This window comes from Pelobates fuscus, chromosome 1, assembly GCF_036172605.1.
Source record: "Pelobates fuscus isolate aPelFus1 chromosome 1, aPelFus1.pri, whole genome shotgun sequence".
Taxonomy (NCBI): domain Eukaryota; kingdom Metazoa; phylum Chordata; class Amphibia; order Anura; family Pelobatidae; genus Pelobates; species Pelobates fuscus.
This window is the reverse complement of record NC_086317.1, coordinates 271625667-271769845: the sequence shown is the minus strand read 5'-3', so window position 1 is coordinate 271769845 and position 144179 is coordinate 271625667. Positions and strand designations below refer to the sequence as shown.

The 144179-nt window shown below is 41.5% G+C and overlaps 4 protein-coding genes across 5 annotated transcripts in view; 2 read left to right on the top strand and 2 right to left on the bottom strand.

Annotated features, from left to right (window-relative positions):
• The window catches only part of LOC134612877 (S-adenosyl-L-methionine-dependent tRNA 4-demethylwyosine synthase TYW1-like), a 216586-nt gene extending 191891 nt beyond the window's left edge, over nt 1-24695 (bottom strand). The window contains exons 1-7 of the mRNA XM_063457335.1: nt 24475-24695; nt 23241-23377; nt 21950-22093; nt 20663-20764; nt 19432-19626; nt 11162-11452; nt 9726-9845 (exon numbers count right to left, since the gene is read on the bottom strand). Coding sequence (XP_063313405.1) covers nt 9726-9845; nt 11162-11452; nt 19432-19626; nt 20663-20764; nt 21950-22093; nt 23241-23377; nt 24475-24547 — 1062 coding nt within the window. The 5' untranslated portion in view covers nt 24548-24695. The remainder of the gene's footprint in view (nt 1-9725; nt 9846-11161; nt 11453-19431; nt 19627-20662; nt 20765-21949; nt 22094-23240; nt 23378-24474) is intronic.
• Nucleotides 24696-24818: 123 nt separating this feature from the next.
• SBDS (SBDS ribosome maturation factor) lies at nt 24819-39802 on the top strand. The gene is made up of 5 exons (XM_063444599.1): nt 24819-25051; nt 26187-26316; nt 26812-27012; nt 30070-30234; nt 38057-39802. Exons 1-5 carry the CDS (start codon nt 24924-24926, stop codon nt 38183-38185), a joined length of 753 nt encoding a protein of 250 aa, XP_063300669.1. The 5' UTR covers nt 24819-24923; the 3' UTR covers nt 38186-39802.
• An 8603-nt stretch (nt 39803-48405) lies between these two features.
• On the bottom strand, nt 48406-119794 carry LOC134612852 (merlin-like). 2 transcript variants are annotated; one of them, XM_063457305.1, is made up of 19 exons: nt 119470-119794; nt 109759-109889; nt 107075-107200; nt 104864-104986; nt 79103-79186; nt 74038-74106; nt 71549-71631; nt 70212-70287; nt 68834-68971; nt 67493-67567; nt 65065-65178; nt 59994-60116; nt 59509-59726; nt 58012-58111; nt 54668-54786; nt 53275-53425; nt 50205-50396; nt 49827-49886; nt 48406-49609 (listed from the first exon to the last, which is right to left on the bottom strand). In XM_063457305.1, the coding sequence occupies exons 2-18, from the start codon at nt 109846-109848 to the stop codon at nt 49851-49853; spliced, it is 1917 nt and encodes a 638-aa protein (XP_063313375.1). In that variant the 5' UTR covers nt 109849-109889; nt 119470-119794; the 3' UTR covers nt 48406-49609; nt 49827-49850. The 2 variants fall into 2 exon arrangements, with proteins under 2 accessions (XP_063313375.1, XP_063313383.1); XM_063457313.1 differs by lacking the exon at nt 50205-50396.
• A 5183-nt stretch (nt 119795-124977) lies between these two features.
• MRPS17 (mitochondrial ribosomal protein S17) lies at nt 124978-131319 on the top strand. The gene is made up of 3 exons (XM_063444598.1): nt 124978-125030; nt 128722-128858; nt 130748-131319. The coding sequence occupies exons 2-3, from the start codon at nt 128736-128738 to the stop codon at nt 131036-131038; spliced, it is 414 nt and encodes a 137-aa protein (XP_063300668.1). The 5' UTR covers nt 124978-125030; nt 128722-128735; the 3' UTR covers nt 131039-131319.
• The last annotated feature ends 12860 nt before the right edge of the window (nt 131320-144179 follow it).

Here is a 144179-nt window from a genome sequence, read left to right as displayed (position 1 = left end):
TAGAGAAGTGATTGGTCACACACTTCTCACCTCGCTCCAATCCGTGTCTACCACCCCGGGTAGGCGGATTCAGTGACTGGTCTACGTTTTGGGAAGACGCACCTGAGAAAGTCCCACGATTCTCGGGTGGCAGTCGAGCATTGTAGACGTTCTTGTTCAATTTTCCTTCTCTCTCTCTATATATCTAGGACGCTGGTATAGGGGTAAAGGGATTATGGGACAGGATTTAGATAAGCCCAGCAAGGGCTGGTTAGCATGTGATTTAGTAGAGAACAGAGAGGGTGAAGAAATGGTTAAAGGTGTTGAAAAGATTGCAAAAGTATGTAAAATTGCTGTACCGACATGTGGAAGATTGCAACCAGAAAGTTGGCGCAAGTTACTAGCAGAAATGAAAGGCAAGCTTACAGACAAGGGTTTATTAAAGACTGCTGAAGCATGGTACAGAGTAGCGAAGGCTATTCAGTTGGAAGGTTGGGTTGAGGAAGAAGTAAATCACAAAGGTGTGAAATTGTTTGTGTATCATAAAAATTGTGTTGCTGGGGTTTTCCCTCAGCCAGCGCCCCAAAATGGCGCCCAGGGGATATCTATCCCCAAGGTTCAGTCAGCAATAGGTGATAGCCAGCTGACTATGTTCCCCACTCCCGATCCTCCCGAATCCCACTCCATCTCCTCCCCTGTCTGCCCGGTCCTGAATTCTGATGGATCTTTCTTTACCCCTTCCCCTTCCCTAACAATCCCATCATCCTCAGCCATCCCCACGCTCCCTTCTATGCCTAATCCTAACATCTCATCTGCCATTTCCTCCCTGCAATCCCTCTCCATGACTAATCCCCTCCCGTCAGCACCCGCCCAACTAACTACCCCTCCTCTTTCTGCATCCATCCCTACCAATCCCGTCCTGTCTCCTCCCATAACCAGCTCCGCCCCAGTCCAATATCCTACCTCCTTGAATGTACCTACCCATCCTACTCTTATGCCCTCCCCTGCCTGGCCCTACCCCTTCCCATATCCCATGGCCCTGCCCTACCCCGGTTACCCTTCCTTTCCCCAAGCCACTCCCCAGGTTCCGGTCATGCCCAGTCCAGCCCAGACTGCCCCGGAAGTGCCCATATCAAATATGGCCGCCGCTTCTTCCCTTAATCCTGAAGCAACTCCTTTCCCCCGCCTCCAATATGGCGGCCCCCAGTTCAGCCCTGATGCCGGTAATCCCCGGTGACTACCTATCCCCAGGTTATGACTCGCTGGCCACCCCTGCATCTGGGGCTCATTCCCAACCACCAACCCTTTCACCTCACGCGGGCCCTGCACCGCGTAGAAGAGTCAATATCATAGAATTCGATGATGACGAGGTGGACAGGGTGTCCCATGTTTCATCGGAGCTTGCTGCGGGAGCCCCATCTCATCGTTCTATCGATGATCCCTTCGGCCACAAGGGTCGGGGAGAACGGGCCCCTCCTAAGTATGTTGCTTTTAACCCCACTCAAGCTAGTGCTCTGATGAAATCACTCCCTGACCCAGAAAAACAGCCTATGCCCTTCTACCGAGGGATAGTTCAAATTCAAAAGACTTATTCAGCCGCATGGCGTGATCTACTGAGCATTTGTGCTATTAAAGCAGGGGATGCATATTGGCCCAGCATGGCCCGACACCTCAGTACAGATCTGCTCCACAGTGATGTTGACTACCCCTCTGGAGTAACTTTTTGCACCCAATTAAGAGAATGGGCTAAGGACAAACTTGCAGATCAGGCTGCTGGCCTTACTGATGTTATTCAAGATAAAGGAGAATCAGTGCAAAGGTTTCATGCAAGACTGTATCAAATGTTTACAGATTTGGGGTTTGATCTTACTGACAAGATTCATTCACAAATGCTGTCAGGTGCGTTTGTCCAAGGTGTTAGAGACTCCATACGTAAGGGAATCATTGCTGCACGCCCTGAATATAAGGTTGTTCCTCTGGATACTTTACTCTTAGTTGCCAGAGGTCTGGAATCTGCCCAGACCCCCAGGAGACCCACCTCAGCTCCTCTCATGGTATCCCGCTCCACCCCAGTCCCAAAAGGTACTAGACCGGAGGATGGGGGACATTGTTTTAATTGTGGAGCCAAGGGGCACTTTAGAAGTGACTGTCCAGAACCTAAAAAGGAGCCAAGGGAGCCCAGAAAGCCCTCCAAACCTGCCCCGGCTCCCAAAGCCACCAAACAGGTTCCGATAATTGAGGAACCGGATGATTAGGAAATTGGCAAGCCTGTGTCTGTAACCCCTGTAATGGCAGTGTCTACAGGGGATAGGGGGGGGCCACTTGCCACAGTGACTTTGCCCATTGAAGGCCACCCTACCACATTTCTAGTTGACACAGGTGCAGCCCGTAGTGTTCTGCGAGAACAAGACCTGCCAGACCCGTCCTTCCTGTCAAATATTGATGTCTCTTGCGTTGGAGTAGATGGCCAGCCAAGACATAGCCCTTTAACAACTCCATTACGAGTTGGCTCTAGCCTGCTTGCTCGCTTTGTGGTATCCTCCACATGCCCAATTAACCTGTTAGGTGCTGATGTTCTCTCACGCCTGCAAGCATCCATCACCTTCACCCCGGATGGGCAGGTAGAGATGTCCACACCTCTATCTGAATCAGACACCTCAGCCTTGTGCTCCTTGCCTCTAATGCTGCATTTAGAAAAACCCCGTGAGAAAGCAGCAGAATTAAGGTCCAATTTCCCAGAGGCATTAAAAACACAGGTGCCCGCCAAGTTATGGTCCTCAGGCCCAGAGGACATAGGTCACCTAAATGTTCCCCCTGTGGTGGTAAAGCTTATTCCAGGAGCTAAATTACCAAGAAAACCACAATATCCATTAAAACCAGCACAGTCTGCTGCCATTTCTACCCACATCAAGGCACTCTTGGAGAAGGGTGCCCTGGTGAAATGTAAATCTGAATGCAACACCCCATTATTCCCTGTGAAAAAGAAAACTCCAAAAGGTGAGCCAGAGAAGTACAGGATGGTTCAGGATCTCCGCGCTGTCAATGAAGCTACCGTCCTGGACACCCCTCTCGTACCAAATCCCCATACTCTGCTCTCTGGAGTCCCACCATCTGCAAAATTTTTCACAGTCATTGACCTAGCAAATGCTTTTTTCAGTGTCCCACTGGACCCATCCTGCCAATACCTGTTTGCTTTCACTCATGAGATGCAACAGTATACCTGGACTGTCATGCCCCAAGGGGCACAAAATTCACCAAGTCAATTTGCAAAGGCCATGGCCACCATCCTTGACCCATGGCAAGCTGAGCACCCAGAAGTTGTCCTGCTCCAGTATGTGGATGATTTGCTGCTCTGTGGAGATGATATACCCACTACTGAAAAGTGCTCAATCAGTCTGCTTTGTTATTTGGCAGAACAAGGATGCAAAGCTTCGCTCATCAAGCTACAGTTCTGCCAACCCTCAGTAATTTTCCTTGGACATTGCCTATCTCAAGGTACCAGACATCTTACCCGGGACCGGGTGAGAGCTGTACTGGATATTCCAACTCCAAGGACTTCAAAATCTCTCCATGCCTTCCTAGGCCTCATTTCCTACTGCAGAGCATGGATCCCAGAAGCCTCCCTGCTCATGCAACCTCTCTATGACGCACTTAAGTCTGACCCTTTCGGTTTGACTAATGAAGCTCTGGACAATTTCAATGCTCTCAAACGTGCTATTGCTTCTGCTCCTGCCTTGGGCCTACCTGACTACTCCAAACCTTTCAAATTATTTGTCTCTGAAAGACAAGGCCACGCGACAGGAGTTCTCACCCAAACTAATGACTTAAGAGGCCGCCAGAGGCCTATTGGATATTTCTCATGTCAACTGGACATTGTGGCCAGAGGGACCCCTTCCTGTCTCAGGGCTGTTTTTGCCGCACGAGAGCTCATTGAAAAAACCTCAGACCTGGTCCTTGGCCACCCTTTGGTTGTTTTGGCCCCTCATGATATTTCTGCCATCATCAACCAAGTCCAGCTCAAGCACGTGTCTCCAGCCAGACACCTGCGCCTCCAGTGCCATCTTCTTCTACCTGACAACATTTCCATCCAAAGATGTCAAGTTCTTAACCCATCCACTCTTCTTCCACTCCCTGAGGGGGGTATCTATTATGGATTTATCACAGATGAAACCTACATTTACCTGCTTTGTGGATGTATCAACAAAGTCATGCATCCACATTTGACATTTTATGAAGATGAGAAGCCTCTCTGTGAAGGCCCGGATTACGCCTTCTGTACCATGTGGTACAAACCAGACATTACTCCCGAACCTTGCTATGAAGATGAGCTTTACCACTGGACTGATGTGAAGCTCACTGCTCAAGATTTCTATTGTGATTCTGAAGGCAATAGCATGGTCTTGGTCCAACTACCTCAACAACTTAACTACCTCTACCGCCATTGGGATACTGCTATCCCACATATTCCTGTTACCAAATTGAAGACAAGGTCATGGAATGATCTTGGACCCATGGCAAAGCTATGGGCCACCATGGATGAAGAACAGCTACAGGAAAATGGTATTGCCAAATACCCAACAACTGACCTTCTGGAAGCGTGGCCACGCCACTTCCTAGAAAAAGAATTTCAAGATCTGGTCATAGTGAATGATTATGACCCCGAAACACCTCATGACTGTTTTGAACAGATGAAAATGGAGACAGTGCACCTACCAACTGTGCATGAGAATCCATTACAAGATCCAGATTTTACCCTGTTTGTGGACGGCTCAAGATATGCTGATGAAGAAGGAAGATATCATACAGGATATGCCGTAACCACAACAGATGAAGTTATCAAATCATCATCTCTACCGCCAGCAATGTCTGCGCAAGAAGCTGAATTACAGGCTCTGACTTCAGCATGCAAAATTTCCGAAGGAAAACGTGCCAACATCTATACAGATTCAAGATATGCCCTGGGCGTGGCACATGACTTCGGCCTAATCTGGAAGACAAGAGGATTTCTTACCACCGCCGGTACACCAGTAAAGCATAGTACTGCAATAAAGGAGCTAATGGATGCCCTCCTACTCCCTGAAGAAGTGGCCGTTTTGAAGGTAAAGGCCCATGGGAAATTGGATACAGATGAAGCAAAGGGCAACCATTTGGCTGATCAGGCTGCTAAGCTAGCAGCCAAGGATCTGCAGGAAGTGGATGAAGAAGTGTCCGGACAAGGAGAAGAAGAAGAAGAAGAAGTCCCTATTTTTGCTCTGCAAACTCTTCCTACCGATTTGCGAATTTTGCGAGAACAGCAAGCTGCAGTCACTCCTGAAGAAATCCAGAAATGGAAAAATAAAGGAGCTGTCCAAAAGGACGGAGTATATTACAACAACTTCAAATTTTGTCTTCCAAAAAAATTATATCCAGCAGTTGTCCAATGGGCACATGGGCCTGCACACCTGTCAAAGGGATTGATGGCCGCCCTCATACAGAAGTATTATGAAGCACCCGGAATCACAACATTAATCAGCAGCTTCTGTAAGGCCTGTGTCATTTGTGCAAAGTGCAATCCAGGAAGACCAATCAAGGTGCCTGCAAAACACCTGGCAAAGCCCATGTACCCCTTCCAGCGAATTCAAATTGACCACATCCAAATGCCCAAGAGTGGGCCCCATGAATATGCACTAGTCATAGTGGACATGTTCTCAGGATGGCCAGAGGCCTACCCAGTGGCCAATATCACTGCAAAAACAACCGCAAGACGCCTACTTACAGAGATAGTATGTAGGTTCGGACTCCCAGAAGTCATTGAAAGTGATCAAGGCCCAGCCTTTACAGCAACAGTGACTAAAGAAATTTGGACTGCTCTAGGGGTGACCCTAGCCTTCCACACCCCTTACCACCCACAAAGTAGTGGTAAAGTAGAGCGCATGAATGGCACTCTAAAAGCCAGAATGTTAAAAATGTCACAAGAAACAAAAATGCCCTGGCCAGAAAGCCTGTCAATAGCTTTATTTAGTGTTAGGCACACACCTAGAGGGAAGCATTCACTGTCCCCATATGAGATTCTATTTGGGACAGCACCCAGACTAGGTTGTTATTATCCGCAGCAGTTACAGCTCCAATCAGATGTTTTAGTAAATTATGTAACTGAACTTGCAAGTGCCTTAAACAAAATACATGCCCAAGTTTTCTCTTCAATTCCAGATCCCGAATTGGATACAGGTACCCATAACCTGCTTCCTGGAGATTGGGTTCTGGTCAAGAAGTTTGTGCGGAAAAATACCCTGGAACCAAGATTTGACGGTCCATTCCAAGTTCTCTTGATTACCGCAACTTCCGTCAAACTGGCCGGTAGGCCAAATTGGATCCACGCTTCCCACTGCAAGAAATCTCCAACCCCCGAGGAAGCAGATACCGCACAAGCATGTACCTCTGGTACATCTTCTCCTTAATTAGCCTCATAAAGGCCCAACAAGTAGCCATCACCAAAGATATTAGTGGGTATACCTTCTGGTATAATTCATCATGCACCCATGTGGCTACTTACACCTTTGACTATTGTGATATTGTAGAATGCCCGTTCCCCACATCACAAATCCAGAGTATTTACAGAGATATCCCTCATTCAAAAGATCCATATGTTTGTGTAGTTGACAAGCAATGGGGGCACAATTGTAACCATTGGGGGGCGGCGGGATGGAATGCCGGGCCTGCCTGGGGTTACAAACCAAAAAGTGCCTTATCTAAAGTAGATGATCAAGGTAGGTCCCTTCTCCAGAGAATGACTTTGAGAAAGCCTGGGGGAGGTACACCAATGAAATTAATCCTTAACATTGAGCATCCAAGCCCAACAGATGCAGACCAGTATGTGATGGGAATGTATTGGAAAAAGGGTTCCTACCGTAAATTAGGGCATTTCTTCCTAAAAGATATGTGCAACTCTTCAGAGTGGCAAGGGGCCACCCATATGGTCCCCAACCCATTAAAACCTCATATCCAGACCTTTCAAGACATGATGGCCATTGCTAACCCCACCTTTGAAGATACCATGGCCGCTGAAACAGGTTTTAATGATGTAAATTTATGGTTAGAATGGATGAAATATAATGCTAATAAGCATAATAAGACTGCATGCTATGTGTGTGGTGGTGCCCGGCCTCACCTGGGTACTGTACCTCTAATCCTGCCAGCAGATATAGAGGAATGTGTTTTAAGCCTTTTTGCCTATCACTATGATTTTAACAGGTCCATATGTATTGCATGGACAAAGGAGTATCCTCTCCTAACCAAGGATGTCAAACCCCCAGATGGTATTACCGTGTATAAAGGTAATTACACTTGTTATGCTAATTATGATGGAATTGGTAGATTCTTGGGTAACTTCTCTAAGGGGTATTGTGCTACCTACAGGAGTGTCTCTATGAACTTGTTGCAGTTTCACACCAGGTCATTGGGAGATATCTACTGGTTGTGTGGGGATTTACAACTGAGATCCAGAATGGACAAGGAATGGTGGGGGGAGTGTACTTTGGCTAAAGCTATTATGCCTATACATATCATCTCTGACACACACCTCGTCACCCATGAGTCCAGGCACACTAAGGTTAAGCGTGACGCCCCAGTGAAAGGAAGTTTTGATCCTCATGTTTATATTGATGCTATTGGGGTGCCAAGGGGGGTGCCCAATGAATTTAAAGCAAGAGATGAAGTTGCTGCAGGATTTGAATCACTTTTTGCCATAGTTACCACAAACAAGAATTTAAATTGGATCAATTACATTTATTATAATCAACAGCGTTTTGTTAATTATACTAGAGACGCCCTCCAGGGGTTGGCCGAACAGTTACAGGCCACATCCCAAATGGCTTTCCAGAATAGAATGGCCCTAGATATGATCTTAGCCGAAAAAGGAGGGGTTTGTAAAATTTTACCTGACACCTTGACCTGTTGTACCTACATCCCAGAAAACACAGGCCCTAATGGTAAAGTTACGTTAGCCATAGAGAAATTAAATGACCTGTCTATAGAGTTAAAAAGGAATTCTGGGATACAAGATCCCTGGGAAAGATGGTTTGGTTGGATGACAGGATGGCAAAAGGCTTTAATGCATATTGGTATGGCTATACTAATTTTTCTTTTTATCTTTGCTCTTCTCTTTTGTTGTATCCTCCCATGTCTGAGAAAATCCCTCCTGAAGACTGTTGACCAAGCGGCACCCACTTTCACCCATCTCGAAGTTGATGACCAAGAACTCCAAGACATCAACTCACCCTGTTTGCCGCTGCAAACAATCCCTTTTGTTGATAAAGTGCAGGAATTCTAGGAAGGGACTAACTTAGGGACAGCATCTGTCAGTGAATGGTAAAGGCCCCGTGTTGGAGATGTGGTGGATTAGCTGCCATGGGATACCCATGGGTGTGAAGTGTTCGAGAGTCATACTGACGGATGAGTTAGCCTATCAGGGTCAGATCTAGGGGCAGCCTTGCACTTTGCATTAACACCTAGCTAGCGGCCACGGGGTTTCTGTGCCTTTGGGTGAACACGTCTTCCTGGTACTAACTTAATAAAGTTTTATCTCTTAGAATCTAACATTTCATAGGGGGGACTGATGTGGGATTATTAAAAAATCCTTATTGTACTTGTATTGAATTATTGCACTAACTCCATTTTAACTTCATACTGTGACAAACCTCCATTTTGTCCTCCTAACCTGACCTCCATTTTGTCCTCCTAACCTGACCTCCATTTTGTCCTCCTAACCTGACCTCCATTTTGTCCTCCTAAACCTGACTTCTTCAATCCTCCATTTTGTCCTCATAACCTAACTTGTTCATTTTAAAACTACCTTACATGACAGAATTTCCCAGCACATCTAATACAATAGACAAAGACTGTATTTTCTATAAAGACATGATTAACACAGGAATTGCTGACTTTTCCTTAGATTTGCAACATAGTATAATTTGAAGGCCATGAGAACACAGTAGTAATGAAATGTTCTATTCATAAGAGACCTTGCACCTGGCCACGAGGCCTGAGATCACCGAGCGTGTAAAATGACGCTCAAGACCCCTTGTCCCCCACCCGTGTCCAGAACAATCCCACCTCTTGGTGGGTGGGCACGGGACTAACCACTTAGTTTTTGAGCCAATTAATAATATTGATAGGAGGACACTAACCCTGACACTTAACAATTAATCCAATTAATGATGTTTATTTGCTGATATTCTAATAATCAATGATGACGTAAAATGTCTCTTAAAAGGGCCTGCGCGTCCGCTTTTTAATCACTTGCCAATAAACTTTCTCGAAGTTATTTTAACCTGAACCTTGTGTGTCAGACTTAATTACTTCAGCGTATATACGCAATTCAATTTTATTGATTTGGACAGGAACAGATAGACATTTAAACATTTTGGTTTACTGCTAAAAAGTACTTTCCAACTGACTCACAAACAATTCTAATTAATTTTTAAAATAAAACTAACTTTATCCGCATTACATAGAAATGCTGAATGCTAACTGGAGAGATGTGTTTTACACTGTTATATACCTTTCATACAACCATGATAAAGTTTTGATAAATTTTGGCATTTAGACATATATACCTCTTTATAAAATAAGAACCTTATTTTACCTATAGCTTGAGAAAATATGACAGATTTTGATGATAGCTAGTTCACAATGAAAATTGTGAATGTACTAATCATAAGAGAAGGAAGCTGAGCTGCACTAAAAGCCAATAAAAAGTGATTCAATACCTTTTCTTTTTTCATGTTATTCATAGCCTTCCCTAAATCTTCAACATCAATCAGACCACTGGATCCAGCTTCCGTCTCCCCTTCTAACTCCGAATCACTAGTTGTTTCATAGAGCTCCTCCTAAAAAGACCAAGCTGTTAGTGTGCATTCTAAAATACTATAGTTACCATTGTTGTGACGCGCAAAGCATCTGATCAGTTTGTGACCTCATAATTGAGAAAACTGACAAAACTACTAGTCTAATAGATTCTCAAACCTCAGAAAGCAAAACATCAGGACTCTTACTGTGATCTTCAAACTAGCCATTAAATACTCTGTCTGGCAATTATAGAACCATTAACAGGATACACAAGAAAAAGTGTATTAAAGGAAGGCAGTGAAAAAAGGCAACCTCTATTGAATAATGAGTTACAGATGACTTAAACCACAACAACTTAAATAAGTACAAAAATATCCGAGGGGAAGAAGCTTTAACCGATATGTACAGACAGGGTAGCCACAGGCTGTCAAACAAGAAATGGGTAAATTGGGCTCAGAGAGATCAATGGTACCTGGGGAATACGTTTGGTGATTGCTATATGAGCGGTGTCTGCCAAAGGTTGGACTAAAACCCAAGATAAAATAATTTTGAATACTATAGTCACCAGATAGCTTATAGGATCAAGATCATTTGTTTTATCTTGATCCTAAGTGCCTTAGTACACTTCAGGAGTTTCCTGTTATGGTTCTATAAGTGGTTACTGTAGTCGGGTTATCCCCTTTATTAGGGGAAGTGCAGTTACAGGAACCCCTCAGTGCTGTTGCCCTGCTGCCCCTTGTGGATATCTACTCTGGGCAGTGCCAACAGATCAGTTTTTTTTACTATACTCTGTCTGGCAGCTATGTAAACATTTTTAAATTTTTGAGATGTGCAAAACACCTGACACTATTATATCATACTTAGAAAAAAAAAAATATTTTCTAAATCACCAGATATGTAACAAAGGTAGAGAACCCTATAGACTGTAAGCTCATTTGAGCAGGGTCCTCTTCAACCTATTGTTCCTGTAAATTTTCTTGCAATTATCCCATTTATAGTTAAATCCCCCCTCTCATAATATTGTAAAGCGCTACGGAATTTGTTGGCACTATATAAATTGCGATAATATCAACCACTAAACTGTATTTAGCCTTGTTCAGTTAGGTCTGAGAAAACAAAGCATTTATTTAAAAAAAAAACTAGAAAAATTATGCACATATCTAAAATGTTTCCTTGACAGCTTCTAGCAGGGAATTATTATTTTTGGGTGGATGTTTCCCCTTTGACAAGTGTTGCTCTCAAAGTTTAATACTTAATATAATATTGGTGTGCTGGGTAACTATAATCATTCAGTTTGATTAACAGATGTGCAAATTTTGGAATAGTAAATATTTAATACACAACCAATTATCCTAACCTCTGTGTGATCACTCTCAGAATCTTCCATTCTGTCTCCTGCTTGTGCTATATCTTCTGCAGCGGACCCTTTCTTAGATTTGCACTTCCCCTTCTTGCACTTCCCACTGCAAGCTTTCTTTTCCCCCTTCATTAGAGCTTGAAGCCTGCTCAGAAACGTGGCCTTCCAGGTGCTGAAATCCGCCTCAATGCTGCCATGCTTGCTTTTTATAACATTGCAGTCTCCCTCAGCGCGAGTCATAATACGGTTGGCACTCAGCATCCACAGCCACTTATCAATGTTCTTGCCAACCTGCAGGTGTAGAGAAAAAATGGTGCAGTTGTATATTGGCATTCTACAGGCACACAATGAAAAGCTCAGATTTATAAAAAAAAAAAAAAAAAAAAAAAAGAAACCAACACCACTTAATAGTATACACGTAGGAATTCAAATACATTTATATGCCAACTAAGATGTCAAACACTATTTCTATGGGTGAATGGAATAAAGCTCACTATAATGTCAAGATGGTTTATTTAATAAACAGTGTGTCCTGATCAACTGACATGTATGTACAATTTTGAAAAATAAAAATGTAAATAAAAGGAAATAAGAGAATTAAGTAGCATTTGCAGATTGCATTCACAGAACGCTTATGTCGAAGGATACTATAAGCACCATAACTTACGGTAAATTAAATGAAGTTTTAGTATATAGATGATACCCCTGCAATCTCACATCTCAATTCTCTGCCATTTAAGAGTTAAATAATTTTATGCATGCCTAGCCACACTTTCCCTGCCTGTGACAAACACACTCCCTGTAAAATAGATCTATTTTTTTTTATTTTTTTTTAAAACTTACTTTAGTGCACAGTGTGTTTAATTTAAAATGTCATCTCTGCCAAAGCCAGCAGGAAGCTTGTATATGTGATTACATTTCATTTAAGAGAGAGAAACAAAGAATTCTAAACACACTATGCTAAAGAATATGATTGAAAATAAAAAAATTAAGTCCTGAAACTAGGACTACCATACCACCATTTCAGGTATTTTGGAATACAGTTTTGCAACATTTTGCCCTCTTACCCGGACCTGCAACGTAGAGAGGGCCCGCCCTTTCCAGCTGTAATGTACAGAGCTTCAGAAGCCGGATTTCAACTCCACCAATCATTCATTGGTTAAGAGCAGCTGGCTGTTCTCAACCAATGAATGCAATCTGCGCAAAGACATATGCACAGAATTGAATTTAGTCAGCCTGAAAAACTTGTTCCGGGCAGGCCAATGATGCCCAAATGACACTGAGGTGTAGATGCACCTCGGCAGCAAAGAGGGTAAACACCATATGTGAAATGCTACACATATAAATTCCAACCACCATAGTCACTTCAAAACAGAGAAGTGGCAATGGTGCTTAGAGTAACCCTTTCACTGCTAAAAGGCAGAGAACTGAGAAACAGAATGTGATAGCATATAAGAACCATTCGGCCGTGGCGGGGCCGGGCCGCCGAGCTTAACAGGAAAGACCTGCTCCTGCAAACCATGCACTATTAAGCCTGAAAACCGGGACTTTTGACCACTTTAATGACCCATAACTGCGACCCTCTGTGATTGCGGGCCACCGGAGCCGAGGAGAGGCTAGCTCTCTGAGTTTTAGTCCCTCGGGGGAGAGATATCCGCCGTACCAAGCGGAACCTGCCTGGCGGTGAGTGGAGTGGACGGCCGCCGCTCCACTATCCTGCCCTACGGAGTCTAACAGTTGAAACTGAATCATCGCGGTCCCGGTCCTCGCCCCATAACAGCACTTGGAGGCAATGCCACGCCGCCACATGAGCTCGAGGCCCAAAACAAGATGGCCGCCAGACCTGAGCCCGCTTTTCTGAAGGCCTGCTTACAGCCTACTCACATGGCGGACTCGCTTGTACAAGACTGAAAATTTGTGCACACAACTTTGGACAAAGCGGCAAAAGAGCAGACAAGCTCCTACCCATCAGTGCCAACCTACCGGAGAACGGTGCCTGGAGCAGCCCCAACTGTGTGTCCCTCAGGTGATACCGCCGAGGTGTAGACACAGACAGACGGCGCAATCTGAGCACCAACCTCAATGGCACAGCCCCCAAGCCAGCTACCTCTTACCAGCAACACCCACGGAACCTAGGTATCCTGCCAGCCTAACAAAGAGCCCACCAACCGGGAAACCTTGCTCTGCCCATGCATGGCGTCAAATAAAAGGTGCATGGGACTTCGCCTATGGCACGGTGCCTGCCTAACGCCTCCAACTCCAACACCTGCCGAGTAGCTACTCCAATACAAGTGACTTTCATCTAACGTCCAGAACAACCTATAACTATATACATCAGCAGGGGGGACTATGCCACGTAAATATCAAGCTGCCCTTTAACCACTGAGGCACTGGAGACGGGCGAACCATTATTGTCTATGGTTTTGCCTACCCAAATACATTCTCTGACCTACGTCTGTCACCTCACACATAACATATGTACAACTCGCATGCCAAGCCGTTCACAACTACCACTCACACATACCCTATGTATGCAAATTTTGGCTTGCCCACAGAGGCTCCACTAGTGCTGTTAACAGAGAATGTAATGCAGCATGTTAGATGTAGACACACTGCATGTAATATCAAAGTTTCAAAGCACGGTATATACGCTTGTCTACACAAAGCTTTGCTTATGTAGAATGTCTACTTGCAATGTTGCCCTAGTTATAAACGTCTTCCCTTACACGTAAAGCAAAGTAACATACCACAATGTAACACCAAGCGAGAACGACTTTACTATGTACACACTTAGCCTAGCATGTTTATCACAAACCACAATTGTCTTATAGCTTGTTAACTTTATGATGAAAATAGAAAAAAACTGTGCTGTTTAATCTGCCACGTTATGCGATACTATGAAACTGCTTGCAGCAGCTGTCGTGGCTCTGCATGCTCATTGTCAAACCATGCACAAATAAAATAAAGAATTAAAAAACAAAAACAAAAAAAGAACCATTCGGCCCATCTAGTCTGCCCAATTTTCTAAATACTTTCATTAGTCCTTGGCCTTATCTTATAGTTGGGATAGCCTTATGCCTATCCCCCTTCTGGAGATACGGTCTCCAGTACTGCATACACTACTCCAAGTGAGGTCTCACCAGTGTTCTGTACAATGGCATGAGCACTTCCCCTTTTTCTACTGCTAATACCTCTCCCTATACAAGCAAGCATTCTGCTAGCATTTCCTGCTGCTCTATTACATTGTCTGTCTACCTCTAAGTCATCAGAAATAATTACCCCTAAATCCCTTTCCTCAGATGTTAAGGTTAGGACTCTATCAAATAGTCTGTACTCTGCCCTTGGGGTTTTACGTCCAAGGTGCATTATCTTAAACTTAGCCACATTAAATGTCAGTTGCCACAAGTCTGACCATTTTTCTAGTTTACCTAAATCATTTGCCATTTGGCTTATCCCTCCTGGAACATCAACCCTGTTAACATCTTAGTATCATCAGCAAAAAGACATACCTTACCATCAAGACCTTCTGCAATATCACTAATAAAAATATTAAAGAGAATGGGTCCAAGTAGAGATCACTGAGGTACCCCACTGGTGACAAGCCCATGCTTCGAATATACTCCATTGACTACAACCCTCAGTTGCCTGTCACTCAGCCACTGCCTTACCCATTCAACAATATTGGAATCCAAACTTAAATATTGCAGTTTATTGATAAGCCTTCTATGTGCAACAGTGTCAAAAGCCTTACTGAAAGCAATGTCTACAGCACCACCCTGATCTATTATTTTAGTTACCCAATCAAAAAAATCTATAAGATTTTTGCATGAACTCCCTGAAGTAAACCCATGTTGTCTCTGATCTTTAAATCCATGTGATTTTAGAATTTCAATCATATCCTTTAATATGGTTTCCATTTCTTTCCCCACTACTGAAGCAAGGCTCACTGGCCTTTAGTTGCCAGACTCCTCTCTACTACCTTTCTTGTGAATGGGCACATAAATTTGCTAACTTCCAATCTTCTGGGACTACTCCTGTTAACAATGATTGGTTAAATAAATCGGTTAATGGTTAATGGTGGCTAGTACACCACTAAGCTCCTGTAATAACTTTGGGTGTATTCCATCAGGTCCCACTGACTTATTTGTCTTTACTTTTGACAGTTGAAATAGAACCTCTTCCTCTCTAAACTCACATGTAACAAATGACTAATTTGTACTTTTTCCTAACTGAGGCCCCGTTCCTTCATTTCATCTGTAAATACAGAACAAAAATATTCATCGAGGCATTCAGCTAGACCTTTATCCTCTTCTACATACATTCCTTATTTTGTTTTTAATCTAACTAATCCTTGTTTTACTTTTCCCATTTATGTATAAAAAAAAAATATATATATGTTTTATCCCCCTTTTTTACTGACTGCGCTATTTTCTCTTCTGTGTGTGTTTTGGAGACTCTTATAACTTACTTAGCCCCTTTCTGCATAATCGTATAGATCATGGGTCGTCAACCTGGTCCCTACCGCCCACTAGTGGGCGTTTCAGGATTCCAGGTGGGCGGTAGGGATTTTCAATTTTTTTTTATAAATTGGGCAGGCGGGCGGGCGCGAGCCGGCGGTACCACTGTGACTGGGTACCGCCATCACCACTTGCGGCCCCGGCGGCAAACCGCCGGGGCCGCATATGGAGGGGTCCATCGGGTGGCCCATGCTGTCAGGGCCACCAGATTGATGTGGATTGTGAGGGGGCCCGGTCAGCGCTGGGCGCTTTAACAGCGCGACCGGGCCCCCTGTGATGAGATCAAATCTGCTGGGAGGAAGTGATTCCCCGGTCACTCCTCCCAGCATACAGAGAGACGCGCAGGAGGAAGGAGGAGGAGGGAGGAGGAGGGAGTCAGAGTGGGAACTCTGACTCCCATGCACCTGAGCCACCACTGGACCCCAGGGAAAGTCACCCTCCTGCACCTTAAAGGTAGGAAACAGGAGGGTGACTTAAATATAATGTGTGTTTGTTTGTGTATGTGTCGTCCGTCTTGTATGTGTCGTCCGTCTTGTATGTGTCGTCCGTCTTGTATGTGTCGTCCGTCTTGTATGTGTCGTCCGTCTTGTATGTGTCGTCCGTCTTGTATGTGTCGTCCGTCTTGTATGTGTCGTCCGTCTTGTATGTGTCGTCCGTCTTGTATGTGTCGTCCGTCTTGTATGTGTCGTCCGTCTTGTATGTGTCGTCCGTCTTGTATGTGTCGTCCGTCTTGTATGTGTCGTCCGTCTTGTATGTGTCGTCCGTCTTGTATGTGTCGTCCGTCTTGTATGTGTCGTCCGTCTTGTATGTGTCGTCCGTCTTGTATGTGTCGTCCGTCTTGTATGTGTCGTCCGTCTTGTATGTGTCGTCCGTCTTGTATGTGTCGTCCGTCTTGTATGTGTCGTCCGTCTTGTATGTGTCGTCCGTCTTGTATGTGTCGTCCGTCTTGTATGTGTCGTCCGTCTTGTATGTGTCGTCCGTCCCGTCCCGTCCCCTCCGTCCCGTCCCGTCCCCTCCGTCCCGTCCCGTCCCGTCCGTCCCGTTCCGTCCCGTCCCGTCCCGTTCCGTCCCGTCCCGTTCCGTCCCGTCCCGTCCCGTTCCGTCCCGTCCCGTTCCGTCCCGTTCCGTCCCGTTCCGTCCCGTCCGTCATAGTGGGATACCTAGCTCAGCCTTCCTACTGGGCATTGCTATAAGGAAGGTTAAAAAAAGGGGGGAAAAAAGGTGGGGAGGGGAATTGAGGAGGGAGAAGAGGGGAGCTGACGCACAGATGAGAAATCATATTATGCGCAAACAGAGAAGTCGTCTGAATATCACCGAAAGAGGAGACCTTCGTTTGTTCCTTACAACCTCAAGGATCTCATTAATCACTAGTAAAGGTAATTTCAATTTACTTTATTGTTTTCTCATTAAACTTTTTATAAAGTTAAAAACATTATAAACATGCATTAATTGCAAATAAAAAGATAAATGTACGTACATTTTTTTTAAAACACCCTCCTTTCGAAAAAAGTATTCCGCACTTGCGCGAAAACTGGTGGGCGGTAAGGAAATTTTTTCAACCAAAAAGATGCATTAGTGGGCGGTAGTTAGAAAAAGGTTGACTACCACTGGTATAGATCATTCTGTCTTCCTCACTCTGGGTTTTTTTTGTTTTTTTTTTATAACTTCCCCCTTCATTGTCATTTTAGCTATTTCCTCAACTAGTAGTTTATCCAACTCTTCAATTTGTCCTGGGGGCCTATAAATTACACCTACACGAGTTACTGTGTGATTACCAAATTCTAACGTAACCCAAATGGACTCTATGGTCGCCTCACTAACTTTTATTAGGCTAGATTTTATGCTATCCTTCACATACAGGACCACCCCTCCACCTTTCTTGCCTTCCCTGTCTTTTCTATATAAAGAGTACCCTGGTATTGCTATGTCCCAGTCATTTGTCTCATTATACCATGTCTCAGTAGCAGCGACTAAATCTACATTATCAGTTGCCGTTATTTTTTATCACCCTTTTATGAAAATTCTGGTCCGAAACCGAAAATTAAGGATGCCCTTGGCCGAAACCCAAAAATTACTTTTTTACCCAAATGATTTTAAAAAAGATTTTTCCCTATAATATTTTTTAATATTAAAATGTTTTAAATTAATTTAATTGATCTAATATTAAAAACTTCCCTTCTCTTTTAGTGGTGCCCCCCCCCCCCCCCGCTTAATGTTCCTCTCTCCCCCCTCTAGTGTTCTTTTCTCCCCTCCCCTGTCCCAGTCTTCTCCTCCCCCTCCCCTGTCCAGGGTTTTTCCCCCATCCCATAGTCTTCTTCCCCCCCCCCCCTCCCCTGTCCCATAGTCTTCTTTCCCCCCGTCCCACAAAATGTGTTTTTTTTTTTTTTTTGTTTTTTTTTTAATTTCGGCAAATTTGACCCGTTTTCATCCAAAACAGGATAGGCCTATTTTCGGCAGCGAAATTCCGCTGCATCCCTGTCGTTTTTTTGTTTTTTTTTCAATTTCCTCTTAAAGGACTGAACAGGGCATTTTTACTGTATGTTTTTAAAATTTTAAACAAAAAACAATTTTATTTTTTAATTATGAATACTGATTTATTTTTAAATAGATCATTTTTTTTTTATCTAGCTGCGCAACTATGTTGGGTCAGATTCTACGGTTACGTGATCAACTGATGCTAAACCCAACTTGCCTGCTCCTGTGATTGATCTATGTGAACCTGCAGCAGCAGACAAGTAAGGTTGAGCAGCAGTTGGTAAGATAATCAAATAACTATAGCATCTGACCCAACATGGCTGCTTAGCCAGATTAACAAAAAAAAAAAAAAAAAACACATTAATTCAGTTGTAATAAGAAAAAAAAGGCATTTTTTTGCAGGGGGGGGGCAGTATAACTAAATACTAAGTGAGTTTGTGGGTAAAGGCATGTTTAAACTTTGGAAATTCCACTTACTGTAGATTTGCAAGAAAACCTCTTAGCAGAGGCAGTATACATTTTGTTGCAATACAATTAAGAATTACAATTTATCAAGAGGGAATCCTCAATCTGTTGCAATTGCTAATCATTCTATTTAAACATTACAGTGAGAATTTGCTTATTAAAATATAATATTATGTAGTGTAGGCATACAAGGCAGGCCAAGAGTGATGCTATTGGTACTATGTAAGCAGCAGATATGTGCCGATGTAATAGTGTGTCTGCTGCTTAATGGCAAAACACTGTATACCCTCTAAAGGGTACTAGCATAGTTTCAAACTTCATAGTAGAGCATGCTGAACTCAGATTTAGAGTTACCCACCAAACTGTGATTTTTGATTATATAGATCTTATAATAATAGGATTACTACCATGTAATTCCCTAGGTGTCCCTGCTGTGTACATGAGCAGCTACAATGTCGCACATCACAAGCTGCTCCTTTCAAAACATACAAGACAGCCTAGCTTGTACACATTGTGACATGGTTTAACTTCTTTAGGTTAAGCAAATACAAGTTCCAAAATTCACATTATCTGGATCAGTTTTACTTGTTGTATACTGAACCATCAGTATGTGATGATGCTTACAATGGAAATAATACATGGATATGAACAAGTAGATTTCATTTTTAACATCTATAAGTCATTTACATTGCATGGAAGCCTAGTTTAGGTGAAGAAAAGTATTTCTATTCAGATTTGCACATAATCCATAAATGTGAGCAATAAGAAAGTGATTTAAGCACACAGGAAGATTATTTGGAAAAATAAAGTTACCACATTGTAATGACTGCTGTACACTGAATTGCCCAATCCAAATACAGCATATCTCATGCCTTTAAGAAATGTTTTTCCAAAACGGAAGTCATTAGAGGCTTCTTCCAGCCATTTGCAGAACCATTCTGCACCTTCAGGAGGCTGTCCGTCCGTGTAAGTGGCAACCAGGAAAACACAGATATTTCTACTTGTGGTCTACAAAAAGCAAAACATTGAAACAAAAAACGTACAGTTACTATGTATATTTAAATGCACACATTTAAGTTCTTTAAGTATACTAAAGTGGACCTGTTGTGGTCTCTTATTTATACAGCATACAATGCTTCATTTTACATTCTATAAAATGTGTAACATCCGTACGATGTAAAGTATCCAAGATACTTTTTTTTTTTTTTATTACCCTAAAATAATCTATATTATGTACTCACTACATGGCACACAGACATATTTTTTGTAAAACAAGGAAAGCCATTTGAAATACCCATTATATTATTTATATTTCTTCAGCAGTGCTGTACACAGACATATGCCATGTGTAGAACAAAGAAGGAGTTACAAGCCAATTTGCAGGTCAAATCTAGTGTACACAGCATGTAAAGGATTAAAACTGAATTATTAAAAACCAGGACCAATACAACCAAAAGCATAGTACATCATCATGCTGCCTTTGATGGGGACATGCCAATACAAAGGGGGAGGTTTGTCAAACTGTTGTATTCTAAAAAGTGAAGCAAAGATGTAAAAAGGGAACTACTGCCAATTGAATGTGCATGCCAGTATCAATGGATTCCATACTGTTTGCCCCACTTATGCACATGGGAACCATTTTTCAGAAGACAACATCTTGATAAATTTCTCCCAATACGCACAAACTTCAATGTTGCATACCTGCCGCTTTCAGGCCATGTGATTGGTCATACTAGGGAAATAGTACATGCTATTTTTATAACAGGGATGCCAGTAACAGGCTGATCGTGCCAGCTGACACTCACACTACCAATAGTCGCCCAGCATAAATTCCTTATACTACAACTGCAGAAAAAAAGGAAGTCAAGCAAAGCTGTGTCAGGCACCAGAAGACCAACTTCAGGGTTTGACCAATGCAAAATAGTTTAAACGCAGTAGGTAATATGGTGCCCAGACACTTCTGTCCCCATAACAACTTCAATGAGTTGCTATGGGAGAGTTCCTTTAAGGGACTGACAAAAAAAAAAAAAAGCACATTTCTCACCTCTTCTACCAAGTGGTCATCCGGATCATATTCCTTTAAGTTTATAACATTTATTGGTAAGCCCAGATCGGTTATGTCTTCTGCCAGAAGATGTGCAAAACCCTAAAATGTAAACAAATAAGGTATAAACCATACACCATAACATTCATGAAAAAAAAAAAAATCACTTAAAGGTACACTTCACAAAATAAATATATACATTTGTTGGTTTTTTTTTCCCCCTCTTTATTTTGTGCTCTCTCTCTCTCTCTCAACACCTCCTGACATATATATATATATATATATATATATATATATATATATATATATATATATATATATATATATATATATATATATATATATATATATATATATATAACCAGTGGTTTGGGGTATATTTCTTCTTGACGAGGAATTGATGTCTTCTCTTGTTAAAAGGAGATGGGTGTTGTTTTTTTATATGTATATTAAAGTCAGTGAACCACTCATGGACAGCCGTTTCCTTGTTAATGCAACTCAAAGCCTCTTCCTAAGTTGTGTTTCAAAGCGGCTGTATTCAGCAAACATACTCCAAGGAATCCATGTTTAAAATGGAATAATGAGGCAAAAAAAAACCTCTTTGTTGAACTAATTTGCATATGCTCACCCAGAATCCCTTGCAGTAGTAAAATAACTGCAAATTTGAGATTTCCATGACAAAAGCAAGTCTTATGGCTTGACTGATGAGTGCTGATCTGTGTTTAACAATGTACTGACTACAGGTGGAATGGAGAGGGAGAGTATATATATATATATATATATATATATATATATATGAAAATAAAGGAGAGTATGAATCTATGCTTTACGTGTGTGTGCACGGTGGGAGGTGGAAGTGGGAAATGCTTTTTACATGCAAATTTATGTTATAGAAAGGTTAAGAGGGCCCGAAACATTCCCAACCTGTGCCTTGAGGATCTATAAAATGTCAAATAAAGCACAAATGTAAATAGGCCTTAGTATAGTTGTTCCCACTAAAGTGTGCTTCATGCCAGATATGTTATTACCCAGTGTAATGTCTATCTGATGTAGACATCTTAAAATGCATAAGCAGACAATCTTAAAAACATTATTTTTATGCCTTAACACCAAGAAACATCTGAGGACCTGTACATAGGCCATTAAGAGTTTTATCTTAACAGATAGAAAACAAAACAATAAGCATATACTTTTAATTTTATTGTTGAAGATCCACTCAGAAAAACATTGCTCTCTAGTAAGCATGTTTTTTTATGCTGCATTTACTATATCTAGAAGTTGCAGTACCTTGGCTGTGCCTGTCTGAGAGCCATAGAAAATCTTCACACCAGAAACATGGACTTCCTGCTCTGTTGATGCAGATGAACTATCATTTGTCTGTTTTGCACTGTGCACAGGTGTAGAACCATTCTGTGTAACGTACTGTTCATCCTGTACATAAAACAACAAAAAACATAGCTTGTAAAACAGTCCACATTTCACAACAATGCAATGCTTTGCACAAATAGCTAATGCAGAGTTAAATATTGCGTGTATATTTACTTTGAGTAGCTGTTCTGCTTTGTTTGATGGCAACACAACAGTGTATATCTTGATCTCTGCTGATGAATCATATTTTAACAAGGTGTCCCAGTATCACGTTCTGTGATTTACCTGCCACACCACACAGTGTGATGAAAAAGGACTGCAAAGCCCTGCATTGATCATAACCCAGCACGTGTGAGAAAGCAAATGGACCATTAGGATCTTTTCGGGAATTCTCAAGTAGGGATCAATGATAAAATCACCAGATTGCAATGATCACTTTTTTTTTTTTTTTTTTTAACTTGTATGACATCCCAAGTCAATAAGGCGTTAGAGAAATACTAAGCACCAGAACCTTGCAGCTTAACATAAAGCACCTACAATCAGATAGCCCCTAAAGGCAATGCCTCCAACAGCATCCTTGTTTTTTGAAGGCATTCATGTCCAGTGTAATGACATCACCAAACAGTTAAATCTCTCCACATTAGGATGCTTCTCTTGTAGGAGAATAGTAATAGCCAGACATGCACAGATAGCTCTCAGTGCTTCTCTGTTGAGAATCATTGAATAGGATGAGACCATTCTAGTGATGATCTTCAAAGAAGGTCAACTAGAGGTTGCAGCGAGACCAGGATTTCACTAGATGAGAGGTGAGTTTCTCTTTATTTTAAATTAGTAATGGCCAGCCCTATACTCAAAATCCACCGTGACTGGCCTTGTATAATAAATAAAATTTAAAAAAAATGAAAAAGCTGAGTTTTGAACAGTGTCCATTACGAAGGGTATTTATAGAAGTGTATAAAGTCTGAAAAACAATGTTGGTCTGTCAAGTTTATAATATTCGGTCATGTTTATTCGCATGTCAAGCTGGGAACTCTGGGATAGTTGTGGAAACATGATTTCTCAGGTTTCTATTCCCAAGAACGAACCCTCAAAGTCCAAATTGAAATATGCAGCTGATACACAAACATAAAAGCAAATATACTTAAAATGTAAAACATCTCTCTTTAATATTTTAGTCTGGCTTCTAGAGTTTAGAAATGTCATCACAAACCTTTGTTTTCAAGCTGATGAAGTGACTGCAAAACCAGATGGTGACGCCAAATGCAGCACAAGAATAAATGTAAAAACGGTTTAGCCATAACCGCTTCAAATGTGTGTAGATATAATCCAATGTGCCAGTGGAATCACCTGAAAAACAACAAAATTATACGTGTGCATATTAGGGTCCTCAGTTGATCTAAATATTGGATATCATCAGTGAAAGTGAAGTTTTTTGCATTTTTCACACACAAACGGCACTTACACTGACGATATAATTGTTGCAATACGGTTTTGAAACCATAATATTTGTGTTCAGTTTAGTCTCCTGAGTATAACAGTACCCCCCATGTACAGGTTTTATGGTGTTTTCAAAAGTTAGTCAAATGTAAGGCCTGTGTTTAAGTTTCTTACCATTTAAATTCGCCAGATTTTTTCTTCGTTACATTGCCTTTGAGACCATATGATCTCAATGGCAACGTAACTAATCTTGCTAATTTCAATGTGAAAAAGGTGATATGCTATATTTGACCCTGTAACTTCCCAAAAACACCATAAAACCTGTACATAGGGGGTACTGTTTTACACAAGAGAAATGGCTGAACACAAATATGTGTATTTTAGTGCAGTAAAAGCAAACAGTATTATGACATTTACAGTTAAAATGTCATGCAGAACTAAAAAACCATAACATTTCTTAATTAAAAAATTGTTATATTTTATTGATTAAATTATTAAATTATGTTTTATACCTAAATATATGATGTTAAATGAAAGCCCTATTTCTCTTGAATAAAATGATATACAATAAGTGTGGGTGCATATGATATAAAAGAGGTGAATTACGGTTGAACAGACATATAGTCAAATTCCAAGTTTTGTTTACATTTTATTTTGATCAAAACGTGCACATTTAGGTCAGTCCTTGAGGGCTTAACAGTACAGTAAGTACATATTCGAGAGCATTTTACATTTTAGGCTGGCCAGAGTTACTACCTACAATAAATTCTGTATTTCCGTGCACCACTGGATTATATGCCCAAAAACACATTTTAAAATGGGATATTTTACATTTTCTTCCAGACTAAATACTACTAACATTAAGTGGAGTGTGATTTCTAACGCTTTTTTTTTGTGGCAGTAATAATACTGTCTATTAAACACATATCATATCTCTCTATCTCCTCCCTAAGCTGGGGATGGTATGGTTGACACACAGTGCCCTGTCGCGGTATCAGGACACATACCGTCCACATGCTCTGCCGACACGCACACCAGCTGCATGAAACACAAACAGAGAACGTGCAGCATGACAGACATCCTCCTGAGCGGCCGCTTCTGCTCCTACTGCCGCTGCCACCAGCGTAAGATAAATGTTTAAAGAAGAAAAAAAAAAAATTAACTTTTCGATTTCTGCATGTATCACTCAAATGTATGCTTCGCAGGGGGGCGCCATCTTTGTTTCTTTACGTATCCCACTCCTTCCACGTTTTTATCTTTTTTTTTTTAAAACAGCTTTATTGATACTAGTAAACACAGGGCAATGTACACACATACGCAGCTAGCAGAGTAGAGACAGTGCGCATGCTCTTGCAGATTTAGTCGCGAGCTGTCACGTGGAGTGTGTTTGTTTGTGTGCGCGCGCGAGCTCTCGGTTTCCGTTTACGGTCGGTGACAGGACACAGTGACAGCAGACATGGCGATCTTTACTCCCACCAACCAGATCCGCCTGACCAACGTGGCGGTTGTGCGGATGAAGAAAGGGGGGAAGCGATTTGAGATCGCCTGTTACAAGAATAAAGTGATCAGTTGGAGAAGCGGGGCGTAAGTGTTGGCTAGCGGCCGTTCACCGTGTTACTGGTACTGGCAGCAGGAGTGAGAGGGTGTGAGTGCCGCGCGCCAGTTGTCAGCCAATCAGGGCCTCGCTTACAGCAAGCTGTCTGTGGGCCCGGAGTCCGCATGGAGGCTTGGAACGCATCATAAGTTGTCTAGTGACAAACTGAACACGTGCAGCTGATGTGTTGTAGTATCCATCAGTAGCTTGGTGTGTGTGTATATTCTCTCTCGGCTCCTGTACGGAGTAATGCAGAGCAAAAAGACTTGCTACAAGCAAGGGCCTAATTTTTGGCATGTCCTCAAGTAAAGCCAAATAGAATGCTATTATACCTGTCACTGGGAGCACGCTGAACCAGCAATGTATACAGCATACATTCTGTGTAGCAATAATATTCTAAAAAAAAACAGAAATTTAATTTAGAAATAAGCCCCTCTCCATCACCTGACAGCCAAGTCACAGTTCAACCTTTAAACAGGTGTTCTGTCTCGTGTTGACAAAGGAGAGCAGCCAAAATAAAGTAGAAGTGGTTCTTCTACTATACAGTACACCAACTACAGCACTTACTAGAGGAGTATAGGAACAGATGAACCTCTTTTTTTTTTATCCCACTCAGATGCCAAAACAATGTCAATAAAACTAGCATGTTTTCTCTATTATTGCCAATGAAGGGTTTTCACTTAAAGTAACACTCCAAGCACCACAACCATTAAAGAAAAATATCTAGTAGTTTTGGTGCCTCTCACCCCCTGTAAGTAGTCAACAGTTTGACTTCTTCCCATGTATGCCATTTGCTGGTCCCTGTCTATGCTACAGCCAACAGATAACAGAAAGGACCAGTTTAGGAGCTTCATTTGAGTCTCCCTGCTCATTGAAAGTATCGGCTGAATGTTGTCAGCCAAAGAACTAAGCCCTGCTCCATTGAGCATAACTCAAGCAGAGTACTTATGGCTGTAGTTGGGTGGAGAGTGGTTCCTGGCGGACCCCATGTAAGAAGTAAAATTGTTCTAAAATGGGCTGGCTACTTACAATGGAGGTTGTCACAGTACTCCTGCCATTACAGTGTGTTATGATGCTGATGGAATTATGTAGAGTTGTTGACTGTGGTAATTGCTTGTGTTACAGAGAAAAAGATCTTGATGAAGTTCTTCAAACCCACTCTGTGTTTACAAATGTGTCTAAAGGACAGGTTTCTAAGAAAGAAGATCTTCTCAAAGCATTTGGTACTGAAGAACACACAGAAATCTGCAAGCAGGTAAAACGATGATATAGCAATTAAAAGTATCTGTCACCAAACTAGAGAGTGTCCTGTTTTTAGGCCTTTACATCAACCACACTCCTTTAACAGAGGCTTCTGTTCGGGTTAAAGGGATGTGTGTATTATCATATACTTATTCAGTCATTTGCCAGGGATCCATTTTTTTATTTTGCCTGCACAATGTAGACACCTTAGTGAAACAGACCGCATCCTCTACTTGATTTGTGGATGACCTCATCCAAAAGTACATTTTTAATAAGTTGTTTTTATGGGGCTTATACTGCTCTTTCTTGCATACACAGATAGGCAGGTGATTAGTCTCTGGTCTACTGCCTGTAGCTTCACAATGATGTTCTGTTTGTCTCAATTTACACCTCATCATAGTTGAAACCCCACATTCAAATAAAGTTTTATACAAGAAAAAATATTTTTTATTTTTTTTTCATTGTCTCTGAGAAACCTGCAAACCAGTATAATTTTTGTTTTCAATAGATTTTAGCCAAGGGGGAGCTGCAAGTGTCTGAAAAAGAACGAAGTACGCAATTAGAACAAATGTTTCGAGACATTGCAACGATAGTGGCAGACAAATGTGTCAATCCAGAGACAAAAAGACCTTATACAGTCAATCTGATTGAGCGTGCTATGAAAGATATTCACTACTCTGTAAAAGCTACGAAAAGCACCAAACAGCAGGTAACGTGAAAGTGCTTTCTGGCTTGCTTGGTGTGTTTGTTACAATTACATTTATGTGTACATGCCTGTATTTGTTAATGGTTTTGTAAAGAAGAAACTATTTCTACAATAACCTTTAATTATGAACTTTAAAGACATGCGTGTTTATTGCTCCAGAAAGGAACCTAAATGGCCTTAAAATCAGAATTTAAATCTTAGCCACTATATTGAATTGTATGTTCAAAGCCATCTACACATTTTTATTAGACAATAACGCAGTTTTGTATTCGTTTTTGGATATGCAACTTAATAAAGGTTATACTTTATTGCCTTCAACTATCTTATTAAACCCTTCCTTTCACTAGTATTTCTTGCCTTGTGTTTCGATTGAACTTGTACCTGTTTTTACATGTTATTTTTCCAGTAAAACAAGGACTTGAGTTGGGATACAAAAAAAAAAAAATACTAATATTAATGACAAGTTTCCAAAAATATGTATGAGTGATCTGTGAGTACTCCCCCGGTCATCCCCAAGCCAATCCGTTGGGATCAGACTGTGTATGCCGGCTTGATTCTGGGGGAGCATTGTGGCAAGCCTAACCACTTAAGACTATCCTTTTATGTATAATGGTTGTCCTGGAGAAACTGTGTGATATATAGCTTGTTTTAAGTGTTCGCTTAAATATGGGAGAGAGGGCATTCGTATGCTAGTGACGCGAAAGCCGCTAGCATTCCTATGGTAGTTTAACGAACAGTGTCTTTCAACACTGTTCGTGAAACGAACAAAGTACCGAATGGGAGACCACACACAGGAGGTCGTGTGGCTCCCATTAACAGATTGCATCAATGTATCTTTCCTCTGTTAATTGATTCGCAGGGTGGCCGCCGTTCGGATACCGACCACGTGGCGGCGGCCATCTTGGATTCACTTTTAGCCCAGCGGTGTTTGGTCGTCGAGTGCCTGGAACTAAAATCGGCTACTCGACGGCACGAACACCGCTGGACTTCCAGACCGTTCGGGACCACCGGTCTTTCGGTACTTTCCTTCAAACTGTGCATTCGTGTGTTTTCTTATGAGTTCATATTAAAGTATGTTTCGTGTCGCATTCGGCTAATTGTGCTGGGATCTGAGCGGTAGTTTCCCAAAGTATGCGCTCAGATCCCAGCTATCTATCTAGATGTCATTCGGTAACGTGCAAGTTGTAAATTTTTAAGTGAAAAAAACGATTCTGCTGTACAGATAATCCACTTAACAGGTATATTCTTATGGGAGTATCCCTCTCGTACAGCAGTGCATGGTGGGAAAATGGTCCTGTATGTTCAGTTCCCCATGTAGTCCCCTACTGTACAACCCCTGTAAAGTGATTAAGGAAACCCCTTGCATGGGGAACCACATAAATACTGTGACCTGGGAATAAAACCTCAGTTGACTCCCAGAACTGTGTTTTGTCCGGTTACTGGGGAAATTGGGATGTTGCCTTCATTCAGCGCTTTTCTTGGATTACTTTATTTTACCAGCGGAGATATTGGGATTTAATATTGCAGCTCCGCTACAGTATGCATATACTAAAAATTTATACTTTAGAACTTCAGCCCTGACAAAAAAATGTAATATCAGCATGGCAAGTGTGCCATTGATCTTCACTCCTGCTTCAATGCAACAGGTTATAATCGTAATTGCATGGCTGATGTATGTGGTCATCCAAAATGTCATTAAACAATAGAGATGGTCACCACCAGTTAAAACTATAAATACGTCATGATTAAGTTCCTCTTAGTTTAATGTTTTGAAACCTGTATATGCATTTTAGAATTTTGCATATAGTTAAAATGAAAGGTGGCAATATGTTTTGCAGACAAACCATGCCCAATACACTCAGAAAGCCCATCCATATCACACATAAACTGGTCATATTGCATTTATTATGATCAATCTGATCTTCTACTCTATCTCTGTTCCTCCATCCCTACTGAGTAAGTCCTGATTCTTCTTCATGTGGTTAATGTGAGGGAATATTGTTGGTAAAAACCTTTCTTTCATCTGAGTTATTAGCTGTGGAATTTTAAAGAACCACTAAAGGCACCACAGCTTTGTTTTCCTGGCACTATAGTATCCCTTTAAACACACCTCTAGTGACTGTGTTCCTAGCAGCTTTTCAGCATAGCGTGTTGTTTGCCGCATATGCACACTGGCCTCCCAGTGCTTTTGTTTGGCTGAGATCATACATTTTGATGATCTGAACCATAGGGGCAGGGAAGGAGGGTAAGTAATACTCAACTTTCAACCCTCAGAGGCACGTGAACACTATAGCGTTAGGATTACATGTTTGTATTCCTAACACCACTGTTACTTTAAAGGAACACTATAGGATCAGTGATACAAAATTGTATTCCTGACCCTATAGTGTTAAAAATTGAGTTTCAGCTTCTGACCACCTCGTTGCCCCTTTTAAAAATTGTTAAAACTTACTTTTTCAGGGTCGTGTGGGTCCACCAGTGCTGGCCTCGCCCCTGATCTGTATCTTTGCCTGAGATCATCATAATTGATAATCCCAGCCAATCCAATGCTTTTCTAAGGAAGTGTCCCTAGGCATCCATGTAAAGGGCACTGTTTACAGCAAATAGCATGCAGGGGACATACTATAGTAACTATACTATACCTGTAGTTCTGGTGACTAATGTCCCCTTAAGGAGTAGGGAAGAGGTTAACACACAATTTCCTAATTTCATCAAGATTGAAATCCTGGAAATTTTGTACCCTGTACATTTGAGACTTTACTGGTTCCTCTGTTACTCTTTGTAATCCTATTGTTGCTCTTTTTTAGGAGCTCCATTTTGTTGTAGCAGCCATGTCCCAAAATGATACACAGGCTACGGCCTCCCCCTAATAAGCACCTGATATGCAGGATGTTTTTCTATGCAAATGTCTGTGGACACCATGTTTGTATTGTTTGCCAAGTGCAGAAAAAATACATAACTGTGTAATTGTGTCATCTGCTACAGTTTTGAAATAAAATAAGCATTCTTGTAACCACACATGTTATATACCTTTCATTAACACCTAAATGTATATTGCAGGCATTGGATGTTATCAGACAGCTGAAAGAGACCATGAAGATTGAGAGAGCGCAAATGAGATTGCGTTTCATCCTTCCAGCTAAGGATGGGAAACGCCTGAAGGAGAAGCTGAAGCCACTTATCAAGCAAGTAGAGAGTGAAGATTTTAATCAAGAACTGGAGATGGTATGTTAATAATTTTTAATTTTTTCGTTCCTGTCGCAAAATACACCGTAATATATGTGGCCTAAAATTTTAAGTCCTGTGCTACTAGCTACTATACTCACCAAGGGTGAATCTCTATTCACCAGGGCTACATTTTCAGATATCAAAATTATTAAAGAAACTAGTAGAAAATAGTATCAGGAATAGAAACAAGTTCAAAACCTGTACAAATCACATTTTTTCCATAACTGCGAGGATCCTTCCTTCCCCTGACCAGTAGCTGCTCTGTCATTTGTTATTTTAATCCTAGCAGGGTTAGGATACTAACCGTTAAGTAGCCATGACCCCCACCTTTGGCATAGTGGCTGGAGGCATATTACAGATGATTAATCTTCCTGTAGCTATGGGGGTCATTGGCTGGTTGTTTTTTTCTTTCACTATTTACCTGCTGGTTGCTAGCACACATGCACAATAATCTGCGAATGTACATAATATCCCATCCGGTCCCAATTTTGTTTAAAATCAGTGCTTTGTAAATGTTCTGGATCCTGTAGTTTTTGTATAATTTGGTTTCGAAAAGTACTCCTTTAAAACTAGATGTCAGATTCATCCACCTGAATGGTGAAGATTCGGTCAGGAGGTGGATTTGGCTTTAGTAAATGTAGTAATTGCCATTACAGTTGGAATTTGGCAGTTTTCCATCTGGACAAAATTTGGAGTTTAGTGAGTTTAGTCTAATTCCAGATAAAGCTGTGGCTGAAACCTTTACTTTTAGCTGACTAGACATAATACAAATTGACATTCTCACTGCACAACATAATCAAAAACCTTACAGGAGTTAGAAGGGGGAGGGGACAATGAATGTCATCTGTTCATTGGGGGTGGGTGGAGACTTCTGCCCATATAATGTAAACCATTGACCTGCAAGGTATTATAAGTCTGGGAGTCAGCACTTTTCCTGGATGATTCTCTGGTAGCCAGATGTACCCACAGCTCTATTGATTTTGTCTGTTTGTTTATTTTTGCTTACCACTAAATATCTACATAATTTTATTGTTAAGGTTTGCCTGCAAAGTGATCTATACATAATAATGTTATGCACATTTTTAAGCACGCTATGCGTCCATTGCTTCAAACAAATGTTTTCCTAATATTTTATGTTTAAGGCCGTAAGGCCTGTATTTGTGGGAGGAGTTAAGCATTCCTATATAAACGCTACTCCCCCCTTCCAACCTTGCCGTACGCACGCTGTTCACTGGTCCTCCTCGATGACCCCGCACTTCCGGTTTCCGGCCGCACGTCCCGCCAGTTCAGAGCTCCCCCTCCGTTCGGGGAAACTCAGCCGAAGCACTTCCAGCGCTGGAACGCTGAACAAACGAACGTCCAGGTACCGGCGGGAATAGCCACGTTCGGGCTATTCCCGCCGTTCGCATATACAATTTACAGAATGTGTAAAGAGTCGTCCAAACGAATATCTTTCAGACCTGTCATTCCAGGTCCATTCATTATACAATCGGGCACTGTGTCAGGCTTTCGCCTAATTAATGAAGTAATCATACCAATAAACATGTACAGACAGTCTAAAGATCTGTCTATGTCTTCATATGATAACCTCCTGCTGTTGCTTTCCAGTTCTGCCCCATATAAGTCTTACTCCATAGAACAATCCCCTGTGACTCCCCCTGTTGGTCTGGTAAAAATACTATTAGTGTGTATAAAAAAAAAAAATTTGCATATGAGTTAAGTTCTAATTCTTTCCTTTTGTGAAAGTATTCCCTACTATTAAGCCTAACATGAATCGCCAACACGTTGACACATTGTTGTCGGACGATTCAAACTAATCGGTTTAGACACTTTGCAATTAGTCAATCTCTATTACCGTTATACATTAGTTTCGCTAATTACTATTAATGTTGCATATTGTCATTTGTTATCATTAGACAATCACTAGTTCGCTATTGTCGCCTGTTTCTATCACGTACAAATAAGTTTTCGTTCACATTTCAAACAACTGCCTCGACAAGGCCACGTTGTTACACGATGGGATATTGGGGTACGGGGGCTTGATTCCTGCCTTGCCTCGTCAGGCCACGGCTATCACTCGACAACTCGTCATACGTTCTTTAACACTCACTATCCGTAACAATCGTTTTGTTACTCACTACCTTGCTAATTTCACCCTCCTCTCTCCGTCAGGTACTACCGCGCTTTCTTGGCACAACGCCTCATACATCTCCCTTCAGGAAAAGGGTCTAAGTATACTGTACTATCAGCTATATCTCCAAGAACTGCGCTATACTGCATATAATTTTCTTTCTATCCTCTCCCTCGACCACAGTTCCTTTCCTCTTCTTTCTTCCTCCTCCCCCCCCCCTCCCCCTTTTTCTCTTTCTCCGACTGGGAATCTCCAGGTACCTATCACAAACCACAACTTGGGTTCTCCAAACACGTTGCGTTATCCCCTTTATCAAGCCCCCGTCTAGGGTCCGTGAACTGGCTATCTAGGGTTAGGAGCTGGCCTTAGTGGTACAACGTAGCTGGTCCCGCGAGGCCAACCCCCAATCTCAACATGGAGATTTCGCCCCTCGGCCCAAATCATAGTTAGAGCCTCGCATTCACCCACCTATCGGGTTTATAGTTAGGGCCTCACCTGACATGGCCACACGTTTTGGATCTTTTACTGTCACCGAGAGGCCGCCACCACGCTAGTGGCTCAAGCCCCACGCCCAAATCATAGGTAGAGCCTCTCACCAGCCGCTTGGCAACTAGCAGGGCCTCACTTGTCACGGGGTAGAGAGCTTTTCGCTTCGGCACTAGTTAGCCAGTCAGTTCTATATTGCTTAACCGTATTGTTGTTCATCAGTTCATTGTTGTTGTGGTATTCTTTTTCAGTATGTCCTAAAAAGGCAACATCGGACAAGGACCATCCCTCCCTAAAGCAACCACCGAGCTGGACACTGACAATTCTGTCTTGGCGTCCAGCTCACAAGGAGGAATCTCGGACATTACAGGAGACCTAAACTCCATTCTGGCTACGCTTCAGACCTTCAATAATAGTCTGTCTAACTTAGAGAACACCAGCCCGGCTCAGTTAGGCCGACTGCATGGCGGTCCGCAACATATTCAGTACAATCGTTCACCTTCTCCACCTTTGGGTAGATGGTTCACAGACTGTCGGAAACAGGATTAGAAGGTCCTTCGGCATTGCAGTCCGGGCCAGGTAGAGGGAGTCAATAGAGCTCGAATTGGGTTTATGAGTTCATCCGCCTGGTTCCGACCAACTCCCAATTTGTACAGTTAAACCACTATCCTGGGTGGAAGCATCCACATAACTATTAGGGATTCCTGGTCAAGAGTCAATTGGCCTAGTACCTCACCCAACTTACAACGCCCAATTCCTTGTCATCACGGTTACTTTCCGCATTTCGTAATCTGCATTTTAACATCCTAATTCGGTCGCCCAGCTATTGGGACTCGACAACAAGTGATCGCCTATAGCGTTTTTCAATTGCACTAAGAATACGTACGACAGAACGTGACATTATTACAAGACTCAGTGGTACACAACGTTCACAGGTATACTGTACAATTGTAGTCTATTCTGCTTTTTTGCCACCTTTTATTCAAACCTTCATACAACACGATCGCACTATACCGAACTGACCTACAATAACACGTTCTGACAAGCCTTTCAAACCATACCCTGTCTTAAAATATCAAAAGATAATATTGGTTTATCACTCTACAGTAACGTATGTCCACATATGGGAATTGTGGGCAGTATCAGACTCCCCAAACAGCATTCTCACCACACAACCAGGTCTTAAATCTATGTGCCTGCAACCGTACAAGGGTTCCGGAACCCTACAACTCCACGATCACAACTAATCAGACTGGCAAATCATGTCTCCTCAAGGAAGTTTTAAAAAGGTACAAACACTACATCATGTCACGCCAACATTCAAACCAGGCAATCAAGACACTTGACATACTAATCATTCCCTAACTTCTTCTAAATACGGTTCTACATTCATACTCCTGGCGTTAGAGTAGGTTGGGACCACTGGCTCCTATTTAGTACGTCCTTTCAATAAGCACGGCATCCAGTAGCAGTATGCCGGTACACATAATTAGAGTCACTAGAAGTCAGCTACATTATACAGGAACATTCCTAACGGATAAGAAGTAAGGCAAACTGATTTTATATGATAATTATAGTGCAATAAGTGTGTTTTCTTGCATTTCCTTTTGCCCTCTTTTACAAGCCTACCCCCTACGTCGGTTCCGGCACACCACACCGACTTAATTCCAATCACAAGGTATTTCACTATATGATATTAACAGACCACAAGTTTAAGGCCGTAAGGCCTGTATTTGTAGGAGGAGTTAAGCGTTCCCATATAAACGCTACTCCCCCCTTCCTACCTTGCCGTACGCACGCTGTTCACCCCACCCACCTCTCCCTCTTATATAATTCATTCGGGGAGGCCCTCTTTTACAGGCCTACCCCCTACGTCGGTTCCGGCACACCACACCGACTTAATTCCAATCACAAGGTATTTCACTATACGATATTAACCGACCACATATATATATATATATATATATATATATATATATATATATATATATATATATATATATATATATATATATATATATATATATATATATATATATATATAGAGTGAGACAAGAAATTCCTGCACTCCAACTTATTTAATTATAGCCTGGTGCACAGTGAAAAGAAATCATATAAAGTAGAAAAAATACCGGCACTCTAGGTCTTCCAAATAGTGGTGTTTATTTTCAGATCATCCAAGGTCAACGTTTCAGCCCTGGTTCAGGGCCTTCATCAGGAGCATGTGTCCTGATGAAGGCCCTGAACCAGGGCTGAAACGTTGACCTTGGATGATCTGAAAATAAACACCACTATTTGGAAGACCTAGAGTGCCGGTATTTTTTCTACTATATATATATATCTATATATATATATACCGTATATACTCGAGTATAAGCCGAGTTTTTCAGCCCATTTTTTGGGCTGAAAAACCCCAACTCGGCTTATACTCGAGTCAGAGTCTGTATTATGGCAATTTGCATTGCCATAATACAGACTGGGGGGAGAGGGGGGCTGGCAGAGCTGTACTTACCTTTCCTGCAGCTCCTGTCAGCTCTCTCCTCCTCCGCCGGTCCGTTCAGCACCTCGGTCAGCTCCCAGTGTAAGTCTCGCGAGAGCCGCGGCTCTCGCGAGACTTACAGTGTGAGCTGACAGAGGGAGCTGCACGGACGGCGCGGAGGAGGAGAGAGCTGACAGGAGCTGCAGGAAAGGTAAGTACAGCTCTGCCAGCCCCCCTCTCCCCTCCCACTGAACTGCCACTGGACCACCAGGGAAGGAGAGCCCCCCTCCCTGCCATATATCAAGCAGGGAGGGGGGACGAAAAAAAAAATATAAATTAAATAAGAAAAAAAATAATAAAAAAAAAAATAATAATAATAAAAAAAAGGGGTATAAGGACCACTATGGGAGGGGGGGGGGTGGGTTAAGGACCACTATGGGAGGGAGGGGGGTATAAGGACCGCTATGGGAGGGAGGGGGGGTATAAGGACCACTATGGGAGGGAGGGGGGGGGGTAAGGACCACTATTGGAGGGAGGGGGGTTTAAGGACCACTATGGGAGGGATGGGGGGGTATAAGGACCACTATGGGAGGGGGTGGGATAAGGACCACTATGGGAGGGAGGGGGGTATAAGGACCATTATGGGAGGGAGGGGGGGTATATGGACCACTATGGGAGGGATGGGGGGGGATAAGGAACACTATGGGAGGGAGAAGGGGGATAAGGACCACTATGAGAGGGGAGGGGGAAGTAAGGACCACTAGGGGAGGGGAGGGGTGAGTCAGGACCACTGGGGGGGGGGGGGAAGTGAAGGAACACGGGGGTGGGGAGGTAAGGACCACTGAGGGAGGAGGAGGGGAAGTCAGGACATATGGGGGGGGAGGGGGCGGCAAAAAATGTTTTGCCTACGGCGGCAAATATCCTTGCACCGGCCCTGCACACACTGCATTCACACACTGCATTCATGCACACACACACTGCACTCATACACACACGCTGCACCCATACACACACACATACGCACACACTGCATTCATTATACACACACTGTAAATAAATATTCAATTAATATATTTTTTTTAGGATCTAATTTTATTTAGAAATTTACCAGTAGCTGCTGCATTTCCCACCCTAGTCTTATACTCGAGTCAATAAGTTTTCCCAGTTTTTTGGGATAAAATTAGGGGCCTCGGCTTATATTCGGGTCGGCTTATACTCGAGTATATACGGTATATATATATAATTTTTATTTATTTTTTTGCAGTGCAGATTTAAACTTACAAGCTTGCAGAGACATTTTACAAGAGTGTATTCGAGATGAATAAAGTAGATATGTAACAGTAAATGTTTAGGGTACTGCACTTTTTTAAAAATTTATTTTATTAAATATAGAGTAAATGAGAAGGCAAGCTTTAAAAATTGTAAAAAATAATATGAGAAACAGTTATTTTATTATTTACATAGCGCCATCAAATACCGTAGCGCTGTACAGTTCCATCATAGTAAACAAAGAAAGGGTGCAACATGCTGTAGAATAGAACTATGTGTACAAGAGGTGAAAACCACTGTGTGATCAGGATCCATTAGGGCGTAAGAGCTGAGAGTCCAGACCACAGCATATTTTGTGCTTAAAAAGGTTAACTGCAAGACAGGAGATCAAACTCTAGCAATCATATAGTGACATATATTCTGCTGTATATGAGGAGCATAGCCTGTTCAGAGCTTGGGCATGGGGTTTTTGGCACACCAGGGCAGAGGATCAGCCGCATCCCCCGGCCCCAGTATAACCGCAAGCCGCAGGATCATTTGTCACAATGAATGCCCGCAGGAACTAGGCAGAAGTTAGTCAGACAATTGGCAGAGTTTTCCCTCAGGGGTTAAGTAAGATTTTGCCAATATTGCACTCTGAAATTCACGTTTTTAGCTGTATTTTCTGAGGAGCTCTAGTCACATGCATCCAGCTTGGTCGGCTGTCAGCCCCCCTCCACTTTTTAAATACCCCTTGTTTCCCTTAGTACTCTTACCTTGTGCATGTAAGACATTTCAGGGATAGACTTTTTTTTTATTTTAAGCGTGCATAGTTGTCTGAAGCATGCCTATTTAGGACGTGTTTATTTTGCTCTTTATTTATACTTGCCTCTTTATAAATATCCCTTCTTTCCCTTTGTACTTTTACCTTGTGCGTGTAAGTTCAGGCGTAGACTTTTATAAGCGAGCATGGCAGTCTGAAGCATGCCTATTTAGCACTGATGCTTGCTGTTTTTCAGAATTTGAGACATTTTGGTGGACCAAGTCTGCAGTCTGCTTCAGCTTTTATAACATGGAAATCTTATAACAGAGACTCTTTTTTACAATTTAAATCTTTATTTATGGCTTATATTAACCAAGGCAAATAATTCTAACAGCACATATTTAACATATAAAACCAGTATGTGAATGTTAGATCCCCTCTTTTCTGTTCATGTTGGCATTTTCAAATTTTATATTGTGCTGAAGCCCCAGGCTTTTCTGGAACTTGGCAACGCCCCTGTATAAAGAGAATATAATCCAAAGCTAAATATATTGCAGATGTGTCCTTTTTATGTTTTTTTTTTTAAATTATTTATTTGTTTTTTTAATTAATGATGTTGCGCCTGGTCCACACATGGTTTCTGATTGTTGAATTAGCAGATTATTATTTTATAAGAACAAAAAAAAAAAATCTCATATCTATATCATTTCAGATATGTTTAATTGACCCTGGCTGCTTACGAGATATTGATGAACTCATCCGCTGTGAGACTAAAGGAAAAGGCACCCTGGAAGTGCTCAGCTTGAAGGAGGTGGAAGAGGGAGATGAAAGGCTGGAGTGATAAGGCTCCCGAGCACCATTAAAGAGAGCAGGCTTTAATACCTCCTAACTAATCAGCCTTTATGTTTAGACCAATTATTCTCCACAAGTGGCTTCCTCTGCAAAATATCTGCATTTCTGCCACGCTTGCTTTTGCAGTGAGGGTCTCTATGTGTGCAGATTTGGATAAGTAACCAACTCTTTACTGTTGATTGCTTTAAAGGTACACTACCAAGAAAATGTTTGTAAGCACAGTCTAAATTATCATCAAATAGCTTTTAGGACAATATATTTTGCTTTAATGAAATAACATCTTGAAATGTTTTCTGTACAGAATAATTGTCTTTAGTTCTCTGCTCCTGGTGTCTGCTAGTGAATATATAATAAAATATTATCTGACTACATTGCTGCAAAGGGAATGACAGAGTCTATTGATTGAGGTCAATTATGCATTTTTTGAGAGACTGTGTGTTTTTTTTTTTTTTTTAGTTTTTTTTTTTTTTTGTTAAACTGCGAGATAGCAGACAGAAGAACCTTAAAGTACTTTTTAAACCCACAAATGAAACTTGTTTTATCGCCATGGTGGTAGTTCTTGAAATTGAGCTGTGATTCTCCCACTCTCTATGCAAATGTTGGACTTGCACAATGCCTAGTGCTACCAAAAACTATAGAGATAAAAAAAAGTATATAAAGCGTACATACAAGTTTAAAATATTGTATTGATAAAAAAAATTCTGGTTTTGAATATATAGATTTATTTATTTTTTTTCTTTATGAAAGGTCAGTTTACACTAAACATATTGTGCCGATAAATGAACATGCTCCTCTTTGCATTTTTTTTATGCATTGTAAATTGCCCTGTTAATAATTATATGATATGGTGGAAGTTTATATACCATAACATTTCGCATTACTGTGAATATATAGCGCCAACATGTTGCAGCACATTAGATAAACAAAGACAAAAAATGCTAACCCACATTTGACATATAAGAACAGTAGGTGAAGAGAGATTATTTAGAAAATTGGGCAGACTAGATGGGCCGAATGGTTCTTATCTGCAGTCACATTCTATGTTTCTATGTAAGAGAGCTTACAATCTAACTATGTATTGCAGTTGCCAAATCACATGCAAATCATTTAATTTCAAGTTTTGAACTTATCCATTTACTTCTTTGACATTGAGGTGTAATCTATAGTTATCGTAGTCAGTGGTGTGTGCATGGATCACAGAATTCTTATGTCTCAATCTCAGAATGCATGCATGTGGTATGTAATGTATGTGCAGGTCTCTGAATTCTTTCTCCATCGGACGAGTTGGCAATCGTTATCTTTTTAGTATTTACCCTGGCTTTTGCTAATACAATATATACATGAAGTTGCCTTGTTTGCATTTTAGTAGATGGAAGGACAACTGTTATTAATTTACTGAAATTTCATTCGCCTATTGTTTTTTTTTAAAGCAAATTATATTATTAAATGAAAAGGTAAAATGTGGGTGTTATGCATGCCATGTGTAAAAAGACATAGCAGGTGCTAATGTTTGCGTTTTTGAAGAAAGTTATAATGCAAGCTAAAAAAAAAAAAATTACATTTGTGTCATGTCATCAAAGTTAAACTTTTCCATTTTTTTTATTTTTTTTAACCCCTTAAGGACCAAACTTCTGGAATAAAAGGGAATCATGACATGTCACACATGTCATGTGTCCTTAAAGGACCACTCTAGGCACCCAGACCACTTCAGCTTAATGAAGTGGTCTGGGTGCCAGGTCCAGCTAGCTTTTACCCTTTTTTTTATAAACATAGCAGTTTCAGAGAAACTGCTATGTTTATACTGAGGGTTAAGCCAGCCTCCAGAGCCTCTAGTGGCTGTCTCATTGACAGCCGCTAGAGGCGCTTGCGTGCTTCTCACTGTGAAAATCACAGTGAGAGCACGCAAGCGTCCATAGGAAAGCATTATGAATGCTTTCCTATGCGACCGGCTGAATGCGAGCGCGGCTCCTGCCGCGCATGCGCATTCAGCCGATGACGTCGCGAGGAAGAAGAGGAGGAGGAGGAAAGCTCCCCGCCCGGCGCTGGAGAAAGAGGTACGTTTAACCCCTTCCTCCCCCCAGAGCCCGGCGGGAGTGGGTCCCTGAGGGTGGGGGCACCCTCAGGGCACTCTAGTGCCAGGAAAACGAGTATGTTTTCCTGGCACTAGAGTGGTCCTTTAAGGGGTTAAAGTAGTCAATTTGTTTTTGTGGTTTTTTTGCATTGCATTTCTATCTTTTTTTTGTTGCCTTACAGCGTCATTCAAAGAATTCAAAGAGAATTTCAAATTTAAGGTCATAATAGCCAGACTGGGAGAATGCCTTCTCTCGTGTCAATTTACAGGAGCAGGTCTACAAGACAATGTGCAGGTGGTACCCACACCATTCAAATTGTTCCACTTATCCTGGAAGGATTGCATAGAGAGAGAGGGTCATATCTCCATATGTGGTGGACCTGCCCCAAGGTTGTGAGGTTTGGGAACAAATCCAAGATTTAATTGCTATTGTATTTCAGAGACTAAGAGGTAGAACCATGGTACTTCCTGCTATCCAGATCAGTAGAGGGAATGCCCACTTATATCCACAAATTATTTAACAAGTTAATACTGGCAGCCAGACGGGCTCTGGAACAACAATAGAGAAGAAAGGGGACTCCCTCGATTGGTGTAGTGATAAAAAAAATAAAAATGAGATATACAACTAAAAGGGCAAACTCACTGCACATATCATGCATTCCATGAAATCTTTTTCTAAAATATGGCACCCCTGGGAAGAGAGCCAGACGCCCTAACGAGATACTTGGGAAACTTAGATGCTTCCTTTGGGAAAATCCGCAGTGGGAGTTTCTTTAACCCCTTTCCCTCCTATCCACCTTCTTGCTTCTCGTTTTTATGTGATTGGCATGTTGCTCAAGTTTCAAAATACGTGTGAGACTGTGAAATGGATACTAATTAAACTAAACAGGTGTATAAAATCTGCTTTTGATCTTCTGCAACAAAATAAAGAACTTGAAAAATTCTCTCCGCTATGCTTCAATTTTAGCTCATTTTGCCTTAAATTTGAAATTCTCGCCAAAGTGAATAACATTATTTGTCAACCTCAATTTTATCTGCAACATATCTTTTTAAAACCTGTGAAAATTGTTGAGACAGTGAAAATATAGGTGCATGCTAACCATGATGGAACGGGTGATGGGTAAGCAAAAGTGAGTCAGTGGAAGTGCATTCATTTAAAAAGTGGTGAAGGCAAAATAAAAATTAATTCAGTCAGTATTGTTTTCATATTTGTCCTTTGCTTCATATAGAAATTTAACCAGTATTGTTTTTTAAATGCGCTTGTGTTCTAAATAAAATGATAACACCTTAATCAGTCCACATAATTTGTTTTCTGTTGAATGTAAAAAATATATTTATTTTTATTGATGTTTTGAGTGATGTACACATTAGATATGAAAGGCAGTTTTCCTCATATACATTAGGTGTGACAAAATAGATAAATAAGTATTAAAGTATTTTGTATTTGTAAAAACCTTTGTTGTATTACTAGCTGTACAGCTTATGGATAATGGCAACAGAAGGAAAAATGTCTGCGTTTCAGCTAAGTGCTCACATACAGTAAGTACAGTTAAATGGAATATGTCTAACAAAGATTACCATACCAATTTAAATGCCTTTATTATTCTTAACCTATGTAGTGCTTACAAACAGTGCATTGGTGTTGCGCATTAAGTATTCTCCCCTCCCTGACTTTAGGAATGGTATATCTCATTGAAACTTCCTTTAGCATTTGGAAAAGGCGGTGAGTTGACATTTTAGAACATCTGCATTAAATGTGTGGCCAGTGGCTTTTGGCAAAGAAATTGATCACTCCTGGATTATAAAGGAGGGTGAGGATATAGAATAGAGTCCTTTAAATTGTAAATGCCCCGTTTAGTTTTTTTTGCCTAAGATCACTCATTTGTCTCTTTTCATGAATGTAATCTATGATAAAAGCATAAAAAATACAAAAGTGCCGGGATGGCTGGATCCTCCCGGGCGGCGGACAGGTCAATAAGGAGCCGGCCCTGATTCCCGGATTAGGTGGGGGGCCCGGAAGAAAATGCCTCCAATTCTGCGAGCCCGGTGGGGCTGAGAAGCGCGGGCCCACTGGCGGACCGGTGGCCGGGGGGGGCACGCGCCGGCGTCATGTAAGTGGCCGGAGGCGGGAGAGGCAAGACTGGGCCGGAGCTCCAGGGAGGTCCTGCTGAGGCTGGGGAGGTGCAGGAGACGGGGACCCTGCGGACTCTACAGGGGGGAAGACCGTCGGACAGCACCGATCTCTGAGAGCCCACAGCGAGGTAGTACTCCCCAAATGACACGGAAGCATGCCTTGGGGGGGTGGGGGGAAAGGGGGAGGGCCTGTCACACCCGGGGGAACCAGGGAGACCCAGAGGGGCACAGCTGACTCATGATGTGCACACTTGCCCTGCAGTAACTATGATGAGGCCATACCAGGGGGAAGCCTGAAGAAATACCACCATAGGGGACGACAAGTCCACACTGGACAATTTCACCACATCGGGTGCCATTACGCCCTCTCCAGCGAAGTGACTTAAGTTCTAAATCTTGAATCAGTTTTGCTAGAACTAAACATGCTACTGATTTTCTTTGCATATGTCCTTGAACATCATACATAATTCACTTAATGCTATATCCCTATCCATATATTGCATAAGTACTTATAGCATACATTTGATCGATACACAACACGCGGCACACCTTATCTATATCCACAAACTGCTAACAGTAACCACACGACACACACTCACGACTAGATGCTCTCAACCACACGAGGATGTATAGACATACACGTGCAGCTATCCAGATCTATACGTTATCATAAGCCACACAACAACGTAAAGTTGGCCACCGATACTAAGGCAACAAGAGTAACATATATAGGGCCTAACACTCGCATAACTCTGCTGCGACCAATACTTGCGCTACATACAAGTAAAAGCGATAAGATAAATTGCCTGCACTGAAAAGACTCACATGACAGACATGGTTTTAGCATACCTCACATAACATAGCTGCGCATTACCATTTATAATCCTAAACTATTTACTGCGCCAGATACATGTAAAATTAAATAAATGTATGCAAGCTTGTGATATACAGATATGCACCCGCTTTGATTTACAGGCCTCTGCGCAGACAACCACATGCCTTATACTGTCATGCACCCGCTCTGAATTATAAGCCTCTGTGTAGGCAACCACCTGCCATATGGTTTTATACATAATACAGGGATTCCCATATTCCTAATCACCTAAATCTCTTTAGTGACATATACCCAGTGGCATTTTATCGCCTGTTTTATTACTAGCATGTTCAGGGGCGTACCTAGAGCATTTGACACCCGGGGCGGGTCCTATTTTTGGCACACACACCCCCCCTCAACTTTAAATATAAAAACAAAAAAAAAAAGTTTATATGTATTTAGCACTAAGCAGTGTTTGTGTGTTTAAATGTATGCATGTTTTTGTATGGAGTATATGTGAGTGAATGTAGCGGTGTGTTTGTATGTAGTGTTGGCGTTTGAATGCAAGCATGCATTTGTGTGTTGTGTGGTATTTGAATGCAGTGGTATGGTTATATATAATGGTGGGGTTTGTATGTAGTGTTAACGTTGAAATGTATGAGTATATTTGTGTGTAGTGTTGGAGAGATTTTTTTATGTCTGCACATATACACATACACACATGCAGATACATATACACACAAACACAGTCACACACAGATACACATGCAGACATCGTGGCGACTCTAGGAACAATATATATGGGGGGGCACATAAGATACCACAGTCAAAACAGGAGGGGGAGGGGGAGCAGTAAAACTTCTCACTAGGGGATGGGGTAATATGCTGCCATTGGCTGTCTGATGCCTGCATGCTGGCATCTGACTACACATTTGCATATAATTCACATTAGCCACCCAGATTTCATGTTGTGGGCTGGCTGACACCTCTTAATTTCAATCTTTGTTTAGCAGATAACTCCTCTATTTGCTATCCTTTGTGGGATTGCCATATTTAAGGACACCAAATAAGGTGCTATCTGCTAAACAGCACCCTCATTTGGTATCTTTAAATGTGGAAATCTCACATACGGGCACCAATTCAGGGAATGATCTACTAAACAGCTAAAGGATTTTTTAAAAACGCCCTTTTCTTATTTTCAGTTGTTTAGTAGATAAATCCCTTATTTGTTATCCTTATGTGGGATTGCAATATTTAAGGACAGGAAATAAGGGAGTTATCTACTAAACACATATGCAGCGATACACATAATCCCAGATATACTCAAACAATCACATACACACACAAACATTACATACATACACACATTTAATAATTAAGAGGTCCACCCAGCCTTCCTACCTTGCTCTAGAAGGGCTGGAGTGGATCCTCAGTCCCTGGTGGTCAGTGGTTGCTGCTGGGATCTCTGTGCTCTTTCTGCACAGGTCCATCGCATGCCCTGTAATGACGCCGAGGCCGCTATGACATCATATCCTGGCTGCCGGCTCACTGTAGGGCGAAGACTGTCAGACACAGTCAGATGCACACAGTCCCACACACAGTCACTCACACACAGTTACAGGCAGACAGTCAAACATGCAGACAGTCACACATACACACAACACAGTCACAGACAGTCACCCACCCACAATCACAGGCAGTCAGTCACAGACAGTCACACACCGAATCACAGGCAGACAGTCACACATACACAGAACAAAATCACAGACAGTCACGCACACACAATCAGAGGCAGAGAGTCACACACACACACAATCATACAGTCACACACACAACCACAATCACAGGCAGACAGTCACACACACAGGCAGACTATCACACACACAGTCACACAGACAATCACAGGCAGTCACACACACAATCAGAGGCAGACAGTCACTTACACACACAGTCACAGACAGTCGCTCACACACACAGGCAGACAATCACACACACAGAGTCACACAGACAATCACACACAGTCATACAGACAATCACAGGCAGACATACACACACACAGTCACACAGACAATCACAGGCAGTCACACACACACACACAGGCAAACAATCACACACACAGTCAAAGACAGTCACAATCACAGTTACACACACACACAGTCAAAGACCGTCACAATCACAGTTACACACAGCACACACTCTCTCACTTACAGTAAGCTTGGGCTGGAGGAGGAGTGGATTCAGTCCCTCTCACTCCTGTGCTGTAGTTGGGGAAGCAGGGACTCCTTCCTGCTTCCCCTCTGTGTGCAGCAGTATGAGGCTGCATTTAGCTCCGCCCCCACGTCCGGCTTGGCTCCGCCCCCAAATCTCTGTGCAGAGCTCCTGCTGCCAGCCCCTGCGTGTGAGCTGTGTCGGCTGCCCGGCGCCCCTGCTGCTATGGAACCCAGTGCAGCCACACAGCTCACTGAACTACAAGCCTGGCCAGCCCTGGTGGCACCCCCCTGCCTGATGGCACCTCGGGCGGACCGCCCCCCCCCCTAAGTACGCCATTGAGCATGTTATACTATGAATATCTTGTACGTTTTTCTTTTTTACTTAACTCCTACTTAGCATATACCATGGTTTATGCTCTGCCTTACTATTCTTTAAAACAAGCTAGTAAATTAGGTGGACAGCGCTAAGAATTATTATAATAAAATCATACATACACAGGTAGCAGCAGATTTCGCAATTATGTGTCTTACTCTTTAAAAAAAAAGGGAAATAAAAGTACAATGATAGTGCAGTATGTTATGAATAATATGGTGATAAAAAAATATTCCAAAGGGGCACTCATGTTTTCCAGAGCTTAAAAAGCTCTATTTTAGGAGCTTGGACAGAACAATCCCCATCTAAGGCTTTCTTTTTGCTGGTATCAGATTGCCAAGGTAGTGCGGTTCATTATATGAAAAAAAATAAGGATGTATACCAATGGTACAGTACGTATGTAAAAGTAGGATAACTAAATAATATTTGACCTACTTACATTTGCTAGAGCAATGACCTGCTCTAGTGTATGGAGCTTTAGGTGGAACAATCCCCACCTAGGGATATATGTAGATCCGGAACAGCAGAGTGATGGTGAGAGTATAAGGAGCTCAAGAGTGACTGGGTATTAAAACAGAATCTTTATTAATAAACAGAATGAATAAAACTATTTAAAAGTGAACTATATAGTAAAAAGAATTACAGGGAGTGCAGAATTATTAGGCAAGTTGTATTTTTGAGGATTAATTTTATTATTGAACAACAACCATGTTCTCAATGAACCCAAAAAACTCATTAATATCAAAGCTGAATATTTTTGGAAGTAGTTTTTAGTTTGTTTTTAGTTATAGCAATTTTAGGGGGATATCTGTGTGTGCAGGTGACTATTACTGTGCATAATTATTAGGCAACTTAACAAAAAACAAATATATAGCCATTTCAATTATTTATTTTTACCAGTGAAACCAATATAACATCTCAACATTCACAAATATACATTTCTGACATTCAAAAACATAACAAAAACAAATCAGTGACCAATATAGCCACCTTTCTTTGCAAGGACACTCAAAAGCCTGCCATGCATGGATTCTGTAAGTGTTTTGATCTGTTCACCATCAACATTGGATGCAGCAGCAACCACAGCCTCCCAGACACTGTTCAGAGAGGTGTACTGTTTTCCCTCCTTGTAAATCTCACATTTGATGATGGACCACAGGTTCTCAATGGGGTTCAGATCAGGTGAACAAGGAGGCCATGTCATTAGATTTTCTTCTTTTATACCCTTTCTTGCCAGCCACGCTGTGGAGTACTTGGACGCGTGTGATGGAGCATTGTCCTGCATGAAAATCATGTTTTTCTTGAAGGATGCAGACTTCTTCCTGTACCACTGCTTGAAGAAGGTGTCTTCCAGAAACTGGCAGTAGGACTGGGAGTTGAGCTTGACTCCATCCTCAACCCGAAAAGGCCCCACAAGCTCATCTTTGATGATACCGGCCCAAACCAGTACTCCACCTCCACCTTGCTGGCGTCTGAGTCGGACTGGAGCTCTCTGCCCTTTACCAATCCATCCATCTGGCCCATCAAGACTCACTCTCATTTCATCAGTCCATGAAACCTTAGAAAAATCAGTCTTGAGATATTTCTTGGCCCAGTCTTGACGTTTCAGCTTGTGTGTCTTGTTCAGTGGTGGTCGTCTTTCAGCCTTTCTTACCTTGGCCATGTCTCTGAGTATTGCACACCTTGTGCTTTTGGGCACTCCAGTGATGTTGCAGATCTGAAATATGGCCAAACTGGTGGCAAGTGGCATCTTGGCAGCTGCACGCTTGACTTTTCTCAGTTCATGGGCAGTTATTTTGCGCCTTGGTTTCTCCACACGCTTCTTGCGACCCTGTTGACTATTTTGAATGAAACGCTTGATTGTTCGATGATCACGCTTCAGAAGCTTTGCAATTTTAAGAGTGCTGCATCCCTCTGCAAGATATCTCACTATTTTTGACTTTTCTGAGCCTGTCAAGTCCTTATTTTGACCCATTTTGCCAAAGGAAAGGAAGTTGCCTAATAATTATGCACACCTGATATAGGGTGTTGATGTCATTAGACCACACCCCTTCTCATTACAGAGATGCACATCACCTAATATGCTTAATTGGTAGTAGGCTTTCGAGCCTATACAGCTTGGATTAAGACAACATGCATAAAGAGGATGATGTGGTCAAAATACTAATTTGCCTAATAATTCTGCACACAGTGTATAAATAAAACCAGTCCTTGTAGGCAATCCTTAATCTCCACTTGACATGTTTCGCTTACAGCTATCTCAAAAGTGAACTATTCTTTAAGCTTGTACTCTCTCAGCCTGCAAATTATACCCATAAAAATGTGCAATTTACTCATATGCCATGGCACTATATTTCGATGTATGTTCATATTATGCTTGTTACTGCAGTCGTAGCATCTCAAGCTTGTATGTCATTCTTTGCACAATAAAAAGAATAAAAAAAAAAAAAGTGCAACATTATTCATGCCAAACAAATGTTCTTCTATGTATGTTGAAATGCTGGCAACAGCTGGTGTGGCAATGCGAGCCAATATGTCATGCATTATCTATGTACGGGAAAAAAAAAGAATTAAAAAATATATAAATTTCAAAAATACAAAATGGGAATTTTTTTGAGTAGGTGGAGTAACCGTTTTCTTCATAATAAAATGGAGCATTTTGCACAACACTGGCACAAATGTGAAAGCAGGTGTGACAATTTTTATGCATAAACCCCACTGAGCTTTTATTACAAGCATGACTGTGCTGTATTAGATTGAGTGCAGCAGAAATGTAAATAAATGGCAAGAACCTTACTACCACAAGATCAAGATATCGATAAAGCTTGCATATGGCTAAAGGCTTGAACTGTTAGTTAACACTGCAATTTATTACTGTAGTGCAGACCCGATTTACATAAACATATTTACATTTTGTCTTATCTGCCCTATCTGTGGAAAGAAGCTTCATATATTGCTCACATTATTTTTGTAATTTAATGTAACTATGTATAGATCAGTCTTAAAGCTGTGTAAACAGTGACACATATTTGGCTCTGTAGGGTGGCACAATAAATCTGGATTGAAAAAAACTGATGAAGAAGTGCAGATTGTTGACTAATTTCAGGGTATTTGAAAGTATTTACATCTGTTACCAGTGGAGAAATTACAGTGATTGGTTTTTGTTTTTTTTTATAGTCCCATTTTAGATAGCTAAATGCAATTTAATGGATTAATGTAAACAGTTGTCATATTTAGTGCATGGTTGAAAATCCATTGGAGTTGATGACTAACTGATGTCTTTAACCCATAGTGAGCATCCAGTATCCTGCCTGGTAATGATCTATCACAGCTTGTACTGCAGGCATCTTCTCACTCCAATAAGTTTTAGTCCTTGTCTTTCATCGTTCTGCAGCTTATTATTGTCGCTATAAGACCACATATGCATAAATGCCACATTAAATCCACATATAAGTACCAACATGGTTTGTGCCTGCATGTTATCTATAGAATTTTGTAAAAAAAAAATAAGATAAAATGGATGTCCATAGATCTTTGCAAGCATAAAAACATTCCTGGATGACGACCATGTAGCACATAAGTGGTAGTGGTTAAATCATGGCTAGTGCCCATGCTAAAGGAAAATTGACTGTGATAATTAGACATATGGAGTAGTGATGGGCTGTATAATTTAGCTGCCTCTGCAATTGCTACTCGACACAGTCAGTGTGAATGTAATCAACTTGAGTTACATCATGTCCATGTACCACGTACACATCGAAAAGTCACCAAACCATAATACTGGTACCCAAGTCCTTGGAGCATAAATGGCCCTGGAAGAATACAAATACTTTTGTTACTCACAAACGGTAGAAAATTGATTACGATGACCTGCATTTTGTCCAATATAATATTCTGGTATACAAATAAAAGGTATATGGATGTTAGAAAATATTTTTATACCTCTTTCGCATTGCAGTATCTTACCTTACTATAGACAAAATAACCATACTAGCTTAACTGCACATAAACTATCACACATTAACTTACCAGATAAAGGATAGTCATCAGCATTCAGATGTATATAACATCTAATTCATACGGGCCAACCTAAAGAAAATACACAGAAATACATGAGGTTGGTACCATTTTACTAGTTCTTTGTTAGCAGTTATGGTCCACATTGGTTTGATATGCCTACCCAAAATGTATTGGAGTTAGTTCTTACTATGTTACATCAGGGGTAGAAATTTAATCTGTATTAATTATGTGATAGCAATTAATTTGGTACAGTTGTTTTTTCATACTGCATGAAATCAATAACATAAAACTGGCAATACACCTTGCAGACTGGTAGTACATGTGTGTCTTACATATGCAGTATGACCATAATAAAATAAGAATGGCAGTCAGCTGGCTTTTCATTACCTGCCTAGCACTCCGTTCTGTCCTTCTGCCAAGACTGTTACTGAACATCATGGTGTGCACTGGTTGACTTGGAGTACTATAGTAACGCCTGTCTGGGTCTGGACAGCTTCGGACAGTACTCACTGGGTACAGAGGAGAAGTATTGCCAGAACCTCTGAATACCTGTTCATCTGCCAGCATCCAGTTAGAGCCCTTGGGGGAAACAAAGTTATGATAACTATGAAACAGATCAGTGGTTGCTATTGTTCCTTTCCAATGTAGCTTTTAATATCCAGATTTCACAGTATATAGGTGGCACAGGCCTGTGCCTTCTTTTTTCAATGGGAAGAAATGACCTGCTTATAAGAATTCTCATAAGAACAGTTTAGCACTTTTTTATTTTCATACTTATATATAGCAGGACTGTTGAGGCATTCAGCATTGAATCCTGTCATGCACATTGGAAAAGAGACCTAACCCTTTCTATTTGTATAGTGCAGTGCACAGGCCTACCAACAGTCCTGCTTTTGTGGTCCTATCCAATCCAGATTTAGTTTTGTTGTGTCTCTCAAGTGGTTGTGTCTCTCAACTGACACCAGGGAACACTTCTCGGGCAACACAGTGCCAGCACATCATTAGATTAGCTTGTGCTGTCAACAGGCTCTAGGATCCTTCAGAGAGCAATTTTCTCTGCAAGTTCCTGTTTGTTGGGGATTATGCATACAGGCTCCGTTAGTGTGAGGGCCATCCCTTTTCTATGACGGCTTGCCTATTATAAGCGTGAAAAGTGACACAAGCCATGTCACTGGCAACAGCCCCACAGGGCTTACCCACATGTCCCGATCTCATACTCCCCAATGTTGGGAGTTATGAGTGCCCATAATGTCATTGGTTGAGATGTTCAGATGGGCATATGTCCTGCCATTTAGTCCATCCCAACATACTAGGTCACTTGTTCAATACTCATTCCTCAAGGCACACAAATGGTCTTTGTTTTCTCAGTAACCTCCTCTGGAGAAGATTTGGGTAAATCATAAATCCTGGATGTCACAAACGCACCCTACTTCAAGAGTGTGCGTGATGTAGTTGTGGTGGTGAAAGGGTTAAATTTCACTATTTGTCTGCATTAGACCAGAGATAATGATAAAATCCCACTCAACACCACGCACGCTTAAGCATAATAATATAAATATTACTATTTTAACCCCTTAAGGACAGATGACGGATATATTCCGTCATGATTCCCTTTTATTCCAGAAGTTGTGTCCTTAAGGGGTTAATGCTGCCACTACCAAGACTATTTATAAATGGGGTGCCTTGGTCCCCCAAGTAACTTGATAATAAAAAAAAACACCAAAAACAACTAAGCACAATATTTAAGCAATTGCAAAACACTAATTAGTCTCTTCAGGTAACGTGATTCTTTAACCAGACAAAGGCAGAACTTAAAGGGACACTCCAGGCACCCAGACCACTTCTGCCCATTGGAGTGGTCTGGGTGCCAACTCCCACTACCTTTAACCCTGCAGCTGTAAATATTGCAGTTTTCATAAACTGCAATAATTACATTGCAGGGTTAACTCCTACTCTAGTAGCTGTCTACTAGACAGCCACTAGAGGGCACTTCCTGGTTTCTAGCACAGGTTTTCTGTGCTAGAGCATGCCTGGACGTCCTCATGCTGTGTGAGGACCTCCAGCGTCGCTCAATTCCCCATAGGAAAGCATTTTCCTATGGAGAGGTCTAATGTGGAATTACCGCGCATGCGCGTTAGGTCTCCCCCGCATTCAGCCGCGCATGACCTCGTCCGGCGGGGAAAGAGCGTGGGCGGACCCGAAATCACCGCCGAGGGACATCGGCGGGGGTCTCAGGTAAGTCACTGAAGGGGTTTTCACCCCTTCAGCAACATGGGATGGGTGGTGGGAGTGAGAGGATACCTGCAGTGCCAGGAAAACTGATTGTTTTCATGGCACTGGAGTGTCCCTTTAATAAAGGAATATTTATTATCAGCAAAAAATAGTCACAGTGCATACAAAAAAATAGATGATAAACACATTATTTACACCAACAGATCTAAAAAAAAAAATAGATAAAATAACTTAATCACTTACTCAGGTTTTCAAAGTAAAACTTTTGCCCAAGGGAGTCTCTGGTAAGAAAGATGGTGACTCACTCAGAATTAGATTCTGGTCCCCAAGCAAGTCCAATACACATTTCAGTATCATTGGATATATACCCTGTGGATTACCAAGCCTGGCCTAGAGGTGGAGTTAAGGCATATCTATAGAGACAATAAGTGACCACCCCCTTGTGTTCTAGACCCACATAAATCCTAAAATAAACTTTTCCTTCTATCTCCTCTATTGTACTTGCCACATAAATAATATTTGCATCTATGAATTTGTTACCATTTCTCCATTCCATAGATATGTCACACTTCTTACTTGTGACCCAATATAGCAGACATCCCAATCCCTTCCCACATGGTTAAGGTATGCCAATCATGTTTGGGCTTGTTTAGAAAATGGTGCTTGTCCCATTTGAAATGTAATAAAAATGAGGCTTAATTATTATTCTGTCAGTACATATTGGTGTTTATTTTGGATATGATACTTGAACACAAGGCTAATGGTCATAGACATATCAAAGAAATTAACTAATCAATTACGAGGCAGAGGCCATATGGCTGAAGTCAGCTAGTTTACATCGGAACTAGACATTCAGGGCATCACAAGTGTAAAATCTCACACCCTGCATAGCCTTTGATTAATCAAAGGATCCATCCATGTTGCAAACCATCTGCCCCCCCTTCACATTCCTATACCATTTACATTATCCCTTCTGTCATCTGACCTTGCAACCAAGTGGCCAATTCATATATGCACTACATAAATTACATTAAGTGGCAATATTCTATTGTGCAACAATGAGTTATGCACCCTTGGCGTGACACCGGACTCCTGGTATGCTATGAGGACTGAGTTGGAAACAACTGCGTTAGGTATTAGATTCAGTTCTGAGAAAGTGTTAAAAGGTGTACAGCAACTCAATAAAATCCCCAACATTCAAGTTTGATATTGCAAAATCACTCACATTTCTGTTTGGTTTATTTTGAGGACTGAAGGTTCCATTCCATAAGGAAAGAACACTTGGCGTTCTGTCCTCTTTCTTCAGAGTTTGGATTTCTAACTTGAGTTCAGTTAGTTGTTTTTCCAGCTGCATGCTCTTTTGTATATAGTCCAATCTACAAACATGACATGAGGTTAGGTTGCCAAGTAATAGTAACATTATGCATTGGTACATCTCCATTTACTACATTGTATTTGCTACCTGCAAGCATGAAAGGGCTGACATTTTTAAGAAATAATTTACCTATCGGGTGTTGTGTACAAGAAATTACTTTGTATATAATATCTATGTACGCGGATCCATTAATATTTGTGGGATGTGTTCTCAAACTCTCCAAACAGTACTGGGATTGGGAATTGGAGTAATGAGATATGCTCAAGAAAGGAGGTGATGGGAAAAACTGAGAAGTGTAGAGATAGGTACAGAAACAATACACATATGACACCCTTTACAGACATACTCCAGTTCTGGCGGTTCATACTCCCATTGCTCACAAAGCAAAATCCTTAAACAGGTTTTACAGGCATTTCTGTTTTGTTCTTTTTTTGTGTACATGCAAAAGGCATTATACAGTACATAAAACCAAGCATAACCAATCTGTCCAGAGCTCACGTGTGACTTAAATCTAGGTACCAAAACTACTTCATGTTACTCAAGTGGTTTAGTGCATAGATACTGTGCCACTTTTCAGACAATGTAAACATCGAGGACACCTGTTTTCACCTTGTTGAAGGCTTTGCTATGCCGAACATGTAGTGCTATATTGTTGATCATTGTGGACTGACCACTGGTAAGGTTACTTCTAATAGTAACTATGTTACTACAGATTACAATAAATATAGATATTTTTTAAGTGCTCACTTTTACCTGGCTTCAAAAAGTCCCTGATCAGTATTTTTATGCTAGTCAAATAAATATTTTTTTATATATACCACTATGTGGGTCCTGCTGTTTTCTCTATCCATAGTCTGTGAATTGGGCACCTTTTAGCAATTTATAGAGAGCTTGGAGTGGTTCTTTTATTTGATCTTAATTTTTGCCTTTTAAATGTGTAACACTATGTTGTATTTCCTTTGTTCATATTTCTAGGAGTTCTGATGTTTGCTGTATATTGTCCCGTATAGAGTGTGCAAGATATTGAATAAGTGTGTTTTATATCACTATTATGCCGACTTTTATATATTAAAGTTGTACTGGTGCCCAGAGTGTTCCTTTAAGTGCTTTCAAGCGCTCGACCTATCAACTAGTTAACCACTTTGGTTCCCTTTGTAAGAGTTTGAGTATTGCTTCCATTGTGGGAGCATTTCTGTATTTCCTAACAGTTCTGCTAAGAGAGACATTTTGAAACATTACTGACCTTTCTTTTTCGATCTCCAGTGACAGTCGTTTGAAGTCAGCTTCAGGTGGGTCCTGCCGCAACAACTTACTATCAGAAAAGCCTTCAGAGGTTTCCAGTAGAGATCTCTTTGAAATTACCTAAACATGCATAGCAATAACAAGGGAATATGTTTTTAGAGAATGAGAACTAAAGTCTTTATTTTTCATTGTTGAGGGTTTCAGGCAATGTATCGGTATACCTACCTTGCCAGTCCATGGGATACGCTAAGTACCAGTCAGCAATGATAAATTATTGTACATTTTTGCTTTTCACACGTACTAAATCCAATAACGGTGCCTCAGGATTATATGAATGCTCTATACTTTTAGCTTTAGGTCATGAAAAGAACTATTAAAAGGTATTTTTTGTTGTTGTAATCTATACCTTTTTTAATGTATTGCTATAGCCAGGGCCAACAAGGCATTTGTCTTGGGCGGCACTTTCTAGGGGGCGGCAAGTGTGTGTGTGTCAGTGTGTGTTTGTCAGTCAAAGATTTGTGGCCTTGGCAGGAAGGAGCGGATAAATTTTGTCTACTAATCAAATTTTTTTTTAATTTTCAACCCTCACCATTAGAGTGATCATAGCTATCAATCAAATCACACAATTTGTGTGTTTATAGAACAACTATAGTCTTTGTAAAACAAATGTTGAAAGTTTAGGTCCCTAGCCCCCACTTGAATGAAGTTAAAAGAAGTTTTACGTGCCTTTTCTGTAGAATGGCAATATTTACATTGCAGAGACAAAACTACAGAGACATGACACCCAGATTACTTAATAGAGATGAAGTGGTCTGGGTGCCTATAATGTGCCTTTAATTAACATTTTGATATTAAAATCTGGAAGAGTAGCCAATGGTTTTAAATACTTGTACACAATATTAAACATTTTGCTACAGCTGATGTATAGGGTATGTCACCATTGCAACGTGCATTAGGGTCAGCGAAAGTACCGCATACATCTCTTGGACAAAGTGACAAGTGAGTCATCTTTGTATTCGTCACCGGGAGACTCACATAGATATGTAATTGTTATGAGAGGCTACCATTGTGATCACATGCATCTACATTTCAGGCAGGGATACCTCTTTTTTTGGCACGTGTCAAGATTGGCATGTGTTAGGCCAGGGGTTCCCACACTTTTTGTGTCATGGTCTGTTTTGCAAATGACCAGCGCAATGAGATGTACCAACTAAAAAAAAAACAAAAAACTTTTTCTTACAAAAATTAAATTGAAATCCTTCTTATGACTACTGCATGTATCCTTCATATTGAATTAATCTAATTATTTAAATACAGCTGTTCAATTTCAACAATAAACTCAAAATACCCACAGAACAATAGATTTCAATATCCAATTTTCAAGATCTTTACCTTATTCAGATGACTTGCACTGAATGGACACATACTCTCACTGATACACACTGTAACTTACTTACAAATTGTAACACACACAAAAAAACAATTTACATACACACAAAGTAACCAATCCTGCTGGAGCAAACCTGTGTAAACTCTGATCTCGTGTACTTCAAATCCCTGGTGTCTACGGGAGAGCAGGAAAGCCATGCACAGGCTCCTTCCTATGCTCTTTGGAGGACTTCTGGTTAACTGACAGGGGGCAGCCCAGATACCAGCCCTGGCATCCCATGACTGTAACAAGCTGCCTTTATTGCTTGGGAGCTGGGGTTACAAATCAGTAACCCTGTGCACAGGGACGTATCTTCCGCGAGGCAAACAAGGCATCTGCCTTGAGCGGAACTTTGCAGGGGGCGGCAAAAAAAGCCACCCCCAAATGCCCAGGCAGATCCCTTGTGTGCCTCGTGTCCTGGAGGGCTCAAGAGCTGGCCAGCTGGCCATTTTTGAGCCCCCCCGAGGCAGGCAGCAGGCAGCGAGGGAGCATGCTCACCTGACAGGCAGGGGGCGGACAGGCAGAGTAGGCTGTGAGGGAGCTTTAATCCTCCTGCTCAGCTCCCTCGCGTGCCGCTTTATGAAGCCGGGAGCCGGAATATGACGTCACTCCGGCTCCCAGCATCACTAAGCGGCGCGCAAGGGAACTGAGCAGGAAGATTAAAACTCCCTTGCAGCCTACTCTGCCTGTCCGCCCCCTGCCTGCACGCCCAGCAGCCCTACTGGACAGGTAAGTAATCCACTCCAGCTCTCCCAGGGAGGCTGGGTGGATTTAAAATAAAATTAAAAAAATAATAATTTGTGAGTGTTGGGAGAAATGTGTATGTGTGTATGTGTCTGTAAGTGTGTATGTGTGTGTGTCTGTAAGTGAATGTGTGTGTGTCTGTAAGTGAATGTGTGTGTGTGTGTCTGTAAGTGTGTGTGTCTGTAAGTGTGTGTGTGTCTGTCTGCACGTCACTCCTCCTAGCTATCACTGAGAGCTACGCAGGAGGAAGAACAGGGAGTCAGAGTGGGAACTCTGACTCCCATCCACCTGAGCCACCACTGGACCCCAGGGAAAGTCACCCTCCTGCACCTAAAAGGTAGGAAACAGGAGGGTGTGTGTGTGTGTGTTTGTATGTATGTGTGTATGTGTCTGTCTGTGTACCTGTCTGTCTGTATATATTTGTGTGTCTGTATGTGTGTCTGTGTGTGTGTCTGTGTGTGTCTGCCTGTATGTATGTGTGCCTGTTTGTATGTATGTCTTTGTATGTATGTGTCTGTCTGTATGTGTGCCTGTCTGTGTATGTATCTGTGTGTGTGTGTGTCTGTATGTGTGTGTGTGTTTGCCTGTATGTCTGTGTGTGTGTGTCTGCCTGTATGTCTGTGTGTTTGTCTGTTTGTATGTTTGTGTGTTGTGTGTGTGTATGTATGTGTATGTATGTATTATGTATGTATGTCTGTATGTGTGCCTGTCTGTATGTATGCCTAACTGTATGTGTGTGTGTGTCTGTCTGTCTGACCGTGTGTATGTGTGCCTGTCTGTTTGTATGTATGTATGTGTGTGTGTGTGTGTGTGTCGGTATGTATGTGTATATATGTGTGCCTGTCTGTTTGTGTGTGTCTGTGTGTATGTGTCTGTATGTATCTGTCTGTATGTGTCTATGTGTGTGTGTGTGTGTCTGTCGGGGAGGGGGAATACGGAGGGGGGCCCACGGATCAGTTTCGCACCGGGACCCCATGGATTGTGTGTAAGCCACTGCTCAATTGGCTTAACTTGATTGGTATGAATGGGGTGTTGCAGGAATTCACATGTTCAGGTAAGTTAATAGGGCTCTGCAAAAAGACTATTTTCTTAACTTAATCAGCAACGCTTTATGTGGTGACCAATTTCCTATAAGTTTAGATACTTGTTACATTTAAATGACCAAGACTTACAGGAAGTACAGCTGTACCAAGGTCTAGAAGACTCTGCTTTCTTTGTTTATTCTCTCTGGCTTTCTGCAGTTCCTGCTCTAGAACCTCAACTTCTTTGGCTCTGCAAACAAAACAGGTTTTACATTTGTTACAAGCAAAAATATCATACTCTCTGTCAAAATAAATCTGAGTAAGAATTGACATTTTGCATGTTATCAAAGCAACCCTTTTTTCCAAAATAACTATTACAATGCAAATAAAAAAATAAGCTACTATTATTTTAATTTTTTTCTAACAAGCAAACATAAGAAAATAATCTAATATGGTCAAAAATCATTTTCACTTATGCATTTATTTTGTCAGGCAAAGATTGGTTGTCTGCTCTTTCGTATGGAAACAATTTATTGCCTAAAGGAAAAGGAAAATGTTTCACTAAAAAGAAAACAATCTTCATCTACAAATTATAAACCCACTCCTGCTTGATCACATCACAGGGGGAAAGTGCTTCGTCCTGTCAGTACACATGTTTTCACAGACTATACTAAAGTTTTTCTGTGAGGAGCCTGTGAAGAGGACATGACTATTCATTAAAGTTTGGTAAGGTACTAACAGAAACCCCATGGCTATTGCTACTATTAAAGGGGCACTGTAGTCAACAACTACAGCTTATTTTATTTGTTCTGGTGAGGGTACTCGTTCCCATCAGGATTTGCAGTAAACACAGTTTTTTTCAGAGAGAAATCGGTTTTAACATTACAGCCTAGGGGTACCCCCACTGGTCACTCGTCAATTTGCTACTAGAGGTGCTCCCTGGAGCAGTAATGACATTCAGTGTATCCACCCTCTACATGGAGACACTGAACTTTTCTCACAGAGATGCATTGATTCAATGAATGTCTATGAGAAATGCCAGGGTGGCATTTGGCTTGTGCTGGCTCTGCCCCTGATCTGCCTCCTTGACAGTCTTAGCCAATCCAATGCTTTCCTATGTGAAAGCATTGTGATTGGCTCAGAACACAACTTCTGATGATGTCAGCCAAGCAGGCAGATCAGGGGCATAGCCAGCAGCAGCAAACATGAATAAAAGTAAGATTTTGCTATATTTAGGGTGACAAGAGAGGGCCGGGAGGATAAATGGTAGTTTTAACACTATAAGTTCTGGAATACATGTTTGTGTTCATGACCCTACAGTGTTCCTTTAAATTTTACCATTTGTTTATTCATGCCTTTTCATTAATTATGCTACTTCTGAATACAAAACTACATATCCCACAATGCCAAGGGTTACTGAAAGATCTTAGCAACATTTAGTATGAAGATAGAAAACCTGGTGACAGATGTGATCATTGTATATTGTGACTTATTATTAAAGGAACCCTCAAGCACCACAAATAAGATTATCTTCAACTTCAGCTGGAGTCCGAAATCATAATTTAATAATGCTGGTCTAAATTAAATTATTTTAATCAGGAGATAAGAAAAGTCAACAAAGATATTTTCCAATATATAAAAACTTACCTTCTTTCAGTCTCATTGATTAGCTTTACAGTGACCCGATCAGCATCCCTCATCTTTTGCTCCATTTGGCGCATCTCTTCTTTGCTCTTCATCACTGCCCTCTCCAGATGCTGCATCTCTTGCCTTGCTTCTACAGCATTACGGGCCAGGAGCTTAGCTTCCTCCTCTGCAATCTGAGCTTTTTCTGCCATCAGTTCAGCTGTTTCATTTGATCGAAGCTACAGACAAATTACATGATAAAGACTGTATCTTTGAAATAGCTTCAAAGAATATTTTCAGCACTTGTAAGGTTAGTTATCTTACGCTAAGAAATATCTATAATTCTAATCCGTGTACAATAGGAATATCTAGATTGTTTGACTCCACTGAAGCATAACTAGATTCCGAGAGCTTCATAAGTATGTTTGGTCTGTGTCAAACAATGAGAATGTTCAGGTATGCCAATAATCTCTATTAGAAATTCCATAGTTGGAATTTGCACTCACCAGAGCCTCGTTGGCTTGCCTGGCTTCATCCTCTAACTGGAATAGCCGTCGCTCCAGGTCTTCTTTCTCCCTTTCTGCTTCTTCCCGGAGTTGTTTTTCCATTGCCAGTCTCTGGTGCTCCATCTAGAAAACTAGAACAAATTAATTTCTTGGCTTTTTAAAGTCTAAAAACATAACCCAGAAAGAAAGAAAAAAAAAGCATCCAGAACATTTCAACTCCATGAAGTGGTCTAGATACCATGTTCTTCTTGTTTTAACGCTGCAATGTAAATTATTGCCATTCTGCAGGGATGTTGCCGTTATGTAGGTGCTTCCTCAAAAAAGAAAAAATGCTGAATTCAGTGATTTCAAACGTTGCACTGTCATTGACTGTCACCTTTGTTGTTTTTTTAAATTATCCCTACAAGATCTTCCCCTATGAACCGTCAGTACTATTGTTCTTAATAAGTGGAAGCATCTGGGAGAAAGAACTGTCCCACTACAAAGAGGCAGAAGTGGGATTGTTTTTCAGCATTTGGTCTAGACCCTTTAGTTCCAGTGACAGATCATCTTAATGCTGCAGGATACGAAGAATTTTTATTGTGCAGGTAGGAACAGATCATCAAAACGCCACATAGGAATATTTAGGCTAGAGAGTGGCATGAATAATTGCACATTTTTTATAATAACAACAGGCTTAAATGTGTAGCAGTAGTTTAACGCAGGTTAGATTATGGCTTGAGGTGGTACTGCACTATATGAAATTAATGTAACATAATACAGTATAACATGCATAAGCATGAGTAGGTGAGCAATCATTACATGATAACTTGGTGCTTATTCTGACATATGATATAGTTGCGATGTACTTAGTGCGCCGCAACAGCGTACGTCGGTATGTTCAGGCTAGACAGTGCAAGGCATATTTGCACTTTTGATATAAAAAAGTTAATTCGTATAGCAGCGGTGTAACGCAGATAAAAACATTGAGATGGTACTGCACTATTTCAGGGTTAATAAAACATGCATATGAAGAGTATGTCAGCTAATGGTTAGGTAATCATTATACTAAAACATGGTATAAATCTGAACTGTTTAGTTTCAAGAGATGTAGCTTAGAGAAATTATATGCAGATCAGAGGGAAGGTATTGCTTTGAGTGAGTCAAATGTAAAAACAAACTGTTGAACTGAAAAGCATGCTAATAAACTCCACTGGGTTCTCCTTGGGAAATTCACTCTGCTCCCCTGGCCCAGCTCTGCTGGGCTGCTAGAGGCGCTAAGTTATCAGGTGTGCTAGATCTCCCGGGCTTGCAGTTTTCCTGCCTCCGGCCTGATTTCAGAATAAGCTAAGTCCCGCTGTGATGGTGGGTCTGGTAGGTGCCACACTGCCAGCCTCGGGCTCTGCATGAGCCGACCACCTGTGCCCTCGGTTCCAATTCCATGTGTGGCCGGCAACGGGATTCCTGGTAGACATGTGCAATTCGTTTCGGTCAGAATATGAATTCGGACGAATTTCGGGCAATTCGGACATTCGGGTACTTCCAAATGTCCGAATTGCTGAAGTTCCAAAGTGCCGAAGTTCCGAAGATGCCGAATTTCCGAAGTGTCGAACTGCCGAAGTGCCGAAGTTCCGAAGTTCCGAATTTGCCTAAGTTCCGAAGTGTCAAAGTGCCGAAGTGCCGAAGTTCCGAAGCACAGTATTGCCTAAGTACTAACATACTTACCCAGTGAAAGAAGAAAAATGTTACATTGTATACAATTTTAAATAAAAAGTATACAAACATAGCCAGGATTCAGCTGTAAGCATTTGCAACACTTACAACAATCAAGTAACATACATTCATATAAAATGTAAGTTACTTGGCCAGTCAATGTAATGACAGGAATGAATAAGTAGATAACTCCCTAATTCCCACGGCATTAGGGAGCTATCTACTAAAAGGCTGAAAGACCTAAATTGGTCTTTCAGACAAATGTACTAATACTAAGTAAAGATTACTTAGTATTAGTAAATTATGCCCCTACTCGCTATACCGCGAGTAGGGGCATGTCTATTAAACAGTGAGCAGCCTGTGGCTGCTCACTGTTAAAAAAAAAAATGTCCTCCCCCCTGGCCCCCACCCCTGAGCGGTGGGTGGGGGCCCTAAATTATAATAAGGGGGTGGACCTAATGTCCTCCCCCCTGGTCCCCACCCCTGAGCGGCGGGTGGGGACCCTAAATACTAAAAAGGGGGGGGACCTAAGGTCCTCCCCCCTGGCCCCCACCCCTGAGCGGTGGGTGGGGGCCCTAAATAGTAATAGGGGGGGACCTAATGTCCTCCCCCCTGGCCCCCACCCCTGAGTGGCAGGTGGTGGCACTAAATCCTAAAAAGGGGGGGACCTAAGGTTCTCCCCCCTGGCCCCCACCCCTGAACGGCGGGTGGGGGCCCTAAATACTAATAAGGGGGGGACCTAATGTCCTCCGCCCTGGCCCCCACCCCTGAGCGGCGGGTTGGGGCCCTAAAAAAAATCCCCCCCAGGTGACTAGGGGTCCCCAAACCCCTAGTCACCCCCTCCCCCCCAAAAAAATGATCCCCCTACCTACCCCCTTCACCCTAAAGATAATGAGGGGGGACCTTTAACTAAGAACCTGTAAAAAAACAGGTCCTGCACCCTTTTTAGGATTTAGGGCCCCCACCCGCCGCCCAGGGGTGGGGCCAGGGGGGAGGACATTATGTGTCCCCCCCCGTATTTTACTGTAGGGCCCCCACCCACTACTCAGGAGTGGGGGCCAGGGGGGAGGACATTAGGTCCCCACATTACTATTTAGGGCCCCCACCCACCGCTCAGGGGTGGGGGCCAGGGGGAGGACATTAGGTCCCCCCCTTATTAGTCACCCCCTCCCCCCCAAAAAAATTATCCCCCTACCTACCCCCTTCACCCTAAAGATAATGAGGGGGGACCTTTAACTAAGAACCTGTAAAAAAACAGGTCCCGCCCCCTTTTTAGGATTTAGGGCCCCCACCCGCCGCCCAGGGGTGGGGGCCAGGGGGGAGGACATTATGTGTCCCCCCCCGTATTTTACTGTAGGGCCCCCACCCACTACTCAGGGGTGGGGGCCAGGGGGGAGGACATTAGGTCCCCACATCCCACATTACTATTTAGGGCCCCCACCCACCGCTCAGGGGTGGGGGCCAGGGGGAGGACATTAGGTCCCCCCCTTATTAGTATTTAGGGCCCCCACCCGCCGCTCATGGGTGGGGGCCAGGGGGGAGGACATTAGGTCCCCCCCTTATACCAATTTAGGGCCCCCACCAGCCACTCAGGGGTGGGGGCCAGGGGGAGGACATTAGGTCCCCCCCTTATTAGTATTTAGGGCCCCCACCCACCGCTCAGGGGTGGGGGCTGGGGGGTAGGACACTAGGAACCCCCCCATCGCCGGGGAGGGCCACAGGCTGCTCACAGTTTACTAGACATGCCCCTACTCACGTTATAGTGAGTAGGGGCAAAATGTACTAATACTAAGTCATTTTTACTTAGTATTAGTAAATTTGTCTGAAAGACCAATTTAGGTCTTTCAGCCTTTTGGTAGATAACTCCCTAATACTGTGGGAATTAGGGAGTTATCTACTAAGCGGCTGCAATAGAAGTGCCGAAGTCCTGAAATTCCAAAGTTCCGAAGTGTCGAAGTGCCGAAGTTGCCGAAGTTCCGAAGATGCCGAATTTCCGAAGATGCCGAATTTCCGAAGATGCCGAATTTCCGAAGTGTCGAACTGACGAAGTTCCGAAGTGCTGAAGTGCCGAAGTTCCGAAGTTCCGAAGTTGCCAAAGTTCCGAAGTGCCGAATTGCCGAAGTCCCGAATTGCGAAAATTCTGAATTTCGGAATGCCGAACCGAACCGAAAATTTTCCCCATGCACATGCCTTATTCCTGGTAAGTGTGGTCAGTCCAGGTGCTGGGCTGTCATTTGAGAAAGGTCCTCTAGGGCTCAAAGCCCAGGAAGGCTGTCGTGGGGACCAGGCTCAAGCCTAGGGTACGGAGGCTAGGCAGTCCAGGATTACTTTGGGGGAGTGTTGAAGGAGCTCCATAGCTTAGTCCCAGGGTGAAGGTGATGTGCCCTCAATGCCCTCTGTAAGTGGTGAGTATGGTTGGGCCCGGTGTGGGCCTTGAGACCGCCATGTTGCAGGCAGATTACATGTGCTCAGGCGCCATGTGTGCCCCGGGGGGGTATATTGCTAAGCTTCGTCTACCTCCAGTGGGGACCGGGATAACCCCCCCAGCGAGACGTGTCACAGGACCTTAGTATCGCAGCCAGGCTTGAGAGCAGGGCAGCGGCCATCTGCCCCGCGTCTCACCCGTTTAGGCTGTGGGCTCCGAAGTTCCGTACCGCGGAGGCAGTGGCCCCCACCAGCTCCTGTGCACGGTAGTCATCTTCTCCTCACGATTATCTTCAGTGAGTTCATTATTTCTGCCGTTTTAAGTTGGATTCAGCAGGAGCCTCAGTAGCATGCGACCGGTCAGCATGGCGGTCAGGCCCCGCCCCGATACAAAGACATTTTAAACAATTGGCTGCTTCCAATGTCTTGGCAACAGTTTGAAGAAGGCCCTTTCCTTTTCTAGCATGACTGTGCCCCTGTGCACAGTCACGCTAGAAAAGGACAGGGCCTTCTTCAAACTGTTGCTAAACATTGCAAAACAAGATCCATAAATACATGGCTTGACGAGTTTATCATGGAGGAACTCAAGTGGATTGCACAGAGCCCTGACCTCAACCCTGCTGACAAGAAGCTCCTATAGGTAATGGTCTGATGTCAACATACTTTTGGCCACAGTGTACCTACATCAACCTCAACAACATGCCATCTCAGCACTGCACACAACATTCTAAAAGCCTAAATAAGAATACACCACTTTGAGATTCTCTGGTATCAGTAGCTCCCAATTAGTTTACTCTTCTTTAATTTTTCAACAAGTCCGGCAATGGTGTCTCATCATACCCAAATATAGAGATACACCGACAACCCACAATAGGCACTTGAGATAGTTTTATCATGCGAATGTTAGAATATCTCGGCATGTCTCATTTTTCAAAGCAAAACATTTAAAAGTTACCTTCTTCCTGGCCTTTTCTTCTTTGGCTTGATTTTTCATCTGTTGAATTTCAATAGAATCTACTTTTCGTTTTGTTAGAAACAAGTCGTGATTTCCAATACAGAGATGAAGAATCTGTATAATGCCAATAATATTTTATACGTAATAATAACTTTCAACTTTTTTCTTTTAAATATTATAAATTGAAATCAAATTCAGATAGTCAGAAAATACACCAAACGTATGCACTCAGTATAACTGATGCAATCAGTGAGACAATACTTTAAAGGGACACTATAGTCACCTGAACAACTTTAGCTTACTGAAGCAGTTTTGGTGTATAGTACATGCCCCTGCAGCCTCACTGCTCAATCCTCTGCCATTTAGGAGTTAAATCCCTTTGTTTATGAACCCTAGTCACACCTCCCTGCATGTGACTTGCACAGCCTTCCATCCACATAGCAGGGGATAATAAAATCTTAATTAAACAGAACTTGCAATAAAGAAAGCCTAAATAGGACTCTCTTTACAGGAAGTGTTTCCTGTAAAGAGAGTCCTATTTAGGCTTTCTTTATTGCAAGTTCTGTTTAATTAAGATTTTATTATCCCCTGCTATGTTAATAGCTTGCTAGACCCTGCAAGAGCCTCCTGTATGTGATTAAAGTTCAATTTAGAGATTGAGATACAATTATGTAAGGTAAATTACATCTGTTTGAAAGTGAAACCAGTTTTTTTTTTTTCATGCAGGCTCTGTCAATCATAGCCAGGGGAGGTGTGGCTAGGGCTGCATAAACAGAAACAAAGTGATTTAACCCCTAAATGACAGTGAATTGAGCAGTGAGACTGCAGGGGAATGATCTATACACTAAAACTGCTTTATTTAGCTAAAGTAATTTAGGTGACTATAGTGTTCCTTTAAATATTTGCTTTTTGTGATATTTCAGGAAGAGTGGTAATTATTTGATTGTATGTAGGCTGCAATCCGTGAAAGATGTTTGTCAGTTAGAGTGGGCAGTTTGCGTCATTATGGAATAAAATGAACAAACAAATCAAATATTGACAAACTGCCAAAAACAACTGAAGTTTACAGAACATCCTCAGCTAGCAATGAACATTTTCAGCTTGTACAGTGAAATGAAACAAATCATTACACATTTATTCACTAAACACAAATTATAGTAATTTGAAAAACCAAATTGCAAAATTTTCCAAAGCATCTCTAACCAAAACTTTGATAATTTAGGCTGAATTTTGCAGTTTTTATTTTGCTGCAATTCCCTATTAAGCGCTTAAACCCCTGAATATGCTGCAGCATTACTTTATACACTCTGAATGTATAGGGTATTTACTAAAGTGAAATTTCAATGTGAATTTGAAATTTAAGGCCAGATCTAAACTAAACTGAACTAAAAACATAAAAAGTTTAGATTCTCTTTGGATTTTCATTTTAGTGAATAACACTGTTAGTTGTCTTTGGTCTAGTTCAGTGATTCTTAGCATTTTTTGAGAGGGACCCGGATTATGTACTTAGTATTAGCTTAGTGATCCATTCTTAACTCCTTCTTTACCAAAATCGAGTTTAAATGTTTTTATTTTCATGTAATTTGCCGTATAAATTTAGTCCATAAAGCCTCATTCTACCTCATTTATACTCTAAAAATAATTACCAGTCTGTAGAACACATTTCTTTGCCAGAAGCCACTAATCACTGATATAATGCCTGTAGGCTTGCTGAAAATGTAAGCTCACCATTTGCTCTTAAACAGTACAGTTAGTTTAAATTGGTCTTATCATTTCTACAGTGTGTGTGGGAGGAGTGTTGTCTAAAGCTTTTCATTTCCCAAATATTTTTCATAAAGGATGAATGAATAAGTGAAAAATAAAAATTGTGTAAATTTACGAAATTGTAATTTTTAAATTTGTCTGCAAAGCAATCTATCCACAAAATTGACGTGTTATGATTATATGCTAGCTCCAATGAATATATATTCTAATGCATAAAACTGAACAAACTACGGAGTAGCTGAAGGCAAATGCATATTTTCATATCTTGATAAAGTTGACTTGTACATGACACATAGCAATATACTGTTAAGCAGTGCTGCCCATAAGGTAGATCTGATCAGATGTTATGGAATTACAACTCCCATGATGCTTTGCATGCCTTCAGCCTGCCTTCAGCATCACGAAAGATGTAGTTTTAAAACATCTGGGTATCTACCTTTTGGGCACCCCTGCTGTAGAGTATTAAACCTTGCAGAAAGCTGCAATTACAGCATAAAAATGTGTTACCCTGCGGCCTGATTGTGACGGATTAGTTCACAATATATACCCAATGATATTATATAAAAGCAACCAGTTCAATTAGGGTTAAAGGTACCAGGTATACACAGTTGTACAGTGTAGTCTTTAGCTATCTCATAAATGTAGATGTTAAAAAGCAACTTACCAGTTTGTTGACTTTATGTTCTGATGAGTAGAACTTGAATGCATCGTGTTTTTTATCAATTGGTGTAATTTTTAGCTGAAATTGTAACACAAGGTAATACATTTTTAGATTGTGCCTATTTTTTCCTCTGCCCTTCATATTGAATATGTTGAACAGGTACACTACAGTCACCAAAACAACGTTAGCTTAAAAGAAGACTACAGGCATCCTGACCACTTCACCTTATTGAAGAAGTCTGGGCGCAGTGACCCTGTACCCTTAAACCTGCAATGTTAATTATAGCAGTTTCTGAAAAACTGAAATAATTGCCCTGCACGGTTAAGACGGTCTCTCTAGTGGCTGTCAATCAGACAGCCTCTAGAGACACTTCCTGGCGACCCAGTGCCAAAGGAGTATTTTATTTAAACCACTGAATATTAAAGTACAGGCTGATGCCTTAATCAGAGTATCATAGCGTAATCAAAGTGATTATAAGTGTTATAAGCGTATGCTTATACACATTTGACACATTTGTCCTCTGAAAGTCCATCGAACATAGACACTAACAACAAGAAAAGAGATGCTAACAAACACCTTCTGTAGAATGCTTTTCTTTGCATTCATTATGTATTATTTATGTTCCATAAATTCTCATATTCTCTGCTTTTGCTTCAATATATTGGCGTAGATTTCCCCCCCCTTCCACCCTCCCCTTCCACCCCCCCCCCCCCCGCCACACCCCACCCATACCCCCCCTCTCCTCACAGGTGCTCACTGTGCCTAGAGGGGTATCAGCGATATCTCACGGACGGTGCCCAAAGAAGGACAAAAAGCTATCTGGACCTCCCTTGTGGGAAGTATCAGTCTGATATGTAAATGATGTAGGTTAGCTCTGTAATGGCACAAGTGAGCAAACACTTTTTAAGACCTGAGTGAGAATTAACCAAAAGACAAGCAATTGATTTAGATTTCTAAGCTTCAGCCCATTCTCAGAGTTATCATATCCTCTGGAGGGGTTTTCCACAACTTCCCAATTTGTTTATGTTTCCCTGCTCTAAAGCACTATGGAGTTTATTTAGACATTCACACAACTAAATGACTATCTATCAGTTCAAAGAGGAAAATGCTTAAATCAGGGATGCCCAAAATGGTAGCTCCCCAGATGGTGTAGAACTGTCACTCCCTTGATGCTTGATGCCTTTGGAATGCTTTTTAGAATGACAAAGCATCATGGAAGCTGTAGTTTTAAAACATCTAGGGTTCCTTGGGAATTGGGATTTACAGCTCTGGCCTAAATAAACCCATCAGCTATCGGTATAACACAGTCATACCACACTTGTGCCAAAAGTGCTTTATACTCACCTTTTTCTCATTATAAGAAATATTCTTGATTTCATCCCATTTGAAAGATTTTAATGGTGAGATTTTGTTCTCTCTGCTGTAGATATGAATGCCCTTTGCATTAACCCCGAGTAGGATATCAGCATCATTCTTAGCCTGCTACAAATAGAAGGAAGAAAAATTACTTTTTTTCCACATTATTTTCCCATACATTTTATTTCAAACCTTTTTTTATATCATTATTCCTGAATTAAGCATTATTTTTGTCTTATTTATGAATGTGTGAGAAGCTGAAATGATGCTAAGAATCAATGTTCCTATACAGAGAATCTTCAACCAAGCATCAAAACTAATACAGTCCCCCGTCCCAATGTACGGTAAGTAGCAAAACTGTCTGCTACCAGTTTGACTTCTTACCTGAGGTCTGCCAGCTCTCGGTCCCTGCCTCACCACAGATAGAAGCTCTCTGTCTGAGCTAAGCCCAGCAGGGTTCAGCATGTGGTGGTTATGGTGCTTGGAGCGTACTTTTAATAATAGGGCTTTATGAAATAATATATGATGGCTTAGATCTTTTTTAGAGAGTCAATACAAAAAAAAAAGGAGTGAGAAGGTAACACAGTGCCTATAAGTTCTAGTAATGTGGACAGAATCTGCCATTGCAAATTTAAAACTATAATATACTACAGCAAAATTGTGACAGGTACTAATTGCACAAGTGCATCATTCTGTATGTGCAAAATGCATCTTTTCCATTCATTGTGAAGGAAATATTTGACGGACATACAGTTCTATTATTAAATAAACCCTTAACAGTATCAAAACTGACAATGATTTACCTGAAGCACAACACAAGATTATAATTACTTCTTTCCTCTGAGGCTCCAACCCAAACCCTTAAATTAACATTCCATTAAAAACATGCTTGATTTAACAATTTAGTAGATATACCCAAAACAAAATATTCATGTATTTTTTTCTGCATATTTTTTATAGAAATAAAACAGCTGGAAAAACTGCAGATCTGATGTCTGCAGCTTTGGCAAAATATCTGTGTGGTAGGGAAGGGGCTGGGTTAATTCCAATATTTGAAGTAGATTTAACATTTAGAAAGGTCAAATGTAACAGGAAAATATGTATTGTCACACATACACATTTACCATCAGGTCACTTTAAAATGTTTTATTCAGTTATGACGATCTAACCGTGTTTGTATAACAACTCCCTATATTTTTAGACCCTTAATGATTGAGAGAAACTGTAATCTATTCGGGTTATTAATTTGTTAGACATAAACAGGACATTGTACATTATATTTAATCCTTCAAGTAATAATTTTACTGTGTCCATAAATTTTGTCACAAAATCGAAAACACTGAATGAAGTAAAATAAAACACTTACTGAGATTGGAAAGTAGTTCATTCCATACATGTCCAAATCTTGGGCAATTTTTAAGTAATTCATCTCTGCCTCATCTCTAGAGAATAAATAACATAAGATAAAGTGCTGTTCAATATAAATGTTTTAGGATCTATGTTGGTTTTATATTTTGTCTAATACAATGTGACCCCCTAAGCATATAATATTTGCAAAGTGCACCTAAAAATAATGGCTTTCTCTTAAGGACACATGACATGTATGACATGTCATGATACCCTTTTATTCCAGAAGTTTGGTCCTTAAGGGGTTAATTAGGATATATTCTTTTCTCTGATATATAACATTCCCTATGTTTCTAATCTCTTCCCTCTGGTTATTGACCCCATAATTCCCTACAAATTGATATGCCCCCATATAGTTGTTAATTTTGCATACCGATGGTATTTTTGGGAAGCTGCTTTTCTGAAAACGTATCACTGTCCTTACAATAACCATGTGTGTTATGCTAGCATATTTTCATTTAGTTATACTACTGTACAGTACAAAATTATATTTCTGAATGAAACATATATTGCAGACAATGTCTGAAATATTGCAAAATACAAGATAGCGCGCACACACACATTATTTTCCTAAATTCGAGCAGAAAAAAAATAGAGCTAGAACTTCCAGTAAGCTCAGTGGCCACAAATTTCCAAGGGAAAGGACTATTTCTGGTCATTTATTTTTAGGTATCCCTGAACAATACATGCTCAGCGCACATCTCCTTGTGTGCCAACTGGTTACATAGTTACATAGTTACATAGCTGAAAAGAGACTTGCGTCCATCAAGTTCAGCCTTCCTCACATATGTATTTTGCTGTTGATCCAAAAGAAGGGGAAAAAAACAGTTTGAAGCACTTCCAATTTTGCAACAAGCTAGGAAAAAATTCCTTCTTGACCCCAGAATGGCAGTCAGATTTATCCTTGGATCAAGCAGTTATTACCCTACATTGAAAGATTATATCCTTGAATATTCTGTTTTTGCAAGTATGCATCTAGTAGCTGTTTGAACATCTGTATGGACTCTGATAAAACCACTTCTTCCGGCAGAGAATTCCACATCCTGATTGTTCTTACAGTAAAAAAAATCTTTCCTTTGCCTTAGACGAAATCTTCTTTCTTCTAGTCTAAACGCATGACCTCGTGTCCGTGGTGATTTCAGGTTTAATATAAATGCTACACTATGTTTTGGGTAGTTTTTTTAATAACTTGGTAGTGAAGTGGTTGGACCACTCATATTTGTGATATTTTCTATCAAAACAAAAAGCTACAAAAAGAATTTAAACCGGCAACCATATTTTTTATATTTTAAATACCTTGCAATTCCTCTGTGCTCAGCATACCATGCTGTAATTTTATCCTGCCACATCTCTGATGTCATCTGATACTGCTGGAGTACCTGAAATGGGAAAGTAAATTTGTACATGTAAAACACCAAAACACAATTAAAGCACATGCAATTAATTATTTGTTTAAAGGGACACTCCAGGCACCCAGACCACTTCTGCTCATTGGAGTGGTCTGGGTGCCAACTCCCACTACTCCTAACCCTGCAAGTGTAATTATTGCAGTTTTTCATAAACTGCAATATTTACATTGCAGGGTTAACTCCACCTCTAGTGGCTGTCTATTAGACAGCCACTAGAGGTCACTTCCTTGTTTCTAGCACAGGTTTCCTGTGCTAGAGCGTCGCTGGACGTCCTCACGCTGTGTGAGGACCTCCAGCGTCGCTCTATTCCCCATAGGAAAGCATTGAAATGATTTTTCAATGCTTTCCTATGGGGAGACGTAATGCGCATGCGCGGCATTTCCGCGCATGCGCATTAGGTCTCCTCGGCCGGTGAGCGAGATTAGTCTCGCCCACCGGCCGACGTAATCACTAGGAGGAGCGTCGCGGAGGCGGAGACAGCGGCGAGGGACATCGCCGCTGTCCCAGGTAAGTGACTGAAGGGGTTTTCACCCCTTCAGTAACCGGGGATTGGTGGGTGGGAGGGAGAGGGACCCTCCAGTGCCAGAAAAACGGATCGTTTTTCTGGCACTGGAGTTTCCCTTTAATTAGTATAGACCAGGCATCGAATCTTTCAGCTAGATGTCCACAGATAAGTAATTAATTGTGCATGCAATATCTATTGATCTGTCATCAGAATAAAGCAACACCGGGTGTGTTTTGTGTTTTAAGGCTTACTTTCATCATTTGCCAAAAATCCTTACCGCTGCCATACAGGTTACATCATTGAACAATAGTTGATGCCCTTTTACTTATTAAATTTTCTAAACTTTCAGACATAATATTGTACTATTTCTTGGAGTTACATTTAGAGAAATTAGTTTTCCCCCATTCCTAGGACTGAAATATGCATATCGTGTATCTATACTTTTTGGATAGCTCAGTGATTAAAGGGACACTCCACTGTCCAAATACAACATTTTTACAACAATAACTGTTTTAGTAGATATACCTCAAATGAAAACTTGCATGCATTTCATTGTGCATTTTTTCATTGGAGTTACATCTAAATACAGCTTACAAAAACTGCAGAACTCTTGTCTGCAAGCCCTCCTCTTCTACTCCACCCAGAGTTTCTGTGGCTGTCCAATCACAGACAATGCAGCTCAATGAGAAGCCTTTGCAAGGCAGCTGTTCTAGGCAATTGTTGCCTGTTGAGTTCAGTGCAACAAAGCTAACTAAATCAGCTAGTAATATGACTTGTTTTCTGCTTAAACCAGGGTTGTGTTACCAGTATAATGTATCAAAGGGTCAATTTCTATTGAAATCTGCAATTTTTCCAATATGAAAAAAATAGAACATTCTCTTCACACATAAAGCTTTTCAGTAAGCTAAAGGGTCTTTAGGAGTCTGGAGTGTCCCTTTAATACTCAAACTGTAGTAGTTGTACTGCATTCTCTCTTTTTTGATCTTTAGTTTTTTAAATACTTTGTTTATTGATGTGATAACATATAAACAAGCAACCATGCCAGGACTATAATATGCATATTGCTTATCTATAATTTTTAAGAGTCCTTTTGAAAAACTGAGTGATTAATACTTAAGCGGTAGTAGTTTTCGTAAATTTGCATTTTTTTTCATGTGTTTTCAAAGACATTAAAACCAGATATGAGATGTGTTTTTAGGACAATGGATTACTAAGTTTATAATGCATGCAGATCATATCAAGAAAAAAAAGTGTGTTGGAGGGAGAATGATAGAAAAAAGGGAGCAAGACCAAGCGGGTGAGAGGGATAGTCAACAGATTTATATGGAACATGCTGTTATTGGTACAGGAACTGTGAGAATTAAGAATTGGGGGACAACCCCCACCCTCCCCCCCCCCCACCCCACCCCAGAAAATGTAATATTGTGTGGTTTTTAAAATCATATGTTTCAGTGCTTAAATGTATGACAAAAGGGATACATTTTTTTTCTCAAGCAGGAAAAGCATATTAATTGTACTTAGTAATTAAGTTGTTAAAGCAAAGAAAGATGGGAACATATCACTATAAACGATACAAGAAACAACGCAATGGGTAGAGGGAAACTCAGAAAGGTAAGAAGGATCCATACTTTTTCAGTTTTTGCAAACTCAACAGAGAAATTTAACATGAAGTTAAACATGTCAAAGGATAGAAGCTACCAAGGGTTTAAAATTTACAAGGTGAGCAAAAAAACTAAAAAAAAAGAAAGAAAGAAAATGTAAAATAAATCATTGAAAATAAATATAAAGTTTAAATGTCGCGTTGGACAGGTAATGTGGAAGCCAGCAAGCTAGGAATAAAGTCGAGAGGATGAGCTAAGTTTGACACTCACTCGTTTTGGTAAAAGTTCATCTTGAGACAGAAAACCAGGCTTGTGAATATTAGGGTTGTAGTCACCATACTGCAAAACAAATAGGAATACACTATAAATTATTATTATTTTATTATTTATATAGTGCCAGCAAATTCTGTAGTGCTAATTAAAGCTGATCAAATAGTGTAATGTGTGTTAAATGGCAATTGTCCTTTTAAGGGAATTATATCACTGAATAAAACATTGAAAATAACATAACTCGTGCTACCTTTTTTAAATGTTCCATTTTCTTTTACATTTAAATTAAAGATTAAGCATATCACATCATTACATCATTATCCATTCCAGACAAGGCAAAGCCAGGGCAAACAGTACTAAATGAAAAAGAGAAATGGAAAAGAGTTTAACCCCTTAAGGACACATGACATGTGTGACATGTCATGATTCCCTTTTATTCCAGAAGTTTGGTCCTTAAGGGGTTAAAGGAGCACTATAGGGTCAGTAACACAAATGTGTATTCCTGACCCTATAGGGTTAAAACCACCATCTAGCCACCCTGAGCCCCTCATGCCTCCCTACATATAGAAATCTTACTTGTTTTCAAGTCTGCAGCTGCATGCTTTGTCCCGGTTTCCTTTAGACCTGCCCACTGCCTGCTGACATAATCAGAAGTGGTAGCCTGATCCAATCACAGTGCTTCTCCATAGGATTGGCTGAGACTGACAAGGAGGCAGATCAGGGACAGAGCCAGCACGATTCAAACACAGCCCTGGCCAATCAGCATCTCCTCATAGAGATGAATTGAATCAATGAATCTCTATGAGGAAAGTTCAGTGTCTACATGCAGAGGGAGGAGACACTGAATGTTTGGATGCATTTTAGGCAGCCATGACCCAGGAAGGATCTCTAACAGCCATCTGAGGAGTGGCCAGTGAAGTTATCACTTGGCTGTAATGTAAACACTGCATTTTCTCTGACAAGACAGTGTTTACAGCAAAAAGCCTGAAGGTAATGATTCTACTCACCAGAACAAATTCAATAAGCTGTAGTTGTTCTGGTGACTATAGCGTCCCTTTAATTTCTCCTCCTCTCTGTATGTGCTCTCTATGCTGACTGCCAGGTGCAAAGGAAGGAATTTGTAACAATGATTGGAGAGCTAAAATGGAGGTACCCAGTTGCAAGATAAAGAGATGTTGATTTAGACATTTAATATTATTTTCACACTTGATAAATAAATGTCTATTTGTTACATACAGGGATTAATAAACAAAAATCATGGAGTATATCTGTTCCATTTTAAATATTGTATATTATATAATTTTGTTTTAAGGTACATTATCCTAAAGGTAATTTCCCATTATTATTTATTCAAGGAAAAATATATGAAAATGAATTATTCTGAATTTGGTAGATTTTTGTTTCTATTTTAATTCACTGATCTGATAACATGTTAAAGAGGTATATAAAAGAAATGTGGGTAACACAGATATTTACTACAAATGACCACCATTGAGTCTCTGACACTGGGAGAGGTGTGAGATAGTGACACAGTTCAGGGAATAAACTGTAACACTGAAGCAAAATAAAAACAAAAAAACATATTAGCTTTGCACTGGGGGAGAGATTAAGATGGTAACTTAATCTTAAAAGGCAGAACTTAACTGCCTTTAAATTGGAAAGTTGTGTGCACACACTAACAAATGGATGAGCAAGCCTGCTGCTCAATAAGAAGCCTCTGATTTGTCACTCTCCTGGTACAGACTAAATGTTTGTATTGGGGGGAGGGGGGAGGGAGGAAGGGCTTACAGATCTGCAGCTTTTTTTTAAAGGGACACTATAGTCACCAGAACAACTACAGCGTAATGCAGGGACGTTTTAGCCGCAAGGCAAACAAGGCATTTGCCTTGGGCGGCATTTTCCGGGGGGGCGGCAAAAAACGCCGCCCCCAAATGCCCAAGGCAAATGTCTTGTTAGCCTTGCGGCTAACTGACATGACGGGCGGGCGGCGCTGCTGGGCGGCTGGCGAGGGAGCACTTCCTCTGAGCTGTCTGCTCAGCTCCCTCGCGCGCCGTAGAGTGAGGCTGGGAGCCGGAATATGACTTCATAGACAGCAGACAGCCCAGCAGCCCAACCGGCAGCCCCACTAGACCCCAGGGAGATAGAAAACCCCCCAGCATTTCCAAAGGTAAGGAGGCTGGGGGGGGTAAATTAAAAAATATTTATATATATGTTAATGTGAGTGTGTATGTCTGTCTGTTAGTGAGTGTGTCTGTTAGTGTGTGTCAGCCTGTTAGTGTGTGTATGTCTGTCTGTTAGTGAGTGTGTCTGCTAGTGTGTGTGTGTGTGTGTGTGTCAGTCTGTTAGTGAGTGTGTGTTAGTGTGTGAGTGTGTGTATGTATGTCAGTGATTGTGAGTGTGTCTGTTAGTGTGTGAGTGTGTGTATGTCTGTTAGTGAGTGTGTGTATGTCTGTTAGTGAGTGTGAGTGTGTCTGTTAGTGAGTGTGAGTGTGTGTGTATGTCTGTTAGTGAGTGTGAGTGTGTGTGTCAGTCTGTTAGAGTGTGAGTGTGTATGTCTGTTAGTGTGAGTGTGTCTGTTAGTGTGTGTGTGTGTGTGTGTGTCAGTCTGTTAGTGTGTGTATGTCTGTCTGTTAGTGAGTGTGTCTGTTAGTGTGAGTGTGTGTATGTATGTATGTCAGTGAGTGTGTCTGTTAGTGTGTGAGTGTGTGTATGTCTGTTAGTGAGTGTGAGTGTGTCTGTTAGTGTGTGAGTGTGTGTATGTATGTCAGTGAGTGTGAGTGTGTCTGTTAGTGTGTGTGTGTATGTCTGTTAGTGAGTGTGAATGTGTCTGTTAGTGAGTGTGTGTGTGTCTGTTAGCTAATGTATGCGTATCTGTCAGTGAATGTGTGTGTGTGTATTTAGAAGGCGGGGCGGGGGGAAGGGTTGGGTGGGGGGGAGGGGGCCGTCTGAGTTTTGTCCTGCCTAGGGCAGCACAAAACCAGGATACACCACTGGCGTAATGTAGTTGTTCTGGTGAGTATAATAGCTCCCTTCAGGCATTTTCATGTAAACACTGCCTTTTCAGTGAAAAGGCAGTGTTTACATTGCCTCTACGGACACCTCCAAGTTGCCACTCCTTAGATGGCCACTGGAGGGGCTTCCTGTCTTAGGGCTGCACAGTAAGCAGTCCTGCCATTCAGCATCCCCACGTACTGCATGGAGACGCTGAATTTTCCTCATAGAGATGCATTTATGCAATGCATCTCTATGAGGATGTCCTGATTGGCCAAAACGGCATTTGGCCCGCCCCGTGCCGATTTTCCCTATGGGAAAGCATTGGATTTGCTAAAAATCTGCCATTTTGATGATGTCACAAAGGGGGTGGAGCCAGGTGGCAAGCCACCTAAATGGTGGGTTTAGCACTATAGGGTCAGGAATACATGTTTGTGTTCCTGACCCTATAGTGATCCTTTAAGCTGTTTATAGACATACTCCCAATGAAAAAAAATGCATCAATAAATATGTGCATGTTCTAGCAATATTTATTTATTTTTTTGACTCTGGAATGTACTTTTCAATGTAGCACATTGAAGTGTAAAGGAGGGAGCCATGGCTATGGCTTTAAGAATCCACTATCAAATGTTGCTTTGGCCTTAGTCCTAAGGTATTTTTGAATACAGCAATTCCCTTCTTTTAGTGTGACATTCCCAATTTGTTTGAGTTTGCATACTACCAACATACAATTTGGTAGTATACTAGATGCCAAGATGCCACTCTTTGACAAGAAGATCAAAAAGCTGGTACTTTGAAGGTTGCTACTCTAGAATTATTACCTTTTGTGTGCTTTTTGTGTGCCTTGGGTTCCCAACCCATGGTACGTGTACTCCTAAGGGTACAATCCAGTCCCCCGGGGGATATGCAAAAAGAAATTGGTAATAATGTTTCTGCCGACCGGTGCAGACCCACCACAGAGACTGTGAACCACGGGTTCATCAGGTGGACCATGCACTAAGGGCCACCCGACAGACATATAAATGAGGGGCCCGGTTGTGTGCTGCACACTTTAATAGTGCGACTGGGCCACTTCTAAACAGAAAGGCAGAAACAGGAAGTCGCGAGGGAGGGGAAGACTGGGAGAGTGTGTATGTTTGTATCTGTGTGTCTGTACATCTGTATGTGTGTCAATGTTTGTATCAGTATGTGTATCTGCATTGAGGCAGTGATTGTATCTGTGCATTTGCATGTGTGTCTGTATGTATATCTCTGTATTTGTGTGTCTGTGTATCTGCATGTGTGACAATGTTTGTATTTGTGTCTGTAAATCTGTATGTGTGTCAGTGTGTGTATCTGTATGTGTATCAGTGTTTGTATCATTGTGTGTGTGTGTGTCAGTGTTTGCATCTGTGTGTGTGTGTATCTGCATGTGTGTCAGTGTTTGTATCTGTTTACTTATACAACTGTATGTGTATCTGTATGTGTCAGTGTGTGTATCTGTGTGTCAGTGATTTGTATCTGTCTACCTGTATGTGTGTCAGTGTGTGTATCTGTATGTCTGTGCATCTGCATATGTTTCAGTGTTTGTATCTGTGTCTTTGTGATTTTATGTGTGTCTGTATCTGTATGAATGTCAGTGTTTGTATCTGTTTGTCTGTGCACTCGCATGTATCAGTGTTTGTATTGATGTATCTGCATGTGTGTCAGTGTGTGTATCTGTGTGTTTGTGTATCTGTGCATTCGCATGTGTGTTAGTGTTTGTATCTGTGTATCTGCATGATTGTCAGTGTGTTTGTGCGTATGTGTGTAAGTATATGTATGTGTAATATGTATATTACATATACTTACTTGGAGCAGAAGGGAAGCAGGGGGAGCCTAGGTGAGGGGAGCCTGGGACAGAGGAAGAGCAGGAAAAGCTTGGGGTAGAGGAAGGTAGAGAGAAACATATACATTTGAAAAAACAGCAACTATAATAATTAGAAACATTTTGCTAATACGAGGGGTACAATTTATAGAAATAGGCTGCCAAGAGGTATTCAAGGGAAAAAAGGTTGGGGACCACTGACTTAGGGGATAAAAATGCTTCTCTAACCTTTGCTTGGACTGCATATGATGCCAAAAGAACTGATGCTTCAGGAGAACAATGGATCTCTTCATCAAGAATTTGCTTTTTAACCTAAAAATTCAAAAAAGAAAATGATAATGAAATGCTTAAATTTATTGCTAGTAACATACATTTGTAATTGTATATCACATACATTTTTATAAACTAGCTTATGTGTCTCCCTGCACCCTGATCTTCCTATCTCACAGTTATCTCTGCTTAGTCCCACAGTTATCTCTCTCATGCTCCCTCAATTATCTCTCTTCAGGCCCACGTATTTCTCCCTAAATCTCCTTACGTATCTCTTCCAAATTTTCTCTCCCCTAAATACATCTCCCCATCACACTTCAGCAGGGTTATTCACTAAAGTGAGAATTGTAAGGGAACTTCAAAACATAGACCAAAATAGCTGTATTAGAAATATTCAGATTATTTTTGTTTTTCAATTTATCTAAGGCAGCTGCCAAAGGTGAATTTAGGGACACAATAACCACTAAAATAATTTGAGTTTAATTAAGCAGTTTTGTGTATAGCTTATGCCCCTGCAGTCTCACTGCAAGTAATGTTCACAGACTTTCTAGACACTTCCTATAATGGGAGATCTAATGTTTACACTTTCTTTATTGCAATTTAGAATTTCTTATCCCCATCCCCCCTGATGCCATAGCTCCGCAATAGAGCATTTCCCCCTGGGATGACAGCTAGAAACTTCAGAAATCTAGAAAGGATAGGGCTCACACGCATATGCCAGATAGTGCAAGGAACAGATGTAGTGTCGTTTGATACCCTACAGCAAAGGGGTCATCTCACACCAGCAGATTTTTTCAGATACCTTCAAATAAAGGATTTTGTAAAACTTACACATGTTCGGATGGCTGCCCAAAAAACCCTAACGTTTTACGAATGCATGTGCTTACAGGAAACTATGCACACAGGCTTGATAACGACACTATACGCTCACCTCTGCTCGGAAACTAAAGAATGGGGGGGTCTAACCTACACGGAGCAGTGGGAGAGGGACCTAGGGGAGGAACTGGAGGGACTAGAGTGGCAGGAGATATGGGAGGCCAATCACACATATTCCGTGTGTGTAACATTGCAGGAGCAAGCTGTTAAAATGATGCTCCGTTGGTACACAACTCCTGTCAGGCTATACCACATGAAACAGACCCTGGAGAGGGAACGTATCTCCACATGTGGTGGGAATGCCCACAGATAGCGCTTTTTTGGAAACAGATTAGGGACTTGATAGCTCAAGTACTGGCCAGGGCCCCTCCTCTGAACCCGTGGCTATACCTACTGAGTAGAACCACTGACGGATGGACTAAACACGAACAAAAACTCATACATAAAATAACCCTCGCAGCTAGGAGAGCAGTGGCCTCAGATTGGCTTAAACCAAGTGCTCTGTCTGTAGCAGGGGTCATTACTAGAATAAGAGAGGTACACCTGATGGATGACCTTACAGCTAGAGTCAGGGGAACTCAAAAAACATTGCAGAAAATATGGGCATTATGGGAGGATAGCCACCTGAGCTAATGAGATCCGGTGACCCTTTTCCCGCAGTATGGAACAACTGAGCGATGAAACCCACATCATCCCCCCACACCATCACCACTATATTTTTTTCCCTTCTGTCTTTCTTTTCTATCTTCCTTTCTGTCCTTTTTTCACGTTGAACAGTGTGAATCCCCCTGAGGCCTCAGGGTGAGGAGCCATTGGGAACTGGTAAAAGAAATAGGCATGGCAAACTATAGGCAGAGTGGAATCACCCCCCAGGGAAACCGCTGTCTCAAAGAAACATAGACATCACTCATTATAACCCATAAATGGTAATATATAGGGCAAAAGTGGCCCCAGGGTTAGAAAAGAGATGCGGAATCCCCAATTCTCGATGGCAGTTCTTGTATGACACAGACCAAAGCAAGTCTAATAGGGGCATATCAGCCAATGGGAACCACACCTACGATGTTTACTTTATGTTTTTAAGTTGATCAGTTTATACGAGATGTTGATATTCTCTTAGATAAAAACAAAAAAACAAGATTGACAAGAGGTAACCCGATCTAGTATACAGTACAGAAGGGAGCAGTGCCCCTGGTAAGGAGCATTAGCTAGGTGCACTAGGGTATCGATCAGTGTGTGAGGATGAACTTAATATATGTTAAACATTTGGTATATACTATGTATGTAGCGATCTGCAATGTGTTCACTTTCGCACTTGGTCTGTATATTTAACCTCTGTCAATGAAAATAAAGAATAGAAAAAAACGCGCGTTTCGGCGGTCTAACCGCCTTTCTCAAGGGCAAGTAATGGAGATACACCTCTCTCCCCTCACTCTTTAAATACCGCAAGTTCCTCCTACCTGTCCACAGGGGGAGGGATTCGATCGGGTCCGTCAAACGGATCCTCCTAGTCACAGCCGGACGAAACGAGGAATGTATAATTAAAACACACAAAGGGAGTGCGCATGTCTGCGCCGGATTACTGGCGCATGCGCAAAAACTTTAAACTTTAACTTGGCGAGTAAAGTGAAGACGGCCAAAACGCGCGTTGGGCGATTCTGACATACTATTCAGTAATGATTTGATTACTTTACTTTATTTTTTCTATTGACTGAATTGACAGCCTGCTGGATGTCCCTAATCTAGAGATCCCCAATTTGGTGATCTCTCTTTATACTACAGGGATCAGTGATATACGGGCTTGTGTGGTGGTAGAGTTCCCTTTTTTACTCTGGACTCTACCTAGACTAAGTTTTCCTAAACTTTTTTTGTTTCCTCTATTTTCATCTCCCTGTCCTTTCGATTTAATCTCTGCTTTATGAATTAGACATTCTACAACAGTTTATTACTGTTGGAAGCTTATACCTATATCTGCACATTTAAATTTTATTATAGGGATTCTCTGATTAAATAGAGGATACTTAGGTTCTGATTTTCCCTATTTGATTTATTAGGGCAAGGCAAGCTGCTGTTTTTTGGCTACAATTAATTACTACTAGGCTGGATTTCCTTGGGGCACTATTGCAACAGTTTCCTCAGTACTTGCAACTGTGTCTAGATGTTTCATATAAATATATAGAATAGTTGCAATTTTGATACACTGTTTTATTTTTACACAAGGACTATGCCTTATAATGTTTTGCCAGCTAGATTTGCAGTCTCTAGTTTTCATGTTTTAATCCCTATCGTTTAGGGTGATAGTGTGTGTTTTTTGTGTATGTCGGGGGGATGTTAATACTATTTCTGTTTCAATAAAGTCTATTAGTTTTTTAAGCTGAATCTATTTGATACTTAATTTGGGGGTAGTGGTCTTGAGGAGAAGTACCCCGTTTTTACGAGGAGCTCTCCTCATTACTTTTTGTTTAATTTCCTATTTGGTTCGGGAATTGGGGCTTACCGAACCAATTACTGTACAGGCGGACCACACAGAAGTGGAAGTGTGCGGCTAATTTACCTCCCAGGCTGGGGGGTTACTGCAGGTTAATTGCCGACCGCTGGGTGGCCGCTGTTCGTACAGTCGAACACGTGGTAGCGGCCATATTTATTTAGTCGAACGAGGTCAGCAGTGTGTGCCGTCAAATTCATGGAACTAAAATCGGCTACAAACCGGCACGAACACCGCTGAAGTTTTACCTTCCCTGGAACTAATGCATTTGACAAATCAAATACCGTTTCAAAATTCAAACACCATTCGACAATTCGAATGGTTGTCGTTCGTCTGTTTGAACTGACTTTAACATGAGAAATAGACCGGCCGCACAGCCTGATTCTCTGGAACTGTTTTGGGCAGGAAAGCATGCTTGCGGTCGGTCATAAAGGACTTCCAGCTAACTCTTTAACCACTGGAGGGAATTGTCAGATTTTGGGGTATATTTGTATTTGAAGTATGCTTATTAATAATCTGTAACTTTATGGAGATTGTATGTATATTTTGTGAGTTATGAATATTGTATGAAACTGTGTATTTTCCTGCCTGTGATAATGATGTTAACCCATTGTGTTCAGTAATTATATCACAGGCATAAGGGAGGATTTTGCTGGAATGAATGGGAGTGTTTAACTGTATTGTACGTGTTTGATTGGCTGTTCTACAAAACCATGTGGGTGGTACTTTGTGTGTAAAACTTGCATAAAAGAAAGCCCTTTGGTGCTGATTAAAGAGATCATCTTGTACCTTCATGAAGTTTCGGTTCATGTTTGGGGGATTGGAGAACTACACTCTAGGGATTGCTATAATCTCTTTACTCCCCAGGGTATAATCACTAAGCTCTGCTAAGAGCATGTTCCTGTTCCTGCTCTCTGGAATTCGGAGAGGTAGACCTACTGGAAGCTGGACCCTGGTCTTGGGTCCAGAGTGGGTGGAGACGGCGAGACCCCAACCAAGCTGCGGCGGTTTGTGGGGTCTGCAGTGGTTATGGTGTCAGTTGGAGTGCTTGGAGTCCTCAAAAAGCACTAGGAGCATCCGTCAGCAGAAGGTAACTGGTCGGGGTGCCAGCGGTTCTGTTACAGAGTCCAGCGCGCGTTTCAGCATATTACAACGCCGTTGTCAGGGGCACTTTGCCACTGACGATGGCATTGTAATATGCTGAAACGCGCGTCGGGCTTGATCTATTTATTTTAACATGCACTTTTGCACTTATTAGGTAGCACTTTTTCTTTTGAGTTACTTACATAGGGTCTTTGGTTCAGGTAGGCACTAGCTTTGTGAGGTGCCGAGGTAATAGGGACAGATGTGGATTTATTCTCTATGGGGTACGGTGTTTATAGTGGGATTGGAGCAGTGATTATAATAATCATTTGGAGAATCTCCTTTCTGTTTTGCCTTCAATTAACCTTTAACTAGCTAATGTCTAGGAGGTTCCTCTTTTTCAGTAGAGATTCAGATTATCTACTCCTTCCCCTATCTCCTTACATTGGTTTCTGCCTAATAGCAGGGTACCTTTTTTAGTGGAATGAGATGAGATAATGAGATAAAATAGTAAGGGTCCTAAAAAAGCAAAAACTTGTCAACAGGACTCAATGGTGGAAAACGTGTTTCCCCATATAGGGAGGTAGGATGTTTATTGCTCCAGATTGTACTGCCTCAGGTCTGCTCTTCTTATCAGGAACCATACCATGATGCACGGGAGTAAACTTCTTGACTGCAGAAGGATCCAAGTGAGAGAGGCCCGGTCCGCCCTCCCCCTGGGACTCTATTATGCTGCCCAGGTTGCGTAGATCAGTGACTTTCTGCCCACTTCCTTTTCACTGTACTGATGACATTCATGCAGGGATGAAGGTTCAAGGGGTGGATGAAATGCTGCATTGACAGTTCTCCAATGCTATAGGAAGTAAAGGCAGCTGGGGAGGAAGAACGTGGGTGTCCTGCATGCTAGTTGACCTAAGGCCCAGGCCAGCCAGTATCTCAAGCAGTGCAATCCCACACCCCTAAGGCCGGTCCTAGGTTTTATACACTTATTTTCATATTAATGTGTAACAGGTTTGGATGGAACAGAACCAATCCTGGACTGTCCTGCCGAATCCAGGACTGGCAGAAGTTCATGTCTGTAATCTATTTTGTTTTGCTTTTTTCCCATGAAATTCACATGAACACAAGAAAATAAACAGTAGCAGGATGTGCCTCAAAATGCTGGAGTCCCTTCAGAGGCAATATGGTGTTCGATATATGCCATTTCTGTACATTGAATATGGGCAATTAATGGGCTTTTTTTCTTTTTTTTTTTAGTAGATACAGATTTGCTATGACTAATCTCCGAACGTGATTTCAATGGCCTTCACTTAATACACACATTGCAATTTCTGATCAAATTTAGATATTGTCTACTTATTTTAGTAATTGGAGGTATGTTCACAGCTTAGTAAATCTCCCTTAATTGTGCTCAGTGCTTTTTTAAGGCATTGGAATATAGGGAAAGGTAAGGTAAAAACCAAAAATGTATAATTAATATTGGCATTTACATAGCGCCAACTTATTCCGCAGCACTTTACAAAATTATAAAGGGGGGATTCTATCAAATGACACAAACTATTACAAACAACAGGCTGAGGCTCCTGCTCCAACAAGCTTACAATCTTGAGGAGGTAAAAATAAAGTTATTCCTTTACATTTTGCTTTGTGTTTATGGGTAGCAATCAAGTATATCCTCCTTGGCCACATGTAGAATGCTGAGTATAGCTGGAAAAATATTACCCACTCTATCTATCTGTATCATATATCTTTCTCAACCCCTGACAATTTAATCTTAAACCTCCAAACCTTACACAACTGGTAGACCTTATTTCTTGCAATCTGAATGGAGCTGCAAAAATAGCCCCCGTTAAAAGGCCCTGATAAAAATTGTACATTGTGTAATGTGTCACCTGTATTCCTGATACTGAAAAGGTTAATATTAAAAGGACATCTCAATGAAGTTGTCTGGGTGCAGTGGCTATTGAGTTTAAACCCATTGCCATATAGTAAATGCAGCAATGTTATGATTGCAGGGTTAAACACACCTCTAGCAGTCAGTGGTGTATTTTGAAATTGTGCTGCCCTAGGCATGACTAAATTCGGGCACCCCCCTAATCTAAATTTGCCCCACCAATTTGTTTCAGGGCCACTTTTTTGACTGACAGACACACACCTTCATTGATACATGCACCGACACTCATTGACAAATACACAGTCATTGGTACACACCTACAGTCATTGGCACACACACTGTTCAACCAACACACACTTTCTCTGCCAGACACACTCTCAGATACAAATATACTGACAGACACACACTCACACATCTTCACTGATTTGACACACTCTGTCCGGAGTGACATCATATTCTAGCTCCTGGCATCACAGAACGGTAGGTGATGGAGCAAGAAGAGCGGAGGACAGCGCTTCCTCACCGGACGGCAAGGGGGGGCACTAATGTGGCCAGCTGCCTGGCCAGCTCTTGGGCCCCCCAGGACACAAGGCATTCAAGGCATTTACCTGGGTGCTTGGGCTGTGTTTTTTGCCGCCCCCTTGAAAGTGCCGCCCTAGGCAAATGCTTTGTGGTAAATACAGACCTGCTAGCAGTTGTCTTTCCCTATGGGTAAGACTTCTCCAGGGCTGCACCTTTTTTGTGGAACCCCCTTCCCTTCTCCGTTAGACTCTCCCCTAGTCTCCACTCCGTCAAAAAATATTTGAAAAAACACTTCTTCAAGAAAGCATATCATTTTGTAGCGGTACTTACCTTATCCGGGGGCCGGACGCGGTCCTCTCTTCAAGCCGCGCGCGGTCCTGCGGCTGCACGAGCCGCGCGCGGCTCGTCCGACTGTTCTGACAGGAAGGCGGGCAGTGACCACGAGAAGCGGTCACGTGTCCCGCCTGCAGCTAAGAGCGCGCCGCGAATCTCGGGCGCGCTCTTAAAGAGACAGTGGGAGCCTAAATTGCAAAAAGGCTCCCATTGGCTCCTGTCATGCCAATCACCCCATACACTTACCTGTTGGGGGAGTGGTAGTGACAGGAGCCAATCACATTAGTCTGAAGGCTACTTATACTTACCCTTTTCCCTTAGTTCCTTGCCCTATCGTGGTTTCTGCTACAGTTCCCTTTAGTGCTTGTTGTGTTCAGTTGTGTTTCTCCGTATTTGACCTTGGCTTTGTATTCTGACTTCGTTTTCGCTTTATCCTATTCTGTACTGTTTGCCGGCTTGCTGATTCCTGTGTACCAGTCCCCGGCTAGTTTTCGTTTACGCTGTCTCTTTGTGCCCTTGACCTCGGATCGTTCCTGACTCTGTCTTATCCTATTACGTCGAGTCCGGCCACTCTAAGGTCCGGTAGACGTATCTCTCCTCTGTACTGTCATCTGTTAGGGCTGGATCCTGCGTGTAGGGGTATATACTCGTTACATTACGATAGGGACATGGACCCCGCAGATTTAGCTCAACAGATGGCGACCCATGAGGCTAGATTTGTAGAGCAGGATCACCGTATGAATCAAATAGCTCAGGCTCTCCAGACGCTCTTAGCTAGAACCATTCCAGCAACCGCACCTAACCCTCCTGCACCCCTGCTTCCTGAAGTATCGACTATGCCTAACGCTACAGCACATTTAACGCCTCCTCCTAGGTATGGAGGGGATTCTAAGACATGCAGAGGGTTCATTAACCAAATAGAGTTTCATTTTGAAATGTATCCACATTCATTTCCCACAGAGAGGTCTAAAGTTGGGTTCTTTATGCACCAACTTACCGACAAAGCACTTGAATGGGCAAACCCTATTTGGGAGGCTAATGGACCTATGGTGCATAACTTTCACAGTTTCCTAACAGCTTTTCGCAGAACTTTTGATACTATGAAAAGGTCTAAGAATGCCGCTAGAGCATTAATGAGGGTTAAACAGGGTTCTAGGTCTGTGGCTGATTACGCTATACAGTTTCGTACCCTTGCCTCACAGGTCGATTGGACCAATAATGGGTTAACTACGGCCTTCATGGAAGGTTTATCAGACTCTATATTGGATGAGGTAGCAGCTAAGGAGCTTCCTATTGCCTTAGAGGACCTTATTGACTACCTCATCGATATAGATAATAGGATTCGTGACAGGCTCTATACTAAGAACAGGAATAGACGTTTTGTTACACCTATTCAACCCAGAGTTAATATACCGGAGAGTGTTAAAGTACCTGAAGAGGAACCTATGCAATTAGGGGTTGCCAAACTCTCAGATACTGAGAAATTACATAGGAGAAGGGAGGGACTCTGCCTATATTGTGGTAAGAGAGACCATATGGTAAAGGAGTGTCCTCTGCTCCCGGAAAACTCTCGCACCTAAGACCTTATAGGGGACTGGCCTTGGGTGTGATTTCTAAGTCTCCTACATTGCCTCCTAACCGACTGCTTCTCCCTGTTTCTTTACATATGGGAGAGAGTTGTATAGTTGAAAACATAGACGCCCTGGTTGATTCTGGGGCAGCCGAGAACTTTATAGACTCTGGTTTTGTAAAGAGAAACAATATTCCCATCAGAGAGAAGGAGATACCCTTGGCCGTTGAGGCCATAGATGGTAGACCATTGATATCTCCTGTTGTTACTCACGAGACTGCACCGCTACACATGTACACAGGGGTTCTACACTATGAAACCATTCGGTTCCAGGTCATCACCTCTCCCTCTTCACAGTTGGTGTTAGGGTATCCATGGTTACGTGCCCACAATCCCATTTTTGACTGGGAGACAGGGCAGATAAAATCATGGAGTGAAGCCTGCCATGAGTCATGTACTATTGAAGTCACGCCTGTGAATTCTATTAACGTTCCTACTGTTCCTCCTTTATCTACGACTATACCCTCTCAGTATTTAACTTTAAAGACTGTCTTTGATAAAAGAGAGGCTGACAAATTACCGCCTCACAGACCCTACGATTGTGCTATTGATTTGTTGCCTGGTACTATACCTCCTAAGGGCAGGGTGTACCCCCTATCGGTTCAAGAAAACCGTGTCATGGAGGAGTACATTAAAGAGTCATTAGACAAGGGATTTATTAGAAGATCCTCTTCTCCGGCTGGAGCGGGGTTCTTCTTTGTATCAAAGAAAGAAGGTGATTTAAGACCTTGCATTGACTATAGAGGTCTTAACAAGATCACCATCAAAAATGCTTACCCTATACCTCTAATAACAGAATTGTTTGACAGGCTCAAACATGCTACGGTATTCACCAAATTAGATCTTAGAGGAGCATACAATTTGATACGTATTAAAAAGGACCACGAATGGAAGACAGCCTTTAACACTCGGTCAGGTCATTATGAGTATACCGTCATGCCATTTGGGCTTTGCAATGCCCCAGCAGTGTTCCAAGAATTTATTAATGATGTCTTAAGGGATTTTATTCACTCATTTGTTATTGTGTACTTGGATGACATTTTAATATATTCTACAGACATTCACGCTCATCACAGACATGTTACAACAGTTCTGAAGACCCTTCTTGCTAATGGTCTTTATTGCAAATTAGAAAAATGTCTATTCGACCAGTCCGAGGTCCAGTTTTTAGGGTATTTGATTTCCGCCGAGGGTTTTCGGATGGATCCCCAGAAGCTCGCTGCAGTCATAGAATGGCCTCTGCCGCAAGGTCTGAAAGCCATCCAGCGTTTTCTGGGGTTCTCTAATTATTATAGACGTTTTATCAAAGGTTTTTCGTCTATAGTAGCGCCTATAACTCGTATGACTAAAAAGGATGGCAATACACGTGTCTGGTCTACTGAGGCACTTCAGGCTTTTGACTTTCTTAAGACTACGTTCGCCTCTGCCCCTATTTTACAGCATCCTGTCCCCTCATTGCCATATATACTTGAGGTTGATGCTTCCGATATAGGGGTAGGTGCTGTCTTATCCCAAAGAGAGTCTCCTGACAAGCCATTGCATCCTTGTGGCTTCTTTTCTAAACAAATGTCCAAGGCAGAGAGGAATTATGATGTGGGTAATCGCGAACTCCTTGCTATCATTTTAGCACTCAAAGAATGGAGACATTTGCTAGAAGGAACTAAGGATCCTATTCTCATATTTACAGATCATAAGAACCTATCCTACCTTAGCGAAGCTAAAAGATTGTCTTCAAGGCAGGCTAGGTGGTCACTGTTCTTGTCTCATTTTAATTATATAATCACCTATAGGCCAGGTGACCGGAACACTAAAGCGGACGCTCTGTCCAGACAATTCGAGACTATTGACAAACAGGAGATTGATGTCACTCCTGTCATTCCCCCAGACAGGATAATAGCAACTACTATATTGTCTATTTCCTCGTCCCTCTTGCAGGCCATACAAGCGAAACAAGGCATGGCACCCAGCGAGAGGCCTAATGATAAATTGTTCGTTGACATTCCCGAGAGACGGGATATTCTGTCACTTTATCACGATACTAAGACTGCTGGACATCCTGGTATTTCCAAAACAGTGTCAGCCGTTTCTCGGTATTTCTGGTGGGATACCTTACGTAAGGATGTTACTGACTATATAAGTGCTTGTACTACTTGTGCATGTATGAAAACCTCTCGTAGAGTTCCTTGTGGGCTGTTGCATCCGTTGCCCGTTCCCGAGAGACCTTGGTCTAATCTATCAATGGATTTTATTGTGGAATTACCCCCTTCGAATGGTAACACAGTCATCCTAATGATAGTAGATCGGTTTTCCAAAATGGCTCACTTTGTGTCTCTTCGCAAGTTGCCCACTTCCAAGGAATTGGCTCTTATCTTCGCTAGAGAAGTGTTTCGATTACATGGTATTCCCTTATCTATTGTATCCGATAGGGGTAGCCAATTTATTTCCAGGTTCTGGAAAGCCTTTTGTTCGGAGATGGGTATTTCCCTCTCATTTTCTTCCGCTTACCATCCCCAGTCTAATGGAGCTGCTGAACGTGCCAACCAGTCTCTAGAGCAGTACCTCCGTTGCTTTGTGTCTCACCATCAGGACAATTGGTCTGACCTGCTTCCTTGGGCTGAATTTGCTCGGAATAATGCCACTCATGATTCTTCCGGCAAAAGCCCTTTTTACGTTGTCTATGGCCAGCATCCCGTTGTTCTTCCGGCTGCATTCTCCTCTCAGGGCATGCCAGTTCTGGATGAGCATTTGGCTGGTTTGCGTAATACTTGGGAGCAGGTTCAGCGTTCTTTGGTGGACTCTGCTGCCCGCCAGAAGGCTCAGGCTGACAAGCATCGCAGAGCGGCTCCTTCCTATGTTGTGGGGGACAGGGTTTTGCTTTCCACACGGAATATTCGCCTCCGGGTGCCTTCTATGAAATTGGCTCCCCGCTTCATTGGTCCTTATCGCATTATACATAAGGTTAATCCCGTTTCTTATGCCTTGGGTCTGCCTAAGAATCTGCGTATACCCAATGTATTTCACACCTCTTTGTTGAAGCCTTACGTACACAACCGCTATACCCGGCATACTCCCCCTCCCCCTCCTGTCTCTGTGGAGGGTCATGAGGAGTTCGAAGTATCTGCTGTTATTGACTCTCGTTTTCTTAGGGGTCGGCTTCAGTACTTGGTACATTGGAAGGGTTATGGGCCTGAGGAGCGCAGTTGGATTTCTGCGGACGCTGTTCATGCTCCCCGCCTTGTACGTTCTTTCCATTCGCGTTTTCCTGCCAGGCCTGGTCCTGCCCGCCCGGAGGGCGTGTCCTCAGGGGGGGGTACTGTAGCGGTACTTACCTTATCCGGGGGCCGGACGCGGTCCTCTCTTCAAGCCGCGCGCGGTCCTGCGGCTGCACGAGCCGCGCGCGGCTCGTCCGACTGTTCTGACAGGAAGGCGGGCAGTGACCACGAGAAGCGGTCACGTGTCCCGCCTGCAGCTAAGAGCGCGCCGCGAATCTCGGGCGCGCTCTTAAAGAGACAGTGGGAGCCTAAATTGCAAAAAGGCTCCCATTGGCTCCTGTCATGCCAATCACCCCATACACTTACCTGTTGGGGGAGTGGTAGTGACAGGAGCCAATCACATTAGTCTGAAGGCTACTTATACTTACCCTTTTCCCTTAGTTCCTTGCCCTATCGTGGTTTCTGCTACAGTTCCCTTTAGTGCTTGTTGTGTTCAGTTGTGTTTCTCCGTATTTGACCTTGGCTTTGTATTCTGACTTCGTTTTCGCTTTATCCTATTCTGTACTGTTTGCCGGCTTGCTGATTCCTGTGTACCAGTCCCCGGCTAGTTTTCGTTTACGCTGTCTCTTTGTGCCCTTGACCTCGGATCGTTCCTGACTCTGTCTTATCCTATTACGTCGAGTCCGGCCACTCTAAGGTCCGGTAGACGTATCTCTCCTCTGTACTGTCATCTGTTAGGGCTGGATCCTGCGTGTAGGGGTATATACTCGTTACACATTTAAACTGTTAGCAGGTTTTCAGCCCCGCTCCACCCCCTTCCCATGACTCCTCTCCTGCAACTGTCAAAAGTAACCTACTAAGTTCCCAGTGAATATGTTTCTTGCAACCTATTTCATTACCCCTACTTATACCCTTTGTATCACTTTACCCCACTCCCTCTAGCATGTAAGCTCATTGAGCAGGGCCCTCAACCCCTCTGTTCCTGCGCGTCCATTTGTCTGGTTACAACTACATGTCTGTTAGTCCACCCATTGTACAGCGCTATGGAATTTTGTTGGCGCTATATGAATAATAAAATAATAATAATAATTTGGATTAGCAGAGATTATCAATCTTAATGATCTCAGCCAGGCAGGGAGGCCATGATGAAAGCAGCACTGCAACAGAGTAAAGGTAAGTAAAAACTACCTTGTAAACACTCAGGAGGGAGGGCAGACGCCTATATAGGTAGGATAATATTAAAGTACATGTTTGTAATCCCAGGTCCATAGTGTTCCTTTAAGCTTCATTGGCAAGAAAGTTAAGTATGCAAGAGTCTCAGATGAATAATTCTGTAGTTAGCAGACACACTCAATTATTCATTAACTATCAAAGACACCAAATTAGACACATTAGTGTACTATTAACATGCATAGATGATATTTCCAGTTTACCATTATATAGTAACAACTATTTAATGCCTCATTAACAGCATGTGTCAAAGTAAATACCAAGGGGATGAATAAAAAGCAGTGATTAAATGTGATTACACCGCATCTTCGCACCAAACCAAGTACGTACAACCCCCCTAAATGCTTCTCAAACTTTTAAACATGATTCAAATTTATATTATTACAGAATCCGATCAATACTAATAAGCAATAAACAAAGCACTTTGTTATGTTATCATGCCATATAGTCATTAAGCATGTGGATAGAGAGCAGTATATGGGTTGTACTGATGAGTTAAATTATCATCACAATCCAGCTTCTCCTGTTATTATGGTCTCCTTTATAAATTCATAATTTATTGATTTCTAACATCTTCCTCTGACTATAATATCATACATATATTTGTCAAATTGGATCTATCGGGTTCAAATTCTATAATAATTACTCCACTTCTCCATGTCACATCATGTCTCTTAATTATTTAACTGGTATTTTCCGGTGCACCTTAATATTGTTACCCATGCCTTAATTCCTAAAGATGTAAAAGGAGGGGGGTCATCAACAGAATCCAAAAGGCTTACTTTGTAATTTCCTCATTCTGTACTTTGATGCATTTGTAATACAGGATATTATACTTTGTTACGTCTCCTTCACTGTGTTTGGAAACACTGTACAGGCCGAAATACTAAGATCTGAATTTATGTTCTCACTTTAACACTACACACAGATCAAATAAATTGAGAGACACACATGCATATAGTATTTGTTTTGGGACATGTTGGACTTCGCCCTGTTTCCAGTCTCAGGTAACAGATTGTTGTCAGGTGCAGTCAATGACAGTGTTCCAGGAAGGAGTTCTCCTTTTAGATCCTTTTATTATTTTACTATACAAACAACTTTATCTACAAGGAAGCATATAAACAAGATTGTGAATCCTGCTGTTACCCATAGAACTATAGCACTAAAATGCACAGTTCTGTATTTTTTGTAACATAAATAGCACAACACGTGGGCCTTTGTTAATATTCATTATGAATGTGCATAGATATCCATTACAAGTACAGATGCCATGGTTATCTGGGATTTATACATGGTCTATCCCAGGCTATCAAATGCCAGCTTCAGGTTCATCAGGCACGTATAGTGTGTAGTTTTCTTAGAGGGTAGTTCTTATTACACCAGATTTGATTTATTTTTATTTATTTTTTGCAACAAAAAACAGGATGTGCTGTGTCCTGCCTACCCTAATGGACCAGACGACGCTGTTTTTATAACTATTAGAATGCCTCAGGACTTATACAATACTAGTGGCACCAAAATCCCTCAGTAAAATATCTTCTCTCTTCATCCATGGCGGAGGATGTCCAGATATCAGAGAAAATCACTTTCCACCTCATGAAAAGACAAAATGCTTTCCTAACTTCTTCCTTCTTACATGAATGGAGGCAGAATATCACTGAGGATTGCATGAGGTGAATGACAGGCAAGCTGGAGCTCCTTCCCAGAGTTGTTTTGTTGTTAATCATTTTGAATTCCTTTTACTACAACACCCATATCTGACAGGCATAAGAGGGAGATTCTCTTCCAAGCTTCCTTCTTTTCTGTCTGGGCAAGTTTTCAGCTTGGAGCCATTGGATAACTTACTCCTCCTCAGAGCATGTCTCAATTTGCTCACTTGAACTCATCCTGGGAATGAGAATATATTTTGCTCCAAGCAACGAAGACAAAAACAGATTTTTTTTCTCACTCTCTTCAGTTTGCTCTTGAATACAGAATAGTTGTAGAAACAGGCACACTGTTAAAATGACCAAAATGGTTTTGACCCATTCTTTTTCAATGTACATAATAGATAACGTGTTAAAATGAATCCAAAAATAATTGTAAAAGTATATATATGTAAATATTTAAACCTCTTTCATTTGTTGCAAATACCCAGACTGCAAGTTCTGCAATGAGATCTGCTCATATCATGATGCAACTCTGCCAATCATTGATATTCCCTTTCTTTTGCAGTTCTGAATTCGTCCCATTACTTCCATAACCTTTATGTAAACGGTACACCGCATGGGTTCTGGGAGTTGTTCTCTTGTTTCTGCTGTAGAAAGTTAACAGGCTAGATTTCATTTATTGTATTTGTGCTTTAAAAAAAAAATAATTAGTTTTTATGGTGGTTTACCTGTGGTTGTTCATGAAGCTGGGTCACCTGGGAACATCAGATTTCTGCAAGGGAGTGTGAGTGGTATAACTACTTTAAGGGTGCTTGAATATTATGATTTTGCACATTTTACCATTCAGTTTTTGCTTACTGATATTTGTCTACACTGTTATTCCTGTTTTCCTCACTGCATGCAGTTACAAAAATTACTAGGAAAAGAGGAGAATAAATTCTGAATTGGTTGTTGAACGTTGAATTAATTGTTGTTTCACGAGTGCGAGAATTAAAAAATGTAAGCATTTATGTGAATAAACTCCACAATGTATAGCTGTGTTATTGGAGCAAAAACAGACGAGGGTTGGGAGTTGGGGGACACTGTAGTCACCAAAACAAATTTAGCTTAATGAAGCAGTTTAGGTGTATAGCTCATGCCTATGAAGTCTCACTGCTCAATTCTCTGCCATTTAGGAGTTAAATCATGTTTGTTTCTGTTTATGCAGACATAGCCACACCTCCACTTGTTGTGACTGACTCAACTTGCATGAAAAAAAGGTTTCATTTTCATTCAGATGTTAACTTACTTTTGAATGCATTATGTCCTGCTCTGTAAATTGAACTTTAATCACACACAGGAGTGTCTCACTTTACAGGAAGTGTTTAGGAAGGTTGTGCATGTTACATTGCATAAAACAAAGTGAATTAACTCCTAAATGGCAGAGAATTGAGCAATGAGATGCAGGGCATCAAAACTGCTCATTAGGCTAAAGATGTTTTGGTGGTTATGGTTTTCCTTTAAGGAACAAACTATATACTAAAAAGATTAACTAACTGCACACAACTTAGACTGAGCTTTCTCACGTCCCGAGAGAAAGAGCGCCAAACAGCAGACCATAAATGCACGGAGTGCAGCTCTGCTGTTAGCCATACAGTGTGGATCATTAAACTTATATACTATAAACAATAAACAGTTTTTTGGCCACTACCACCAGGGATGAAGACAATTAGCATCTCTCCCCTCCCTGTTCCAAGGTAAGCCTCAGGAAGGGGGGAATAATTTTCTACTTAGGTTTTTTCATATATAGGTTTTTGGTTGTTTTTTGTTTTGGTTTTATACAGCCCCCTCATCCAAATCCCCCCACTACAGCCCTTACACCCCCAGTAAAGCCACTATCCTCCAAACTATAGTCACTATCACCTCCACATAGCCCCTTTTTCCCCTCACCATAGTCTCTATGGTACAGCCTCTTTACCATCAACACACACTGTCTCCCAATGAAACACACACAAAACACACAACAGTCCCTATCACCCTCAAACACACACTACAACCCCTTTCCCCCATGTACAGTCCTTGCATGTATATACTATAATCCCTACCCGCACACATGCACTGCAGCTCCAATTTTCTCCCCAAACCCATTATAACCTCTATCCCCCAAAATATTTGTGTGTTGCATGTGTGTCTGAAAGAGGGAATCTGTGTATGTGTGCTTAGCAGAGTGTGTGCATCTAACATTGCGAATGTATGAGATTGCAGGGGCTTCATTGTTTTGGTGACTATAGTGTCCCTTTAAAAATCCTATCAACATGGAATTTTCAGTCACAATTGGTAACATTTTCCAATGTGAAAATAGGCACTACTTGCTAATATTGGCACTTTTCCACAATCAGTGTCTGATACAGATTCTAAATGGGTCTGTTATTGCCCTCAGGAAATGTATTTTTTTTTTTAATTGGCATGGTCAGCTGAGTTTAATGTTATGGTGCTGAAAGAGTTAAAGTAAGCTTAAGGGGGGTTGAAGCACTATTGTATCTTTAAATCTGGAAGAATTGAGTAGTAATTTAGTCAAATGGTTTGTGTCTGCAGCTTACTTATCCTTATCTGATGTCTATGTTTCTATTATTAGCCTAGGATCACAAGCACACCTCAAAGAAAGATCAAAGTTTAAAGATATGGACTGTCTCTATATGACTGAAAACTACAGGCAACATAGAAAAGTCTTTTATTTCGTATTTTGAATAGAAATAGAAAAATGATACTGGATAAAGTATACTGCTTTGCAAATATTCCATGGTATCACGGTATAGCATTAGAATATTATTTGTATCACTTATATAGCACCAAAACTCATCTCAGAACGTTCTTTACATTTATACAGTGGGAATATATAGATGTGAATATCTGACGTATAGAAAAAAATTGTCAGACACAAGAGGTGTAAAGGGCCCTTCTCAAATAAGCTTACAATTGAAGAAATATGTCTGTACTCTGTCTATACATTGCTCTAGCCAAATATTTTTAAAAATGGCAAAATATTTAAAAGTTTCAAATAAGCAAATTGTGTGAATGTAACATTTATTTCTGATTTTGCTTAATTTAATGCAGAGGCTTTTCTTTCTTGTATTCTGACTTGAGGATTTGTGTCAGGTTTTTAAGGGTAAATAAATTACAAACATACACTCTGAGTGCCTAGTAAATTTATTTAAATACAAATATTTTCCACATATGTGCAGTAGCCTACCAATTCCATATGGGATCTTAGCCAGTGAGACTGTTGCACCAGGGGAATAAAGTTAAGTAAATCTTCTTTTTGTTATCGTTAGGCTGACATTCTAGAATTAGTGTTAGTGTTCCTTTAACAAATATAGGGCATTTTCACCATGCAAGATCTCTTCAGCATGGGCTACCCGGAACAGGGTCTCAACTCACATGCCCACTTACCCATTTGGAGCACATACCCATCCTTACAAAACAGATATTTTGGTATTAAAATGAATGGATCCTTAGACACCGTTTTTATTATTATTATAATAATAATTATTATTGCAATCTGTTGGCTCATGGATATCAGTAGCGAGCTCATGTTTAAGTTTCTTCTAAGGTCTTGCAAAGTCTTTAGAGCTTGTGTTATTGATCATAACATAAGACCGATTAGGTTTAGGTTACTGCTGTGCCTGCCTAGTTAGTGCCAGTACCACATATACAAACTTTGAGTGGGAGATACGTAGCATTGGACACGGATCATCCACATGTAAGATTGTTTAGGTTTCTCCCTTTAGGGCTTTCTCAAGTGGTAAAAAGAAAGCCCTAAGGGGAGAAACTCGTTGTGGTTTTTATGCTGTTGTTAAAATAAAGTATTTTGGCTACCTCACTACCTGCCTTTTAGCCATATATTTTTAGAACTTATTATTATTTTTTTTTATACTTTTATCTGACATCGCAACCCATCACCTACTTGTGACAACCAACCAAAGAAATCCTTGGTGGGGATTATACCACCCAGGCTTTATACATAGAGTGGTTAGTCTGCTCACTCTATTGTAAGTATATTTTTATTTACCTTATTGATACTTACCTATCTATATAGAGAGCACTATTGGCTGCCTTTTTGTCATTCCATATGATCTACCTCATCGTTATCCAGTTGTGATTTACCATCATTCTACTGTGTACCAAAACCAGAGGGATATCCTGCAAGTGGGGACTGCATGCTGTTTTACCTAGAGCTGGTTATAGCTCTGCCATATGTGAGTTGCAGGGCCAGTGCAAGGATTTTTGCCGCCCTAGGCAAAAGTAAAGTTTGCCGCCCCCCCCCCCCCATATGACATCACAATGCCCCATGTTAACTAACGCAAGTGCTGCAGTGCTGCAGTGCCGCCGTGTTTACATTAAAAGGCCTGCAGGGACAGGCTATACACACCAGAACCACTACATTAAGCAGTGTCCCTTTAATGTGAGGTAAATTAGAGATTAGTGCCACGAATAATATACTAGATTGCCTACTTACAATCAGATGAGGATGGTGATGGGCTCTAGCTGCAGTCTGTCTCCACTAGTCTGGTGTAGAACAGGCTCTCTGGAGGCTGTTTGTGTTCTGGGAGAACGGGAAGCAGCTCAATTTTTTTAAGGCCCTTTGCACAGCTCAAGGTCTGGGCCCCAGGGTCCACCTTCATGTTCCACCAATTAGTTTGTTCACAGGAGTAGGGGATGTCCTGATATGTGTGTAAGGAATGCATTGTGTGAATCTGTGTTTGTATGTGTAAGGGCTGCAATGAGTGTTTCTGTGTATGTACGGGATGCAGTGTGTGCGTCTGTAAGGGGTGCATTGAGTGTGTGTAAGGGGTGCATTGAGTGTGTGTAAGGAATGCATTGTGTGTTTCTGTGTGTGTAAGGGATGCATTGTGTGTAAGGGTTGAATTGCTTGTGTGTGTGTGTCTGTGTGTGTAATGCATTGTGTGTTTTTCTGTGTGCAAGGGGTGCATTGTGTGTGTGTGATGGATGTCAATCTCTCCCCCCTCCCTTGTCACTCTCTTCTCCCCCTCTCCCTCCCTCGTCACTCTCTTCTCAACCCCCCTGGTCCCTCTCTTCTCCCCCCTCTTGTCCCTCTCTTCTCCCCCTCCTCCCTTGTCACTCTCTTCTCCCCTGCGTGTCCCTCTCTTCTCCCCCCTCCCTTGTCACGCTCGTCTCCCCCGTTGTCACTCTCTTCTCCCCTCCCCACTCTCATTCCCCCTCCTAACCCCGTCAATTCCCCTCCCTGTCAATTTATTCCCCCCCTTTCAATTTATTCCCCCCACCCTGCCTGTCCATTTATTCCCCCACCCTGCCTGTCCATTTATCCCCCCCTCGTCCATTTATTCCCCCCCACCTGTCCATTTATTCCACCCCCTCCCTGTCCATTTATTTACCCCCCTCCCTGTCCATGTATTTCCCCCCTCCCTGTCCATTTATTTCCCCCCTCCCTGTCCATTTATTTCCCCCATCCCTGTCCATTTATTCCCCCCCTCCCTGTCCATTTATTTCCCCCCCCTGTCCATTTATTCCCCCCTCCCTGTCTGTCCATTTATTCCCCCCACCCTGCCTGTCCATTTATTCCCCACCCCTCCCTGTCCTTTCCCCCCCTCCCTGTCCAATTATTCCCCCCCCCTCCCTGTCCGTTTATTCCCACCCCCTGTCCATTTATTCCCCCCCTCCCTGTCCATTTATTCCCCCCTCCCTGTCCATTTATTCCCCCCCTCCCTGTCCATTATTCCCCCCCTCCCTGTCCATTTATTTCTCCCCCCTCCCTGTCCATTTATTTCTCCCCCCTCCCTGTCCATTTATTTCTCCCCCCCTGTCCATTTATTTCCCCCCTCCCTCTTCATTGATTTCTCCTCCCCTCCCTCTCCATTTATTTCTCCTCCCCCCCTCTCCATTTATTTCTCCTCCCCCCTCTCCATTTATTTCTCCCCCTCCCCCTTATTCCCACCCCCTGTCCATTTATTCCCCCACTCCCTCTTCATTGATTTTTCCTCCTCCCCTCCCTCTCCATTTATTTCTCCTCCCCCTCTCCGTTTATTTCTCCCCCCTCCCCCTCCCTCTTATTCCCACCCCCAGTCCATTTATTCCCCCCCTCCCTGTCCATTTATTCCCCCACCCTCCCTGTCCATTTATTCCCCCCCTCCCTGTCCATTTATTCCCCCCCTCCCTGTCCATTTATCCCCCCCCTCCCTGTCCATTTATTCCCCCCCTGTCCATTTATTTCTCCCCCCTCCCTGTCCATTTATTCCCCCCCTCCCTGTCCATTTATCCCCCCCCTCCCTGTCCATTTATTTCTCCCCCCTCCCTGTCCATTTATTCCCCCCCCTCCCTGTCCATTTATTCCCCCCCCCTCCCTGTCCATTTATTCCCCCCCCTCCCTGTCTATTTATTCCCCCCCCCTCCCTGTCCATTTATTTCTCCCCCCTGTCCATTTATTTCCCCCCCTCCCTCTTCATTGATTTCTCCTCCTCCCCTCCCTCTCCATTTATTTCTCCTCCCCCCTCTCAATTTATTCCTCCCTCTCTATTTATTTCTCCCCCCCCCACCTCTCTATTTATTCCCCCCACCCTCCCCTACCTCTATTGTAGCGTGGCCGAGCTCTGTATCATGGTCCGCCGGTACAGGGAGCTTTTGTTTCCTGTACCCGGCGGACTAACAGGAAGTGAACACTCAGTGTTCACTTCCTGTTAGTCCGTCCGAGTACAGGAGACAGATGCTCCCTGTACCGGCGGACTATACCGCGCTCGGTCACGCTACAGAGAGGGAGTGACAGGAGGGAGCGCTTCGCGCTTCCCTCCTGTCAGCCCCCTCCCTCTCCTCATGCTGCGCCTGGGCGGTGCGCCCTCATGGACGCACCAGCCCGGGCAAAGCTGCAGCCGCCTGAGGCTCTCTACAGAGCGCTCGGGCGGCTGCAGCATTAGGGGGGCCGGCGCTCCTGGCGGCGCCCCTTCCCAAGGGGCGCCCTAGGCGGCTGCCTAGTCCGCCTTACAGGTAGCGCCGGCCCTGGTGAGTTGACATCTTATCTAAGTGTCATTTGTCCTACCACGTACTACCATATTACACTTTTGGTTTGCCTCTGTTTTTGCCTCCTTTTCATATACTGCTATTAAACGAAGCTACCAAGAAAGTCCCACACCAGGACTACAAGATCTATTGCCACCTTTGAGACTGTGCCGTACCATTTGGAATTTTCTTATTCTTTCATGTTTTATTGTGGACTCTTTTTTTATATCCTGTGTTTTTTTTTTTTATTGTTCTTATTGATTTGATTGCTCTTATTATATACTATTGTGTTTGGAGTATTTTTCTTGGCACTACCTGTATAGTAATCCCTAAGAAACCCAAGAATACTGTTCTATTTTTGTTGGGTTTCTTAGGGATTCCCTTATTATCAGGTGTCCTGCCTCCCATCCTAGTTTTCTTAGTTTGTTTAGCGCTGCTCTATTCCTTGTTCTGTTTATTATAATTGTTTAATTGATTCTAGTGTAAAACTGGCTAGGTTGCTGCGGTAAGATCTTGTAGTCTTATGGTTAACCATAAGACTACCGTAGGCAACCACCTAGGTCCATGGGTTTGAGATGGGTGAGAGATCTTTAGTGAGCATTCTTCTTGGGCAGTGTGGGAGATTTCCAGAAAATATTTATTAGCTAGGAAATAAGCGTGAGTCACAAAGCAGGATGGAAGAATTAGTCAGTTTAGTTAAATCATTGCAATTATAGATAATATAGTGATATATTTTAGTTTTCTGAGATGTATCTGCAGCAGATGTATGTACTGCACTTCTATGGTCTGTGATCTGCGTTGACATTTGACTATGACTATGTTCCCAGTTTGGTTTCAGAGCCTAAAAGCATTAGCTAAGCCACAGCAGAGAGGCTTAAAGGACCACTCTAGTGCCAGGAAAACATACTCGTTTTCCTGGCACTAGAGTGCCCTGAGGGTGCCCCCACCCTCAGGGACCCACTCCCGCCGGGCTCTGGGGGGAGGAAGGGGTTAAACTTACCTCTTTCTCCAGCGCCGGGCGGGGAGCTCTACTCCTCCTCCTCTTCTTCCTCGCGACGTCATCGGCTGAATGCGCATGCGCGGCAGGAGCCGCGCTCGCATTCAGCCGGTCGCATAGGAAAGCATTCATAATGCTTTCCTATGGACGCTTGCGTGCTCTCACTGTGATTTTCACAGTGAGAAGCACGCAAGCGCCTCTAGCGGCTGTCAATGAGACAGCCACTAGAGGCTCTGGAGGCTGGCTTAACCCTCAGAATAAACATAGCAGTTTCTCTGAAACTGCTATGTTTATAAAAAAAAGGGTAAAAGCTAGCTGGACCTGGCACCCAGACCACTTCATTAAGCTGAAGTGGTCTGGGTGCCTAGAGTGGTCCTTTAAGTGCAGGCATGACTCCAAAACGGTTTGAGATGGCACCCAAAGACTCTTAGCACCATAAAAGTGCAACAATGTATTTGTGGGTTTTTTTTTGCCCTAGGCCCAGCTAAGCCGATATACAACCTTCCCAAAATTACATGGTATCGACCGGTTATTACATTACACAAAAAGTATATGCTTAAGACATGCACACATACAGTAAATACATTACTAGCCACACTCATGAGAAAGGGAGGTGTTATATTCCATCCTCTCTGGTAATTATTCTTATGGACTGGCCCTAATCATATGTATCCACAATAAGTGAGAAAGTACTCACGTACATAGTTATCAAAGTTGGTTTCTACTTCAAGAATTGTACATCTGGTTTCTAGATCAATTCCTACTTTGCCTTAAAGAAAAACCCAGCCCTGCCTTAGATCCTTATTTTATTATTATCTTGCTCTTCTGTTTGATTTTTATTTGCCAAATACTTATACAACTTTCAGCACTATTATTAATGAGTAAAATCCTTGTTGTCTAGTTATTATTGTTTTCAAATCTTGATGTAATTTGGCACGGAGCCTTTTGAGAACACCTGATAACTACCTTAACTTCCTATGTTTCTTGCTTTGAACAAGAATTCCCCTACCCTCGTCTCCATTCATTCTGGTTATTGTAGCTGATAATATTTGTCACCCCCTCCCCCACTGAGTCATGTTATGTGCACATCACATCATGTTATTATATGCATAGTACAAAGGGCCCTCTCGTAGCTCACAATAGTAAAATGTGTATTGTAGCCAAGCATGCTGCTTGGAGAATTAAACTTCTTCACACTGTTGCTTCTATTAATGACATATTTTCATGAATGAAATAAACTGTGTTTATTTATGGGATATGCACTGCTTTCCTACTGACAACAGTTAAAGGACCACTATAGTGCCAGGAAAAATACTTGTTTTCCTGGCACTATAGTGCCCTGAGGGTGCCCCCACCCTCAGGGAACCCCTCCCGCCGGGCTCTGGGGAGAGGAAAGGGTTAAAACTTACCTTTCTCCAGCGCCGGGCGGGGAGCTCTTCTCCTCCGATCCTCCTCCTCTCCTCCCATTCGGCTGAATGCGCACGCGCGGCAAGAGCTGCGCGCGCATTCAGCCGGTCTCATAGGAAAGCTTGTGTGCTCTCACTGTCAATGAGACAGCCACTAGAGGCTTTGAGGGCTGGATTAACCCATTTATAAACATAGCAGTTTCTCTGAAACTGCTATGTTTATAAAAAAAAATGGGTTAACCCTAGCTGGACCTGGCACCCAGACCACTTCATTAAGCTGAAGTGGTCTGGGTGCCTAGAGTGGTCCTTTAAAGAATACCGACACCTCAACTTTTGTTTCAGTGAGAGAGCTGTGCAGGGGCTCAAACTATCTTCCCAAAGCTGGTGTAGCTTCAATGGTTATCAGAACAGCTATCCAGTCTGTTTCTTTAATCTGACAGATTGGGAAGTTGATTTTTTGGTATTATACTTTTGATTTTCTGTGTTTTTCCTGATTGAGGTAGTTTATCTCCACAGCTGCTAAGTACCTTTAAAGGCTACTACCCACTTTGTTATTTCAGGAAGGGAGGAGTGTAGACTGGGGGTGCCCTTGAACGCACAAGCGGCCAGTATAGGTATTTTCCACAGCTGTCAGCGTGTTAGCCCAGACTGTGAGCTCCAGTCTGTACCGTGTTGTATACTACCCTGTTACTACTCTTGCTAATTAATGAAGTGAAACTTTCCTTCACCTTATCACTGCTTTGTTTCTTTACATTGCTATGTTGTTTATTATTCCATTATTCCATTATACAGGCAGTGCACAACACATTGCAGCAACATCAGGGAGATTTTTTTATTTTCTATTATTGGTTCTGCATGTATATATATATTTTTTTGCTTGTATATATATATATATATATTTTATCTATACCAAAAAAAGTTCAGTTTTATTTAACTCTTGGGATGTATTTAGCAAATATTTAGGTTCTAGAAGTCTTTCTGAGGTTTATATCTTTAACCATATACTCCTTTTCCACACCCCTCATTGTTCTTCTTCTTTTTTTTTTTTTTAAGTTAGTCCTTTAAATGGTGGATCAACCACATCCTGGAGTACCTGGATACTGAAACTGCACAATCTAGCACTCGCCAGGCACTGACAGCAAGCAAAACTTGCATATGCTATAAACAGATGAACATGGAATATGTATGACAATGAATTTTAAACATTCTGTGATCTGTTTGCTTGAGTAGGGGAGTTTAAAAATGGCACTTATGCATGTAATGATTCATTTATTTTTCAGATAACCCCCAATGATAATATATACTGAATCCACACAATCTTCTGATTGAAAATTTGTTAATCAAACAAAGAGAGGACTCCTGTTGGTCTCTAAATAATTCAAATATTGCCTAACCTGCAAGAAGAAGAGATGCTGTGTGATGTCTTGCACAAGTTCCTCAGACACATTTTCTGGATAAAATTTGGCTAAAAAGCGGAATTTTATTGGATCCTCTTTAGGTACTTCCTGCTGTAAAACCTATTGGAATAAGGGAAACAATATAAATAAAATTCACTGCAGAATGGCAAATGGAGGTTGTTGTTAGTAAACAAATATCATAGATCTTAAAGAGTCACAATAGTCAGCCAATGTAGTGGTCTGGGTGGAGTATCCCTCATCTTTTAAACCCTGCAATGTAAAACAATGCAGTTTTTTAGAAACGGAAAGATTTACATTGCACGGTTAAGCCCACCTCTAGCGGCTGTCAGTATGACAGAATGGCAGCCGCTACAGGCCCTTCCACTGCATTGACTGATTAAAACTCTGTTATGTGACACAGAAGCCCCCATAGGAAAGCATTGACCCAATGCTTTCCTATGAGGTAGTTTGAATGTGCCGGCGAGGCTGCGGCCCGGCAGCTCCAGCGTGGAACACGGCCGGCCCCCTCTAAGTGTGTCACCGGACCGGCCACTGCGCAGGTATGTGCCACCGGGTGGCTGGTCCGGTGACACACTTAGAGGTCCGGCCCTGGGAATATAGGTTTGTATTCCTAATGCTATACTGTTCCTTTAATACTAAGTTTCTGGTAATCTTTTTAAGAATAGTATAAATTTAAAAGGAGACTGGTTCTTAAACACACCTGCACCCCGGAGAACATTTGCAGTCTTCCTAAACAAATCAGTGCTTCCCAAACCAATCATCGCGACACACTAAGAGTCTAGAATTTGGGTATTTCACAATCCTATTCCAGTGGGTATACTGACAAAACCTGGACTAGTGATCTGTCTTAAAAGTCAGGGTCCAGTACTTTTGGTAAGAAATGTAAATTAGATACATTTTCCAATTTAAATTGTGAAGAATAACAAAGCCAGTTCCTTTAACATAGGTTACAGAGTGGATGGGATAATTCTCTTGTTTAGTTTGAAAGCACAGGAACGTTGTTGACTTTCTACTCCATTTGATCTCGATGAGAAACAAAGCAAATGTTTTACTTGCCTTAAAAAAGCTAATAAATCATCTGTTAACAAGTATTCCAAAAACTGCCTGACTAAAATTCAACAGTCTCATGGACAGAATTAAAGACTATACGCTATATCCATATACATTCCAAGTAAACATTAAAGGGTGTTTCCCAAGCTCTAAATTTCAGGCATAACATAAAGCAGTCTAACAGGGTTATTCACTACAGTGATAATAGCTGTAAAAGTATATTTTCAAATTTAAGGCCAAAGTAGCCGTACTGGAAGCACAGGTGAGTTACAAGATTTTCAGTTTGGATATCTTGACTGTAAATTTACATTTTACATTCTTACTGACAAAACTGGCTTGGAGAATTTTTTAAATTCTGCTATTTTGGCCTAAATTGTGAGATGAATAACGTGTGTTTTTGATGGTAATGGATAATACATTTCCAATTTACATAACTCACAGTGAACGAGGGCACATATTTCAAAAGATACCAGCCCACTGCTCTATGGCTCTCTAATACATCAATCCAGTTGGGTTTCACCTAGCTTAAGATTTTGTTTTAAACCGTGCATGTGTTCAGGAAAATAATGTTTGCAAAGACATAGCTGACATCAAAGGATCATTAAAGGCATGTTCTGGGTGCAGTGGTCCTTGAGTTCTAACCATGCAATGTATAACAGTGCTGTTTAGTAAGAATGGCAATTCTTACATTGAAGGGTTAAATACACCTCTCGTGGCTGTCAAACTGAAATCCACAAGAGCAGCTAACCTCCATTCAATTGGAAGATTGCAGCGCTCTGTATGAAGAGCTTTAGATTGGCCGTTTAGAAGTGTTGGTGAATTAAGCGGCTGCAATTGATTTCAGCACTGCATAAAAAAAGGAAGTAATACCTATTATTATTTGGGAGGGGGGAGGGGCTGAATCTAAATAAAAAGGAGAACACTATAGCATTAGGAATACAGATCTGTATACAGTATAGGTTTCCTTTAAGTAAGATGACCTCTAAATCATTGCACGTGAAGATTACAAACCACAAGTGATAATATACACAGTCACATATGTAAAAGAAAATGTATGAGCAAATTTCATAAACTATTGGAGACAACATTATATTTCTAACGGTTATTAAAAGGAAATGGAGACTATTTACTATTTACCTTCTTTTCTAATTTAAGCCAGGTATCCATCCCATCTGATGTGAACTGCAGACCAAAGAACCAGGTCTCCTTTAGCCCCAAATTTCTACATACCAATTCAAAAAGATCTTTTCCCTTCCAATGTATCTGTGGGTGAAAACATCAAAATAAGATCATAGACATCAACTTTTATTATTCAGAACTATATTTAGATAATTAACTGTCTGGTTATTAGCATATTACATAATAAATAATGGTTTAAATAGAATAATGCATGCTTAATGTTTTTCAGTATACTTGCGTGTAGAGTTTCTACTATATTTGTAACTTGACAAATTAATGTCACAATATGAAAAAGGAGGATTTTAGTCGAAATTGTGAAACTCGGCTATTTATGTGTTGGGACTAGAATAATTGTTTCTGTCATGATTAGCAGCGATATGCACTATAAGCACCAATCATCAGACACGGTCACTCTTTGAGTTTGCAAGCATTCACTCCTGGGGAAGAGCTCTAGCAAAGCATTCCATGTCAGAACCCCAGGTCTGATAGTTAGTTCACTGATTGACAGGGCTTCTAGACAGAGATACAATCTCTATTTTTCTCGAGTTTGCCAATTTATTGAAAGATAAGACTACATAAATTGTATTGTGTCACCATAACCACTTACATAAGGTGTTGTGGTCATGATGCCTAGAATGACCCTTTTACCCAGTCATGGCAAACTCTTCTTCTATGAAATGCAAAGAATCTGGTGGGCCAGAGTTTGAGATCCCTGTGTTTACACTATATAATGAGGCCTGCTTTCCAGGGAGGATTTCAGAGGGTTTTCTTAAGACAACGACTGCTTGTTTTGCAGGGAAATAGTGGGTCGCACAGGTGCTACCTTTCAGGTTAATCACTCCCAGAAAGAAAAATCAATTAGTCAGGTCCACCTTATTTAAATAGAGCTCTCTGGCTCATCCATGCCCTTTCGTAGTTTCAGATTCATTGCTTAATTTTTTCTGATCTTGATTCTCTGTTATTTTGTCCTGCCTACCATACCGGACTACATTTCTGCTCACCTGCCCTTGTGTAACTGATCCAGGTCTGTTTGCATTCCGCTATTTCGTATTCCAGTTCTGGCTCACTCGACTACCCGACCTGTGTAACGATGCCTGGCATGACCGTGTACCAGTGCATGACTTTTATGACTTCCTGTTATGTTTACCAATCCCTGACTTGTCCCTGACCTTGATTTTCTCTGTGCTACTGACCCTTGTCTGTGTCTGGTAATATGTGTTTCATATTGTACTCCTCTCCTGGCCTGTACACTTCTCTTAGTCTAGTCTTGTTACTTCATTGTTCTACCTCTATGTTAACCCGGCCACTCTAAGGTCTAGTAATATGCCTCTTCCTATCCCTCTGCCATTGCCTTTGTTAGGTTGCTCCCTCTCACCTTGATGAGGGTCCCCTTGCCATCTCTGAGATATAGTGTGTAACCCATTGCAAACATTGCTTCTTTTTTCACCTGTTGATAGTTTCTTTAATTTTCCTGCCATTCAGACCAGCTTATATTGTCTTTCTTTTGTTAATTGTATTAATTCCGCCATGTGACTGATCAATCTAGATTCTTGCTAGCTATAAAGCATTCGTATGTTTCTACATTCACTGTACATGATTCTTTTTCATTTTATCAGTACGTGAAATAGTTATTAGGCTGCAAATCAAGGATTTCTATAGTAAACATGATCTAATTTCACTTGTGACTCTAATGTGCCTGGCCTGCATTGAAATATCACAATATTCATATAGAACAATATACGTGTTTAAACAAGTCTCTGCTCATTGTGAAGCAAGTAAGCATAAATACAGTAAATTAAATTTGTCATAGAAGATTCCAGATGGTAAACAGATCGTTTTACAATAGCATACAAATACCATTATTTATATCAAACAAAATTATCTCTGGACTGATCATTGCTGGTTTATTATAAATGTGTTATATTATCCACTGTCTCAAGGGATTGACAAGCAATGAACAAAAAGATATCCCTATTTTATACATCTGTTTTTAAATCTGTTTATATTCTTATAAATCAACTTTATTTTTAATTTTATTTCTGTAAAGAACATTTTTATTGATTTATATCTGAATTGTCTCCACAGCTTATATTGCGGTTTGGATGACACTCCAAAAGGTAAAGCACCTGGCTGACAAGCTTAACCGTTAATATTATACTATTTTACATCTTATATGATACAGTGATTAAAATTTAAAGTCCAATGGTACTAGCAAGGAGTTAAAAGTGAATTTCAACTTGGCAGGCCAATTGTCAGTGGCTAGTGGCAAGTGGAATAGAATGTGGAGATGCCTGATATTCTTTGAGACACGTTGCATTTTTTTTTTTTTTTTTTTTTACCAAACCGTTCAAATTCCCATACAGTTATTTAATAAATAAAAAAACATGTGCTTATATATTTGATGTGTTTAGCATTGGGCATTATCTGGTGACATTCTTATTCAAATCTTTATTTATATAAAAGACAAAACAGAATCTAACATATACTGTAACGCAAAATCCTTTAATATTAATTGTACTAGCACAATTTGTAGTTTAGAACTAAGTGATATTCTTTGTATAGAATATAAATTCCATGTTTTGCTACTCTTCAGATGAATATACTGGTTATGGTTAGTGAAAATAATGCAATGGAGCAATTACCTCACAGTTTAATTCCGTCTCATTGTCCATTGTTACAACTTTGATTTTGAACGTCTTTTGCTGCTTCTTCGTCATCCATTGGATGGACATAGCTTATGTATTGATCGTATTTTCTACATGGATTTTAAGACCTAGAAGAAGAGCAATTATAGTTTTACAATCAAATAAATCGAGAGTACGACAATTGTGGAAAACAATATACCGGTATACTGTAGTGCCTGACGTAAAAGTCACTGTTTAGTGAAATAGTAATAACAGACAAAACATAGTATTCACAAAATGCAGACTTCAGTTTCCCCCTGTCAGTCATATAAGTGAAATGGGTATTTTTATCTTTTTGCAGTCGGGGGGTGGGAGGTTGCAAGGCCGCGTGGGCAGAGGGACACTTTAGTGGTAGGAATATATCTTTGTATTCCTACCACTAAAGTGCTCCTTAAAGAAGTGAAGTGTGAAAATGAAAATGAGATCTCTGAACCTTAAATGATTGGAGAAAGGCATATGTGGTATTTATATTCAAAAAGGGTTCAAAATCTTTGCTCGGATAATTATAGACCTATGAGCTTAACTTCTGTGGCTGTGAAAGTATTTGAAGGATTATTGAGGGATAATATTCGGGAATTCATTGGGAATAGCAATGTCATTAGCAGAAATCAGCCTGATTTTAGGAAACACAGGTAATTTCAAAGTAGATTAATTGCCTTCTATGAAGAAGTAGGTAGATGTGTAGATCAAGGTGTTGCAGTAGGTGTGATGTACTTGGATTTTGAAAAGGCATTCCATATGTTTCTACAAGATAGGCTAGTGTTCAAACTCAAAGAAAGTGGTAGATGAAAATTATTGTTCTTAAGTAGAACATTGGCGTAAATATAGAGTACAGAGAGTTGTCAATAATGGCACATTTCCAAATTGGACAAAAGTGGTAAATGATGTACCTCAGGGTTCTGTTCTGGGACCTCTTCTATGCAACCTAATTATACATGATCTTGAAATGGGTGTTTGCAGGTGACTCAAACTAGGTATACAAATAGTATGAACATTATATAACTTCGCTGCAGTCAAATTAAGATAGATCAGGGGACTGTGTACTTAAAAGGCAGATGAAATTCCATTTAGATAAATTTAAAGTTATGAACAAGCGACTTACACCCTAAGTGGTCATGAGTGAGAGAAAACAAAATATGGTGAATTGTTATAGACAACAAACTAGGCAACAATGTGCAATCAGCAGTTGCTAAGGCCAGTAGAACTTTGTAATGTATAAAAAGAGGCATGCCATGCAATGGTGGACACCTATTCAAAAAATATTATGGCACTAGAAAAGTACATTAACAAAGGGAATGAAAAACTTTAGCTAGAAAAAAAGGCCTACAAAGTTAAATCTATTTAGAAAAAAACAGAGTAGATATACTGGCATTATACAAATATATATAGGCCAATACAAACCATTATCTGGAAATCTATTCTTAAATAGGACTATACATAGGACAAGAGGTCATTTAGATGTGAAGAAAGGAGATTTATTCTAAGGCTTTGGATAAGGTTCTTTACAGTAAGAATTATAAACATGTGGAATTATCTGACTGAAGAGGTGGTTTTATCAGTCTGTAGTATTTTTTTCACTGTATACTCACTTTATTTATGCCTTGCAGATACATACAGAAATCCAGCTGCATAAAGGTCTCATCAAAATCCTAACAAAAGTCCAATTACATTATTACGTATTACAAATACGTCTAACGAGAGCAAATCATTACGTCTATATAATATGCGGGAGATATGGTATTTAAAGGGATTCTATAGTGTTAGGAATACAAAGGCCAGTATTGACATATCTATTTAATCTTAAGAAAAGTGCAGATTTTAATAGAAAATTACACTTTTGTAAATTAACCTGGTTACACCCCTCTGGCATTCAAGCAGACAACAGGTCCTGTTACTTCTTGGTTTATTTAGCTCATTGAAGCTAAACTCAAGGGCCAGCAATGACTTGCAAAGACTTCCCATTGAGTTGCATTAGGAAGTCTGTGATTGGACAGCCACAGAAAGCCTGGGTGGAGTTAGAAGGGGAAGGCTTGCAACTTTTGCAAGCTGTCTTAATTTACCTCCAATTTTAAAATGCATGCATGTTTTTTTTTATTCTGGAATAGCTACTAACATGTGATTATTGTTTGTTTTTTTGGCAGTGGAGTGTCCTTTTAATTTTAACATTTACGGATAAAGGAAGAGGGAATTGATGGATGTAGAAAATGGAATATTACAGGGGTAAGGAGAAAGAGAAAAAAAATAAAACTAAGGTGGGTAAATCAGCACATAATAAGAGAGAAAAAAAACATTAGTCAAAAAAATTTAAGGAATCTTAAGTCTTAACATTGACTAGGTTTTAAGAGTAACATGATCAAGTGACTCCCACATGTTAATAATGTCATTGTATTCATTCTTATTTGAAATCAATAAGTTGTCTTGTTGAAAGATTGCTGCCATTTATCAGGGTGTTTCCAGTACAGTTATCTCTTTTGTATCTTTCAAGTTAAGTCATGTGTTATTCATCCAACCTATGAGATCAGCTAGATAGTCATTTATCATTGCTCCTGGATTTTTTAGACTTTGTTTTATCACATTCTTTTTTGTAAACACAGCATTACTAGCTCAGAGCATGTGACCCATTTGAAGCATCTTTACTGAAAATCACTTATGGGTGACTTATGGATTTCTGTATCACTCAATTTATTTCTCAGTGGTATAAGCGTAGCATTCTCCCCATGAGGGTATTTGCATGTATGTTGGTACAATCAAGGACTCTTTGTATATAATTATAATTTAGAAAAAACTACAGCAAGTTCTTTACACAAGAGAATATTGTTTTGCATTGCAGGCATGCTGGTTTGCATAATGTTTACTTTCTACAGTGTAGAGATGAGGTGAGCAGGTCTATGTTGCAGCTCTTTCATTCAACACAACTCTTTTGATTAACTGTAATCTTATATTTGTCAATGTAGTGAAGCAGTTTAAATTTGTCACCCATAGTGCATTCCTGCTCCAGATCTATTCAAGACAGTGACCCCTCTTTTTTCATCACTCTGATGGTAATATCAAATGAAGGTGCATGCAGACGTTTTGATCCTTGTATAAACTAGAGCAATAGTTACGTTGATGGAGGACGAGAGATAGATGGCAGCAAGCGATAACTGTGTGAGTGTCCTGGCAATGTCCAATATGGTTCATTGCAATCAATATGGTTGGAACACTGCCACACACCAATAAGCATATATAAGCCAATTTCCCTCCACGTACCTCCTCATTAGTATTAGATATATTTCTTCTTTTTTTTTTTTTTACTGCTTCTCTTCTTTCCCCCTCTCTTCCACTCCCATTATTTTGTAAATGCCACAGGTTAGCTCAAAACCTAGAATAATTTAGATGGAGAAAATATTGTTGGCATGGCTTTTTACATTAATATGGTGTGATGTCAATCCTTCATTTCCCTGTCTGGAATTTTAGTGTTCATTATTTATATATAACAATTATGATGGCCTGCAGCATGGTTTTCAGCCTATCAGTGTGCCACAATCGCCTTGAATTCAAAGGTTGAATGGAACGCTTCCGATGTACTTTGTAATGTTTTAGCATTAAAACTGGAACCCCCATCTGGCAATTAATGAAAACTAGCTAGTCACTTTGCACATGTTGTACAAACTGACACAAAAAAAAGGAAGAAGCACAAACTCCTCCTCTGCTTCATCTAATTCACAGAGGCTGGCTTATAGCTCTGAGAAGAAAGCAAATTGGTGGTACACCCTGAAACATCAATTTTTGAGTACTGGTACTGCTACTCCTCAGGTTTTTGCCTTCTTATTGTGATGTAACCACAAGAAAGCATGGATTTGATAAGTCTCTGGAATCAGTAAGTTTTGAAGTTAGCATGTTTACCTTCCATGTTAAAATTAGTGTAGCATGCCAAGCAAGAGTCTCCACCCAGGGAGTGTGTGTAATTGTGGCTCTGTGAATGTGTGTACCTGTATCTGTGTGTGCTGTAAGCCATAATCATCGCACTTATGACAAATCACGGCTTGAACTATCTTGCTTTGCATGTAATGCATCTATCTCATATATTAGTTTCCCCTTTTACGCTGCATTACTGAAATAAATGAACTTTTGCACGATATTCAAATTTTTCGAATATCACCTGTATATGTCTAAGAGACTGTGTGTACAGTTGTGTAATTAAGTATGTTTCAACTGTGTGTGATTGTGTATGTATGTATGCATGGCATTGTTTATATATGAGAGGGGTTATAAAAAAAAAAAATAAAATAAAAAAGCATAAGCAGGTTAAGAAACAGGCAAAGTAAGAGTGGTTAATAAATACAGACATAGTAACCTAGGTTAAGAGACACACAAGGTTGAAAGAGTGAGGGGGCATTAGTAGAAACACACAAGAATGGACAGATAATACACACACAAAGGGATGAATGGTTGCAAAAGCAACATACAAAAGTTGAAAATTCAGGGGAAGGAGACTTCCAACATAGATTTCCACTATGGGTGACAGCTGATGTACCCTGGGTGACCCACTGATATTGGGGTAATTTGAAGAAGTGGTGACCTGCACACAGAATGATATTGATATTACCAAACCCTATATTTATTTGACAAGATTTTAAATAGCATTATAAGATTTAAAAATGTGCGCACTGTTACCTTAACCAGGATAATGTCTACACCAGGGGTAGTCAACCTTTTAATACCTACCGCCCACTTATGTATATTTTTTTTTATGGTAACATTTCCTTACCACCCACCGGTGCCGCATTAACTCAATTCTTTAGTGCAAGTGCGAGATGCTTTTTAGAAAGGAGTTTTTTTGTTGTTTTTTTTAAATATGTACTTATATATTTTTTTCTACTTTATGCATGTTTATACATATATAATTTAAATGTTATGAATTTCTGCATCTTTGTCAATGCAGCTCCTACCAGCACGGGTGCTGCTTAAATTGAAAAAAAAAAAAATGTTAAATGTGAAAATAAATAAAAACAATAAAATAGAATTTAAAAAAGATTCAATTTTTTTTTCATTTTTGTCCTTTTTATCTTTTTTCCTTCCTTTTCCTTTCTTCTTCTCCTTTCTTCCTTATTGCAATCACCAGCAGAAAGGCCAAACTAAGTAGCCTACTATATTATTAGCCCCCCCCCCCCCAAAAAAAAGTATCTATAGGAATACCTTTTTCCTTTATCTTTATTCTCTCCTTCCTATACTTCTTTTACTTTTCCTTCCTTTTATTTTATGTTAAGCAAACCAAGTAAACAGAAAGTAACAGAACTCAATATGAATTGTTATTAATCAGCAACATACCAAAAACATGCAAACTGATAACATACAATTGGTTGCTTTACCCAGATTGGTCATTTTATTTGACCCCTAATTGGTTGCATGTGAAGAATTCAAGTCTACACATAGACTTGTGTTTCTTTGAACAAGTGAAAGTTTGTAACAATCATTCCTAAGCAGTGCTTCAGAATTTTACATTGAATTACATGATGGGCGTACTCCTCCTTTGTATGTTAATAAACTAGATTGTCATGAATTCATAATTCTTTGTGCATAGTACTAGACAAGACTTGTCATTTTGAGCCGTAATTCATTACACACCTTTCCTGGAAGATTTTACTCAAAGCTTACTGCATCCACAAAAACATTTACTAATAAACCACAAAACAAATAAATAAAAGAGAGGTGTTAAAGGACCACTATAGGCACCCAGACCACTTCAGCTTAATGAAGTGGTCTGGGTGCCAGGTCCATCTAGGTTTAACCCTTTCTGCTGTAAAGATAGCAGTTTCAGAAAAACTGCTATGTTTACAAATGGGTTAATCCAGCCTCTAGTGGCTGTCTCATTGACAGCCGCTAGAGGCGCTTCTCCATGTGATTTTCACAGTGAGAAGACGCCAGCGTCCATAGGAAAGCATTGAGAATGCTTTCCTATGAGACTGGCTGAATGCGCGTGTGGCTCGTGCCGCGCATGCGCATTCAGCCGATGACAGGAAAGGAGGAGGAGAGTCCCCGGCGCTGGAAAAAAGGTAAGTGATTAACCGCTCCCTCACCCTAGAGCCCGACAGGAGGTGGGCCCAGAGGGTGCGGGGGACACAAGGACCCTATAGAGCCAGGAAAGCGAGTATGTTTTCCTAGCACTATAGTGGTCCTTTAATGAATACATACAAATCCTTTTTTTGTTCGTGGTCTTGTTTTTTTTTACTTTTAACATTATTAGTAAAATAAGAAAGAAATAGCAATTTGTAAGCAAGACTGGGAAACATATAACACAAACGATATATTTTAATTTATGTGCTCATACTCTTACTATCTCATGTTAATAAAAACTACCTTACTCATTATTCAGTAATACCAGTGAATAGAAAAGAATGTATGAGAATGGTGGTACTACAAAATATTTAAAGCTAGTTCAATTATCCTAAAATGGAAATGGTCTCTAGAACTATGCAAGTGACAGTTCCTCAATGCTACTGAAGCATTAATAGGCACGAGAAATGTCACAAAGGTTAGTATGAAACACTCTTACAGCCACAGCACTTCCATGATTGGGTGTCATCATTGTCTCGGGATACTCTGTCTATAAAGTGCCATACAAACCCATGGCATGCCGGTATTCCTTCCATTTTGCCAAACAAATGCATGCACCCTGATAGCACTAGCCAACATGTCACTCTGGAGTTTAAATTAATTTACATCTCATGCTGTATCTGCGCCAGGAACTGTCTGGATAACAATTAAAAAAAAATTTTTTTTAAAGTGTTGTTTTTATTTTTTGAATAAAAACCGAGAGGTTAAATTGTCACATTATGCCAGATATTTTCTAGTATAAATTACTGACACACTACAAAAATGTGTTGTGTAAAAAAGAGTTCTATTCATGTTATTTTGTGCAATCGATATTCTTGCAAGTGATGTAATTTAAACAGTATTTTTCGTGACAGCAGAATTATCATATACTTATAAGTTTCTTTTTTTGGTATTCAATTAATGAATCAGAAAATGTAATTCTTATTTTCAAGATTGAGCCATGCTCACTGTGACTGCCATCAGCCTGGGCAGGAGTCTCACCCATATATTCTGCTTAATAGAATTACTGCATAGTTCTGAACTATATATGTCTATATGCGAATGTTCCTCAGTTAAATATGGAACATACTCAGCATAATATAGTGGTTCTATAATAAAAATATAATAATATTTATTATAGGACCACTAAAGTAGTGGTCCTGCATGTTTAACCCTAATGTAAAACATTTCATTTTGCACAAAGGGTAATGTTTAAGTTGCATGCTTAAAGGGAAACTATAGTGCCAGGAAAACAAATTTGTTTTCCTGGCACTATAGCTTCTCCCTCTGTCAAGCCCCTCAGCCCCTCACCCCTCTCCCCTCCCCTCGTGCAGAAGTGGTTAATAACCTCTTCTGTTACTTAACTGGGTCCAGTGCCGATGTCTCTCTTCCGCTGACGTCAGCCAGCGGGGGAGACCTAATGTGCATGCACGGCAATGGCCGAGCTGTCATTAGGATTTCTCCATAGTAAAGCATTATTCATTGCTTTCCTGTGGGGATTCCGGTGATGCTGGAAGTCCTCATGCATAGCGTGAGGACATCCAGCGTTGTTTAGGTGACCAAAAGTTGCCTATCCATCTGGAAGTCCCTCTAGTGGCTCTCTAGTAGACAGCCACTAGAGGAGGAGCTAACCCTAGCAGGTAATCATTGCCGTTTATAAAAAAAAATGCAATAATGCTCAGGGTTAAGGGTGATGGGAGTTTGCACCCAGACCACTTCAATGAACTGAAGTGGTCTTGGTGCCTACAGTGTCCCTTTAGGCATGGCTATAGTGGCTGTCATAACTAGAGGCGCTTACGCTGCAACAATCAAGTAAAACATGGTCGCATGTCTTTGGTGCTCATAGGAAAGCATTGGATTAAGTGCTTCCCTATGAAAAGTATTGGATGTGCGCTTGGTGCTCGCCACGCATGCGCATCATGTCCCCAATGCATCTCTATGTGGATCATTGGATTAGACCAGCGATGGGACAGTGCCACAATAGCATTAGGAATAAAAGTTTTCATTCAATTAAGTGCTGACGTTCTGCAGAGTTGTACAATGCATGGACTAACAAAAGAAATAGCAGCTACAAGACAAACATACAGGAACAAAAGGTGGTGAGGGACTTCCTCAACAGAGCTTACAATCTAAGGGATGATAAGATGCCTACAACTGACACAGGTGTCAACCATATCCTAATCTGGGTAGTGCTCACTGAAATAACACAAAAACTGGGAATTTGAAGCAAACAAAGAGTTCAAAGGTAAGTGTAGGGAAATTAAAAACTGCACATGTCTACTTGTAGATCGAATAGTAAAAAAAAATAAAAAAAATCTTAATAATTAAATCCGTAATCAGTTTGCATAGTTTTTTTTGTCCAGTACTAATCCTTTTTATACATATAATAGATATTCATTGTGCTGCATTTGCATATTTTTTTTCATGACCATTTCAATACATTTCCCTCGTTGGGATAATAGTGAGGAGTTCAATTTAATCACAGCACAATTAGGGCATGCTCTGTATAAAATATAGAACATGATTACCAGTGAAATAATGGTATAACATATGCACTGAGATAGAAATGTAATCTTAAACAAAAATAGGTACAGAAATATTCAATGAACCTGTCACTTTTTTAAGTCACAATTCTCTGTCATCCTATACCTAGTAACAAATAGTTGAATGGCGTCTTAATGGTATGCTTTATTTGCCTTCATGTATAAAGCCCCTTCAGATAACCTTAAACATAACATGCAATCATATGTGGAGGGAGGTTCAGAGGGTGCATTACACAGTTTTTGAATTTTTCATATGTCACATGGAGGCTATGAAGCTTTACATTATTATTTGATTAATATGTTTCTCTTGATCCATAACACTGGTGTGTAAATATCTATCACTGATCGGGCTTTAGATGACATTAGATGACATATCTATAACAGCGTTATTTCGTAACTCAGAATTTTCAAATGAAGGCCTCAATTTAATATTTTTGGATACATTTTTCAAACAATTTAATATTGTGATATTGTAATTTTTTTTTTTACATATCGATATTATTTATACATGATATATATTTTTTTAAATATTCATTTTAAACGTTCATCTAAAGATATGAAATAATTTGACAAACGTATCCAAAATTATTAAAGCGAGGCCTAAATTGTAATGGGAAAATGTAGGCAAAATAACTGATTTGAAAAAAAAATCTCCAACTCAACTATTGTCACAGCTTGCAATTTGGATTGTAGTTAAGCATATAACTTTATTAATAGGAAATTGTGAGAGACAAGCTGCTGTGAATCAATTTGCTGAGTTATCGTATATTCCTGCCTTTATCTTATATGTGTGGAATATATGTCCCAATGCATTGGTGACCTTACAGTAAAGCGCCTAATAACTATGCTGACATACTATACTATACTATACTATAATACACTATCATTCAAATATTAAAATCTACACTGCACTAACACTGTAACTACACTAGCACTTACATTAACACCAATCTAAAAATACCATGTAATATAAAAGATACATAACAGCGAAACAACATGTAAAAAATAAATATAATTTTCTTTCGGTGAGGAATATTTCCACAGTGCTTACCAAATTTTCTGTTTTCTTTGTTGTGTTTAATAATCCATCTAAAAAGGAAGCGGCACCGGTGCAGTTTCACTTTGTAAAGAAATTTCAGTTTTTTTTTTTAGTTGTCCCTCAGGTGTGGCACAGATGCTGTTTATACATGTCTGTTGCTGTCTTGCCATCAGATGATTATAGTTAGTTTTTCGAAATTCTTGTTTCACAAAAGGCCATAAGAGAAATGTATGTGTTTCGGAAAAGTATAAGCAGTCATTTTGTAAATAAATCCTGTATGTCAGCAAACCTCTTCAGACACTGTTCCTTGTCTGTTCGCATGTGAGGTTAAAGAAGTAAGTCATGCAGACTGAAATCCATGACACATATGTTAAGCCTTTAATGGCAGTGTTCCCAGCCAATGGGAAATGAGCAAGAAACATGTATCACCTGAATGGAATGATAGGTGAACCAGAGTAATTAGCAGTGTAATGCTTCCATCATGAGGCACGGCACTCTAAGTACCTCCAAGACAGTAAAACCTCAAAAGACAAAGAAAGTACTTGACATACACATTTAATTGACCAATAAACATGATAATACCACATATCATGAATACACTAGGAAACAAAAAAGAAAAAAAGAACAGTAAATTATGAAGAGAAAAAGCACAGCTGATCTGGTCAAAGTATATATTTATTATATTTAAATCACTCCCTCCCCCCCCCCCCCCCCCCCCCCCAAAGAAATAAAAAAAAATATGGCCACCAAAAATGGATACAAAAGATATGTGTATAGATATATAGGTCTATGTTTCTAAGTGATGGAAACACGTCAAATTGGGCAATGCCTTATGTATACTTTAGGGGTATATGAACAAACTCACAACCAATACTGGATGCCATCTTGGAGAAGGCATGCATGATCTTCATCTCAATAAAGTTGTTATGGTGCCTGGATGTCCTGGGCATTGTCATATCTTAAGGGGTGAAACCATTTATGAGCTCTTTGGGGTTAACATATTTTTAAATTGAAGCCACTTATAGTAAGATGGCGCACAGGACCTCCAGGCACCCTAATAATCTCATTAAGTTGAAGTTATTATGGTGTCCAGGGTGTTTCTTCTAGTGTAGAGCCAAAATAAGGACGAGTTCTTTCTGGGTTTTTTAAACTTGGAATTTTAACATGTAACGAACCCTGAAGTGGTAGCTAGGGGTTCGTCAGTTTTTAACCGAACAGCAAGAGTGATTATAGCTCGCTGTTCGGTTCTCCGTTCGTCTATTAATCCAAAAATGAATTAAATGAAGCGCTCAAGCTGAATTTCCCCAAAGCAGTAATCAGGTACCCAAACATCAGCCGAAACATGATGAAGGGTGCAACAGGAATGAAATTTGATTGTGCCACACTGGCTTTTATGCAAGTTTACAGGCCAGGGGAACACGCCCCTGGACCTTGTGAAAAATAGGGACACAACTTAGTATAACCAATAAAAATACAGAGCAGAACAGTGACACTCCCAGTACAAACAGTAAATCCCCTCCTCTCTGCCTGGAGATAATTGGGTCAGATAAAGGGGTAACCTAATTATCTCTGGGCAGAGGGAACACAATTTTCACAATATCTGGAAATCCCCCCAAAACTTACAGGACCCCCACAAATGTCACATCCCCTGATAGCCCAGATCTGGGTGACCAACATATCCAAAAATCACCCAGATCGGTTCAGGGGTTTTCGATTTTCGTAGAAGTTCCAGTTGACCGACCGCACACGTGGCTCCTGCACAGGACAGTTCCATGATTTCAGGCTGTGCAGTCGGTCTATTTCGTGAAGTCCTAAAAACCGAACCAATGCACGAATGGATCCCTCTGGCTCATAGCAGCGATTGTTCCCCTTGTTCGCGCTCTCCTAGCTGTTCAGGAAAAGGAAGCAGCCGTTCGTCAGTTTGACACTCGCCAACCAAGTCCCGCTGCCTCCTTTCGTGCAAACAAGATGGTCGGCTATACGAATGGCGGCCACACATTGCTTAATTGAACGTTTCCTTCATCAATAATGAGCCAGAGGGGTGGTTGGTCTTCGGTAGTTTGAAAACTACCAAACAAATAAACGAAATGTGAAAAATATCCGAAGTATTAGAGAAAGCTGCTTTTCTCACATGACAGATTGATCTGTTACTATATTTTTAGTATTCATTTTTCTTACAATCATCACATTGTAGAATAAGCAAATTATAGAATCATTGATGCTACTGAATAGAACATAGACATAACAGAAAATACATGGTCCACCAACTAAAGCCATTTTGCCATATAATGATACTGCACATATTGACTCATCTATCGGGATAAGTATTGTCACCAGAAGTCTATCAGAATGCATACATAAATGTTATGGGTCTCTCTGAATTCTAAAATGAAACCAGCTGGTTGGAGCCTTCCTGCTTTACATAGTATTTGCTTGCTCCAACAAGTCCAGGTTTCTTGTTACTATTCTGGTTTTATCTGGATGATCTTGTCTTCCATAATATTGAGTCCGACTTGCCCTTGGTATTCTGTTGTTTGCTACTCATTCTGAGCATTGGCTAGTGTTTCATCTATTATACTATTACTATTATATACTAATATATATCATCTAATATATCATCTCCTCAGGTTATTCATGTAATCTGTTATCTGTTATTATCAATCCTTGTCTTTTTTGTTTTGTTATTCTTGTACCTGGTTCACAACATGTGGTCTGTTTCTGGTACTGTGGCGACTTCACCCCTCCCAAAAAAGACACTTGGGATGTATGCTATTTATTATTTATTATGTAATTTTAACCAGACAATTGGACGTACAGGAATAGAGAGGTGGAGGGCCCTGCTCAATGAGCTTACATTCTAGAGGGAGTGTGGTATAGTGACACAAAGAGTAAAAGTAGGGGTAAGAAGTAGGTTGTTGGAAAAGTATTCACTGAGGGCTTAGTAGGTAATTTCTGACAGCTGCAGGAGAGGAGTCATGGGGGGTGGGGGATAAAAACCTGCTCACAATTTAATTGAAATGCTTTCTTGAAGAAGTGTGTTTTAAATGATTTTTTTTAATGAGTGGAGACTGGGTGAAAGTCTTACAGAGAAGAGAATGGCGTTCCACAGAAGAGGTGCAGCCCTGGAGAAATCTTGGAGGCGAGCATTTGAGGTTGGAGTACGGATAGAGGATATACGTAGGTCTTTGGCAGAGCGCAGGGGCCTCGACGGGACATACTAATGAATTAGGGAGGATAGGTAGGTTGGAGCAGCATTATGTAGAGATTTGCAAGCAAGCACCAGAATTTTAAATTGAGCCCTATATCTAACTGGAAGCCAATGCAGGGACTGACAGAGCGGGGAGGCGGGTGACAGGAAAATGAGTCTTGCCGCCGCATTCATTATAGATTGCAGCGGTGCAATCTGGGAACACGTAAGACCACTGAGAAGGGTATTGCAGTAGTAATGAGGGACAGTCCCTATTGTGGGCCCAATAACCCCTTCCCTCTTTTTTTTATCCTAGAGTCCTTTTTTATAGTTATGTGCCTCTTTCCTAGGAGCTCTATATTGTTGATGTGTCTGAATTTATATCAGAGCTCCACAGCAATAATGCTTACAGCAGCACAACTTTAAACTACACAAAAAGAAAATCAATCTGCATAAATAAGATACATTGTTCTAAAATTTATTTCAGTTACATACATTTTTATTAGCAAGTCACCTAAAATTTATCATAGCAACACCATCCATAGCCACAACCTAAAACGAGTGTCCCTCTTTGTCCATTTGAAATGTTGGGTGATATGGACTGTATCTGAATATTCAATTCGAATGTTTGAGAAAACCGTACAAAACAAATTATAACAGTAAATGCGAGCCCTAATATGTACCAGAGCAATTGTAAAATGGGCCACTCCACTTCATCATAATTGTCCAATAGGTCAACTGTCCGGCCTCTCTGCACCAGAGGTAAGAGTATATTTGTCTCTTTACAACTGCTTTAATAAATAAAAAAATGACAATTAGATTTCAGAACTAGGCACACTAAACAAATGGAACAAAAAATGTAAGTACTCAAAACTGACAACTATTAAAGGGTAACTCTGACCACCATGATCACTTCATTGATTTGAAATGGTCATAGTGGTAGGAGTCAGAATGTGCAGTGTTTCTGCTTGAAATACCACCCATACTGAGTTATTGCTAATTGTGTGCTGGGACAAGTTCCCCCCCTTCAGCGCACATGACATTGGCAGCTCAGAACTCGTAAATTAAGTCTGACAACAGGCGTGATAATCGTCCCCTACAAGGGTGAGATTGCATTCCCCTCACTCCTTCCCTCACATATTGCACTCCTCCATTCCCCCTAGCGTTTTTTGTTTTTTTTAGATGACCCTTGCCTTGGTCCACAAGTAGCCCCTGAGACATCAGAGAGGAGCAAGGAAGACAGCACCTGTTCTCTATAATTTTCCTAGAGCCGTCAGAAGTCTGGAGCGCGTCAATGAAGTGGTCTGGGTGCCAGGTCCCTCAGGTTTAAATCCTTCAGATGCAAACATAGCAGTTTCAGAGAAACTGCTATGTTTACATTTGGAGTTAATCCAGCCTCTAGTGGCTGTCTTCCGGACAGCCACTAGAGGCGCATCTGCGACGCTGGAGGCACATTTCGCCTCCATCGCACAGAGCGTCCATAGAAAAGCGTCCATAGGAAAGCATTGATGTTGGACGGGGGAGTTGATGTCAGCGGGGGAGGAGAGGTCACCAGCACAGAGGGAGCCCGGCGCTGGAATAAGGTAAGCTGCTGAAGGGGTTTTAGCCCCTTCAGCACCACGAGAGGGGGACCTTGAGGGTGGGGGCACCCTCAGGGCACTATAGTGTCAGAAAAAACGCTTTTTTTCCTGACACTATAGTGATCCTTTAACCTGACGCTTGTCAGGGCAGAATATGAATTTTATTTAATGTTTTGTAGTTCAATCCATGAATGCAGCTGTATAAGTGGATTGGGAGATATATACTGTGATAGAGGCAGTAGATGACCAGGGTTTCCAAATTTACAGTGAGGCTCCAGAAACATGGTTCATGAATCTCTGTTTCCGGGAATCTCTGTGTGTGTCTCTCCTGCTGGTGCTTGTACTGGCAGCTAGTGTGTTTGCGTGCATGCGCAGTACATATAATTGTGGTTAAAAAGCTGATTCCGTGTCACCAGAACACTTCTGGTGACGCGGTGCAGTAAAATGACAGAACACATGGAGCTTTGCTCGAAACGAAATTTCGCTAAGTAAAACACTTGTTTTTTTTTAATATATATATATATAAACAGGTTTGGAGGGGGGGCTTATCCATAGTGCCAAATAGTACATTTTACTCTGGAATGGTCCCCCCTCCATAAGGGTTGCAGTAACTCTAAATCATAAGTAAGATTGCTCAGACAGCTTCCAATAATGAAAAAGAAAAGGAATGCTCCACCAGGGGACGCGCTGACAATAACAGCTTTGTAGCTTCACCCAGCGTGCTGGGAGTTAAGAGGGTCGCAACAATTTGACGTCAGAGCTGCGGCAGAGGTCAGCAGCAAAGGAGGTATCTGTCAGAGAGCCAGGTGAGTGCAGCATGGAGTCAGTCATTCAGTGGGCTAGCTGTGTGTGGCATGTGTTTAGTTACAGAATGTCTGTGCTGCCCTGTGTGGGAGTATTGGGGCAGTGTAGCACTATACTCTGACACTGGGCTTGCTTGTCTGGATGCAGTGCTGATTCTGGGTCTCTCGTGTATTTGGGGAAATTATTCATTTTTCGGACATCGAACGGATATATGTTGGCTGGGACCAGGGCAGCATGCCTTTACATACATAACCAATAATAAACTACAGTTCAATAAAAGCCTCATCAACAATAACACATAAGAAATGTATAAGTAATCCCGAAGGTTTAATGTATTTCATTGTAAAAAAACACAAACCATTATTGAATACTATATTAAAACAAATATGGAAACAAAAAAAAATATGCCTTAACACTTCTTGCTGCCAATGCGAATTAAAGTGCTAGAAGAAGGGCAAGTACCACCCAGACCTGGAAGAGGCTACAATCTGGCAACTCTTACTTTGGTCTAAACCAGGGGTTCCCAATTAATTTTTTCCGTGGAACCCTTTCATCTATTTTTCCCTCAGTTTTTCCGTTCAGATTTAGGCTTCCATTAAATATTTTTGGATACACTTCTAAAATTAACTTTTCCAAAATATTGAAATATCATATAAAACATTAAACTATCACAATGTTACAATTTGTTTCAATATAGTATCGTTTTAAAAAATATTAAATAATTTAAAAAGCTTATCCAAAAATATTAAACTGAGGCCTTAAAGGGGCACTCTGGGCACCCAGACCACATATCTCATTGAAGTGGTCTGTTAGACAGCCACTAGAGGCAGCCTTAGTACTGCAACATAAACATTGTAGTTTCTCTAATACTTCAATGAGATGAAGTGGTCTGGGTGCCTATAGTGTCCTTATGGTGAAGCAGTTTTGGTGTATATATCATGCTCATGTAGATTTACTGCTCAGTTCTGCCATTTATGAGTTAAATCAACATGGTGGAACACTTCTCTCCCCCACCACACCGCTGGAAAAAACTTACATTTTTTGTATGTCAAGGTGTGTGTATCTGTGCTTGTATATGCCTGTGTGCGTGTCTGACACACAGATATATACACACACACACACACAGTGGCACACAGATACACACACCTTGACACACAGATACATGCATACACACACACAGTGTCAAGGTGTGTGTATCTGTGTCAGTGTGTGTATCTGTGTGCCACTATCTGACAGTGTGTGTATATCTGTGTCAGATTCATACACACTGGCACATACAAACACAGATACACACACACCTTGACACACAGATACATGCATACACACACACAGTGTCAAGGTGTGTGTATCTGTGTTTGTATGTGCCAGTGTGTATGAATCTGACACAGATATACACACACTGTCAGATAGTGGCACACAGATACACACACTGACACAGATACACACCCCTTGACACATTGTGTGTATCTATGTTTCAAAGTGAGTGTATCTGTGTTTGTATGTGCCGGTGTGTATATCCCTGTGTCAGTGTGTGTGTGTGTGTGTGTGTGTGTGTGTGTATATGTATGGGACACAAACACACTGACACACACATCTTCACTCACAGATACACACAGTAACATATACACACACTGACACACTCAGCTACACACTGACATACAGACACATACAAACACACTGATACACACTGGCTCATACACACACTTCGATACACACAGTGGCACATACACAAACCTTGACGCACTCAGACACACACACACACACTCACTGACAGACACACACACACTCTCACTGACAGACACACACACACTCTCACTGACAGACACACACACACTCTCACTGACAGACACACACACACTCTCACTGACAGACACACACACACACACACTCTCACTGACAGACACACACACACACTCTCACTGACAGACACACACACACACTCTCACTGACAGACACACACACACACTCTCACTGACAGACACACACACACACTCTCACTGACAGACACACACACACACTCTCACTGACAGACACACACACACACTCTCACTGACAGACACACACACACTCTCACTGACAGACACACACACACTCTCACTGACAGACACACACACACTCTCACTGACAGACACACACACACTCTCACTGACAGACACACACACACACTCTCACTGACAGACACACACACACACTCTCACTGACAGACACACACACACTCTCACTGACAGACACACACACACACTCTCACTGACAGACACACACACACACTCTCACTGACAGACACACACACACACTCTCACTGACAGACACACACACACTCTCACTGACAGACACACACACACTCTCACTGACAGACACACACACACTCTCACTGACAGACACACACACACTCTCACTGACAGACACACACACACTCTCACTGACAGACACACACACACTCTCACTGACAGACACACACACACACTCTCACTGACAGACACACACACACACTCTCACTGACAGACACACACACACACTCTCACTGACAGACACACACACACACTCTCACTGACAGACACACACACACTCTCACTGACAGACACACACACTCTCACTGACAGACACACACACACACTCTCACTGACAGACACACACACACACTCTCACTGACAGACACACACACACACTCTCACTGACAGACACACACACACTCTCACTGACAGACACACACACACTCTCACTGACAGACACACACACACTCTCACTGACAGACACACACACACTCTCACTGACAGACACACACACACTCTCACTGACAGACACACACACACTCTCACTGACAGACACACACACACACTCTCACTGACAGACACACACACTCTCTCACTGACAGACACACACACTCTCTCACTGACAGACACACATACACTCTCACTGACAGACACACATACACTCTCACTGACAAACACACATACTCTTTTACAGACACACATACAAACACATACACTCTCACTGACAAACACACATATACTCTTTGACAGACACATATACACATACAAATGCCCAAACAGACAGATATACAAATTTTTATTTTTTTACATTTTGCTCCACCCAGCTCCCCTACCTTTAGGAGTACTGGCATGGAGTCCCTGGGGTTCAGTGGGGCGGCTGGCATGCTGAGCGAACAGTCCCTGGGGTTCAGTGGGGCTGCTTGCTCAGCTCCCTCGTGCGCCTCTTAGTGGAGACGGAGTGATCACTGCTCCCTCGCCCCCCCGCGGCCATTTTATTTTTTAAACTTTTGGCGGAACACCAGTTGGGAAATGCTGGTCTAAACACTCTTTTATTTCTTTCTTCTCATTAGGCATTAGGGTGCATGCGCAGCATTTACCACACTTGGCTTATCAAATGCTTTTGTATGAGAAGCATTAAATTCAGTGCATCTGTTTGCGATGTACAACATGTGTACAATATGTTCAGCATCATCGTACTGTGATGACAGATCTTCATGAGAAGGTGCCTCTAATAGTTGTCAGTCAGACAGTAACTAGAGATGTGATATTGCACATATGTAAACATTGCTGATTTCAGATCAGCAATGCTTTACACTGTCTGGAAAAAAATGGACAGGGTCATTGCACCAAAACCACTACATTAGGATTCTACTGTGCACTAGGCCTAGTGATTTTTCATGGTTTGTATGTGTCTTTATCACAGGTACGCTGTTTGCCATGTCAGCTGTACGTGCTACTGTCCATGCAAAATGGATTGTAGGCAAAGTGATTGGGACGAAGATGAAAAATACTGCAAAAGTCAGAGTGACGAGGCTGGTACTGGACAACTACTTGTTAAAGGTAAGTAAAGTTCACATCAAGTCCTTCATATTTTTATACCTTTTTAATTTGTTTTGTATTTGGATATTTTACTGTAGAAGCTACATTTTTGACAATCTAAATGTATAAATATACTGTATTATCATATATTAAGTTTGGGCATGTAAATAATCCCCTTCGTCCTCATCAGGATTGTTGTGGAAATACCCCATAACATCTCTCAAACTTCAAAGTGCCTAGCAACATTAAATGTTTTGTTCATGTTTGTAACAGTTTGGCAAGACCAAAAATGTTTTAATGTTTTGTTATACTAGCATTTGTATTTCACTCTTAGCCTTAGTCAACTAGAAAAGAAATGTGGCTCGGGGATGCAGAATTGCTATCGCCCTGGACATTTAGTTCAGGGCACTGGGCAAGCAGTTTGTTTTTAGCCATTAACCCTGTGGCAGGGCAGCTACATGACTGCTTTGAGGTATAATATAGAAATGCTAATACAGCCTGGTATACTGAATATATTGAGGGAGAGAGGTCCGGGGCAGGGAGCGTCTTGTGTTCACTTCAACAAGTGCAGACATCAGTAATTGCTTCCTCTCAGTCCAGCATTCACTAATGAGTCAGAACATAGGAACTGGTTTTCCCAGCCTGATACACTGAGTGCCAGGACTGTGAGGAAGTAATTACTGAAGTCTACTCCTACAGAAGGTGCAGACCTAACTAGACCACCAGGAAATATGAACCCCCACTGGACATCCAGGAAAGCCAAGCATGAGGAATGCAAAAAAGAACCACACATACTACATGCAGCCAGTACAGATAACACACACATAACATATGCAGCCAGCTGAGGGCAAAACTCCAAACTTTCACAAATTAAATCTAATTAAAATGAAGTAATTAAAGCTGAGTTGGAGAATTTCTTCAGATCATCTATTTTTCCCTCAGTTTTTCCGTTCAGATTTAGGCTTCCATTAAATATTTTTGGATACACTTCTAAAATTAACTTTTCCAAAATATTGAAATATCATATAAAACATTAAACTATCACAATGTTACAATTTGTTTCAATATAGTATCGTTTTAAAAAATATGAAATCATTTAAAAAGCTTATCCAAAAATATTAAATTGAGGCCTTAAAGGGGCACTCTGGGCACCCGGACCACATATCTAATTGAATTGGTCTGTTAGACAGCCACTAGAGGCAGCCTTAGTACTGCAACATAAACATTGTAGTTTCTCTAATACTTCAATGAGATGAAGTGGTCTGGGTGCCTATAGTGTTCTTATGGTGAAGCAGTTTTGGTGTATATATCATGCTCATGTAGATTTACTGCTCAGTTCTGCCTTTATGAGTTAAATCACTTTTGTTTATGCTTCCCTAGCTAAAACTCCCCTGGCTTTCACTCACACATCCTCCCTACACACTTATTGAAAAAGAGCATACATTTCTTTATTTTTTATAATCTCTTTTATATGAATCTCTTTGTCTGTTAATTGAATGCTACAGCTTACAATTAAAGTTCAATTAACAGAGCAGGAGAGAAGAAAGTTATAAAGTAAAACACACAAATGCACCAAAGTGCTGTACAAATTAAACCACTTTTTATTATTTATTTTTTCGTGGAGGCTGTGTGATAAACAAGCAAGGGAGGTGTGGCTAGAGCTGCATAAAATGAGTGATCTAACTCCTAAGTGGCAGAGAATTGAGCAGTGAGATTAGAGGGGCATGGTCTATACTTAAAAAACACTTACCGGTAATTTCTCTAAAGTTGCTTTGTGTAATTTAAATAAGGCTAATGTCAGAAACTGTATATCACGTTATAATTATAATATAATGAAATGATGATCAGTGATTTTATTTATTTTTTGGTTGCTTCTGCTTTTTACTGATTTTATTTCTCTTTCTCTTTAGTATTACAATAAGAGAAAGACCTACTTTGCTCACGATACTTTCCAGCAGTGCACAGTGGGAGATATTGTGTTACTTAAAGCTTTGTCTGAGGAAAGCTCCAAACGTGTGAAACATGAACTGGCTGAAATAGTTTACAAGGTGGGCAGAGTAGTAGACCCACTGACTGGGAAGCTATGTGAAGGCACTGAATTTCTGGAAACTCCAACAGATGCTGATATTAAAGACCTTAATGACCACCTGGGGAAACTGGAAATAGCAGAAACAACACCAGAAAAGACTGTGGACCACTGAATGTAGAGCATGTGGCTCTCTAATGTTAATACTGTGATGTGACTTCATGTTGGCTTCCTTACATTCTCAAGACATGGTACATTCATGATTTATGAGATGCCATGAGGACTTATCCTTTGCCTTCTTCATGTATGTAGTAATCTATCAGAACAAAAAAAAAACTATGTTGAATAATTCAAAATTTTTCTGATTTTGCCCTTAAATATAAGGTCAATGTGACGCTGATCAACACTTATTAAACTATACATGTAGTTTTTACGAGAATAAACATGTTTATTTTACAGTGATTTGTCCACCTTTATTTAATTATACACCTCCACCCAGTGTGCATCTCCATGTGATGGGTCTTCCTGGTGACTGGACAGCATTGAGTGCACAGTTCCTAGTTTTTGGTTAGTTTAATAAATATAGATTAACTAAGAGAGAGAAGGGACACCCCTGGTGCACATGTCTACCCAACTCAAAGTAAGTGGAATCCAAGCTATTGTGATACAAAAAAGGCAACAAATCTAAAACCAAAGTATCTTAACTTCAAAGTTTTTGATGAGAGGAGGACAGGTCACACAATTATCCAGACTGAGGATAAGATCATGTACTGGTGAGGAGTCGCTCAAATTAGCTTGAGCAACAGCTGCTTAGGACCAACCCCACTACTAAATGTCTGCCTTTTACCAAGCCATATTGGTGTGAGGTCAGGATATCAGGCAAGAAAGTTTGAAGTCTAGTGGCCAATATCTTTTGTGAGAAGTTAAAAAAATCAAGGGTGATACGATTAGGGAAACAAGAGATTCCTGTCTTGTTTAGGAATAAGAATTGTTTACGCTACATTTAGGGATTCAATTTGGTGACTGTCAACATGAATATTGTTAAACAATGAAGTTATTGTTAGACAGATATGGGCTATTAACATTTTGTAGTACTCCACAATCTAACCACCTGGGTCAGCTGTCTTTCCTATTGTTGTTTATATGAATGGTTTGCCAGGAGAGTCAAAGTCAGCTTAATTGGGTCAGAAACAGAGAAAGAGGATATTAAGACTTCAAAGCTACTGGATAATAGGGTTGTTGCTGCTATAAACATTTTGATACTTGATATAGTGTCACGAACTGATGAATAATGGGTATAGTCTCATTCTGTTCCATGTAAAATGTGCCAAAGGTAATGTAGATTTAAGTGGTGGATATACTGGTCAAACCCTACCTCAGCAGTAGTAGGAGTTCTGGAAAAGTCAGATCTGTCAAGTTGAGGATTTATAACATTGTTAAAGTTTCTGTCTAAAAGCAATCTATCAACTGAAGCATCAGTTAGAACAGTCAGAAGTTTACCATAAAAGAAAGAAACAGAGGCATTCAGAGCAAAAATATTTACAATATAGTGACGGCAAGCTTGAATGAGCAGAAACAAAAGTGTATATATATATCGACCATCAGGATTAAGCTCTTCTTTTTAAGTTCCGGTGGGAAAGTAGAGCCACTCCTTTGGCTTTAAAATAGTAGTTATCTGCAATGTATCTTTGCCGGAAGGCACAATACAAGTTGTATATATCAGCCCAAGGTGCAGACCAGAAGATGCTTCAGAAGGATCACTGGTATATATTTCTTACTATGTACCCTCAAGCGCACTGAACAGCTCCTATTCCCCTAACACACACAAAAGTCCCTATTTCCTCCCAGACACACACTACAGTACCTATCCCCTGCACACATATAATATAGCCCAAAACATATATTACAGTCCCTGTCCCCACCAAACATACCCTACAGCCCCCACCTCCCTATGCACACATAGTATAGTTCCTATCAACATACAGCCCTTATTCACATGATCACACATACTACACTGCTAACAACCCCATCCACACACACTACAAGTAGCCTTCCTCCAGCATGCACAAACCCACAAGCAGAATCCCTTAGCCATTCATCAACTTGGACACATTCACCATCCAATCATACTGTGACCTCATCCAGTCATATACACCAAACATTTTGTATATATATGGGGGGGGGGTGCATTAAGGAAACTAATAGTGGGACAGCAAGGAAGTTAAATCTGGCCCTGTTTACAATGCTGCTCAGCCACAAGATTTAATAATAAAAATTATTAGACAATACAGGACCTAACCCCAGTACTGGATGTCTAATGTCACTGTCTGGATGTCACTGACACACATGCAGATATACAGACACACAGAAACACACATGCATATATACAGACACATATCACCACATACATATACACAGAAACAGATAATAACATACATTCAAATACACGCTGCACCAGCGGTAGTTCCACGGTAGCTTATGTAGAGGTGCCCAGGGTAATTTCTACTCTGTCTAGGCCTCTGGAAGATACCACAATTGCAACAAAACTCAATATACACAGGCCAAAAGAATGCTTGGAAGAGCAGATGGGATTAGCATATAGTTTCACTTATGAACTGCCAATGTAATAAAAGGAACCATAACTTTAGTATGCAAACAATGTGAGTTTCTCCTGGATGGAAGTTTTCCCCCAGGGCAAGCTAGTAACCACTCCTTGATCTTGGCTGAGAAGTCAGTGCCTCCTCACAAAAAAAAACTTTCATTTTTGGTGAATTTATAAATGAACTTTAAATCAATATTTATGTACTGCTGCTCTTGTTTTAGGTTTTGGTGTATACCTTTCCATTTGTAGATTTTGGCAAAAGTGAAGACAAACAGCACTTTGTATCTGCAAATATAAGCACTGTAACGGAGCTCTTGTACTCTGGCTGAGTTCCTCCATTAGGTCGGCTTCCTCGCTGCCAGCAGGGGCCGCAGGAGCATGTCAGACCCAGTAGCCAAAGCTGGACTGAGGGTCTCTGGATACCTCTTCCCTGGATCATGCAGCAATGGTTTAGTTCCCTGTGGTGGTTATAGACCTCTCCTGTAAACCAGTGATTATAGCTTTCCCCCACACACTACTGGAGACTGAATGTAAAGGGATAAAATGCATCTTTATTGCACACAGCACAGCTATTTATACACAGAAATGTAGGTCCCCACACCAGAGTGTCCTCTATACAATGTAATGGCCCTTCCCACAGTGACAATACTGTGACAAGCACTTGAATGCTTACCAAATGAATTTGTTTTTGCCTTTTTAAAAAAAATAACACAATGTTCTTCTGTCAAAGATTGATAGTACATTTGACAGTTTCACAATTTTTGTTTGGTTATTGTTAGAGTAATAAAAGTAATTACAATATATAAAAGGACCACTATAGTGCCAGGAAAAGGTTAAAACCCCTTCAGCCACTTACCTTAATCCAGCGCCGGGCTCCCTTGGCGCTGGTGACTTCTCCTCCCCCTCCGACCTAAGCCCCCAAGTGGAGACGAATGCGCTTTCCTATGGACATTCTGCGTGCTCAATGCGATTTTCGCATTGAACGTCGAGGAAGCGCCTCTAGCAGCTGTCAGGAAGACAGCCACTAGAGGCTGGATTAACCCTGCACATTGAGCTGAAATAGTCTGGGTGACTATAGTGGTCATTTAACCCCTTAAGGACCTGACTGTTTTTGCGATGTTGTACATTTGCGACCAGGCCTCTTTTTACACTTTTGTGGTATTTGTGTTTAGCTGTAATTTTCCGCTCTCTCATTTACTGTTCCTATACAAATTATATGTTGTTTTTTTCAGGACAAAAAGGCTTTCTTTACATACCATTATTTATATAAATCTCATGTAATTTAATTTTAAAACATTTTTAAAAAAATGATGTTTTTTGACTTTTACTTGAAATATCTTTTACTCATCTACATAAACGAATAAAAAAACTGCTAAATAGATTCAAAATTTTGTCCTGAGTTTTAAAATACCCAGTGTTTACATCAGTGGCGTACACACAACCCATGGGGCCCCGGTGCGAAAACTGATCCGTGGGCCCCCCCGCGCGCTTACTCTGTGCGGGCTGGGGCCGCAACACATGGCGGCGGGCACCGGGTCGCAGGGCTGCGACCTGTGTGACCGCGGTATGTACGCAAGTGCATGCATAAACACATACACTTAAAGGACCACTACAGACACCCAGATCACATCAGCTCAATGAAGTGGTCTGGGTGCCAGGTCTCTAGTTTTAACCCTGCAGCTGAAAACATAGCCGTTTCAGAGAAACGGCTATGTTTCACTGAGGGTTAATCCAGCCTCTAGCGGCTGTCTCATTGACAGCCGCTAGAGGATTTTCTGCGATTCTCACTGTGAAAATCACAGTGAGAAGACGCTGAACGTCCATAGGAAAGCATTGAATAATGCTTTCCTATGGGCGGTTTGAATGCGCGCGTGGCTCTTGCCACGCATGCGCATTCGGAGCTGAGAGGCGGATCGGGGCGGAGAGATTCCCAGCGCCAAGGGAGTCCGGCGCTGGAGAAAGGTAAGTGCTTAAGACACACACACTCTCATGAACAGACGCACACATTTACTGACAGACACACACTCAGTGACAGACATACATACACACTCACTAACAGATGCACACAAACATACTCAGTAACAGACACACACACACACTAACACACTCTAACACACACACACTCTAAGACTAACACACTAACACACACTAACACACTCACACTATAACACACTCTAACACACTCACACACACTAACATACACTCACACACACTAACACTCACAAACACACACTAACATACAAACACACACTAACATACAAACACACACTAACATACAAACACACACTAACATACACTCACACACACTCACACTCACAAACATACACTCACAAACACACACTCACACTCACAAACACACACTAACATACACTCACACACACTCACACACACTAACATACACTCACACACACTAACATACACTCACACACACTATCATACACTCACACTCACAAACATACACTCACACTCACAAACACACACTCACACTCACAAACACACACTAACATACACTCACTAACATACACTCACACACACTAACACACTCACTAACACACACTAACATACACTCACACACACTAACATACACTCACACACACTAACATACACTCACACACACTAACATACACTCACACTCACAAACACACACACTCACTAACACTAACATACACTAACACTCACAAACACCTTTTTTTTTAAATCCCCCCAGCCTCCTTACCTGTGGGAGAGCTGAGGGGATTCCCTGGGGTCCAGTGGTGCTGCTGGGCTCCTGGGGGGCCGGTCACCCGGCGGGCAGTCAGGCTGGCCGGTCCTGCGGGCGCGCGAGGGAGCACTGTCTCCTGTGTGCTTCCTCTTCAGCTCCCTCGCGCGCCGCACTGATACCGGAGCCGGAAGATGACGTCATCTTCCGGCTCCGGTATCAGTGCGGTGCGCGAGGGAGCTGAAGAGGAAGCACCTAGGAGACAGTGCTCCCTTGCGCGCCTGCAGGACCGGCCAGCCGGGTGACAGCAGGGCCAGCCTCGGGGGGCCCTGAGGTGGCCGGCTCTTGGGCCCCCCAGGAGAAGAGGCTGGCCCAGTGACATACATACCGGGGTCGCAGGGCGGCCGGGCCCCCTGGTGGGCCGGGCCTGGTCGCAGCCGCGACCCCTGCGACCCCGGTATGTACGCCACTGGTTTACATGCTTTTTTGCTTGTTTTTGCAAGTTATAGGGCTATAGGTAGAAGTAGGATATTGCGGTTTCAAAACATAATTTTTTTCACATTTATCAATAGTGACATTGTAACACTATTATCTGTCAAAAATCTCTGAATAATACCCCACATGTACATATTTTTTTTAAAGTAGACAACCCAGGGTATTCAATATAGAGTATGTTCAGTCTTTTTTAGTAGCCACCTAGTCGCAAACACTTGCCAAAGTTAGCGTTCATATTTGTTTGTGTGTGAAAAAAGTAAAAAACGAAATTGAACGCTAATTTTGGCCAGTGTTTTGTGACTAAGTGGCTACTAAAAAAGACTGGACATACCCCATTTGCAATACCTTGGGTTGTCTTCTTTTGCAAATTGTATGCCATCATGGGGGTAATTCTCATTCCTGGGCTACCATACGCTCTCAAAGGCAACGTAACCAACCTGGCCATTTTCAATGTAACTTTCAAAAACGCTATGAAATCTGTACATGGGGGCTACTGTTAACCCCTTAAATCCAGAGGGAGTACTATTACGCCCTACAGGAGCCGGCTCTAAACGCCGGCGGGCGTAATAGTACGCCCTCGCTATAATGGCCGCCTACGTGGCCGGCGCTAATCGCCCGCTGCAGATCGCGGTCGGGGGGGATGCCTGGCCCCCCAGGCAACCACCCCTGTGGCCGGTGACCGTGATCTGCAGTCTCTGATCGCAGTGACAAGATGTCACTGCGATCAGTATTTTCCGTGTGTCAGCCGATTTCTGTCAGGGCTCCGCGGGCATCGGGGAGGGGAGGCTGCAATCCGCTCGCAGCACTCACCCTCGGTCCGTCGCTGCCCGCGGTCCCCCCTCCTCTTACCGTTCGGCGAGCGGCGTCCTCTCCTCTTGACACGCCGCTCGCGTCCTCTCCTCCTCCTTCCCCCAGCGGCAGCATGTCTAACGCTGCACGCTGGGAGCCGGCAAGCATATCAATACGCCGGGGTCACTCACGTGACCCGGCGTTAAAGCGACAGTACAAAAATCACAGTGGGGGGTATAGATACCCCCCACGTGTGTTTGTTAATTCTGATTGGAAGTTATCCAATCAGAATTAAGGCTAGGATATTTATACTTACCTTTCCTGCCTCTCAGTGCCCTGTTGTGGTCTTTGCTTTATGTATTGATACTGAACGTGTGCTTTCTGGTTACGTACTCTCTGGCTTGCTCTACCACAGCTCCTAGTTAACCAGGAGGCTAGAATGGATGGCTTGGACCACCGTATGGATCAGTTTGCTCAGGCTTTGCAGACCATACTGGCTCGTACTGCACACCTGCAGCCTGCCGTCCAGGAGGCGGTTGCTGCTGTGCCGAACCCATTGCCACTCCAGTACCCGTTCCTGCTCATGTAGTCCATATGACACTGCCACAGCGCTATAGTGGTGACCCAGCATTGTGTCGTGGTTTCCTCAATCAAATTGACATCCATTTGGTGATGAATCCACGTTCCTATCCCACCGACAGATCCAAAATTGCCTTTTTGATAAACCACCTGTCTGGGAGAGCTTTAGCATGGGCAAACCCCATGTGGGAAAATATGTCTCCTATGTCCTTTGCAGATTTTTTGTCAGCATTCAAACGCACGTTTGATCAACCCGGTAGGGTTGCCTCTGCTGGCAAAGCTCTGCTTAGGGTTCGACAGGGTAACAGATCTGTAGCGGATTATACTATCGAATTCCGCACTCTAGCAGCTGAAGTGGTTTGGAATAACGACGCCCTCATAACAGCCTTTCAGGAGGGTTTGGCCGCTTACATACTGGATGAGATAGCATCCAGGGAACTGCATGTCCTTCTAGATGATATTATAGACTATGTAATCCTTATTGATAACCGCATTAGAGAGAGACGTAGTCAAAGACGGCTGGATACACGGGTGTTACCTGCTCTACCCAGTACTGCATTACTAGCGTTACCCGCTCCTAGGCAACCATCCCCCGAACCCATGCAATTGGGTGCTATGGGGTTAACTGAGGCTGAAAGAACGTATCGTAGAAGGGAGGGGTTATGTCTCTATTGTGGAAAGAGGGGGCCCCACTGTAATACATGCCCTAAATTACAGGGAAACTCCAGCACCTAAGGCCTAGAGAGGGGTCGGCCTCGGGTGTTATGACTTTGTCCCCTCATGTGTCCATCTCCAGACCATTTATTACGGTCTCTCTTTTGGTCAATAAAACCACCATAACAACTAAAGCCTTGATCGATTCAGGTGCGGCTGACAACCTTATGGATGAGACCTTTGCCAGAACCGCAGCCTTGACTTTGATCCAAAAGGCCACACCCTTGGCCGTTGAGGCCATAGATGGTAGACCACTTGAGAGACCTCTGGTAACCCATGAAACCCAAGATATAGAGATGTCTGTGGGTGCTTTACACAAGGAAAGGTTAACCTTCCAAATAATTGACTCCCCTACTGCTTCCATTGTTCTGGGTTTTCCCTGGTTAGTGAAACACAACCCAGTACTTGATTGGGGTTGTTTAGACATACTCTCCTGGGGGGAATCTTGTCAACGAGACTGTATGGCCCAAGTACGTCCCGTTTGTTTACTTAACGTGCCCACGGCTAAACCGCTTTCTGTTTCTGTCCCTTCTGTGTATGCAGACCTTGCTTTGGTTTTCGAAAAAAGGGAGGCAGATAAGCTACCCCCACACCGTGAGTATGACTGTGCCATAAACATATTACTGGGTACTATGCCTCCTAGGGGTAAGGTCTACCCTCTTTCTGAGAAAGAAAACCAGGTCATGGAGGAGTACATACGGGAGGCTGCCGGGGCTGGTTTCTTTTTTGTGGCAAAAAAGGAGGGCGATTTGAGACCGTGTATAGACTACAGAGCCCTAAACAATATAACGATTAAAAATGCCTTTCCGATCCCCCTCATTACCGAATTGTTTGATCGTGTCAAAGGTTCTAGATATTTTACCAAACTAGACCTCAGGGGGGCTTATAACCTTGTTCGTATTAAGGAGAACGATGAATGGAAAACGGCGTTCAATACGCGTAGTGGGCATTACGAGTATCTGGTCATGCCTTTTGGATTGTGTAATGCTCCTGCCGTTTCTCAGGATCTTATAAACGATGTCCTTAGAGATCTACTGCATGTCTGTGCTGTAGTCTACCTTGATGACATACTTGTATATTCTCCAGATTTGAAGACACATCATACTCATGTTAGGATGGTGCTTAAGAGGTTGTTGCAGAACGGTCTTTATTGTAAATTAGAAAAATGCTTATTCGACCAAACTTCTGTACAATTCCTGGGTTATGTTATTTCTGAACAAGGATTCAGCATGGATCCTTCTAAATTGGAAGCCATATTGTCCTGGCCCCTTCCCCAAGGTCTTAAGGCAATACAGCGATTTATAGGGTTTGCCAATTATTATAGAAAGTTCGTTAAAAACTTCTCATCCATTATTTCCCCTATCACTAAACTGACAAAAAAGGGTTTACACCCCAGGGTTTGGAATCCTAATGCTATTGTGGCCTTCGAAACTCTAAAAAAGGCATTTGCCACTGCCCCTGTGTTACACCATCCTGATCCTTCCCTTCCCTTTGTACTGGAAGTAGACGCCTCTGAATCAGGTATAGGAGCAGTGTTGTCACAAAGACAATCATATGACGAACCCCTCCTTCCCTGTGGTTACTTTTCTAAACGCTTGTCAGAGTCTGAAAAGAATTACGACGTCGGGAACAGGGAATTATTGGCTATAGTGATGGCGTTTAAGGAATGGAGGTACTTGTTAGAAGGAGCTAGACACAAGATTCTGGTTATAACCGATCATAAAAATCTATCCTATATCGCAGATGCTAAGAGGTTATCCTCCCGTCAGGCTAGATGGTCTTTATTTCTCTCACGTTTTCAGTACATAATCACATACAGGCCTGGTTATCGAAATGTCAAGGCTGATGCTATCTCCCGCCAGTACGAACCTGTAGATTCTGTTACCACCACTCCTGAGCCCATTGTACCCACAACTAATATAATAGCTACTACCCGTTTGGTTATCTCGTCTCTTTTTCTTGATGGTATCAAGTCATACCAATCCCAAGCACCCTCTGAGACTCCTATTGGTAAGCTGTACGTGAAAGTAAAAGACAGAAAGAAGTTGTTAACTTTATTTCACACCGCCAAAACGGCTGGTCATCCAGGGGTTACCAAGACTTACAAGGGTCTTTTCCAACAGTTTTGGTGGCCCTCACTCAAAAAAGACGTGGTAGATTATGTGCAGGCTTGCCGTGTCTGTACACAGTGTAAGTCCCCTAATGTTAAACCCCTGGGACTCCTTATGCCCCTATCTGTACCCAAGAAGCCGTGGACACACTTATCCATGGACTTTATTGTGGATCTTCCTTCATCTGATGGGCAGACAGTAATTTTGACTGTAACGGATAGGTTCTCCAAAATGGCGCACTTCATTCCGCTTAAGAAGCTACCTTCTGCGGTTCAGTTGGCTCAGGTGTTTGCCAAAGAAGTGTTCCGCTTGCATGGTATACCACAAGATATCGTATCTGACAGGGGCCCTCAGTTTGTCTCTCGGTTTTGGAGGGGCTTTTGTGCTGAGATGGGGGTCTCCTTATCGTTTGCTTCCTCCTATCATCCGCAATCTAATGGAGCTGCCGAACGAGCAAATCAGTCTGTTGAGTTGTATCTACGCTGTTTCACGAATGCACACCAGGACAACTGGTCCCGTCTCCTTCCCTGGGCTGAGTTTGCCAGGAACGCTGTGTCTCATTCTTCTACTGGCGTAAGTCCTTTTATGGTGGCTTATGGGTTCCAACCCGCTGTCCTTCCCGGTGTGTTCTCCGACAAGGGAATGCCCGCTTTGGACGAGCACCTCGCCTCCTTACAGAAGATGTGGGATCAGGTCCATGCTGCTCTTTGTCGTGCTGCTGCTACTCAAAAGAGGTTTGCTGATCGTCGTAGGTGTGCGGCTCCTTCTTATGCTCCGGGTGATAGGGTTTGGTTGTCCTCCAGGAATCTCCGCCTTAGGGTTCCCTCGATGAAGTTCGCGCCCAAGTTCCTTGGTCCCTATAAGGTGTTGCGTAGGGTGAATCCTGTATCCTACTCCCTGGCCTTGCCCCCTTCCATGCGCATACCTAACACCTTTCACACCTCCCTTTTGAAGCCCTTGCTATGTAATCGGTTCTCTGGGTCTCTCAGGCGTTCCGATGCCCTCCGCGCGGTCTCTAGTGACGTTTATGAGGTGGCTGCTCTCCTTGATTCTCGTTTCTTTCGAGGTCGGTTGCAGTATCTGGTTGATTGGAAGGGTTACGGCCCGGAGGAGCGATCGTGGGTTTCTGTCTCTGACTTGGACGCGCTCTCTTTGATCCGCTCCTTTCATGCGCGGTTTCCTTTGAAGCCTTCGGCTTCCCGCCCTCCGGGCGGTCCTCGAGGGGGGGTTATGTCAGGGCTCCGCGGGCAGCGGTGAGGGGAGGCTGCAATCCGCTCGCAGCACTCACCCTCGGTCCGTCGCTGCCCGCGGTCCCCCCTCCTCTTACCGTTCGGCGAGCGGCGTCCTCTCCTCTTGACACGCCGCTCGCGTCCTCTCCTCCTCCTTCCCCCAGCGGCAGCATGTCTAACGCTGCACGCTGGGAGCCGGCAAGCATATCAATACGCCGGGGTCACTCACGTGACCCGGCGTTAAAGCGACAGTACAAAAATCACAGTGGGGGGTATAGATACCCCCCACGTGTGTTTGTTAATTCTGATTGGAAGTTATCCAATCAGAATTAAGGCTAGGATATTTATACTTACCTTTCCTGCCTCTCAGTGCCCTGTTGTGGTCTTTGCTTTATGTATTGATACTGAACGTGTGCTTTCTGGTTACGTACTCTCTGGCTTGTTATACTGACTTTGTGACTTTCTCCTACCCTTTGACCTCGGCTTGTTTATCGTTATTCTGTTTTCTGGTTCCCCTTACTCGGCTTATCTCCTGACTATTCTGTGTGTGCTTAGCCCGGCCACTCTAAGGTCCGGTACTGCACACTTTCTGTGTGTGTGTCTGTGTGTGTGTTAGCGTGTTGGGTTCCCCGAATCGTGACAATTTCAAATCGGCTGACACACATGGCCGGCGGCTTTCCCCTGTGCAGATCGCGGTCGGGGGACTTACCTGGCCTCCCAGGCAGTCCCCCTGGGGTCAGTGACTGCGATCTGCGATCGCCTGTCACTGCGATCAGTGTTACATGTGTCAGCCTAATGGCTGACACATGTAACAGGCGCAATGATCCCCTTGCAGATTGGTCGGAAGAGTGATTGTACCACCCAGGCACTCCCCCCTGTGGTCAATTACCCAATCTGCAGGAGGTGATCACAGTGACAGGCAGTCACTGTGATCACTGATCCTGTGTGTCAGCCAGTGATGTGAAATCACTGGCTGACACTGTCTCTGCCCCCTCTCCTGTAATAAAAATAAAATATTAGTTAAAAAAAAAAAAATTACAGTTACAAATAAAATATACTTAGATCATATATATTATATATATATATGATCTAAGTATATATATATATATATACAGAAAAATGAAAAATCAAAATGCACTCACAGGTCTTCTTAAGTGGAACACTTGGTGCTTTATTATTTCATAACTGGTGTACAAAAATCAATCGACGTTTCGACCCTGCCGGGTCATCTTGAAAAAGACCCGGCAGGGTCGAAACGTCGATTGATTTTTGTACACCAGTTATGAAATAATAAAGCACCAAGTGTTCCACTTAAGAAGACCTGTGAGTGCATTTTGATTTTTCATTTTTCTGTATATATTTGACGCCAGCAATTTGCACCCAGGCATATTAAGACACGTTTATTGTCTTTGAGGAGAGTGCCAAGCTTTCACTTGTGTATATATATATATATATATATATATATATATACACACACACACATTTACACATACACAAAGTGTATTTAAATATTAATATATATAATTTTATATATATATATATATATTAATATCAAAATACACGTAGAAGGATATTGATTAAATATATAATTATATATATATACATATATATATATATAATAAAAAATTATGTAAATACGTTGAAAAATAAAAATAAAAAAATAATAAAAATAAATAGTTTAAATATATAGGTGTAATTTCGTTCTAACTGTATTTTGATAATATATATATATATATATATATTGATATCAAAATACACGTAGAACGAAATAATATATATATCTATATACATAAGTATATATGTATATATCACTATATGCATACCTATATATAAATAAAAATAATTTAAAAAAATTATATACATATATATATATATATATATATATATATATATATATAATAATTTTACATATATATTTATATAATAATTTAACATAATTAGGTCTTTTTATTAATTACAATTAGCGGGACCTGCCTGACAACTCAGGCCGAAAGTATAGGGAATTTAATTTTCTAGCACTATATTTAACCTTATAACTTTCCATGACACCATAAAACCTGTACATGGGTGGTACTGTTTTACTCGGGAGACATCGCTGA

Bases quoted from the DNA above. Each gene is read 5' to 3' on its own strand.
- SBDS (XM_063444599.1), top strand. From the start codon at position 24,924: ATGGCGATCTTTACTCCCACCAACCAGATCCGCCTGACCAACGTGGCG. The intron at 26,317-26,811 runs GTAAAACGATGA...TGTTTTCAATAG, and splicing joins ACACAGAAATCTGCAAGCAG to ATTTTAGCCAAGGGGGAGCT. The intron at 30,235-38,056 runs GTATGTTAATAA...ATATCATTTCAG, and splicing joins TTAATCAAGAACTGGAGATG to ATATGTTTAATTGACCCTGG.
- LOC134612852 (XM_063457305.1), bottom strand. From the start codon at position 109,848: ATGTCCATCCAATGGATGACGAAGAAGCAGCAAAAGACGTTCAAAATC. The intron at 65,179-67,492 runs GTAAGTTGCTTT...GGCATTATACAG, and splicing joins AACATAAAGTCAACAAACTG to ATTCTTCATCTCTGTATTGG. The intron at 54,787-58,011 runs GTAAGTCTTGGT...ATGCATGTTTAG, and splicing joins TTGGTACAGCTGTACTTCCT to GTAATTTCAAAGAGATCTCT.
- MRPS17 (XM_063444598.1), top strand. From the start codon at position 128,736: ATGTCAGCTGTACGTGCTACTGTCCATGCAAAATGGATTGTAGGCAAA. The intron at 128,859-130,747 runs GTAAGTAAAGTT...CTTTCTCTTTAG, and splicing joins TGGACAACTACTTGTTAAAG to TATTACAATAAGAGAAAGAC.